Source organism: Sinohyriopsis cumingii, chromosome 13, assembly GCF_028554795.1.
Source record: "Sinohyriopsis cumingii isolate HCF-2022 chromosome 13, ASM2855479v2, whole genome shotgun sequence".
Taxonomy (NCBI): Eukaryota; Metazoa; Mollusca; class Bivalvia; order Unionida; family Unionidae; genus Sinohyriopsis; species Sinohyriopsis cumingii.
In genome coordinates, this window is record NC_142973.1 from 64,262,344 (window position 1) to 64,388,782 (window position 126,439).

At 37.1% G+C, this 126,439-nt stretch overlaps 1 protein-coding gene across 2 annotated transcripts; it reads right to left on the reverse strand.

Moving 5' to 3' along the window:
• Positions 1-267: 267 nt before the first annotated feature.
• Positions 268-99,034, reverse strand: LOC149785723 (uncharacterized). Of its 2 annotated transcripts, XM_089979597.1 has the most exons (14): positions 98,953-99,034; positions 95,584-95,722; positions 88,656-88,731; positions 76,848-76,962; positions 71,920-72,067; positions 60,998-61,393; positions 55,248-55,391; positions 33,942-34,078; positions 32,808-32,888; positions 29,005-29,121; positions 25,429-25,527; positions 17,618-17,874; positions 14,173-14,354; positions 268-5,802 (listed from the first exon to the last, which is right to left on the reverse strand). In XM_089979597.1, exons 2-14 carry the CDS (start codon positions 95,716-95,718, stop codon positions 5,674-5,676), a joined length of 2,016 nt encoding a protein of 671 aa, XP_089835723.1. In that variant the 5' UTR covers positions 95,719-95,722; positions 98,953-99,034; the 3' UTR covers positions 268-5,673. The 2 variants fall into 2 exon arrangements, with proteins under 2 accessions (XP_089835723.1, XP_089835724.1); XM_089979598.1 differs by lacking the exon at positions 32,808-32,888.
• Between the last annotated feature and the right edge of the window lie 27,405 nt (positions 99,035-126,439).

Below are 126,439 nucleotides of genomic sequence, written 5' to 3' on the forward strand. Positions count from 1 at the left end.
CAAGTTAGACATTCATGGTGAATGTTCCAACGGCCTTTCTTGTGGCCACACTTTCCCACAAACTGCCAAGACCTAAAGTAAAAATTCCTGCAACAGAGATGATTGTGCAAGAAAGCGATGCTAAATAATCACAAAATGTATACAATATATATATAACATATAAAATTCACCAAGTGAATAGCACATGATAAACAATGTGTAATGAAAGACTTTTCAATTGTTAAACTTCTTTTATTAAAACAAGCATGTTAAAAATGAGTGGAAATTATGGCTATCGGATAAAAAGTAGATATATGTACACTGAAACAATATCAGATGTTTTACAATTCTTGTTTTACAAAGAGTGAAAACTAAATGTGAAAAAAGCCAATACTTTTAACTTGATTACAGAAATAATGATGAATTATCAAAAAAACTTTGTTGATCCATAGATATAAAAAAACAGGAAGAAAAAGAAGAAAAGTTGGGTGTGGCTGTCTTCTTCAGCTTATGAGGCAAATTTTTTCATGGGTCTTTAAATTCATGGTTCAGGGCAACAAAGAAATCTATGAAAATTGGTACACCACAAAATTGTTTGATACTACAGCATGTGCAATATAACTGGATAAGATAGTTAAAAGGAAAAACTGATGCATAAGGAGCTACAATTTGACTCTTTTCACTAGTTGTATTTGAAAATAACTGATTACATAGGAAGCCTAGTTTTAAGTTCTGCTTGCAAATTTACTGAATGTAGATTAAAATAAAAAAATCAAGACATTACTGTCAAAATAAACATAAAATGAAGATCTAATCTAATGATAACAAAATCCGATTCAATTTGCTTTCCATTTCTTGGATTTAAGTGTGGTACATTTCTTGCACATAGGAGTATGATACAAACCAACACAATCAAGCTGAAAGTGCAACACTGTGAACAATACTTGATCCAATCATGGTACTGAAACACACAAATGACAATTACATTCATTTGGTGTGTTAATGATACTGTTTCAAATTATATATCTGAGGTTCTCTAAGTTTTATTTCTGCAAAACTAAATCATAAATGCCAGGAAAATTGTCTCCTGATGAACATTATGTTCCATAATCCTTAATGTTTTACAAATATATTCTGCAATAATTTCCAGACTAAGATGTATATAATGTAACTGCATGAAGACATTTATAAGAAGACACTGATGCATAAGGAACCACGATCCGACTCCCTTATCACAGAGGTCATCTGAAAATAATTGCTGATATTAGTGACAAAGCTTTAATTTCTGCTTGTAAATTTACAGAATGTAGATTAAAACTGAAAAAATAAACGAAGCTGAAAAAATGAACACTCGCTTCAATAACAACGAAATAAAGCTAGTCGCAACAATGTGAACTAAGCATGCCTGATGCAATCACGATATACTAACTCCAGAAGGATTTTTACAGGTGTGCAAATAATAGTCTGTTTCAAATATGATGATCTCCAAAGTCTTATTTCTGCAAATATGAATCATGAAACAGAAATTTGTATCCTGCTTAAACTAGTGATTTCCTCCAGTAGCATTATTAAAATGGAATATATTTTCTAAAACACCAGTCACAGAATGTAAATATCCTCCCATGTCTCAATAATGTTGTTGTTTCAAATGTAAATATCATCCCATGTCTCAATAATGTTGCTGTGTCAAATGTCAATTTCCTCCCCATGTCTCAATACTGTTGTGTCAAATGTCAATCTCCTCCCCATGTCTCAATATTGTTGTTGTGTCAAATGTTAATCTCCTGCCCCATCTCAATAATGTTGCTGTGTCAAATGTCAATTTCCTCCTCACATCTCAATACTGTTGTTGTGTCAAATGTCAATCTCCTCCCATGTCTCAATACTGTTGTTGTGTCAAATGTCAATATCCTCCCCATGTCTCAATATTGTTGTAGAGTCAAATGTCCATCTCCTCCCCGTCTCGATACTGTCGTTGTGTCAAATATCAATTTACTCCCCATGTCTCAATACTGTTGTTGTGTCAAATGTCAAAATCCTCCCTGTCTCAATACTGTTGTTGTGTCAAATGTTAATTTCCTCCCCATGTCTCAATAATGTTGCTGTGTCAAATGTCAATTTCCTCCACACATCTCAATACTGTTGTTGTGTCGAATGTCAATCTCCTCCCCATGTCTCAATATTGTTGTTGTGTCAAATGTCAATCTCCTCCGCCGTCTCAATAATGTTGCTGTGTCAAATGTCAATTTCCTCCTCACATCTCAATAATGTTGTTGTGTCAAATGTCAATTTCCTCCCCATGTCTCAATATTGTTGTCGAGTCAAATGTCCATCTCCTCCCCTGTCTCGATACTGTTGTTGTGTCAAATATCAATTTACTCCCCATGTTTCAATATTGTCATTGTGTCAGACATACTTTTCAGCAAAATTTCTTCTGCCTTAGTTCATCAAAAATGTACAAAGGTATTGACAATGTAAAACAGAAATTGGTTCCATAATTTAACAAATATGTACAACATTATGTAAATAACAACCTGCTTTCAGTACTATATTATAGCTGAATGGGACAGAGGGAAGAAATTTTGTTTGTTATGGTCATGAGAGTTGAATTATGATATTCAATATAGTTAAAATTGTGAAATAGTACTAGATCAAATCTTTAATTATCTCCTTTAAATTTACTGGGAAGGAAAGGAATACCCACAAATTATCTTAAAAGTCAAGAAAGAGACAGTGCTATTGACAGAGATAAACCAAGTAGTCTTGTACAACATTATTGTTTCCAATAGAGATATGGGCTAATAATAAGTTGGCATTCCACCACACCCAGGTAATTATATCCCATTACATTATAATGGAACAATTCTCAGTAAATTTAGTCTTTCTGTAACCTTAAAAATGTCTCTTTCTAATGCCTCATTGAATTTCAACCATAAATTGAAATTATTCATATATGAATCTAACATTTTCAAATGAATGGAGACAACCCAAACCAAAATCGCAAGCTTATTTTTAAGGTTGCAGCAAGCTTGTTATGTAAGCTTGTGGCAAGCTTAGAGTTGAAACCGCAGCAAGCTTGCCTAATTGCAAGTTTGCGCAAGCTAGTAATAGGTAAGCTTGTGTGAGCTTGTCATGTAAGCTTGCAGCAAGCTTGCGGAAGCTAGTAATAGGCTTGCTATTGGCAAGCTTGCATGAGCTTGTCATGTAAGATTGCAGCAAGATTGCACAAGCTTACTTATTACAAGCATGTGGAAGCTCCCTTACTAGCTTGTGCAACTTCACCTAGCATGTCACAAGCTTGCAGCAAGCTTGTGGTAAGGATGCATTTTGGTTTGGGAAAGGTGTCATAATTTACAGAACATTCTTAGTAACTGTTGATCAGTAATTTGAAATATGATGGCTTCTGTGTATTTTTCTCAAGTCACTTTACTGTTCCAACACTGTATCTTACATTTTTGGATGAGCATAACGTTGTCCATCAGTGACAGAAGCAGTGGCATCGAGATAATGCTAAAGTTTTTGCAAGCCCATAACGGCGAAATAAAACAAAAGAAAAATCGAAAGAATGCAAAATTAAAGGACAGTTTCAGATAGAACCATCTGCAGTTTGGAACTAACCAAGGAAGCAAATGAAATAAGTATAACAAATAGATAAGAAAAATACCAATTTAGCAATGATGAATAAAAAAACTGGTACAAATTGAACTCTTTAAAATATTCATACGGTAAAAATTTCAACAATGTTTTTAAGTATTATTTTACAGGTACAATAATTATTGTCAAATATTTCATGAAAAAGGGACTGACATGAAAAGCATGATACAACATCTTGCAACAGATATCAGAAAAATCACTTCCTAGAAATGTTTGCTTTCAATAAATTCATTCATAAATAATTCAGAACGTATCAGTTATTCAGAATGTATGTTAATCAGTGAAATGATGGTAATTAAATTGCAAAACTTAACCATATATACCCACATAAAAGTTAGGTCCAACTCCAAACAGACTGTGACATGCTGTTGTATAATGTGTGGACAGATCAGGATCTATGCTGCTTGTTCTACTGATTACAAAATGCATATTCTGCCAATGCAGTATGTTAATGAAGATCCAGGTCTATGCAGTTCATAGCTGGATACGACTTACATGCAAGTATATTCGGTACAAATTAGTTTACAAAGTTTAGTTGAATTACTATCTGTGTACCATGTATTTAGTCACCATACTGACATCTAGTGAATATACCTATTATGAACAGGCCACATAGTAGCGATCAACAACTAGTCCGGAGAAATCAGGAAGTCTATCATTAAGAAGCTTCAGTGATGGTATCTTTCCTACTGTAATGCATTTTGAATGAAAAGGAATGGTGTACACCCATAATAATACACCATCTGTAATGGAAGATACTGCCCAAGACCTTTTCAAGTTGAATGTGGCTACCATATTGCAATATACCACCACTTCAATAATTCACTTATCTGATTCATGATCAATGTACTGAACTTTGCATTAAAATATCTGTAATTCTTTGGTTTATCCCTCTGTCCACCATCAGAACACTACTTCCCAAAGGTTTGCTACCACAGTGCAATCAATTTTGCAGATATCTGCTGCAAACATAGAACAATTAATAATTCTTGAACAACATGAAATGTGAAGAAAAAAACCCAGAGAAACAAAAGAATCTACTATCTATACTCACCTGTAAATTAGTTCACTGTCAACTGCACACACCTGGATCTGCCACAGTATGTGTCAGTAGACCAGAGTCTATGTTGTCTGTTCTACTCATTAGTCGTAACAAACTGCATTGACCTAGATCTGCCAGTGCATTATATGTCTGCAGATCTATGTCTGTGCAGTCTGCACTTAAATCCAACTTACAAATGAATACACAAGGCAATGGTATGATAAATTACAGACAGTAAAAACGAACAACAGACTATGCTTTTATGAGTACCAATGTAACTGTCGACATGTTCTTGTATTTATCAGATAAAATCAAAACCAACATTTAAATTAATTATAATGCGGTCTCTGTACAAAACAGTATATAGAGGATTTCATACATTGATGTACAATTTCAGAATACCTATTTAAATGGTAAAAAAATGACAATGAAAATTGAATTACATACATGGTACCATATTAAACTTTTGTTGAAATCTGGATTCTAGATTCTTTAAGAGAGCACATTTTTCTGCATAATTATTTCAAGTCTAATATTAGCATCAGTAAATAAAAATCTGAATGCTTCTAAGTTTTCCTTTCTGATTTTATCTAACAAATAACAAATGACAATGGAACAAATAACAAAAGAAAATGAAATCTCACATACATCAATTACCATGAATAATTTCAAAAGGAAGCATGATTGTAGTCACAGTAATAGATATTTCCAATATGTCAATCAATTAAGCTCTGGACCTACTTATCTAATTACCTATGTCTAAAAAGAGCTGCATCATGTTGCATAATGTGAGTTAACATGTTGGAAATGTTCACACGACCTGGACTAATACTGGAAATGTATAGGAACGAAAAGTCAAATTATATCAGAAACTACTTCTCTGAGCTTGTCCAAATTGTGATAATCAATTTCTTACAGTTTAAGCTGTAAGGGTTTTCTTATGCAAATGAGAATGGGCATGTATTAATTATTGCAAATTTTGGAACAGTCCAATGGTGTCAAAAAGTAAAAGCGAACGCTGAACTATGCGCCACGATCTCGGGAACAACTTGGTTGTTGTGCTCCAGAAATCCCTCGTGAGACTGCTGCACTGGATCCTTTTTTTCTGCTTCTTGCTCCTCTTCATCCTGAGAAAAAAGATGAGTTTGAAACATGGTTTACTTGTAAACATTAATTATGAATCCCCTTGCCAACAGTAGCAAATTTGGATGATATACAGACTGGTATTATAATAGAGGAAAATATCAGAGCTGTGCATTGCCTGCTTGGTCATGATATAATACACAATACTTGAGTGATTGTAGGATACATTCCTCGATGTATATCGGGGATTGTTACTGTGATGCAAAATATCTTGTGATACATGTGATAAATCAAATAACCTTGTAGGTAATGTCGATGTTGCTCACTGTGTTAAGTTTTTCAGACTATGCATATTTGGTTATTTTACTAACTGTATAATACCTCTGAAATTATCTCATACACTGGAGGCTAAAGTATTTCCTGATGTGGCTTTAAATACAGCTGTAGAATTTATGTCCAAGATTTGTTCCCACCATTTTGGTCTTAACAGACCTTTATCAGATCAATTGTTCCTTTTATTTGTCTTGACATTATATCTACAAATTATCTTTTGTACCCAAATTCATAATTAAACAAGAGGCCCATGTGGGACTGATACCAAGCACCTGGCTAGTTAACATGTCAGCTTATGAATGCAAATTCACACATGTATTGAAACTGCTGAAAGGACAGCTCAGAGCACATAATTGCTACATGATCTATTAACTCATTAATCCCAGGAGGTTTTTGTCCTTTTCGCCTGAAATGCGAGTAGGAAACACATTTTGGGGGCTATTTCTGAATATATCCTAATACACCAACTTCCAAGAGATTTTCCATTAGCCTAATGCCTAGGTGTGTTAGAAACATCATTTTCCATTGGTTCTTTTGCTCATGCATGAGCAGAAGGGTAAAAGAGTTCTTTTTTTTTTTTTTTGCTTAGTGGACCCATCATTTTTGTATGGAGACCAATCTTTATTCCAAATGCCCACCTTATCCTACTTTTTTGCAAAGATTCACCTGGCTGTGTGCAGTTCAGACTGGTCTGCCTTACTTCTGAGGACAAAAAGTCTAAAATCCGGACACAAATTCAGATTCCAATCACAGGTGAATTTTGGGTTTAAAAAAAATGGGTCCAAAAAATTAGGTTTTTCCCTCTGTATTTTGTAGTGCAACTAAAACGTCCAGATTATTTGGTATCATTGTAGAGCTACATCTGTCTACCTTTCTATAATACCACCCACTTTAGTGTATCATACATGACCTTGATGCTACCGAGCTAGGCAGTAGGCTACTACCTCCTGCCACGTAAACGCGGCGCCAGGGGTTAATGAGTTAACAAGGATTTTGGAATTTTAAAAAAAAATTGTCAAAGAATGGCTAAATTTGTAATTTATGTGCAATGTCGATGCACAAGTGATTAAATATGCAAGAAATATTCAAATTTGGTGATGTCATCAAAATGCACCCATTAACTTTTTTTGTTGTTTTTACCTGAAATACGAGTAGGAAACACATTTTGGGGGCTATTTCTGAATATACCTACTTCCAAGTGATTTTCCATTAGCCTAATGCCTAGTTGTGTTAGAAACATCATTTTCCATTGGTTATTTTGCTTTGCTCGCGCATGAGCAGAAGGGTAAAAGTTGGATTTTTTAAATATATTTTTTTGCTTAACAGACCATCCTTTTCGTATCAATACCAATCTTTATTCCTAATGCCCACCTTATTCTACTTTTTGCAATGGTTCACCTGTCTGTGTGCATTTCAGACCAGTCTGCCTTAGATCTGAGTCTAAAATCCATAAACAAATTAGAATTCCGACCACGGGAGAATTTTGGGTGAAGAAAAGAAATAAAACAGGTCCAAAAAAATTAGGTTTTTCCCTCTGCATTTTGTAGTACAACTAAAACATACAGATTATTTGGTATCATTGTAGAGCTACATCTGTCTACCTTTCTATAATACCACCCACTTTAGTGTATCATACATGACCTTGACGCTGCAAGGCTTAGCAGTAGGCTACTACCTCCTGCCACGTAAATGCAGCGCCAGGGGTTAATGAGTTAATGCCCATGTCATTGTTCTGTTATACTGCATACTCATTGATGTAGAACAGGCCAGATACACCCAACCATATGTTGCAGTAGGTAACTAATAGGGACAGGAACTGTCATGGCACAGTGGTTAGCATGCTGAAGTCACTACTTTGGTGTGTCCTAAAGGGCAAGGCACTTTACTCCAAATACCTCTGCACAAAAACCTATTTGTGTTTCTGTACTGTAAAACACCAAACCAAGCCTTGAATTCATTCTTAGGCAATATACAGGGTCATTTTCATGGCATGTAAAAGACAATTCATTTTTATGTCGTGAATTCTTCCATGGAACTTTTCCTGCCCCTGAGGGAATCTATAACTTAGAAACTGTTCATAGAACTACCATTATAGACCCAGCCTAAAAGTACACACCATTACTTCTCATTCGAGGGGAGACTATTGGGTCTCTCCTTACCATCCTGGGGGCCCATGCCTGGGAAGTTGGAACCATTGAGATCCCCATCCAAGGGATGTGTCATGATAAAAAAATATAGCTTATAGAGTGTTCACAAGCTCAGCAATCAGATGAGGCACACTGCATTAATGTGTGCGGACAGCAATCCTTTTCAAACTAATCCAAATTCTTGATGATAGAAGCTTAAAAACCAAATCCAATAATAAATATGGCCTCCAGAGTGTTTAAAATTGCCATCGATCAGATGCAATATAAATTCATTAATATACATAGACAGAGCTGAAGCCAAACAAAAAAGCATGTGTGTTTCTGAAATTGGAACTGAAGCCTCTACAATGTTCACAAGCAAATGTTAAAGGACAGACAAAACAATGAACAAAAGGCCACAACATAAACTCACTCTGCCTTTAGCCACAAGAGTGAATAAACCAACAACAGAAATTTGCAAAATATGATTAATTTTCCATTTTACATCACAATATCTGAAGAAATTTTTTTTATTCTTATACTTAGACTGGTGTTTACTTTTGCTGTGAAGGGGAACAAGTCTGATCACTAGATCGGTCAGTAAACTTACTTACAGAATACCTCCCATTTTGTCCCAAACTTGATATACATTTTTATCAATGCATGAGTTTGTGTCCCATATCTGATATGCATTTGTATCATGACGAGTTTTTGTCCCAAACATTTTATTTGTGTCCCAAATTTGGTTTGCATTTGTATGACAAGAGTTTGTCCCAGATTTGGTTTACAAATGCATACTACGTTAGGGATACAAACTCCTGTCATGATACAAATGCATACCAAGTTAGGGATACAAACTCTTGTCATGATACAAATGCATACCAAGTTAGGGATACAAACTCTTGTCATGATACAAATGCATACCAAGTTAGGGATACAAACTCTTGTCATGATACAAATGCATACTAAGTCTGGGATAAAAACTCGTCATGATACAAATGCATACCAAGTTAGGGATACAAACTCTTGTCATGATACAAATGCATACCAAGTCTGGGATAAAAACTCTTGTCATGTGCCCACTTATAATGCAAAGGCAGGTGCAAGCACCTTTGTTTCTTATAGGAAAGGCAAAAAATTTCCAAAGTATTAGAAAATGCAATCAAAATAACAGGTCAATATGTATCATTCATTTTAAAAACAGCAATTAGTGATCATTATTTGGAATCAATATCACTGGCTTTAACAAAAATATTTTCTCAGAAAGTAGCACAATACATGAAATTCAGATCAATAAAAATGTTGGGAAATACCTTAAGGTAGCATCACTGCAAGAAATTAAATACCAATCAAATTACGCTTGTCAAGTGAAATTGATCTTTTAATTTGTTAAAATTTGGTTTCATTGTAATCATTATAAATGTGACATGCCCTCTTTAATTCCAGTGTGAAAGTGTCAACTGACTGACATGGCAATGACTGCAAGCATTTCCATGACAACCTAATTCAGTGCTTACTTAGCAGCTAAGCTAGATTTATTTTGACAACTGCTGAAAACTTAATTGTCCTGTGGCATGATAACACAAACTAATTAACAGATAATGTTCTCAGAAAATTACAATGCATAAAAGGTGATGACATCACAGTAACATCCATCTGTATGGTCAGCCTACATTTTTTTAAAAACATGATGCAGAGAAGATAACTCCCAAGTTCTTGAATTTGCCTTATGTGTATTGTTCCTTAAAATATTAAGTGACATTAAAAATAAACTGACAATTTTTTATAAAAAAATGCACACATATTACTCCATCCATTGTCTTTCTTTAGGATTTATTTTTTTCTCTCTTGATCCAGATGAAGCATTCTTTGACTGTACAACTGCTGTGTGTTGACTATTTTTATTAGTGTACATGATGTATGGTTGTACAGTCATTGCCATATGCTATTGGTGAAGTGACATTTAAATTCACTGTCTGCACTAATTAACCAATGCAAACAAATTGATGGTTTTGGCTCCAGCAGTTTATGAATATATTGATTTGGTTTGGTATTTTACATCTCAGCCATGCAACTGGAGTAAAGTGCTTTGCGAAGGACACACCACAATAGCCAACCCAGACTGATTTAATGGTTGGATTTGATCCAGGATCCTTCCAGTCATGAGTCAAACATGCTAACCACTGTGTCTCCTAGCATTAAAACTTAACATTAATGGTGTTTGCTTGCAATGGAGATGCATGTTCAAAAAGAAACAACTCCAGCTTTACTGATGCGCAAATTTGTGATTAATGCAAGTTAACTTGATCTATTTATTTTTAAAAGATCTGTCACCAATTAATGACTTAATAATGACTTCTTCAGATTTAATATCCATAAATATTAAAATCCATTATCCATTAGATGAATATTAAAATCCATTATCCATTAGATGCATATTTGTGTATGGCAATGGAGATTATTGATCTCATGCATCAACAAAAGATGTTAGCACTGCATCCTCCTTTTCTGCCAGTTGTTAACCAAAGTTAGACTGAGTCTTCCTCATTATCTAGCGCCCTTGCTATCATTATCTAGTGCCCTTGCTATTGGCTATATAGTGCCAATTCAAGGTAATTATATTCTAAAAATATATTTTTTAAAAACAAATGCAAAAATGTTTAAATAAACATACAAATGATAAAAGATAAAAGTTAAAGCTGTTAAAACTTTAAAAATAGAAGATAATTTAAAAATCATAAAAATAAAGGTCACAATGACCCTATTTGATATATACAGATTATCCTCCATGATATGCATCAACATTGCAATTTTCCTAAGTACAGATGAAACAGGGTCTAAGATAATCAAGTATGTAACGAACAGACATTTAAAACTAAAAGTCATCTAAGTGTGACTATATGGTCACATTAACTTGCTAATGTTTGGTATGGATGAATTACTATTCTTAAGGTGCATCCATATACAGTGCAACCCTGCTATAACATGAATTCGGATATAACGTGGTCATGGCGTGGTTCCCGAAATTTCGTATGTTCACTTGCACATGAAAAAAATATATTTTGTTCAAAGTACATTAAATAGTGTATAAAAAATTTATTATCATTATGGGGAAGAGATTGCGTATGAATTTGAATTTAATATGATTGTGGCCTGGTTCCTGAAATTTTAAATACATGTAGGTGTATTTTTCTTGTACCAAGAATTTTTTTTTTAAGTACGAGAAATAGTGTGTAAAATGTTTATTATCATTTTGGGGAAGAGTTCGCGTATGAATTTTAATGTAATACGATTGTGGTGTGGCTTCTGAAATTTAACAATATCACCAGGTTCTTGAAGTGTTATGCCAAAATAAACATTATCGTAAATGTTACTTATTACTGGTCCATGAGTAAGGCCAGTAAGTCGTCTTTTTGATTGTCTTCAATTAATTCGGTATACAATCATTGCTCAAACAATAGCTGACATGTATTTCTTCTTTAACTGCATACACAACCAAGCAGCAGACAACGCGGTGGTTGATAAAAGATTCTCACAATTTAATGAACATCAAAAAACAAAAGCCACCAACATGTTTCCTGGGCTTGGCAGTGTTATTAGACACAATAAGTTGACCAGTAAATAATGTCCACTTTATTAGCTGGAAATTGAAAGGGTATGAAATTGTACGTGTTCAGCTTTTTAAAAATTTTATAAAAGTGACTCGTGATCATTGCAGGCCTACTGCACTTAGTTCTCGGGTTTTACATGTGTATGGAGTCTGCTTATGAACTCGTTAATAATTTCCTATTTTTTTTAAAAAATATTTTACCATTATGGAAAAGCAAGTTCACTAAAAGCAATTCGTTCTCTGCACTTTACGAAAAAAAAATTGACTATTGTTTTGGGGAAGAAATCGTGTATGAATTTGAATATAATACAATATATAACACGATCATGGTGTGGTTCCTGAAATTTAAAATAAATGTACATGTATTTTTCTTGTACCCTGAAAAATACTTTTTTAAAGTATAAGAAATAGTGTGCAAAACATTAATTATCATTTTGGAGAAGAGTTTGCGCATGAATTCGAATATAGTACAATCATGGCTTGGCTTCTGAAATTTAACAGTTTCACCAGGTTCTTGAAGTGTTATGCCAAAATAAACATTATCGGAAATATTACTTATTACTGAATAATGAGTAAAGCCAGTAAGTCGTCTTTGTGATTGTCTTCAATTAATTTTGTATATAATCGTTGCTCAAACAATAGCTGACGTGTTTTTTCTTTAACTGCATACACAGCCAAGCAGCAGACAATGCGGTGGTTGATAAAAGATTCGCACAATTTAATAAACATTAAAAAAAAATGGCTGGTGGTGTTATTAGATGCAATTAGATGACCAGTAAACAATGTCTGCTTTATTAGCTGGAAAATGAAAGGATATGAAACTGTACATGTGTTTAGCTTAAAATGTTTTTATAAAAGTGACTCATGACCAATGCAGGCTTACTGCACTTAGTTCTCTGGTTTTACATGGGTATGGTGTTTGTTTATGAACTCGTTATTAATTTCCTATTTTTTAATAAAATATTTTACCGTTATGGAAAAGCAAGTTCAGAAAAACATGTCGTTCTCTGCACTTTGCGCAATGATTAGTAAAGTAGTTTTCACACGTTTCTTTCAATATTCACAAAATCTAAAGTAAAAGTTATATGCACACTGAAATCGTGTCGATTGTTAATTATTCTTACTGTAGTCGTTCAAACAAATAGGTGTACAAGCGTTAATATTGGAAATTAGCAATGGATAAATGTACACGGAAACGCATATGAGAAAATTTTAGCAGTATGAAATTTGTACAGACACTGTTCATAGACCCTGGAATGTAATGAACCATACATGTGCTTCATCTTTCTTAACCTAATTTTGCTGTTAATTTTTCCCCGTTGAATTCAGACACATAATGATGTGTGACAAAATTACTGAATAGTTTAAATATGTATGCAATTTTTGCAATGGAATTACATATATTATGGATTAATTGCAAGCCATGATGGTACGATATCAGACAGCAAGTAAACGGTGTCGATACTCTGTTCATGCTGTATATTTGATGTTGAATTCAGACACAATGATCTGGAATTTTTTTTATTGAATATTGTAAATCTGTGAGCAATTTTTCAATGGAATTACATGCATTTATAGATGAACTGAGTAACTCTCATTACAGTGCAGTGTATCCACAAACCAATTTCCATAAGTGCAGATGGTATGATTGAATAACTCTCCCTGCAGTGTATCCACATACCAATTTTGATGAGTATAGGTGAAAAATTGTCCGAAATATTGGGGTTATAATCAATGAACAACTGAAAATATGTCACTATAGCCTGCAAATTAGGTCACACTGACCTTGTTCTGGGATAGCTGAATTATTGTCATGGAATTGCATCTACTAATTTTCACTGGTGTAAGTGAAATGGAGTCCAAGACATTGATGGTGTAATGAACAAATAGCTAAAAATACACAGTTACTCAAGCACACAAATTAAGTGGCATAGTTTTTGAATGTCCAAGTTACCACACTTCCTTTGATACATCTATATGCTAGATTTCAGGAGTGTAGATCAAAAGAGAGTCTGGGAGGGGTAACAAAATACTGAAGGTAAAGAATGAACAGGCAAAATGCTATATCCTCTCCCAAACTGATCAGCAGTGAGATATGAAACCAAAACTGGAAATGTACGCTTTAAAGGATTCTATTTTCCAAGTTGGCTAAAATTGTTTAAATCTGATGGTGCCCTTGCTAAACTGATTTTATACAATTTCCAAATAAGGACTGACAATCTTTTTCAGATTTATGTCTCAAATGTAATTAAATTCCCCATCATATTTGCAACTTTTTACATAAAAGATGATTATGATATATGATGCATCCACTCATAAACATGAAGAGACGCACATGCACTTACCGAGGACTCATTGCTGACTACTATGATTCCCAGGTCAGCATATTCGGGTACAAGCTGAAAGTCTTTCTGATGCTGTGGTTGATTTTGAATCTGGATGTCTGGCACATCAAAACCATCCAGGAGATCAGATCCTTTGTGTGACGATGGGGTAACAAGTTCTGCATCATTGTCCTCTTCATTAGCTGTGATAAAAACAGTATACATAAATAGTTACATGCTGTGAATCACTTTAAACTTGTAGGTATCACATTTTGTGGTTTGGTTAAAATATGCATATTTAAGGGTACTTAATACAGATTCATTTAAAAAAAAAGATAAAATGTTGAGTGATGATGTTATATCTCTTCACGAGATTACAGAGTTATTCACTTTCACGTATTAACAAGCAAGCTTAATCCTTGTTTCAGTAATTAGCTTGATCAGGAAAGTTGTTAATTGCAAACTTAACACCTGGTTTGCTGAGCTTGTGAACTCTCTATAACAGGCACTGATAAGTGATTTTTAAAGCCACTCTATGATGTATATTAACAGATAAAACCAGGGCATGATGAGCATATTTTCCCACCCCTGCTCTTGACGATATATATATATATATATATATGATATTAAAAGTGTTCTTAAATACTGTTATCAGCAAATAAAATTAAGTTCTTGGTAAACTGGTCCCATGCCCATGCATACTTTAGATGTCATGGGGGGGGGGGGGCAGGCATTATGGAGTCAGCCAGAGACTGAGCATGTATACATTTGCATCTTCACTGTAGTGCTTGCTTGAGAGGTATCTTTAATGCTCAGTAAAATCATGTGACACCTGCAATAAAAAAGCCATTGTCCCCTGGTCTCTTTCAAGTTATATTTTGAAAAACCCATTTTTTTCTCTAATAAGAACTAATCAGAAATAAGAATCAGGTGAGAAGCATTGTGTGACGGTTTATACATGATCAGCCTCAGACTCGCTCCGTTAATGCTCCCTAAACATCAATCTAAATTATGCTTGGATGGGGGTCCATTATTTTTCTTAAGCAATCACATTGTACATACTCTGTGACTAATTACTACAGCACAGGAACACCTGGTTATGAATACTATTACATCACTTTGTACATGCTCTGTTGACTAATTACTACATCACAGGAAGACCTGGCTGTGAATACTAGTACATCACTTTGTACATGTGTGATGTGATGTGATTTGAATTTTTTACGTAGCTTTAACAATTTTTCAGTCATATCGCTATGATGTCTGCAATGTGGCAGTTTATAGTGATGTCTAGCGCTGGGGCATCGTGCCGCAGACATGTAGCATGATGTCCCACCCAGTCACATTATCCTGACTCTGGGCCGACCAGTCCTAACACTAACCTCTTAATGCTGAGCGCCAAGCGAGGCAGCTGTTAGTATCATTTTTGTAAGTCTTTGGTATGACTCGGCCGGGGATCGAACCCACGACCTCCTGCATCCGAGGCGGATGCTCTAACCACTAGGCCACCAGACACTTTGTACATGCTCTGCTGACTAATTACTACAGCACAGGAGCACCTGGCTGTGAATATTACATCACACTGTTCATACTCTGTTAACCCATTACTACAACACAAGAACACCTGGCTGTGAATATTACATCACTGTACAAGCTTTGTGAACCCATTATTACAAGAAGATATCCAAGGGAAATAACTATATGGGCTAATCATTTAACTTATTTAGTTGCCTCCCTTGATAAACTGACAAGCAAGGATAATGGATTTGTACTTTGTTACTAATTCTAGTTAGACCATAACAGTTTCTTGCTATTATTAGCAATACAAACTATATTTGGTTTTAAAAAAATGGATACTATATCATACAAATAGAGGGACTGAAAATCCTCAAAGCCAAAAATGTTACATGTATTGTTCCAACGGATGCAGGGTAAATATTCAATATCATCATAAATGTTTGGTAATTTCAGACCAATCATGAGCACCTCTTATAAAATAAACGAACAGAAGAAAAAAAAGAAAAGAAAAATGTATGATTCTGAAAAGTCTTCAGACTGGTGCAATACAAGACCAAACAACAAAAATACCATGAACATCACATTATAATCTTACCCTGTCTTTAATAGTCCTGAATGTGGGTCACTGAAATTTTTGTGCAAAAAACATTTTTCTTTCTTCAGTCCCAGTTGCCCTGATTTTTTATATCCCAAAACTGAAATGATTCTTACCTCCCCTAAAAGTGACAGACTCTTCCTTTCCAATAAATGAATGCAATCCATACAGTTGATCCAGGTATGTAATGGAGAACTAATATTATTGTGCAGAAACCATTATTTTTTTCTAACAGTTACTGTGACCTTTAACTTTTGCCCTGAATTAGGCAGGACTTCCTTTACCCATGTGCAAGTAATGCACAAAGTTTGGTATTCAAGCGCTACCCCGAGACAAGCAGTGCACTCTGTTCCTCGCAGAAGACGGCATCACATTACTTTGAGCATGTGGGGTGTTTGAGTTCTACCCTTAGGTGGGGAAGAAAGCGAACTGCTCCTTGAATGTTACTTTCCTGCTACGTTCTGCACTTGGGCATATGAGTTACATAAATAGACCATGTCTTATCGATGATTCTTCACTCTGCTAATGGATGTACTCATGTCAATTGGATAATGGTTTTATGACAAGAAAAGGTAAAAGCTAATGATAGCAATGGGGAAGTTATTACTGCTTGCCACTAGAATCTATATAAACTGCAGCGCCTAAAATAATCCAAGACTTTCTTAGTTGGTATATCACTATGCAGTATCTTTATGCAGTTCAGGTCAAAATGCTTAGGAAAATAAACCATTCCAAATATACAAAAATATGAAGTAAAACAAGGTTCAAACTGTAAAGATGTTAAACTTCTATAAAAGATCTTATATTTTTGTAAAATATGCAGACCTGCCTATCCTAACAAGGCCATCTCAGTAAGACAGTTGATTTTTTTCCATAAGTTTGACCAGATTTCAGTATTGTATAAAAAATATCATACACTATTATTGTTAAGTTGGAAAGCATATAATTTTAAATGTTCGATATCTGAAACTAATACAATGACGGTAAACATTATGTTACGATGAAAAGTTTGTAAAGTACATGTAAACCTTATTAACCTCTAGCACAGTTGCATAAAATTCAGTTCCAAACCTAAGCAGCTCAATGGCTTATTGCCATCTCTCAACTTGACATAATCCTTTTGTAAATTGTTTTCTATTTTGCTTTTATTTTGTAAATCCATATTTTAAGGGTCATTTTCGTAATACTTGGGATAAATTCATAACGGTCGGCAGGTCGGAGTATATATAAAATAAAAATAACATAAAATCTTTAAAGTGCATGATAACAGATGGCTGGCTGGATAACATTACAACATAGTATGAAAACCATACCATGCCCATCCTCATGGTCGCCGCATAAAAAAAAGCATACCAAAGCCAGAAGGATCCTTCTTATTGGAAGCAGCATCTAAAGGTTTCAGGTCAATTTCTTTCAGGTCTTCATCTAGATCTAATGAATCTTCTGAAGAATTCTTCATACAGGCAATTGTCTTGTACACCTGCCTGTATTCTGTGGCCATGTTTTCCCACATGTGGGTAACATCACGCAGGTTCTCATCTGAAACAAATGGGCTCTCATTTTCATCCAGTATACTGGACTGATGCTGATGCTGGTAAAATAGGAAGTACCTGCAAAAAGTTTTGCAAAGACGTTTAGTTTTCAGCTCCAGCTATAGTTACCTTCCCTGCATAAAGGTATAAACATTTTTCACCTTTATCCTTCATTTTATCTACGTTTTACAGAATTTTAACATCTTTACCTTTCAACTTATAATATCATATAACCAGTAATTGTGCTGATGTTCCATTAAACCCAACTACACCACATCCCATCATCATCTCTGCTTGAATAGTTTGTGATTTCACCACAATAAATATCATATTTTGTGTTTTTATGCACTATTATGAAATAGCCTTGTTGTAACCCATCTCATGATGTGGGTCACTTTTTTTATTCTTAAAAACTGTTATAAAATGTGAGCAATATAGTTTCAAATCAACTTGACATTTTTTGGAATTCTCAATTTACACAAATGAACACACATAAACTAGATGTAACTGAAAATTGATAATGTACTTTGTGAAAACTAATAATTTTAATTCATCATGATAATAATCCTTTCATTTGCACATTAAAGCAAAGATATACCACAGAACAGCCACAATCCATAGATTTCTATGACTGACTCAAGTCAATGTCATTAATTCATAGAAAAAAAGATGCACTAAACTCACTAATATATCTTATTTATTAAATTTATTTTTAAATTATAAATTTATTGGAGAATGCTCCATTTTAAACTGGAATGCTTTGCTTTAGAAACATTGATTTATCCAGTTTCTTTCCCTTTTTATTCTACATTTTAATATTAACTGACTACTTGATTTAACTTACAAAAAGGAAAAAAATATTCCAAACCCCAAATCATAATATTATGATATAAAAAAAAAATCAGGAAAATAAGATAAAAAAAGAATATGATGGGGATGTTTAATTTTTTTTTTACAGCGTGTTTCTGGAGTATCATCTCACCATAACCTTTGACTCTGTTCCTTAGATAACAACACAGTACAATGATCCATCACACTGCATCTTTCAATGAAGGAACAAAAGAAATGATTTGAGTAAAGCTTTTTGTAAGGTTCACATGTGGTCAGCAAAGTGCGAATCCCAACTAGCTGCTGAGCCCTGAGAGAATTTAAGTGTTGCAACATGAAATTTGCAGCTCTATAGCCCTTGATAATTGATACTGAACATCTTTTTTTCTTGAAAAGAACAAAATCAGCAAATTAAGTTACAGAGGGACAGGTGGCTAGGATGAATGCATTTCCTACTGCAGCAATCACAGAAAGTTCTTCACCTGGTATCATAAACTTGGATGACGAAGCTCTCTTGGCTTGAATGATACATCTGGCAACAAGGCATGAAAACCTATTTTGGCAACAGATCACCCAAGACAAGGTAAGTATGAAGGTGGAGAATGTGTGAGCTGTTGTGTAGGATAGAGCTCCTGTGTTGCAATAGAAGATCCCCCTTGCAGAGGAAGAGACCTGCATTGATATACCAACAGGTCTACAAGATCACAGATCCACAATCACTGAGGCCACAGTGTGGCTATAAGAATGATTTGTGCAGTATTACATGAACAGACGATCTCAATGTAAGCTAAATACATCCACTGCCCATGCTATCTGGTTTGGGACTAGAGGGACAAAAAGGGAGGTCTGTTGTTGTCTGCTCAATTCCATCAGTGGCTTTCCCCACAGTGAGAATACAGACTCAGTTATGGAGTGGTGAGGACAGATAAACCTGATCTGGACCGATTGTCTGCCAAAACTTTCTTCCCTGGAATGTGACAAACTCCATGCTGGCCCAGAGGAGTAGGTTCTAGACCTCAATACAACAAGAAGGTACACAAGTGTCTCCCTGATGTCATAGATACGCTATGCCAGACATGTTATTTGATGAGACCATGACATATCAACACCCCTTGTCGATGCACCACTGCAAAGCAAGAAATATGGCCTTCATTTCTAGGTTGCTGATGTGATGAGTCAAATAATCCTAAGTCACAGAACCTTGAAGAACTACACCCTTTGACTATAAGTAAGCCCTCCATCTGGCATATGACATGTAGTAAAGAGTGGGGGCTAGGTGCATGCATAGAGATTCCAGTCAGGAATCTGTCCTAATCCATCAACCTCCACAAATGGTGATGGAGAGTATTCAGAGCTGATAGAGAATCTCTGTGTGGTTTCCACCTCACAAGAAAAAGAAACTAAAGAGGATGAAGACATCCTATGGAAACCAGATCTGCAGTGGCATTTAAGTTTCCCAATAAGGATAGGTAAAGGATAGCAGACAACAATGTTCCAATTCACAGCACCTCAAGAAGTGCCAGGATTCAATCTGTGCCATCCAGCAGAACATAGATTAAGTTCTGGTTCATGAGGAAATTCATCGCCAAGTAAATAAGTCCTGAATGAAATGAGTTCCAACTTCTTGAGACTGAGTAAAGGCCCAACTGAGGTACTGTGGACCAGCGATGGAAGAGATCCTGAAGGCAGAACAGAACTGGAACATTGTGGATCAGCCAGTTGACTGGAGATATGCCACTACTACTCCATAACTTGGCTGAAGACTCTAAGTGCAGAAGAGATTCCAAATGGCAGATAATGTTATGTATGCATAGGAAATGAGGGTGGGACGGGGTGAAACCTCAATAACAATTTGTCTAATATGTAACCTGTTTGACTGGGTTCAGTTGGCATTTGAATTTTAGCGGACACAAGACAAACTTTTTAAAGTTATGCAGCTTATTTCTTTGATGCAGCCAGACATTCAACATCGGTGGACTATCTGTTTTATTAAACACATATTATTACTCCTTGATCGTTTCTGCATGGATTAAATATACAACCATTCTATAGAATTGGGGGGGGGGGGGGTTTTGCGTCAAGTGTGCGTATGCAGGTGGGGTGTGTGTGTAAAAAAGTGTGCATGTACACAGGGAGAAGGGATGGGTCAAGCTTTGCCAGAATTTTGCATACGTACTAAATGGATGGCCCCTAACCAGGAAGATTCATGAGTAGAATGCTGGAATGATTGTTCAGGACCCTCGCAAATGCGCCTTTACTACAAAAGGGTGTGCATCTCTTTCCTTAATTTCACCAGATTGGCCTGGCAAAAGAACATCGGGTCCTTGAAAGAGCAATTTGTTTCCCAAACTGAAGTCAGTAACCCTTGTTCACAACAGAAAGGACCCACCAATCGTCCTTGATGTTTGACCAAAAAATAACCTAGACAAGCACCTATGGGGATGTTTGGGAGTGGAATACGCAGCAGGCAAGGTTGTGTGTCCCTAGGGAAAGGAAGTCAGGCTAGAGAACTTCCTCCTAGAAGCTCTTCACCGACATGCACAATAAGGACTTGACTGTCAAGGTGGTCTCATTTGAGGTTGTGCATTGGACTTGGCTGATATGGGAAGCCCCTGGGGATGATTCACATTAGTACGCTTTCTGGCTTATTGCGATGGGACAGGAACGGATGTGAATGACCTTTGTGGATGATTCTTGCAATATTGTGAAGCCACAGTGGGGATGAGTACTTTGAAGAAGCTCTCTGCTTCCAAAAGAGCAGCCTTTAGGTCTTCACTACTATTAAGACCTTCAAGGAGTCCATCCAGCACACTGTCAATATTAGCAGATGTGTAAACATTCCACCAGTAAGGTCATTGCAACAGAAAGTAAACGCCAGAATGTGTTGGCCACAGCTTCAAGCATGCTTTGTAACATGACTGGATTCAGTACATCCTACTGCAACATACTAAACAAAGTAGATGACAAAAGGTCAGCATGAGAGCTATGGTGACCTGAAACTAGACCTTCTGCTCAATGGCTTCATTATGTTTTAACTGGAAGGTGCACTCAGGAGCCAGCTGTAATACCCACTTAAGATGCACCTGCATCCAGCTAGGGAGGTTTAATGGGCTGCTTAGGGTTATGTACCCAGCAACTAGAGGCAGAGACCATACATTTCAACGTAGAGAGAGGAACAGGAATCCCCTGTGCTGTGGAGCAAAGTCTTGGGCTGTGGAGAATTAAAGCCTTAGCCTTCCTCAATCGACGAAGATAAATCATACATCATCATTTATAGCACTCCAATTAGGAAAATGGTTGGGCATCACGATGTCCTTTGCAGGAAGTGACATAGGAACAAACTGTGCTATTTCCCACATTTGTTTGTCATGGTGAATAGGGGCTCTATGTGTTCTAGACATTTCAGAATAAAGATGAGACCACTTATCTTTTCTAGATGATGCTATGCCATCAGTCTTCTTGGTGGATGCTAACTTGGGGGGGAGGGGGCTAAGGTGGGGGGGAGGGACATGAACCGTGGCATCCTCACTACTCTTGGTCAAGTAGCCCAAGGAGGCATAAGGGACCAATTACTCAACAGTGGAGGGTCCCACATCCTGTAAGGATTATTTACAATAATAGGAAAGGTGGGAGACTGATTTGATACCCTTCCCTTGTCTGCAGACACAGAATCCTGCAAAGGATGAGACAGTTATGGGTGTAACTCACTTTGTACCATTTATCCATATCATGAGGCCATCGACTGATAATCTGAGAATACTTCATTCTCAACTGATTCATCACTCATAAAGGTGCAGGGCTGATCCTTCTCTTCTGAGTGGCATGACACGTCACCCTTAAAGGGCCTGAAGTGGTGCATTACATCATGTGTGGGAGGGAGCAGCACACTTCCCCTTAATATCAAATGTCCATAACAGGAGAAGCAACATGCTATCATGGATGGTGTGTGTGATGCTCTGCCTCCCTAACAGGAGGAATAACACATTATTGGGAGTATGTGTGCAGTGCTCCACCTCCCAAACAGAAGGAAGCGACACACTATCAAGGACTGTGTACAGTGCAAGGGAGTAACATTCTGCTGTGAATAGGTGTGCAGTGCTCCACTCTCTAACATGGGGAAGCAACACACTCTTATGGAAATGTGTGCAATGTGCCACCTCAATAATGGGTGGGAGCAACACAGGAGTATGTGTGCGGTGCTCCACCTCCCAACTGGAAAGGAGAAACCTACTGTCATGAGTACGTGTGTGGTGTTCCACCTTCCTAATGGGAGGAAGCAACACACTGCTGTGAACAGGTGTGCAGTGCTCCACCTCTCTAACAGGAGGGAGCAACCCATTTGACGTGTGTGGTGAACCACCTCCTAGCTGGAAGGAGCAATACACTGTCATATGCAATGCAACACCTCCCTAATGGGAATTAGAAACTTATTCCTCAGAGCATGTGGTGAGTGGTGCACCACTTCCCTCTCAGGAGGGAGTAACATGATACCCTGAATATGAAGATTGTCCAACATCTCCATTTGGGGGTGGGGGGAAAGAGAGAGAGAGAGACTGACTACTCAAACATTAAGTCCCTGTCTGGAGGGCCCTGTCTGGAGGGCCCTCACTTGCTGCAGAAGAAGCTTGTACCATGAACTCCTGTGATCTTCGATTGCTCTTCTGAGCTTTATAACTAAGCCTCACACTTTTCCTATTTACCCTTCCCCAAAGGGGTAGGGCCAGGTCTGAGACAAAACCCCAAAAATTAAGACAATGAGGGGAGGAAACTTTTGTTTCTTCCACCACCCATAGGTACAGCTGGAATCAGCTTGATTCCAGGTTTTAGGAGGCCATAATTTGCAATGTGTACAATGATTTTTAAACTTTGAGCAATGGATGCAGTCTGGGTGAGTGTCCCAAGGACTCTTCTTGTGGCCGCACTGCCCAACATTCTGTCCTGACAGTATTCTGATTTATAATGACAATATATTTAAATGTCATGTGTAAACTCACTGAGGACCCGTTTTACCTGTCTTTTTCCTTTTGTTGCTCACTGCAACTTTTCATCGAGGGAAAAAATGTACACATGCAATAACAGTTTAGATTTTTCCTTCAAGAGCATGGACATTATTAATATATGTGTTGAAGGAAACAATGACAATAACAACGAGAATTTCTTTGATAGCAAGACAGGAACACACAAGTCTCTTGCTCCCCTTTAATGTTAGTCTGGTTGTACTGTTATTCCTCAACACAAGGACTTACCTATACCTAAGCTGTATATTTAAAAGTAGGTGTAACAAAACCCCTAAAAGGTGGGATACATGAGGTAGCTCTTATATCCCTTCAAGAACTGTATTCCAGAAAGAAGAAAATGTTACTGGTACATAATTTAAATTCAAGAATGGACAGTGTAACATTGAGATTTGAATTAACTGTAAAACAGAGACCACTAATGTGATAAACATTCACTACAAACAAAATTTTCTCAAGCAAAGCATCCTGCAAAATGATGACCTTCAATGCATGTCCCTGGCCATGTACATGAGTGGACTGTGTCATACTGACAATTCTCTAATCTATGGGGGGATGTATTCACATCGAATGGACAGTGGTTTTCTGGCATAATAATAAGTAGGCTGCAGAACAGCGATGGATACTATATTGCTGCTATTAAAATTATACTATTTATCTGTTACAAAAAAGGCTGCAACTTTAATGTGCATGCTGTTTATATTAATAAAAACAATGTCATTGAATTGAAATGATTACAAATTCCTCAACCTTCCCCCATATCTACCAATTAGGCTTAATGAACAACTATCAGCTATTATGATGAGCACCTTTTCCAACTTGAAATTGTTTCATTTGCTGTACATCTTGTACCTCTTATAATGAATGGATCCAGTTTAAAAGACCTATCTTTGCTGAGTATGTTTGACAGTTTCAGTAAACATGCCTAGGATTGTCATGGTATTATTTCCTACTGTTACATATATGTCCATAATGAAAATAATTGATCATGGAACCAGATGCTATGCATGGACAATGCATAAGTAATGCTAAGCTCTTCAGAGACATAGAAATTATGCCATGGCTTGCAAACATGAAATGGTGGTTCTTTAAAATAAAATATTACTATTCAAAGCTTCTTTTGACAGGTTTTTAAAGTTAAATACTGTAGTTAAATGAAATCTGTATCAGCATTATCAGTAAATCAACCAGAAGTGTAAGTTTGTGTAATGTGTGCTACAACCGGTTATTGTCAGCCTCTGCCTTTTTCCTAGCAATGCCACATTCGATGTGAAAATCATAATTTAAGCAAAGAATTAACAGAAAAATTATACTAAGCAATCCTTTTAAGCAGAGACATTGAAATATATAATTTAATTGGAACATGTAGTTCATGTGTCAGCTACAACCACATACATATTACATGTAGTTCATTTTACATGCTTACCAATTATGTAAACATTTAGAGCAGTGCTGTCCAACCTGGGACCCGTGGGCTGATTTTAAATGGCCCGCCAGAGTTTGAGCAGCTATACAGTCGTTGCTTTTCAGTTTTCTGCTGCGGCCCAAGGCTTCAAGAAAAACATTTTTCAGTGGCCCATGATGTCAAAAAAGGTTGGACAGCACTGATTTAGAGGCAGTAAACTAACTAAGCTGTTTACAAGAGAAAAATGTTGCAGCCTTAGTTGAAGCTAGAAAAGGAAATGGGACATAAAAATTATTACAGAAATAGTTTAAATTTTTATAGCAGATAATGTAATTTTCTATTTACTATTGTTGTATGTTCTAGCAGTGCACCCTCATTTCTTACCCATCAAAATCCAAGCAGCTGTCATCTGAGTTGTTCAGGAATTGTCCAGGTGGAGATAACTCGAGGCTAAAATCTCCTTCTTGGTCTGCAGGGAATGAACTGAAGCACAAGATAAAATGGATTCCTGACAACTTCATCCAAGAAAAAGATCAACCTTATAATATGTTAAAGTTTTGCCCAATGGTATCCAAAATATTACAAATATCCAAAAAGATAATACAGCAATGATAGCTGCATCAAATTAGTAATATGATATCAGAACTTGAGATTTTGGTTACTGATCTAGTTCAAAGCCTTTTACACTCCCCACGACTTTTCCCCCGTATCAATGTGAGATCCCGCCATTTTAAGGGTTTTCAGTGGACTAATCAGTTACCTTGTGATACCCCTGATGAAGTAATTGCAGGTTCATTCACATTAAGCCTCGCAGAAAATATCTTTTTTTTATAATTGAGAAAACACTGACAGATCTACCAACCCTAAGAAGACCTTCTCAGTAAGAAAGCTGATTTTATTCCAGAAGTTGGACCAGTTTTCAGTAAGGTGTAACAAAATACCACGTACTGCTATTATCAAATTGGAAAACATGCATCTGAAATATTCACAAGTTTGATCCCAGACTAATGCCACCATGGTCAACAACCAAACCTTATGGAGCTTAATGGCTTGGTATCTCTCAACTCAAATCCTTGACTTTTTGCCTTCAATTTCACATAGTGATGGCATTGAAGACTCCCACGATTAGATATATTCAAATCAGCTCATGATATCCAAAAGATGTAATTGTTGGCTTTCCTGATTTTTTCCCCCAAAGAATCTGAATATTCTTTATTATTCTTCTGTACTATTAAAACTTTTTAAGAGGCTTATTTTCCCTTTGGTCTTGAATATATATCACTTATTGGACACATTTTTCGAAAATTCTACATGCCAAATGTAGCTGTTTTGTACTGCACATTATGTGCAGTTTAAAGCATCAGGTACTCCTGCAAAGTTTGTCTGGTTCCCTGACCAACTCTAATGAATCAAATATGAAACCATGATTGATCCAAATCAAACACGGACAAGCCAGTATAAAGAATTATTTTGCTTTTAATTTGCAAGTCTGTATTTTACAGGCCATTTCCACAAGACTTGAGGACAAATTGTAAGGGTTCACAGGTCTGCATTGAGCTTAGGTTTGGTTGTACATGAAAATGAATATAATCTCATGATGTATGGCTGCTGTCAATTATAATTACAAAGGATGCACATTTCTTTTATGACATAAATATCAGTTATTGTATAACACAATCATCTTCATACTGCGTGCGATGCCACATGAAAACTACTGCAAATTCAATGCGAGTTAAAGCTGTGATCACAGGAATTTGTGTCTGATGTGGATGAAAGATGTTCACACTCTTTAGAACCTATGGATCTAAAAAAAATTGACTGGGACACCACTGCTGCATTAGCAAAGTTACCCTAGACACCATGGAGCACATATTCTGATGAAAAGCACATCCTCAGATAAAATTACTGTGGATCTGGGACACAGCTACATGTATGACTTGATTCCTACTATCAACCTAAGCTTGTAGAACAACCTAAAAACTGCATTGGTGCTGCATGTTACTGACACAATCTCGCATACAAAGCATCAAGTGGTATCCTTGTGCAGCAAAATGCCAATATAAATATTATCCATCATTTGAATGTGATCACAGGGACAGGTGTTGGAGAACTACTAGATGGATCAAGGCTTAAAGTGCACTCAGTGGACAAAGTCTACTAGTTGGAAGTAAAACTGTAATTTAACAAACATGGATGAGAAAATATCCATCATCTACCACCATCATTGACTTCTTTGTACAGGCGAAGTCCAGAAAACCCATGCACAGTGATGTATATCCCAGCTCAGAATGGAAATCATTTGCCACATCAGATCTAGGAAAACCCAACTGTTTTGCGGCATTGATGCACCTAGTCTTGCAAAATTTCATTGGACATGGTGTGCTGCTGATTACTAGTGGGATGTGTTTTGGAATATGTTCACAAGGGTCACCATGGACCCATATAGGTTCCTCACGACCCGTATAGGTTCCTCACCCTTGATTTTACTACAGCCTCCAGGCAAAAATAACGTGCAGGCTTGGACAAAGCTTGTTAAATTTATACAACGTAAACAACACATAAAACAGCTCGAGATATGAGTATAGTGACCGACACCACAAAGCTGATTAGGATTGAAGTGAATATCTTTGCGGTTACACAGATATCCATGAAATGTGAGCGATAATTTACAGTCATGACAGACTGCATGGGAAGATCTCAGAGGGCTTCTAACAAACATTTGCACCACTAATCAAACCAACAAAAGAGACTGCAGTCAAGACCATGATAGAGGTAAAGAAAGTTGTGAAAACCACTTGGCGATAGTGGGAATGAGAGATGAACTTGATACGATTCTTAGTACAACCCAAGTGGCCAGCATAGATAGAGAGATGTCAAGAAGGCATTGAAGGCAATGGAGAAACTGTTGGTGAAATGAAAGAAGGCACCCATTACCTTGACAAAGACAGCAGAGAGGCACTTAATATTATTCCACGGCCATCACAACCCATGCATGAGTCAATACTGCAAACACCATGGCAACATTTTAATCCATAAAGTTGCCAGCAGATTTTTTGAAATTCCATACTTGTTCATTCTTACCTTACTTGCACATCCAAAAGGGAAAAGCTCGTGTTGATAAAAAAACAACCCCAAACCCCCAAATGTACAAGATGTAAGGATCAAGATGGTACACAGGGAGACTATTGTTTTTAAACAAGCTGCTGGTAGCATGTTGGAATTTTACAATAAAATACTTGTTACTGTTCAAATTTGTGATACTGACATATGCATTGCAATGTTTGTAGATTTGATGCAACTAATACAAAAGGTGAAACTCTGAAATTAGGTGGTGCACCTCCACCCAAACCCAAACCAAAATATGAACCCCCCAAAACCTTTGATGAACCTCTAATGTTACAATTTCCTCCACCTGTCTAGCAACAACAACAAAATGATGTCTGTGCCACACCAGTCCAGTGCTAAAAAAACAATCCAATAGTCCCATGCCTAGGGACCCTCTAATGTCATAGTGTGCCCTCCAGTATTCCAAATGACACACATTAGGCTTGTCAAAAAATAAAATCTAATTTATCCATGAAATCTTCAATTGCATTGATGATATTAAGAAATTAAGAATTTTTAAAAATTGAGAGACTAATCAATTATTACCATTTGTCACCCTTACCCTTATGAAGACCATTTACTTGTCACATTTCTACTGAAAGCTGTGAACTCTGTGTACAAAGTGAAGCATGTAACCTCTGAATATGGAACAAGTTGCTTGGGTTAGATATAATTAGTGCTCACTTGGCATTAACATACATGTATAGAAATGCATTATGGGGGCATGTAATTGGTTCATAACTTGTCTTAGTAAATCCATTCCAAATGAAAATATTTCATATTCATTCCTTACCTTTCCTTAATTATTATTTTATATCTCTACCTCACCTGAAGGTATTAAATTGTGATACTTACCCCTCAAGTCTCCTTCTACAGCGAGATTTACTATTTCTAGATTTTCTATTTGAATTGATCTCTGACTTGGACGTATCAGTTGCACTGCTGGCAAGAAACACATCTCTTATTCTGTCCCTACAAATGTACAATATGTAATATGAGATTAGTTGTAACAACCGAGTCCAAATCAGAACACAGTAACCTACATTATTTTTTAACACATTTTATTCATCATTAATTTCAATGAATGTAAACAGAGATCTTCAGATTGTTTGAAAAATTTGACATAAACATATTTTTTTATGATTGTGAATGAAGACTAACATCACAAATAATTCTATATATTGATTCTTATATAAAATTTAAACTCAACACAAATTTTCTACGATTATGACCTTTCCTCCAAGATCAAATTGGCAAAGAGGTATGCCACCAAAAAAATTGTTTTAGCTCCATAATGATTCATCCCAAGTTATCCTAAGTATGAATCAAGGGGTTTAGGAAATACAAGTTATGATTAAAAAAATTACCAAAACCTTAATGCAAAATTATATATAACCTTGACCCTAAAATAAAAGGGGTGAGCAGGTGTGATGAATTGTTTTAGCTTGACACTGGTTCATGCCACTTATGATGAGAATCTATTGAAGGGTTTAGAAGATATATACAAATGAAAACACTTTAACCAAAACCATAACAAACTGTTACCACCATTAACAAAGTGACTGCTATGGTGGCTAGAGAATAAATGGCTACAGTTCCATTAAAATATCTTCACTGATTCAAAGTTAAACCTGTATATGGACAGATGTTTCCGATTTATAGTGTTGCTTATTGTGACCTTGACCCTGAGTCAGGGCCATGGTCATTGTATGATATACAGCTGGTTCAAGTTTCATTAAAATATCTTTAGTGATTCAAAAGATGGATAAAAGGAGAAGAAAAAAATTATTTTCCCTTGCCATGCACTTGATCTTTCGGCAGAGGGCATGGCTATGGTAAACAACATACTATATAGTCATGACATATACCTGAGCAAAGTTTCATCAAAAGCTCTCCAACTGTTACAAACTTATAGGCTGCACAAGTAAACATTAACAAAGAGAACCACCATTTGAGAGTTTAATGTTGTTTATCATGGTATGAACTGTCAGCTGCCAACCCACACAGCAAATAATGCCCAAAGGGTGTAAAATAAGCTGTACGAGGTGGCAACTGACAGTCTGTACCACAATAAACTCAGAAAAAGCAACATTAAACTTGTATAATTGCATTTCTTTATAACTTTATTCTTTTATTTGTACTTTGCTTTTTTTAATTTCAGTTTTAGAGCCTTATTTAAGCATATCAAATCTTGTCGAGGGCTTCTATTATGCTGCTATTTTCAGAACCGGATATTCTCTATCAAAAACATAATAGCTACACCAACATCAAACAAGTAATTCCACCAATGGTAGGCAATCTAAGGTTTTGAACATTTCACATATGGTCTTAACATCTTATGTAAATTGGCACGTGTTTTGAATAGATAAACTCAATATTCAAAGCAAAGGAATGTGTCGTTTTGCTGGAAATACTCATGGATTTGATGCTTTAATGGAAGAGTTCAATGTAACTTGGCCAATTCATTATTGTCCAGACCCATGAGTAACCAATTTTCATTTTTTAAAATCTATTTTCGTGTCCATTAACATGTTAGGCTACTACAAGGACTACTTACAAACAAAATTAACACTATCATTAAGTACTTACAGTGATGAGTGTCCAATAGTCAAAGTAAGGCATCAACCCTGACAGTTTTGATGTGTGAAACGCAGGATTCATATCACACCAAGTGCCACATCGTAACTGTCAGGATTGGCATCTTTCTTTGTAGGATTATGGCTCCAATTGTTGGAATGTTAGTCTTTGAGCCCACTCCTTCCAATCAATATAAGTTTACCTATAATTTTAACTAAAATTGTAAACAGTTGCTGGGAAAATGCTGTAGCTCCAATGTTCTTCTTGGTAGATTGTGAGTTTTCCATAGAGGCCAATATAACAGAGCTTACACTTATAGAGATTTATATTATTTTGGTTTCGGGTTGCCCTTCCTCTGTGCGAGATTTAATTAGTTTTAGTATGTGATCATCCTGCAGTTCAACTGGCAAGTGTCTAAAGTTTAGTTGGTTCATTCAGAATGCTTGATAATTCAACTCATGAAATATCATCCACTTCAGAAGGCACATCAGATATTGATAGGTAAATTTGTTCAATGTCTCCATGTATGAAATTTATATGGCAAATTTAGCAAAAACTTTCAGATTTTGCCATTTCAGACACAACAGCTGCTTGCAGAATACCGGCAGCACAACTGACAAAGATAGGGCATACATGCAACATCCCCCCCCCCCATTTAAATAAAGTCTAGACAAATAAGATTTTCAGAAAAAACAATGCAAAAATTAATTTTGCTATCTGATTCTGTTAAAATAAATTTGTTCAATTTTCAGAATTAATATAAACCCACCAACAATTTTATTTCATTTTAAAAGCATTCAGTGTCATTGCCTTCTGTTTAAGCGTATACATTAGTTACTTTGCATGTGACTCTATTTATAGAAGTTGATATAAAGTGATTCTCCATCCAGTTTATACAGAAATAAACACAGCTTGAACTGACCAGTGGAGATCTTTGCTACATTACCAGCTAAAGTAATTGATGGGAAAATAACAGGGTACATTATTATGTACCTATTCCTCTATAATTCACGGACTTATGTAAAAAGCTCATATTATTCAGTGTTTTAAAAATTCTCTTGCCCACTGAAATTAGTATGCCCGACTTATGACTAGAAGGGTGTGGGTTGTTTTAATTCTTCTAAGCAGATCAGCAGCCAAAGCTGCCCTGCAGTCACCCATTTCCAAATGGAAAACTCCATACTGAAATTACAAATATTGCATAAATGAGCATGTTCAATACACTTTCCAAATATGTGGTATGTATATATTTATGTATTAGTGTTTAATGACATGTCAGCACAAAAATGACTATATGGTACCAATTAAAAGTAAAGTCCTAAAAGTGTAAGAGTGAAGAATCGTAGAAAAACACTTTAGGAAGATAAAACCTTCCATATCACTATAAACTTGAAGTACAACATGATAAAGAAAAAAGTTAAGATTTGAAAATTTTGTAAAAATGTATTTACTATAAAATCACAAAACAAAATTCTTAGAAGAAAGGGTCTAAATTTATAAGGTTAACTACATTCACTCAAAAAGTCAAAGATTTTTTCACTGTTATCTCGTCAAGTTTCTTAATTGAGTAAAATATGCAGAATTAAACTAAACAAAATCAGATCATCAGACTCAATACTGGAGAGAAGCACCCATAAAAAAAAGAAATAAATCGCTGAGAAAATGTATTGTGCTGATCACATATAGGACACACATACTGGTTTTGTGCATACATCCCAAAGGCTGATCCATGACCAGAGTTCATACCCAGATAACCCTGCCAGTGTCCACTGACAGCAGAACACATTATTTTCAAGTGTACCAACTTCTTGTTACGAGACATACCATATGTACTCACTCATGAGTTCAACTGCAAACTGCACAAACCCAGATCTGCTGGTGCATAATGTCTGTGCAGTTTGTTAGGAGTAATCAGCTGAACAAAAAAGACCCTAATCTGCAGGTGCATTATACAATGGCAGATCAGGAACTTTCTTGTTTGCAGTTTGACTTGACTTACAAGCAAGTATGTAAGGAAAGCTTTTTTAAATGTGAACTTGATAAAAATCATGCTTCCCAGGTGGATTTTTTTGACAACTTACCTAGGCTGTATATCCTCTTCCACTTTCGTTTTAGCAGTTTTTAATTCCCTAGAGCTGCTTTTACCTATCATACATGGAGTCCTGAAGTAAAGAATATACTTTTACCTATCATACATGGAGTCCTGAAGTAAAGAATATACTTTTACCTATCATACATGGAGTCCTGAAGTAAGTTATACAATACCTGAATGTCTATATGAAGCAATCGGATTGTAAAGAAGCTGTCCAATTCTTCTTTTTAGGTGGTGAGGAACAGTGAACTGTATTTGGCAACATAATCTCCTTTTGTAAAATCAACATAATCATACAGAGATCAAATTGACATTATCATCAAATTCTGATGTGACTGATATGATGATGTCACATTTTAACTGGGTGTATTATCATGCTGTGAACAGTGAGACTGTGATAACTTAGGTGTATTGTAGTGAACTTTGGGAGAGGCTGCTTTTACTTATGTGTATTGCATGCCTGCCAACCTGACTAGACCATCTCAGTATGGTAGCTGATTTTTCCACAAGTTTGACCAGTTTTCAGTAAGGTGTAACAAAATAACATAAACTGTTATGGTAAAGCTGGAAAACGTATTTAAAAGTTCAGCATTCAAAACATGCAGTGACAGTAAAGATTATATTCAACTGAAAAGTTTGTAAAGTTCATGTATACCTTATTTACACCTGTACAGTTGTACAAACTTCAGTTCCAAAACCTATGCAGCTCAATGGCTTGTTGCTATCCCTCAACTTGACATAATTTTTATTGCAATTATTAAAAATTGTATTAGAAATTTTCTTTCACATTATTTAATAAGATAAAACATTTAATCACCAAATCATTCATCTCATCATGCCTCCCTCCCCACACTGTTGACAGCATGAATAACCAAAGTTAAAAGCAACATCAAACTGACGATGTCATAATGTAATGATATCATCATTTCAAGCTGCGCAATAAGCGTTGATCATACGAAAGCGGGTTATCCTAAATTTAACAAAACACCAGATCATGATCTGCCAGAGTATTATGTGATGGCAGATTTGTGTCTACATTGCTTGTAGTTGGGTGTGAGCTGTACATGAACAAGTATGGTATTTAGTAATAGTTTATACAGTTTATTGATAAGCAAGGATGTACTTTTCACAAGGTACAATGCTGTCATCCTCAGGATCCACTGTGTCAATAGTCTCAGTGCAAAGTAGACTCTTTGTTTCTGTCTCATCATCTGTCATTTCTAGATAATCCCTCACCTTCACACAACTGCTACCTGGAGTCTGAAAAAAATTATATAAAGACAGTAAAACCTGTCTATAAAGGACTGAAAGGGAAGACAAGAGTTGTCTTTGTGGATAAGAGTTGTTCTTCATACTCTAGTTAAACATTTGTAAATTCTACAGCATTCCTTGGGATACAGATTTTTACAAATTTTGCATTAGGTAAATTGAATAAAATCCAACATAAACAATGATCTGTGACATCTTGATGTGTCCACAAACCAAGTAACATGACCCTGTGATCAATTGTGCTCGAGAAACTGACCACATAAATAAATTTGAGGTTTGGAGGTATGGATCAACATGCACACAGATGCCAGAGTGATCACTATGTTGAGCTTCTGCCAAGGTGAGCTAGATGAAAGAGGACAGGTTCCCCAGGTGGCCGAGTGGTCCAAAGCACTCTCCTTTACTGATCACTGTCATCTCACCTCTGCGTGGGTTCATGATGTTGATGTAGGGTTTAACACCATATTTCAGCACATGATAGGCTGGCTATACATGGTGGCCAGTATTAATGGTGAAGGAAGAACCCGGTAAAAACCACAGAAAGAACCACTGACCCATGAGAAGCTACTGGCAAGCTTTCTCACATACCCACATTAGCCGAATCCGAGACTCGAACCCACGTAGACAGTGGTGAGATGGCAGTGATCCGTAACGGAAAGCACTTTAGACCACTCGGGGCCCCCCTGCATGGGTTCAAGTATGGGCCTTGGCCAATGTGAGTATGTGAGAAAGATTGCCAGTAACTTCCCAAGGTAGTGGTTCTTGAAGGATTTTCCCCAAGTTCTTCCTGCACCTGTTATACTGCCTACCACATGTAACCTATCTTGCAATGAGAAATAGTGTTTCACCCAAAACAACAATAACAAAAAAATAGAGGAATTCCTTATTTTATTCACAAATTTAAAATCCAATGAAAATTAACATTTTTGCAGAAGTACAAAATGTAATATTCATAAAAATAAGTTTGGTTTGCTTTGTTGGTTTAAACAACACTTTTAACTCATTACTGGCTATATCACGCTGAAGAATTGGGAGCCAAGTGCCTTTCCCAAGGTCACACCAAAGCCATCTTGAGCTGGTCTGAGAGTGGATATTAAATCAGAAACCCTTGGATTATGAGTCTGACAATCTAAATTTGTAAAATTAAAACAAGTTCATAACATAAACACAAATTAAAGAAAAAAGGTACCTAAATGTGATTTTATGACCAGGTGTCCTTCATATGTTATCAGCTAATCCTTCCAATGATGGTGTCAGCTAATCCTATGTATGACATATCAGCTAATCTGTCCTATGAAAGTGTCAGCTAATCCTATGTATTACATATCAACTAGTCTGTCCTATGGAAGTGTCAGCTAATCCTTTGTATGTCATATCAGCTAATCTGTCCTATGAAAGTGTCAGCTAATCCTATGTATGACATATCAGCTAATCTGTCCTATGAAAGTGTCAGCTAATCCTTTGTATGTCATATCAGCTAATCTGTCCTATGAAAGTATCAGCTAATCCTTTGTATGTCATATCTAATCTGTCCTATGAAAGTGTCAGCTAATCCTATGTATGTCATATCAGCTAATCTGTCCTATGAAAGTGTCAGCTAATCCTTTAAATGTCATAACAGCTAATCTGTCCTATGAAAGTGTCAGCTAATCCTTTGTATGTCATATCAGCTAATCTGTCCTATGAAAGTGTCAGCCAATCCTTTGTATGTCATATCAGCTAATCTGTCCTATGAAAGTGTCAGCTAATCCTGTGTATGTCATATCAGCTAATCTGTCCAATGAAAGTGTCTGCTAATCCTTCCTAAAATGTCATCTAATCCTACATATCATTATATCAGGTAATCCTTCAATCGACTGTATCACCTAAGGCACGTTTCAATGAATAAGGGTTAGCAACTCAGATTTCTGTCCTAAACTGCACTTTATCTCTACTGTTACTTTCAAGGAAGGGAAGCATCGATGATCTTATTGTTGGTTAAATTTCCCCGACGTTATATGCCTGGTTACGTAATTTCTCAAAGTTCTGCAGATCACATGCAAGATATAACAAGCAATTTTATTGGCTTGCAGGGTCCATGCTGGACTGTAATATTTGGATGAAACTAGAGTGAAGTTGGTAAAAATAGGGAGTAGTATTTTTTTTAAGTTCAAAATTGATCATAATCAGAACTACAAACTTATTCTGGTATATTTTCAGGTCAGCTGATTGAAATACTGCTAAAGTACTATCACGCTTTTAAAAAAATATTAAAACTCTAAACATCTTTCATTTTTCTTCAAACAGCTTATGTATAATAAAATTCATTGTAAAAACAAACTTGCAACTCTTCACATATTTATAGGATGAAATATTAGATAAAATGACTCATTAGAAAAGAAAATGAACATGCCATCCAAGTCATAATTTGACTCAGATTGCACTCCACAAATTCAATTCTTTTTACTCCATTTTCATGCCAGAAGATTCTCGAGTCATGGTTCTTCATGTGTTCTTTTTCCACCAAAGTTACTGTCTGCCATTTATGTGCTGAAAAATGGTATTAAATCCACAAAACCAAACAGACTCTATTTTCATGGATCATGTGTAAATTTTCTGGCAAGACTTGTGTAGATAGCAGTGTAATTTTTGGCATTTATGATCATTAAATCAACACCAAAATGAGCTATAGAATATAGAATTTCTTCTAACTTTTCGCCTTTCTCTTTCAAGGGAAAGTTATGACACAAAAGTCAATATTTAATTTATTAAATCGATATACCAAAGCATAAGTGTTGGAGGTGGTCGTGATGTAAAGGCAATGCAAAGTGAACTCGACATTTTGAGCATATTTAGGTGAAATGACAAACTTGATGGCAACTATTTTGCCCTAACAGCACCACTAGTGTGGAATCTTATTTGTGGTGAGGTGCCCTAAGTCACACCTGCTTGATCCACATAACCATGCTGTTTAACTTGAAACTCTACTGAAAGACCAAGTACTGACTCACTGATGCTGGGCCAAATCACCGACTCATCCTGTGACCAATTCCAACTCATGGAATCCCAAGGCACTTACAGGGGAATCAAATCAATGTGACTATCAACATACCACAGATAATGTAGATCTAGCTTGACATACTTGCACGTCTTGGTTGATATGTCAGTAATTTAATGAACTCGCAATACAAACCTATTTAGACTGTGCGTGTGTGTCCTTCATGTGTTATCTAATACTGTAAAATGCTTAGAGCTTTTAAAGATCAAGCACGGTATAAGTTTACGTTTTAAGCCGCCAATGGTAGCGTTCGTAAGCATAAACTTTTTCTTTGCTAAAAGGAAACTTAGCGTGTTCCAGTCACGTTGGAAATAGCCCAAATCCATCAGATTCCGTCACTTTTATTTAGCTTTGGTACTGACTTCCTTTGAAAAAAAGTTCTTTGTTTTTATTGAAGACTGTAGTCAGCTTTCTTTGATGAAGGGTGCATGCATTATTGAAGTCATCGCTAAAGGCCAGCTTTGGAGAACCAAACAAATCCCCATTTCATATTGTGGCGGTAACATCAAATAATTGTATTGCCTGATTAAGACTGATTTTGTTCTTCTCCATTTGCTGAGCACGTTTTCATAACAATTGGTGCTTCAAAGGTAATGTTTCCTTTGAAATTGCAGGAAACTATTTTATCTGGGTACAATTTTAAAGAGGAATTGGTCATCGTTTGTACTAGTCTAGTTACTGTTCCTCCCTGCCTATTGAATAAACCAATAAGTAAGATTTTTTTAAAAACTTTTTTGACATGTGGTAGCAGTGGGATGCTGCCTTGCACGTGTCAGAAATTTAACAGACAACAGACAAAAGAGACACAGGTGTTCTAGTCTGATGACAGGTATTATTACAGAAAATGTGAGTGGTCTGAAGGATTTAATTCTGAGTAAAGAGGAATTTTACTTACCATCCACATACAAATGTCAGTCTTTGTAAATATATTAATTACTAGCGAGTGGCCAAAAATCAGACGAAAGATAGATTACAAGATAATGCCTCGTCCAGTTGATCTTCATTACCAGAAATGTCAACAACAAAAAAGCGGATATCTCACAACATAAAGTACTCATGCTAGATGTCAAGATAAGCGGATTATGATATAACAATGTACTGTTTAGATGGTTTGTCAACATGGACAAAGAATTTATAACAATGTAACAATAGATAAATTTCAGTGCATTTTATATCCAGTTTGTGGCTTCCTTTCATGGGGCCTCTGAATTTTTCCTCCAAACCAATGGTTGTATATACAAGTTTATACAGCCAACAACGTCGTCAATAAAAAAAAATCGCCAGATGGTAAATATTGCCAGCAAAAAAGAAAAAGAATTCTAAGTTTGCAGGATTGGTGAAGCCCTATGCGATCCAAGAATAAACTTTTTATAAGTTACTTTTTATACTCTTAGGAAGAAAAAACTAGTTTTTCATGTATTAGAAAAATACATATGAAATTTCAGGAGTCATGCCACTACGTCTTGTAATATTCATATGCAATCTCTTCCCCAAAATGATAATACACTTTTTTTGGTTTTATTCGTACCTTTAAGAAAGATTTTTTTTGTGTGTATGACAAAATTACATGTATATACAATTTTGGGAGCCACACCATGACCGTTATATCTGAATTCGTGTTATAATGGAGTGTGCTATAGCAGGGTCACACTGTGTGTGTGTATGTATGTGTGTATGTATGTGTGTGTGTATGTATGTATGTATGTATGTATATATATATATATATATATATATATATATATATATATATATATATATATATATATATATACATACACACACACACACACACACATACATACAAAAATATTATTGTGCATGAAAATCTTATCTTTTTAATTCTTTAATCTGGGGTCAGTTTTACCATCTTTTGCCTTGTTAGGACTAAATTGGAACAATACTAGACATCTTTCAACTTTTATTGTGAATTAATTGCACCTATTTACAGCAAACACAATGTAGACTTTTTTATATAGTAATCACGTTTTTGTGGGTTTTTTTTTTTTTTTTTTTTTTTTGTCTTTGTGTAAATGTTCCTTTGTGGCTTTGTGCCCTTAAAAAAGGAACTGGTCCATTCCAAAAGCACTTGGGCTGGTTTTTGCACCAGTTTTGCACTGTTGTTTGTCAGTATTCTGTCAAATATATATATTATATATATATTGTGTGTGTGTGTGTGTCTTATATGCTGATTTTTTCTCTCCATTACATTGTCAGAATTGTTCAATATTTTCCCATATTGCATGACAAATGTCTAAAAATAGTATTGTCTATTAAGAATTACTTTTGATTGTAAACAAAGTATGCTCATGTAGCAAGACGCAAGAGCATTTGATTTGTTAGATTGGTCTGTGGACAAACAAAACAAGCTGCTTGGTCCAGTTGACAGAAGAGATGATAAAGTCACAAATGAAACTTTCAACCAAGCAAATGATTAAATGTGCTATCTGCAATGTCCACAACAAACGTGAGACACAATATTGAAATGTTCGTAACTATTCGCATATTGAATGATTCAGACTAGGATTTGTGCTTTCAAGGGTTTAATAAAAAAAGCACAGAAAGGCATATTAAAGCCACATGCTATCCTGTCTCCCACAGAGATATCCCATTTTATGTCAGTTTAAACACTGAATTAAAAAAAAAAAATGCAACTGAATTGTGTGGTTTTTGGGAGAAAACCAAGAGTCTCAGAGCCAATAAGCCAAGACAACAAAGAAGTCTTATTTCTGCCAGTGAAATGGGCTGTCACACCACAGCTGCTTTGAAATTTTCCCCGTTTTACTTTCCTATGAAAATATTTTGATTTATTATAATGTTACAAGTCACAGAAGTCATGTAAATAGCTAGGTCTCTCCAACAAAGAGCATGCAAGTGACAGGGCATAAACATATGTGGTCTTTAGTTAGATAAAACAATATCAATAAAAATACATTTTTACATGAATTTCATCAAAATGTACTTTCTTAGTTATTTTTGCTAATCAGAATTACATGTGTTCCAAAAATTAATTCACGCCATGAAAGTCTACTGCAAATTCGACTTTTCCAACAGAAATCACTTCTCACTGCATTGAAAGACAAGTAAACCATTAATTCATATTTTTCCCCCATCTTTATTATTTCAACTAATCAATGACTGAACAGAAACACATGTATCTACATCAAAGCCAGTCCCTGTAGTCACATGTATATCATATGGAATTGACCCAGCTAGAAAAGCAGAATTTAGTTGGATTGACAGAAAAATAAAATTGTTACATTCCAGACCAGCTGGAAAAATTGTTTCAAGGCACGTCTATTGTCAGTACGAGTTTAAATTTCAAGTAGATCAAAATGAGATTTATTTTTTAAACAAATGACTAAGATGTGATACTCTACCAAGTTCAAAGGTTGTTGAGCGATAATATGTGTATGAATACTGCTAATGTGTATTTACTTTGGAATCCAACATAAATTTAATTACTTTGTTTATTGTAGTGTATACTTTTATTATTCAGTCTTAGGTAGAAAAGAAAACTGAGTATATAATAAAAAGTTTACTACATTTTTAAAAGACAATAGGAACTCTTTTTTTCTGAGTAATACTGCACTCCTAATGCACTATTGCTCAGAAAATCGTTTTCATATATATATATATATATATATATATATATATATATATATATATATATATATATATATATATCCTTAAAATTCAATTGTAGCAACTCATCTTTAGAATACTTCTAAATGCATCATAGGCTTTTCTTGGTAGGTCTCTGCAATATGGAAACGTCCTTTAATATCAGAATTTTTCGTAAAACTAGATTTTTCATCAAGTTTCCAGATTTGGAATGAATTCAGCAAATTTGCTGATTTTCTAATTCTGTAAAATGTTTTGTTTTTTGCACTCCAGGTGTTCTTGGAGGATGATTATGACAAATCCTCAAACATGATACAATAATTGAACTCCAACTACATGATAATTCTAATCTGTTGACAATGTTGGAAGTCATTTATGTTGTTTATAAGTAGTTCTAAAGTGTGTGGATCATGTATTTATTATTCTACCCCCATCTCACTCTCTCTCTTGATTTCAAAACTGATGTTATGTGGCAATTAACAACAAAAAGAATGAACTAAATTTGATCAAATATTAATAATAAAATAAAGAAGAATAATAACATAAAAATGCCAGGTTTTAGTTATTTGAAGAGCCATGGTAGTACAGTTGGTGGAGCATTAGACTTGTAATCCATGAGTTGCAGGTTTGATACTTGTCCAGGCCAACTTGGGTTTGCTGCCATGGTGTGTCTTTGTGGCACATTTCTCTATTTGCCCCACATGAAACAACCAGTGCTGTGTTTAAAATACTATTCAAACCATCCCAGAGCATTAATATTTGTTTACATTCAATTAAGAGATCAGCCCAGATTACTAATAAAAGTATTTAATGACATCACTGTTATATGGCCACGGCCAGACCAACATTTTAATTCAAACATGGGAAAGTGTATAAAGCTTTTCAAGCAAGGTGACTCAAGATCAAACAGAACAGGTAAGCCTGACTAAAGATCAAAATCATTACTTCTTTATTGTTTATTACTGAGATATTAGAATACCCATACAAAATGAAATTCAACATCAACAGCCATGAATTTAAATGCCTAACATTAAAATTAAATCATATCTTTCTCATCTTTTACAATTGCAATGTTACATTCACATAAACATACACTATCTGTTGAAAAAAATCTTGATGTGAAATTCAGTTTCTAATCAGTGTTATGCTTGAAAGTGCACTCATTATTTTTTAATTATTGCATCTCCTCTCTCTCTCACACACAATTTGGAAATTTTATTAAGATATTACTAGGGTAAATCTAATTCATCTATTTCTCAATTTTAGAAACATGTAGTAAGTAGGTATTGTTATTTAATACTTAAACAATTAAGATGAGCAAGGCCTAGCATACAATATACCCTCTCTACTCCGTTAGAAGTTGAGTCAAACTGGAAACACAAAGATCCTGATCTGCAATAGCATAATGCACCTGCAGACCAGGGTATATGTTGTTTGTTCGAATGACTACTCCTAACAAACTGCACAGACCCAGATCTGCTGGTGCATTATGCAGAACTGGGTCTATGCAGTTTGCAGTTGGGCTAAACTTATAAGTGAGTATATACAGTTTACCAGATAGCATGGACTAAAAATAACCAATTCCACTGACTACACAGGAATTATATGTGGCGGACAACATCTTAAATAGGAAATGGTGATGGCAAGTCAAGAATGTACAGCATTTCTTTCACAAGTTTAAACATCGTTGTGATGGGTGGAAATAATGCTGCATTGGACAGTTGGCAATGTTGATTTAAAGGTTATGCCAATATAAAATTTAAGTAGCTGTGCCTGGGAAATTAATTACTGGCATGATGCAATTGATAGTTGTTTGAGCCTTTATTCCCACGAGTCTAAATCTGGTTAGAATCAAAAAGTTCACAGTAAAGTTGTACTGCGGAAACCAAATTGCTGTCAAACAGACGGACTAACTATATATAAGACTCTGTTGACTCCAATGATATGGCCCAAATATTGTTATTAATAAAAACATCGATGCAAACCCTCCAATGTTTTGGACACATTTTTCACAAATTTTAATAGTTTTCAGAATTGTATATAACTTCAGAACACTACGTACATTTTTTATGCTAACCAGAGTGAGGGTGAGATGAAGTTGGAGCAAAAACAAAGGAATGAGTTTATTTACTCATGCTCGAAAATACGTGACTGAATAGACCATCAGAATCTGAAACCAATCTGTTTTGCTCTAATTATAGACTATGTTCCTCTAACCTCACAGCCTGTTTTCTATCTCTCTACTTGTCGAGAGAGCAAGAGACACAGGTAATAACCAAACCCGTTTTTATTTCTCTTAGGGATTGCCACATTGTTGCCATATATACTGTTGCCTTATCTAAATAATTGTTAGTTATGAACAAAATGTGGAAAGTGCCAAAAGAAGGTTACTTCAATACATGCTACATTAAGATTCAAATTATCCTTCCTTTCCTATGTACACGCCATACAAAATGTTCGGAACTGAGGTCAATCAGTTTTGTTTACCATCATTCTGACTTAGTGGGCACATACATGTCAAGGAGTATGTCACTCTTTCAGAAAAAGTTATCTCAGAAAAGCACATCTAACACATCCTAACCTTTGTACATACTTATTTCCATAAGCAGTATAATTACATCTTAAAAAATGTACAAACCAAAAACAAAAAACAAACAGCAACCAGTACTTTTTATTTGTTAAAGATAACACCAAAATAAAATGCAACCTAGTTTACTTAGCCCACTTTAGTGTAAATGATGTATGGAAAATAGACATGTGAAAACAAAAATAATGAAAATGAAGAACTGTGAAAAGCACTGGTGTAATAAATATGCCAAAGTACACAGAAATAATACAATTCTGGAGTGTTGCTTTAGAAACTGAATCGTAACGGAACAGGAAAACTGATGAAGATGGTAAAAATATTGAAATGGAAATAGAAAAAGGCATATCTAAACAACTACTCTAATATGCAGAGAAAAGTTCACCAAGATATCCAAATTGGTTTTGGAGTTGTATCCTGGAAACTAATTTGTGGATGATGGTTGGATGGACGGACAGACAAATGTACAAAAACATGAGAAATATTGAAAATGAGGAATAGAACATAGCAAAAGGCATCACTAGTCTAACACGTGTACCAAAATTTTATAGGCATATCTGTATCACTAGTCTAACATGGGTACAAAATTTTCTAGGCACATCTGTATCACTAGTCTAACATGGGTACCAAATTTTATAGGCACATCTGTATCACTAGTCTAACATGGGTACCAAATTTTATAGGCACATCTGTATCACTAGTCTTATGTGTACCAAATTTTCTAGGCACATCTGTATCACTAGCCTAACATGGGTACCAAATTTTATAGGCACATCTGTATCACTAGTCTAACATGGGTACCAAATTTTATAGGCACATCTGTATCACTAGTCTAACATGGGTACTAAATTTTATAGGTACTTCTGCACCACTAGTTTAACACGTGTACCAATTTTATAGACATACCTTGAACAGTTTTGGGGGTTATGCACTGAAAAAGAATGAGGATTAATGGACAAATGGATGGAAAGGTCTCGATCACCTGCACATTGTTGGACAGGGTAAAAAGATATGCAGATTTCATCAGAAAAAAGAAATGAAAACCTTTAGTTCATGAATGCCTTCTCCTGGGAAAAGTGTCCGCCATCAATTTTCTGTCATAAACACACAAATGGCAACCATACCATGTCCAAAAATTGGCAGAAAATACAAAACTCGATCATAACACTATGAGCAATCATACCTAGTACAGATATTAGTGAATTTAGTGAAATGTATTGTTATGATCCAAAACAACAAAATGCTTACACATACAGTGTGACCCTGCTATAACACTGTACTTGGAAGCCACAGAACCCGACCGTGTTATAGACCGAACCGTGTTATAAGCAACCAGATCAGTTAGCTGAAGAAAATGATGAATGCAGACAGTAAAAAACGTGCTTCATCAGCACAGTTACCATCTTTATTCGATGCATATTAAATGAGAAATACACCTGTAGTGAAAACAGAGAAGGCATATATAATAGTTTAATTTATTTAGAGAACCACGAATTGGTACATATACGTGAGTACTGTTTGTATATACCTGTCTAATGTGTATCATCAATAGAGCATCAACACCGAGTATACACCCGTGAATCTCATCACATACATTGAATCCACAATACAAGTGATTCCATTTAAAATATGCATACACATATTTAAAATATTCAATAATTTTGTCACCGGTCATATTGGTCTGAATTCAGTGGAAAAACATAGTACAATCACATAACGAATGCCGAAGCACATTTACTTTTCAGTACGTCCCAAGTTGGTAAAAGTTAGTTTGCATTTTAAGCTGCCGTTGGTAGTGTTCGTAAGCATAAACTTTTTCCCTGCAAAAATGAATCTTTCACAGCACAGTTAACGTGTTCCAGTCATGTTGGAAAATGCCAAAATCGTTTAGATTCCATTACTTTAAGTTTGGTACCAACTTCCACTGAAGAAAAGTTCATTGTTTTTATTGAAGATCGTAGTCAGCTTTCTTTGATGAAGGGTGCATGCGTTATTGAAGTCACCACTAAAGGCCAGCTTTGGAGAAACAAACAAATGCCCATTTCTTATTGTGGCGGCAACATCAAATAATTGTATTGCGTGATTAAGGCTGATTTTTTTTTCCATTTGCTGAGTACATTTTCATAACAATTGGTGCTCCAAAGGTAATCTGTTTCCTTTGAAATTTCAGCAAACTATTTCAAAAGGTAATGGCAATCGTTTTTATCTATTCTAGTAACTGTCTCTCCCTGCCTATTGAATAAACCAATAAGTAAGATGTGGATTTTTTTTACAGCTGTGGTAGCAACATGATGCTGCCTTCCACGCATGTGTCAGAAATTTAACAAAGGGTCAACTGAAGATAATTTAACAAAGGGTCAACTGAAAATAGAGACACTGGTGTTCTGGTCTGATGACAAGGATTATTACAGAAAATGTGGGTGTTCTGAAGGATTTAATTCTGGGTGAAATGAAGAGGAACTTTACTTACCATCCATATACAAATGGCAGTCTATGTAAATATATTACTTACTAGTGAGCGGCCGAAAATCCGACAAAAGATAGATTACGAGATAATGCCTCCTTCAGTTGACCTAAAAAAGTGGATATCTCACAACATAAAGAACTATGCTAGATATCAAGATAAGCGGATTATGATATAACAATGAAGTGTTTCCATTCAAAACCAATGGTTGTATATACAAGTTTAAACAGCCAACAATGTCACCAAAAAATAATTTATTGCCAGATGGTATATTTTGCCGCCAATAAGGAAACAAAATCCAAGTTTGTGACATTGGCAAAGCCCTACGCGATCCCAGAATAAACTTTTTACACATTATTTTTTGTACTTTTGAGAAGAAAAAAACTTCATTTTTGTGTCTGAAAAAAATACATATAAAATTTCAGGAGCCATGCCACAATGGTCTCATATTATTCATACATGATCTCTTCCCCAAAATGATAAACTTTTTATGGGTTTTTTCATAGTTTTAAGATTATTTTTTTCATGTACAAGAAAAATACATGTAGCCACCTGGCTATGGCATGAATTTTAACAAGGAATCCATGTTGATTTTTCAGAAAAATTCATAAACCTGATCAGGCATGAGCAGGACACATAATTTAAGCACGGACTTCTTGTGTTTGACCATGAACAGGATTCTTGTGTAGAAATCCCGCCCATGACATGGAATTTAAATGGGTGTCAGTAGCAAAGGCAATTTAATCTTGATCTAACACCGCAATGTGAACTTACGAAACTCGCGGAAAGAAGGGAGATGGATTTTGTAACTGATAATTTTTAAGGTTTCAAGTTTATGCATTGAAGTACAATGATGACACAGGTTCCTGCATTTCTGCAGTCAGATTGTAAAACTTGCAAGATTTCAAACAATATCTTTAAAGAAACTGTATAACAAAAAAAATCAAATATACAAGTGTATTCAACAAGAAAAAGAAATACAAAGGAAAAAATACAGTGATTTATTCCATTATAGTACTTTGGAATTTAATTTAACAAAGCTACACTGAGTGTATTATTTTTCAATTTTTCCAAGGCAAAACTGAATTCTTCAGTGCCACCCCAAGCGAAAATTCAATGAAATGTACTTATTTCACACAAAAAATGGTATTTCACCAAATTTTTATTGAAATTTCAGTGAGAATTTGCCAGAATTTCTGAAAATATCATTATTGTGATAAAAAACAACACAAACGCCGAAAATTCTGTGCAACTAGTTTCGCATTTAATTTATGCTTCTTCAGGCATGAAATGTTTTGAAAGTAACGGATGACGTCTTTTATTTTAAAACAACAATTATGTCATTATGTAACGTCATAAATGATATGCATCATCATAACAATTATATATGACTGAATCTAAAAGATACACGAGTCTCTAATGAAACTTGAATTAGTAAAATAATAAAATAAAATAGAGACAAACAGTCATACATATAATTATATTGTTATAAAGGATATACAATATATCAATTTAAATTATATAATTTTATATAGTGCATTAGCATGGTGACATGAATAGACTCATAAAAGAAAAAACAAAGCCTGTAATCTTACTCAACATGAGGCTTTAAACACAGCAGAATGTAAAATAGAGATGTAATTCCTTTCACAATACAATATAATCCTTCACTACCTAATATAGGTCGTATAATTAATAAATATTATAGTCTCCTAAATTTATCCAATAAAACTAGCGTCAAATCACTTTTCAAAATTAAACCAATTCTCGCTTATAGAAGACCCAAGAATTTGCAAGATTTTTTAATTAGAACTAAAGAGACAGAAAATAAAACAATACACTTTTCGTCATCTAAATGTAACAGACACCAGTGCTCTCAATGTACAAACATAAGAGAAAGTACTTCTTTCAGTAGTGCCAATACAAAAGAGGTATTTTCTCTATACGATAACACTAACTGCATATCAACTGATGTGATTTATTTAATAACCTGTAAAAAATGTAGCATGCAATATGTTGGACAAACACTACAAGAAGTTTCTAAGAGAATGAATAATCATCGCTTTCATATAAAAAATTATAGAGATCCTCAGTTTTCTTCTAATGTTTCAACACACTTTAACACCAATAATCACTCTCTACTTGATTTTTCTTTCATGCCAATAGATATTGCGCATGGTGACATGAATAGACTCATAAAAGAAACTTACTGGATTCATAAGTTAGATACTCGGTATCCTAATGGACTTAATGCTAATGCACTATATAAAATTGTATAATTTACATTGATATATTGTATATCCTTTATAACAATATAATTATATGTATGACTGTTTGTCTCTATTTTATTTTACTGAAAATATCAGAGATTTTGTGACTGAGTAGTCATCAAAATTTCACATAGATTTTTCCCAAATTTCTGAAAATATCAAAGATATTGTGATTGAGATTTCACTACAAGTTCATTGAAAAAAAAAAATAACGAGCAACAGACTTCACTTATATATAAAAAAAATTTATTTCATATTACTATTATTTGCTTCTTGTACATTTTAAACAATTTTCAACAAAACTTTTATTTCCCATTTCTGATAGCTCTAACTTTATTGTTTATTTTTGAAACAATAACTCCTTTACATATTTCTTAATGTTTCCAATTTTTTAGGATTTGAAAGCTTAACTACCCTCAGAGAAGATTGTTTACTGTTTTAAAACAGAATTCTGCTTTTCTCCTGATCCGAGTCTGAATTTTGTTGATAGGGACTTTTCTTCATCCTATCAAATTTTCAAGTAATGACCTGTCAGGTCCCATTCTCCAATGTTCCTTATATTAGTATTTGTACACTTTATTATTTAACAGATGATCTCTGTAAAGAGCTTTATAGTTGGTCAAACGTTTGTACTTGTCCAACGATTATTTGGATAATGGAAACTGATGGGAAGAAGCCTACTTGCTAAGCATGGTTTTTAGAATTTTTTAGTGGGACAGTGAGATGAATAAGGGTCTGAAAAATGTGTGGAAATGAATGCAAAGTCAATGGGAATGTAACAGGTCAATCTGTAAGAACACCGAATGTGAGAACTAGCATTCTGCGATTTTTGCCATAAAGATTTTAACTTATATACTCTACAGTAGTGTGTTAAATGAGAAGGAATTGCATCTGATTTGGAAGTTATGCAATTCCAAACTGATTCTCTCACAAAATTTAAGAAGGGACAACATATAGATACACTGGCGGGGAAGTGATGATACTGTTGCCAGATACCCATGCCTATCAAAGATGGTCATATATCTGCAGCGTTTTTTTTATGGCTACAAGTAGAATATCCTTCATGAGTGAAACCTAACTATTATTCTTTATATTAGCAAAATATTCTAGTTGCTAGAATTCTGATGAAAATCAGTGTAATTATATCATAATTATATCATAACAAACCTTTTAATGGCTGCTTTTGGATCAAGGGCTCATTTAATTTCAAGCGATCACAAGATCATTACAGTTTGTACATTCATAAGTCCAGTCTACAGTACAACTTCTGTATCTCATGTCATAACTGAGTGTAATTTTATTTCATTTATACTGAAATATTATTGTGGTTAAAAAAAGTGCTGTGTAATTCGTATCCATTATTTCATTATTTGAAACTTTTGAAATGTCACTGAAAAATTACTTAAAGTCGAATAAAACACTCTTGTAATTCTGAAATGTCACTATTTCAGTCAAATTTCACTGGTAATTCAATGAAATTTCAGTGGAAGTTTTAGTAAATATTTTAGAGATCTCACCAAAATATCAATGAAGTTTCAGTGAGATCTCACCAAAATTTCAGTGAAAGTTTCTGTGACTTAGCATCTAAATTTCAGCAAAATTTTAGAGAAATCTCAAGAAAATGAATCAAAACCAAAATTTTCACCAATACTAGTGTAATTTCACTGAAATTTCAGTCACATTTTTGCTAGGAACTTGTTTATTATGATACATGTTCATGTAAATCTACCCTTGATTACATATATATTGCAACATATTCCCTATGTAAGATGGTGTAAAATTAAGAACATGAAGGCCCCTGATTATACAGAAATAAATGAGGCAATAACAGAAACAGTCAGTTATGCAAGACTGGTAGCTAAAATGAGTCTACAAAAAGAGATTAAAGCAAAAGGACTTTTTTTATGTGCTGAATCATGTTTAATACATATCCATTAATTACGACTGTTGCAGTTCAGTTTTTGTTTACACAATAACATAAATAAATATTGCATCAACTTCTGTGATATTATATCTCCTTGACGATTTCCATAGAGGTTGAATATAGCTGAATCTATCAGTTAAAGGTAAGACATAGTTATATGATATTGTTAACTTTCATTGTGATGTTGGCATTGTCCAAAATACTGCCAATTTTACAGGAAATACATTATACATGTACCTTGCCTTTACCAAGAACCCATGTCCAGAATAAAATCTCATGGACAAGGCATCTCTGTCTACATGCAATCTGTGTTTGCACAGAATCTATGTCATTATTCTTGGAACATATAAAGGCATGGGTTTTAAAAACCCATACAGGCCAATTTAAATATTTCGGTCAATAATTTACCTCTTAGCCATGCAGATTTCTTATTTCCATGTGAATCTGTCAAAGACTGTAACATAAGAGTGGTTTTTAATAACCAGAATCCATGACAAAGCCATGCCGTAGCCAGCTGGTTTGTTTTGTATGGCTAGGTACTTATTGGGTCAATGAAACTAAAATCAAACATATATAGAGTTAGTAAATCTAGTTTAATTTATACAATTTGTTACAGATTAGGGTCAAACTGTATAAAGCAATGCAAATATTCACACATATTGTCAACATAAAATATCAGAGAAAATTATGTATTCATGGTTATGATAGCAACCAAATATGGCAACTAGAGAAAAAATATTTGCTGACATAAAGGATATATTTCCACCAAATATAATTATCCAAAATATGCATACAGCCACTCAAACCTTTGTCTACTTGTATCCCCAGTTCAATATTTCTAAGTCTAAGATGATTGACTGAAGTTATACTTTCTAACATACATTTCTGATATGTTGCAATATCTAGCTTCTGTAATATTGCTGAAGTGTTGAATTAACCACAAAATATCCCGGTATGAAGCACATAATGTTAGATGACAAGGAACAAATGCTACTCAACAAAATAAAAAACCTATCATTTACCATAGTTGCCACAGTGATCAATAAGTCTTCCAAAAGATAAATGAATATACAGAATGTATCAAAAACAAGAGTATCATGAGCAGCATGCTATCATCTCACCCTATACTTAACAGTCCTCTATTATGCCCCTAGCAGGGTATGGTTCACTGAAGATTATTGACCAACTGGTCACAATGATCTGAACCATTTCGTCAAGGTATTAATAACCTTACCATGATTAAGACATCTGAACTTCTGACCCCAGAGTCTAAAAGCTTTTATATTATCTTATGTGCAAGCCATCCATATAGTTTGGTTGAGGAATTTACTGTGGAACAACAATTATTCTTCAAAATCCATGTTTCTTTCAGTTGACATTTTATCCCCAAAATGAAAATCAATATGCCTATTCCATACCCAAAAAAGCCCTTTCCCCATTAATAATAATAATAATAATAATAATAATAATGATAATCTTATTTTAAAGATGTGGCTTATTTAGTCAACAAACCAATCTTCCATGAGGCCTTCTATAATTATATGTAAATGATGTTCACTTATGTTGTGTTTTTAATCAAAGCTATTAAAAAATTAGACAACTGATCCACTACCACCACGAAATATGTTCAAGACAATTTACAGATGATTACGTACTGGATTGATGCAAAGATCAGCAGTGAACCTGAATAAGACATTACAGGTAAATATATGAAAGTACGCTGTTTCATGGGAGCTGCAGTAGATTTCTTGGCAGAGCACTGTACTTTTTATCCATGGGTTGCAGATATCATATCTGCCCAGAACAGCCCAAGTTTGCTGACTTGATGTATCCTTTGGAAAATTATTTGTTCACATGATATAGCCAATAATGTGTTCAAAGTGCTGTTAAAACCAACAACAAAAATAAGCTGAAATGAATAGTAGTGAACTGCACAAAATTATACAAATGAGCATTTCTTAAGATATTGACCAAGCTCTTTCTTAAAATCCTTGGACGAGTCAGCTGAACTTATGTATGGTAAATGGAAATCCATAATTGGTTCCAGTGAAGGCACAACTCTTTAAACTTTCTATACAATTAAGAGTTGGGCTGAGATGAATGTAAATTGTTGTTTGAGATGGATCCAAGTTTATAAATATGCTGAGTTCTCAGCTGAAATGGAATCCACCCAAGAGTTCTAAAACATTCTGCTTCAGAAGCATCAAGAATAATCCTAGCTACTCTCTTTTTGACTAGTTGTCTTCCTTGTCTCAAATGCAAGCCATCCTCATAGTCTGGTCAGTGTAGGTGCTAAAGAATTCCAGAAAACATGTGGAAACCATTTTCCTCTGTAGAATCACTACAACCTTGACCTTTGACCCGAAAATTAACAGGTGCCATTCTTTTATCAAATGCATGCCATTTATAAAGTTTCGTCAAAGATTTAGTATTTCTGGACTCACAACTGTGCAGGTTCGAATCTAACAAATGGAACAGCTTGGAATTAGCTACCATAGTGTAAGACTCTACTGGTAGGCTGTCCAAATCTTGACAGGACTCAGGTCCAACATTTTATTTAAATTTATTTAAAGCTAATGTCATATTTTTTATTTTTCATAGTGATAAAAAGTAAAATGCCATAAATGGCTAACTTCAATGTCTTAAAAGTATTGCATTACAAATATGGGTTCTTTTCTAAACTACAATATGGACCTGTGCACAAATTAAATTAATATATGAGCATAAATTGACTATCATATTTGTACATAAATAATTCTACTAAATACAAGGATAATGAATACCATTAAAGGTCAAATTTTATCAGGTCAAGAAACTACAAACAAATTGTGCAAGAAAGTGGACTTGTTATTTTTCATCTGCAAAGTAATCTGAAATATACAACTGAGTCAGTTTCAGCCATATTGCTACAATGTTTGCAGTGTGGCAGATTATAGTGATATCTAGCAATGGGACATCATGATGTCCCACCCAGTCACATTATCCTGACACCAGGCTGATCAGTCCTAACACTAACCTCTTAATGCTAAGCGCCTAGTGAAGCAGCTGTTAGTATCATTTTTATAAGTGTTGGGTATGACTTGGCTAGGGTTTCGAACCCGCGACCTCCTGCATCAGAGGCAGATGCTCTTACCAGATTCTGCAAGCAAATAAATGATTTGAAGGTTTTGCTCAGAAGTGGCTTAATTGTGGCTGAAATACAGCAAAGCTAAAGGTTTGATGATGTTATGTGTGCTCACAAAATCATCGGTCAAATCCATTTACAACTGAATGTACAACCTATAGACACTCAACACTGATTTGTCACCAAGGGTCAAAATCTCAGTTACAATCACAAAAGCTGTAGAAAACGTCAACACTGCACAGGAAAATTCATTTTAAAGTGATTTATGAACTTGAGACATCTTGTACAGTTCAATGCATATCTTCTTAACTCATTTGGCCCCGATCCCGTCTGTAGGCATGATCCGGTTTCTGCATTCATTGGCCGATCCCGCCTGTAGTCGTGAATTGTTTACTGCATTCAATGGCCGATCCCGTCTCCAGGTGTGATGAATGTGTATTAGATACAACGTCTCTGTTTGGTTAAAAATGATTTATTCCAAGAAATAAATAACTATTAAACCAATCAGAAATGATTTTACTTTCATTTGTGGAAATTTGAATTCTTCAGAAGCCAAGGGCTACAGTTTGAGAGCGGTTTAACTACACGTGTTCTGTTCATGAAAAATCGTAAATGATGGTGGATGCAAGAGTGATTTTTGATGAGAGCAAAATGTGGAGTTTCTCGGGTTTGATCTTGAAAATATTGAGCAAGCTGAGAAAAGATATGTTCAGCAGTTGGACATTTTGTGAGATTTAGATTTGGACATAGAAGTTTCTGAGACTGAATCGTCCAAAGATGATGATGCTGACAGCGGTGATGATGGAGTTCTTGCGGATAAACATTGCACATAATTTTGTAAATACTGTATAAATAAGTTGTGAAAGACTTCGACAAATAGGGAAAAAAATACATCAATGTGTCGACAAATTCATTTGAAATAAATGGTGAAAATTTCATGTATTTTATTTGGATATAAGAAGAGAAATTAAGGTAAGAGTGAATGCATGTGCACGATGTTTTCAAACAGGTAAAAACTATGGGGCACAAGCAGCTAGACACAGCTTTGTGCTTCTGAGGCATAGCAGCCGAGATACTGAAAACAGTGCTGGGGCCGAATGAGTTAAAGGATGCCTCTGCAGCTAATGACATAAACGATATCCCATACACTGGTATCAAGCTTGAAGAAACATGCAATATTTCTGTGAAGAAAAATCTTCTTTACATGAGGTATATTTATATACACACATACATACATACATATATGGAAAGAATGGAAAAGCTTCTGTTCCTGATTATCTATTGTTCTTTTATTTTCATTTTAAATTTCCTTTGTACTTAAAGAATTTGAATTTGTGACAATTACTGCTCTTAGGAGCCCAAAACTGCTTTTGGACCAACCAATTTGCAAAAACTGAGGGTCCACAAACTAACCCCCACCACTTTTTTCCAAAGGGAAAACACTGTTTAAAAGAGTGACTCAATTTAGGAACTGGCAGTCTCGCAATCAAAATGACAATATGTTGTGAATTATTTTGCATGTGCTGTTTTTAGCATAAAATGTGGCATATACAGTAAAACCTGACTTCAAAGACCACTGTTATGAGACCACCTGTTTTGAGAGACCATTATCTTTTGTCAGTGTGTGTATGATTTGGATTTTTTAACATAGCTTTAAAAAAAAAATCAGTCATATCACTACGTCTGCAGTATAGCAGTTTATAGTGATGTATAACACTGAGCAACCTGCTGCAGACATGTAGCATCATGTCCAATCCAGTCACATTACCAAGACACCAGGCTGACCAGTCCTAACACTAACCTCCTAATAAGGCAGTTGCTAGTACCATTTTTGCAAGTCTTTGGTATGACTCGGCCTGGGTTTGAACCCACAACCTCCCACTTTTTGTATCAGAAGAGATTGTTTATCAAGACAAATTCTACTGTACTTGTAATCAGTAAATGTTGATGCCATTTTAAAGATTGCCACATAATGATACCTAAGGCTGCCAGAGGGCATCCGGTTGACAAGTTTCACTCACAAAAAATGCCAATTTTTAGTTGCAAATGTGTTTGTTTTACTTGCAACTTGGAGCACATATATTAATGATGTATAATGGTGAATATCATAAATTTCTATCACAGCCATACCCATACCCGTGACAGTGATGAAAAGCAGCTGAAGGGTGACCCTAACAGAGATTTAGCTGGAGTGGAGGGCAGAGAGAGCAAACTGTCTACTTCAATATCATGGGGCAACTTGACTGGGGTGAAGCCTGGACTGCTTCTGTTGAAGAGTAACTGAAAGAAAAAAAAATTCTTTTATTCAGAACAATGATGTACATAATAAAAGATTCTCGAATAAGAATTCTATGAAATACTATGTATTGCCTGCTCTATCATTGCATGAACGAACAAGTGGGCCTGCGCACCTGCCCTGCATTAACAGATGACCATTTCACTAATCAGGCTTATGCAGTATTGATAATGTAAGGCTATTTAGCAAGCTTGATCAAAGAAATAATGTCGTTAGTTTCGACAAGATGAGCCAATCAATAAATGATCATATCCTTAATATGGGGGGGGGGGTAAACTAATTTAAATGATTAATATTTATCTGTTTCTTCTGCATTGCTTACCTTTCTGAGACAAAAATTTCCCTCACCTGTGTAAAATTTCACCCTCTCTTATAATGGAATGATGGAAAGTTCTAGAAAGCTGAGAACTAGATTTATCACTGACCTATTATTCCTCTCCCCATGTCACAGGCCCATATGCAGTATTCATTATCCATTTTAGGGACACAGGCTACTTGTGGGGGCCTCAAAAAGACAGGTTGGAGGTGGGAATCTGGCACTAATGACAAATATATTAAAATTGGTTTTACACCCCATCCCACCCACCCCAGAACTACATTTTAATATCAGTAATATATTACCTGTCACTAGTGTTGCTGAATTTGCCAGTATGAAAGGAGGATGGCCTCTCAAAACTGTTATAAAAAAGGAGATACATGTGTGTGTTTCCATGCATATGTATGTACACACGTGTATGTGTGTGCATATGTGTGTGTAAGGGGCCAGGATTATACCTTGTAGCTAGCTCCAGAGACCAAAGGTCACAGTGTAGAGGGAGTGACTGACCACCTCTTACACTGCTTAGCAAACTCTTGGCCCTTTATTATGTATATCTATATTGTGCTTAATTTTTTCATGATTGTAAACTGTAAGGGTAATTTTGTAAACAAACACATTGCATAGCTATTTTTTGTCTATGACTGTAAATTATATTTGAAGGTAATTACCAATTGTAGGTAAACAAGTTTACTTGGATGTGAGTTCAGGACATTGGATTCCCCCTCATAAATTCATGATACCTGTTTGTCAGATTGATTCACTAAAGTTTACGCAAATAGATGTGACCTCATTTACAGTTTGTAGTAATTTTCCAGAAAGATGACTAAAGTATTTTCAGAAAATGGTATATCGCAACATAGGTCAGGTGGGGAGGTACATTAAGTTATTTACATCAGAATTACTCATTCCTATCTTAACATACAAAGTAAAATCAGTCTGTTAGTTGTGTTCAGTTTAGTTTGAGAGAACTTATTTATTTAAATTATTCATTGGTTGTTGCTGTTGTTTTAGGGTTTAACGCCATTTTTCAGCACTCGATAGGCTATACATGGCGTGTCAGTATTAATGGTGGAGGAAGAACCCGGGAAAACCCCAGAAAGAACCACCAACCCACGAGAAGCTACTAGCAAGCTTTCTGACATACCCACATTGGCTGAATGTGAGACTCGAACCCACGCAGACAGAGGTAAGATGGCAGTGATATGTAACGGAGAGCGCTTTAGACCACTCAGGGCCCCATATTATTCATTGGAGTTACAAAGTACTCATTGACTTTAAGACTAAATCACGTTTTGGAATTATTCTGACTTCATTCAAGGACATTCTGGATTATATCATTGTGATGTATAGAGACTGTTGGTGCATAAGCACATTTAAGACTATTGTACTGGCACATCAGCACATTCAAGATTGGAATTCAGTAGGAAAACCACTGGAATTTATTTGCAATGCTATACTTTTTGACTTGTGACATAAATTTTTATGACTATTTGGGATTTAATTTACAATACTGTTAAATTCTTTTTAAATTTAAATTTTCACTTTGCATTCAAGGGAAATAAATTATTTGTTGAATTTTATTAAACTTGTTGATTTCTGTTCTTTTCTGTTTTTTAGTTTCAGACCTTTGAGTCATAACACTTTATACAACTTTGAGAAAGTTCCATGACCAAAGCTGAAATCAGATGTGCTACCAGGATTTTCCTCCTTGTCACCAAAATAAGGGGGAGTAGTAAAAAAAAGGTAGAGGAGAGCGATGGCAAGTTTCAGATTTATCTAACACTTAAATATTGATCTCTCTTTCTTCCTATGCTACTGTTCAAGCATATATTGAAATCAAAATTCTCAAAAGATAGAGGTCTAAAAATCTGTTAAGTGTGAGCTTTAATACTCTGCTGTAATTAGTGGGTATACATAGTGTTTCATTAATACTAGTGTTTCAAGAAATAGTTATAGTATTTTACAGGATTGTTGTTCTTTTGGATTAAAATGCATGGATAAAATGAAATGTACTTTCAGAAGGATTTAAATGTTTCAACAATAGTTGTACTTGAATGAAGGATCAATTTGAATAAGTATTAAATTTAATTTTCATATACTGTTATTTTTTTTTTTCTTTCATTTTCAGTATTACTATTGTTTGAATACCTTATGCTTTTTCTCTATTTTCTCTCTATCCTTACTTACCTCACAATCGATTGAAGGCAGTGAACATAAAACAGCAGCTATCAGATACCTTATCGAACGTGTGCATTGAAACAATATAAAATGATTTATAATTCTTGTTTCAAAAGATTAAAATAAAAAATAAAACAAAAACATGTAAAAACTAATATTTAATTACCAGATTACATTACTGACCTTGATTTATAAAATACCGGTAGCTGTGTTAATCTGTAGGAATGAAACACTAAGAAAACAGGGGAAGGGTCATCATCCTACATGGGTCATTTTTTGTGGTTCAGGGCAATTGGTTGATGATACCTCAGTAATTTATTTTTAGATTCTTATTTATTCACTCTTAACCCTATACAGTTTTTTAACACAGATACCTTAGGGCTAAACTGTTTGAGAAAAGAAATGAAAATTGCTCTCTACTTTTAAATTGCCTTTATTTTAATTAAGCTTGGTATTCTGCCTTTTCTACGTTTAATTTTGAAATACAGAAGAATAGGGGCTTGACAGGATGCTATCCATTTTTATCTATCAAACACGTGCATTGTACTCATAATGAACCTCATTTACAGTTTCAAAATCACTTGCTGGCATTTCCAGCAACACTTTCCAGTTCTCATCATTGCTATCATCAGCCAGTATCTGCCAAACATAATTGTCATCTCAACTCATTCAGCCCTGGGGATTTTTTATATTTTCACCTGAAATAGGAAACGCATTTTGGAGGTTAATTCTGAATACATCCAAACACATATGCTTCCAAGGGATTTTTGTTTATCTGGATGCCTAGTTGCGTTAGAAACATTTTTTATTGCCTATTTTGCATGCGTATGTGCAGAAGGGTATAAAAAAATTAGTTGGGAGTTTTTTATTGTTTGCTTATTGGACCCATCATTTTCATGTCCTGGCCAATTGTTACCCCACACCTCAAAGTTATTGTATTTTTTGTAAAGGTTCGCATGTCCATTCAGACTGGTATGCCTTAGATCTCCGGTCAAAGGTTTAAAATCTGGACACAAAACCTAGTTCCAGCACTAGGCAAATTTTTGGTGTAAAAAAAATTGGTTAAAAAAACTTATGTCTTTCCCTCTGTATTTTGTCATGCAAGTTGAAAGTCCACATTATTTGGTATCACTGCAAAGCTACATCAATCTATTTGTCTGTAACACTACACACTTTCTTTTGATATCTTAAATGACCCTGACACTATAGAGCTTGGAAGTAGGGTACAACCTCATAATGCCAACAGGCAGCTTTGGGGCTTAATGAGTTAAGATGAACCATATTGGGAATCAGCCATTTTGGGTTTCCTAGGTAGAATGTATTTTTAAAAAATAAAATTTAAAACTTTTTTGATAAATGCAAGGTTCAAACGATGAGAGAAAGTTTGTCCTAGGACCCAATGAGTGAACTAAATTTAGTTCACAACCATTCATGTTAAGCTTAAGTACAAAGATGTGTAAACAGTCACCTACCTGAAAAAAAGGGCAACACTACAAAACTTCTATTTGCGGTGCAATTTATGTGGTAAAGCACTTTAAGAGTTAACAGCTGAAAAAAAACTGTATATTGTGCGAGTAAACTTCTATATGCTCAACTTTTGTGGGAGTTTGTGTATATTACTACCCTCCAAAATGTAAGAATTCGTACAAATGATGCATTTGCAAACCCTTGCAGCATCTGCACTGAAGGGGGGAGCATAAGATCAGCTTCCCCTTTCAGTAGAAAAATCCAGACTGACTAATATCATGAGGTAGAAAATACTTTAAAACCTTGAATTTTGTCTGGGAAACACACCCCCCCCCCCCGTTTAGGTTAGCCAATCTCGCCAACTTTCTCTTACAACCAAAGTTTTAACACTCCCTCAAAGTCAGAATAATCCTCTCTAGTCTACCTTTATTAATAAACTATTCTGGAAAATGTCAATTATGACACCTGTTTCAAATGGATCAAGGTTTCCCAAATTTTTGTTCTGGCTTGTCTCAACCCTGTCATTCCCTACACTTAATCCTACATTGACATATCTGTCAGACTGTTATCGAACAGACTCTAACTAAAATTCAATTCAAGTCGCAGACAGAACAGATCCCATCCCGACTCTAACTAAAATTCATGTCACAATAAGAACAGATCCCATCCCATGCAGTCTGCAATTTGTTGCAAGTCTAGCCCATAATTAAAATCAATGTTTACTTGTCACAATGACCATGACAGAATGTACTGAGAAATTATTTTTACAAAATTTTGTACAAATACATCATGTATGTCTTTAAATCTTGGTATGATCAAAAGCGTTATTTTACTGGCATTCTGCCAATTCTCATCAGCAACCAGTTCTTATCATTATTTTTAGAAACAAAACACCAAGACACTGTATACTGGTAACTAACCATGGACATGAGAATTTTTCATTGTTTCATTATTTCCTTATACATTTTGTTTCAGTTTTGAGAAATTGTTGCACTTTACACATAACCTACAAATGTATGAAAAATTATCAGTCTTTGGTTGTTTTGTTTTTTAGACTGTTCAATCCCTGACACATGAAGTATGGACTTGTATGATCAAAATCTCTCATGGATTTGCTAAAAGGTGAGATCCACACATATTAATGAGTGATCTTGCATCTGATTGCCTGAACCTTGCTACCACTCTAGAGATTGTATTTCTGATCCTACTTTGACTAAACTTGTTAACTAGTAGAGTTAAAATGAATAATAAATTTTTCTAGTTAAATATCTGTTGAACAGATTCGGACAGAATTGGAAAATTTGACATTTCAAATTCACCCTTTTTTAACTGTTTACTCTGGTCCCTGATCACCCTTATAAATATTCTTGTGTATATTACCAAGGTGATTTACAGTGAGTGAGCACTGACCTAAGATTTCACAACATCCCCTTTTCAATACATTTTCTCTGGATCTAAGTTTCTATTGTATTCAGCATGTGCCTCGGTTATACTTAAGTGCCTCTTCAATAACAGCTGAAAAGTTCTAGAAACACAAGCTGGTAACAAACATTTTATGGAAAATATACTGAACATGGGACTTGGTGCAGATCTACATTAACCTTACAGGCAGAAGCTTCTCCTTACCTCTGGGGGTATTTTAGAGGGAGTCACCATCTCACAAGTATTCTTTAGCTGAGACTTGTTTTCTGAAGATGGTAGCTTGGGTGTTTTGACAGGTGTAACATCTGTATGTAGCACCAGCAGCTCTGACTGTTTTGCTGGTAGCTTCACTGGAGTCACAGATGTACACTTGGAGGTGTAGGTCATCTTGCGTCTACGTGGTTGCTTTGGCTTTGTGGGAGTACAAAGACTTGGAATATAACTTCCATTATTCATCTGTGGATCATTATGGCTTGTTAAAGATACGTTGGGTTCACTACTAGCTGCAAAAGCTGAATTACTGAAAGAAGTTAACAAAGTCTCCAGTTTTCCACTTCTCCCCCTCAACTCATGATAAGAAGCCTCATCTTCATACTTATCCTGAATATTGAAAAAAAATTACAAGAGGAATTAAAATTCATCAAACTTACCATATTTTTCTTAATAAATGTAATTTTCATGCTGCAATTCTAAAACAGGATGCCTCTCAGAACTATAAACTGAAATTATCTTTTGATTATGAAACTGCCAACAAACTGGTGACTTTTTAAAATGCATGTTCAGTTATAAATCCATTATAAATGAACCATCTAAGCATTTTTTAAAACACATTTACGCTGTCTTCTTCCACCCATCATTTCCTTCCATTTTCATAAACATGCAGGATGAATCTGCTTATAGTATGAATATACCTCCCCATTTTTTTTGTATTCCCTACCGATTTTAATAATGGCAATCTCTAATGTGATAAAAAGTGCACAGAACTTAGCCAATTCATTCACTGATTTATAATTTCTAACCTGACTGACCAGAATAGCCCTAACAATGGCATCCTCAACGCTTTCATGCTTAACGGTCGTTCCATACTAATACAGCACTATACACTATGGCCTAGTTAATTTTCCTCAGACATTTTAGTTCATCCTATTCGTTAGCTGCCCGATAATTCTGTAAATTACCATAACATTGCAAGTTTTTACGAGTTACATTCCTTTGCACACATGAACATAGAAAGCACACCACTTGTTCATCCAAGTTAAAGGCAAATTTTGTATTTGTCATTCTTTTTCTTTCCTTGATTTGACATTGTAAATAACAGAAGCAGACGACATAGTATTTCCTTCTATGTATGTACATGAGTAGTTGTGCAAACATTCATTTGTTGAAAATGGACTAGTCCAGGAACTGGAAATGACTGACAAGCAGGTTAGTCTTTTACACTGAAAATGAAAACTTCCATTTGGAATGAAATGCACAGATGATAATGGTGTTAGGCTCGCCCCACCCCCACCCCACCCCCGGCATAATCAGGTTTGAAATTATAAATCAATAAATGAACTAAGTTGTATGCATCTTTTATCAAATTTGTGCTTTTCGTTTTGTAAATCGGTAGGGCAAAAAAACAAACAGGGAGGTACAGTCAGACTATAGTATCTTGATTTTTCAGCAGCCACTTACTACTTGGAAATGTACCAGTCTGGCAAAGTTTCTTGCACCAGCATAATCAGCTTTATGTTCCTTGGGAAAGAAGGCAGATATTTATCAGAAGATATACAGTGGCTTAATTAGCTCCCATGCATTAAAGACAATGGACATAATAGAAATTTACTATATGCAGTTTCAAAAATAAGCCAGGATGCCAACCCCTAAGCATACAATCAGGATTCCTAGCATCAATTTTGTAGAGTCTAGGCAGACCATTCAAATGGATAACAACCTGTTTAAAAGTAACAAACCTATGCAACCTGCACATACTGATACAAAGTTGGAAAGATTAAAATCCTACTAATAATAAACAGGGAAAACCCCGGGAAGAACCACCGACCCACGAGAAGCTACTGGCAAGCTTTCTCACATACCCACATTGGCCGAATCCTAGAGCTGAACCCAAGCAGACAGAGGTGAGATGGCAGTGATCCGTAACGGAGAGCGCTTTAGACCACTCTTGGGCCCCTTTTAACAACGTAATTGTATTATTGTACATACTCCCTTATAAGACGACTCCAACTGCAAACTGCACAGACCCAGATCTGCCGGCACATAATGCACTGGAAGATCTGAGTATGTACAGTTTGTTAGGAGTAATCGGTAGAACAATGATCATGGACCTGATCTGCAAGTACATTATGCTACAGTAGATCAGGATCTATGTTAACTACAATAAGTATGTCATGGTCAATAAAGTCAAATGCCACCTTTAGATGTAAAAGAAAGTATGATGCATACTTACTGGAAAGAATGTCTATAATCACAATTTAATCATAATGTTATGATTACTTGTGCTGTTTGTACTGCACATTATAGTTTAAGCACAAATTTTCTATGCATTAGTTTTCCTAAAATCAAAACAATGAAGCAACTTATTAGTGTTTGTTCACACTCTCTCATATATATATATATATATATATATATATATATATATATATATATATATATATATATATATGTCTGGTTGAAAAACAACCAGTCTACAGTAAAAATGCCAATGCATATCCAGGTATCAGCCCATTGATAATAACTGGGATAATAAAATGAACAACCGGGAACCCGTAAAAAAAATGAAGTTCCAAGATCAGATCAAGACACAGATTACGACTACAGTTCAAGGCTAGTATTGTGTGCGCATTTATTCATCATTACAAGGGCTCGCATGGATGTGTAAAATTTACTTGTCATACATTTACTATTTAATAATACAACAGAGGATACTTCTCTCCCTTCTTGTGCGACCTATTTAAGAATCAATGATGATATTTCAAGCAAAACCATCCTAACTTTGTGCTTGTCCATGGTTCATGTGTCATTTTTCTTGTGACTTAAACATGCTTGTTTTGAGATCATGATGACATTATGGGTCAATAACTTTCATCAACAGTGACAGTAAGTACTGATTAAGAAATATCTGAAATAAAATTTAATAACGTGCTACAGTTCAAATAAAAGAAAGCACAAAAATGTCCGGTTTGACTAATGCCATATTCGCCTGAAGTTTATGGTCCTGGAGCGAATGTTAACTGTTGAAGTCAGGGCCACTGTTCACATGTTCGTTTACTGTACATTTTTATTAGCAGGAAACCAAAGACAGATATTTTTGTCATGTAAAAGGTAACACAAAAACTTGGTTACCGTAACATGCACTTCTTATACCATGTTAGGAAAAAATGAACGAAATGGACAACTATATAGGAAGAATTTTTTTCACTCAAATATTTGAATAAAAGGGAACTAATCTTTGTTATTTAATAACACTGAAAACAAAATTTGAATAAAAGTTCACCATGTGTGTAAATGTGGCAATTTTTGCATGAATTTTACATGAAACAGTTCCAAGAAAACAGACAAGTTTCTTGAATGTGAAACCACTTGTCATAGATTCATTCTACTGTGATACTACATTGCGGACCATTCTAAATTGAAAGTATATGGCACCAGATATAAAAAAATTAATTTTTTTATATAAAAAATTTCCCCAAAACACAATTTATCAATGTGACTGATGGATGTTATGTGACTGAAAAAGAGGAGAGTAACTTGGTTAAACTTACAAACATGTTGCACCAGATCGTCAAGGAACGAACCATGGCAGGTAAAGGATAATACAACAATCCTTGTTTGTGGACTTTATGACTGTTCACAAAGTTACAGTAGACATGTACACTAGTTAAAGTGATTGTTGTGCATAAATAATTTATCAATTTCTTTTATGTCTATACCCTTGTACTAACTACTAATCCACATGGATTTAACCAATCTGTGACAAAAATTGTAACTTCAGATCCAGGTAAGTAGCAAAATTAAATGCAAGTTTATCATACAGTTTTCTGTAATTATGGCATGTAATATATAGATTGCTCTTTTTTTGGCAGAGGTTACGCTTTTTTGCCACATATTAGTAATAATTATGCTTATGCTTCTCTTTGTGGCTGTCATGTGTGAACCTACAACAAAGCAGTTCTGCATTTAATACAATTTCCCTTTGATCAGGTACATGGGTAACTGATCATTAGGACTGACAAGTACCCGGTAGAAATTTCCCAAACTTTTGACATCTCTAGTCTACAGTAAGTGATCGTGGCTGTTTGATGTAATGTGCCAGCTAGGGACAACCCAGCTGCAATACATGTGAGCTTGAAACAATGTTCATGTTAGTGGTTGTTTCCTTCTTAAATGAGTGTAGCTACTAAATTGGCCATTTGCATGACCAGGCAACTATCCAGAAAATGGGTGCATTATGGTGGGTGATAAACACATACTCCGATGAAACAATCTACTTTATTTCACTATCCAAAAATTTCACTAGCTTTAATGACATTTTTTTAAAAAAATTCTCAGTGTTTATAATTATTTTACAATATTTAATTTGGTAAACTAAGTAACTAGTTATGATGTACTAGAAAAAACATAACTGATCTCATTATTTAAAGTGACACTTAATTTGTGTTTCTTGCAAGTTATGCTGACATTTCTGCTGTTTGTTTTAATATGTACTTTAGATGAATTTTCATTATTTTAAATTCAACATCTTCATAGAATAACATAAAAGTATTTCAATTTTCCAAAAAACATAAAAAAGAATCAATGTACTGTGTGTATTTAGCATGCTTACAGCAGTGTTGCATGGGGGGGGCAGTCATTAAGTGATGAGAATGTTTTCATGAATAATCGTCAATGAAATTTGTTGACATTGAATGCAGCTAACTTTAATGATATAAATACCTGTAAATGCTACACAATTTTCCTACCATATATTGTTTTGAGCCTGTGATCGGCAAAAGATTTCCTCAGTGTAAATGTTCTGCCTATTGCTGTGTCTGACCTCACTGCAATGATCTCAATAGGACTCACGGTACTAATTCAACTCCAATAGTAAACATATGGAAACACTATCATATTAAAAAATCAATAACTTAAAATTTCTGGGTGCTGATGATGAGACCTATAATTCTCCATGCACATCTAACCTTGGTGCAAGCTTATGTGTGGAGAACACCATATGAGCTGCGGCATTTTGTTTATATACATGTCCATGAAACACATGTTATTGATTCTGCACCAAATGAATCAGGTGTTACTTTCATTATTGAGTACTCCCGAGTCAAGCCTGTAAAAATACTAAAATTGCATCAGTAGAAATTTGTCTATATTTTTTTAAAATTACATATAGGATAAGCTCTCAATTGATATTTTTACTAAAATTTTAATTTTCATTATTAACCAATTATGGACCACCAAACCCGTAAATACTCTATTATTTGTTTACCCATTTCTAGACTGGTTCACAGTTCTTCCATATAATTAGTACCGTGTGTCCTATAACCAGATTTAATTTTTTTAGAAAAAGTTGTATTTTACTCATTGATATTGGAGCATAATTGTAAGAAAGAATTGACCATGCGTGTGCATGGATAAAAGTGCAATAGCATTTTATGTGATACCAATGTATAGAGCTAAATTGCATCCGTATTACATGTTGCCGTGTTGTATTGTACTTATTAGTGGCTTATTCTTGTTATTAAAATAGTTGTTTTCTGCCTTTGTATCTTCATGTTATCTATGGCATGCATGCTACACAAAAAAAACCCCACAAGCATGCTGACATCAGCAAGTATGACATCACAGGGTATCAAATTACATGACACATTGTATTTTCATCTCTCACTGGCTATAAGACAAGTTTTAAATTTCAAAACTGCATTTCTTTTCTTGCTGACTCTCACAGAAATAAGACGCAGTGCATCCCTTATCATATCAACCAAACAAAACAAATAAGTGTGCCACATGATAGGTCAAAATGATAAGAGGCCATTGCCCTTTTGTGACTAAAACAAAGACACACACCCATGAAGCATCAAGAGATGCTGACATTCCAAACTTACTTAAACTATCATCACATGTGATTCATCACACCCAAATATTAATAAAAAGGTATAAAAGCCAAAGAAAAGTTCCATAAGCTTTATTATACTGAAGAATTAAATAACAGAGTGCTACTTTTTAGTATAAAACTATGGGGAAGGGTGAGGAAGCAAAGAATAGACAGAGTAATTTCTTCAAGCCTGGTAATGTTCCCCACAACAAGGGGGAAAATGTGCAACAACCGAAAAGACACAGCCACTTGAGGTCTGTCACATAAGGACAACAAGAGACAAATTTGAAAAAGCTATCCAAAGTTCCTATAATGCTGACATTGATGTTGGAGACAGAAAGCCTATGTACAAACTGCTGTGGCTGAAGCTAATAAGTAAGCTGGAGGTGGAGAAATATGTGAAAAACATTGCAATGCCAAGACAAGTCCATGTTTCTATGTAATATTCAGACACTGATCAAATTTATCACTGCATAAACTACTTAATAGAATTGAACTGCATATTAAAGTTGTCTAATACATAAATCTATACCTACATTTACCCAAAACTCATAAAAAGTTAAGAAGAAGTCTCAAAATCATTACTGTGGCTACTTTCCACTATAAGCAGTGTTAAATTACTTAGATTTTAATATAAAGCTGAATAAAATGCATAAATTATTGAAAAAAGAGAAACAAAGCAAACCTTGCAATCACTCAATTACAGTCAAAGGGGAGGGAATACACCTTGATTCAGCAAACCAAGTAGCAAGCTCTAATTTACAGCTAAATGATTCCTTACTATTACTTGATAGTAAGTGCAGAGCAATGCTGGCTTTATAAATAGCTTTTGTTTCAAATGTGAAACCATATTTCTGATATGAAGCATGTTTTCATCTATTCACAACAACAGATCTGGTGAACAAAACACACAGGAAAAAATGCTGAGATGTGGTATAATGTGTTCCGAGAGCACCAGTTCCAACACCCTGACTATAAAGGTTTTCTATCACGGGACTTGGTACATGAAGAGAAAAGAGGTCTGGTGTGGTGGGAGAGAGCAATATGTTCACCATGCAGCTATACATCAAGAATGTTTCAACTGTATGAAGAGATCCCAAAGAGAGGTTGGGGAAGAAAAACTGCCTGTGTAAATAATGCAATACAGAGAGAACTTCTGCAGAATTCTATTGGGAATGAAGGGTTGAAAACTATTCTTTTAAATGAAAATGTCCCTCCCTGCTCCCTCAATAAAAGGAATGCAGAAAAGTTCCAATACTGTTTGCCAAAAAATTGAATGTACACCACTCCCTCGATAACTCGCGCACATCGGGGTCCAGAAACATCGACCGCACTATAAGTGAGGCACGAGTTATCGAGGGATCTATAAAATAAGCCCAAAACCAATAAAGTGATTGACGACATAGAGGAGAAATAAAGGGGGGGGGGTAGGCAGATTATACTGTTGAATACTCACTTTATAATCGTTCTGAGATTAACTGTTAATAAATATCTCTTCATAACGGTGTACTTTATTATTTTCTCATAGGACAACATTAATTTCAGGATAAATTACAGTATATTGAGGCGATCATCGAAAACATTATTCCACGTGGTTTCCATTCGCTTAACATGTGTACCACTTCACACATTGTGTACTACGTCACTAATTTTTATGTTGAATTGGATACATTTAGTTTTATTGTTTGATCCAAATTAGACGTTTTTTTTAATATACAAAAGATCGACTCTTTTCGAGAAACAGTGTCGATCGAACGATAGATAAATAGATTTGAATGTGATAGAAGTAAAATGGAAAACAAAAAAAACAAGGGTTAATCAGTACTAACATATTTAATTGGTCTACAAATTTAAAACAACGTAAATTAGAACAATACTTGCCGTTTGTGCTATGCCTGACAAATATCAATTCACTTTTTGAAAAAATCAGTTATTTTTGTGTGTGTGTGCTTGGTTTCTCTGCTGCCGAGCAAAATCCCTCACATTTCTCAACTGCATGAGCTTTACGTAGTCAACATTTTGGGTCTCCAGCCACCTTATGGCAATATCAAAATATTTGATTGCTTCCTGTGCAGAGGGGTGGGGGTGCAACATCTGCGTCTTCATCACTTTCAACACTTGTGTTACTCCAGTTAGAATCGTCTTCTGCTGCAAATCTGTTCGCTATAGAAATAATTATAGTTTCATCTGACATGTATTCGGCTGTGGGGCAATCATTGTCAGCACAAATCCACTCCTCCATATCATCAAGAGAAACGCCCATCTCAGGACCATGAGTCTGTACGAATTTCTCCCAAACAGCCTCGGCATTAATGACATCAGTTTCACTGAAACATTCGAAGTCACTATCATCGTTGTTGTCTCTGTTACTGTTTTGCTTTACGTCAAAGGCAGCTCCAAGACCCTTAATCCAGCACCCGAGGTCTCTTGTAATCGATTTTTTTTTTAAATGCAACAAACACTTCCCCAAGTTGTTGATCAAAACAAAGCCGGCATGTACATGTAATTAGGTTCTCACAGAAGTACTCACAGGTTTCGATGTGACGGTCTATTGACTCTTTTCATGTTTTCAATGAACAGAATATATTGTGATTATGTTTACACTGAAACGGAATTAAAGGATTAGAACGTGACTTTCACACAGGAAGACATTTAATTGGTGTTTATTTCATAATCTGTTGCCACCTGTTAGCATTTACCAGAAGTTTACATTGATCGCAATTTCACCAGACTGTTTATTTACAGTATACTGACAACTATTTATCATAAAAACTTACATAATATATGATATCTTTAAACAGAGGTCTCGCTAGGATTTTAAAACTGGGTCTTTCTGCCTCTGAATTCAATCACTAAATATCAGTAAATTTTCTCACTCGGCCGCTAGTCAAAGCCTTAGAACTAGCCGCCTAGCTGTTGCATCATGTTCTTTTTTTTTTTAATGTACTCTTATAAAATGGCAACAGTACATCAGAGAGTCTTTCAGTCACTGAATTCTGTCATTGTAAATATCACCATAGTTAACTGATCAACACATTTTCCCCCAAAGCAGGTGGCTGAAACAGGACCGGCAAATCTTTGAATTTTCCCACGCACCTATTACATGCGTACGGAGGACTCCTGCCTCCGTGATTTTCTGCTTCCCAGATCAAAAATTGGCGTACAAATACGCATAATTAAGCGTTTTCGAGATCTCTGAAATTAATTCTTCTTTAGAACTTGCAAATTTCAAAATATGGATTATATTTTTACGGGCATTAATCACAATTTTCGATGATAAAACGAGCAATGTATCAAGGTTTAATTTATCAATTCTTATCGTAATTTTTTCATTTTCAGCATATTTTAAAGATATTTTAAATACATTTTCTCTGGAAAAAATCGGAAGCCAAGATGGACACCGCGTTATAAGCGGGATCGCGAGTTATCCGGGCGCGAGTTATCGAGGGAGCAGTATACCAATATGAGAAACATGCTGAACATAGAAAAGATGTCAAGGAGTTTAATTCTATGATAAGAAATAAGACAGATATAATTTATATTCAATGTGACTCGACATATAATAATGCAATTTACAGGTTGAGGCAATGCAGCATGTGCAGTTTTGTGCACAGTCCTTGATTTTTACAATGTTCTCTGCTTTGATCTGCTGAATGTGTCTCTAAAGTTAAATGATCAGTATTGATACATAAGTGATTGTGACATAAGTGGCTTACATTTAAAATCTTCCCCCACCCCCTTTTGGGGAATTGTTGCATTTGTTAAATGGTATTTAACCATATAGGCCAATCTGTGGGCACCAACATATGAAATTCTGCCATCAGGCCATACTTTTGCTCTTTTCCCCATGGCCTGAGCTATCTACTGCCACTGTCCAGTGTATAAAACCATTCCCATGTCTTTTGTATAGATTTTTTCTCCAAAATCACATGCAAACCATGAAAAAAAAGACTCCATTATGATTGTCATATGCAAAAACCACCAAAATGATACTCTGGATGCACATGGTAACCATGGAAACAACAAGCTCCTATTATGGTATAGGTCGCATATAGGACTCAAGGTACTAATTCAACTCCAATAGTAAACATATGGAAACACTATCATATTAAAAAATCAATAACTTAAAATTTCTGGGTGCTGATGATGAGACCTATAATTCTCCATGCACATCTAACCTTGGTGCAAGCTTATGTGTGAAGAACACCATATGAGCTGCAGCACTTTGTTTATTTACATGTCCATGAAACACGTTATTGATTCTGCACCAAATGAATCAGGTGCTACTTTCATTATTGAGTACTCCCTAGTCAAGCCTGTAAAAATACTAAAATTGCATCAGTAGAAATTTGTCTATATTTTTTAAAATTACATATAGGATAAGCTCTCAAAAGATATTTTTAGTCAAAATTTTAATTTTCATTATTAACAATTATGGACCACCAAACCAGTAAATACTCTTATTATTATTTGTTCACCCATTTCTAGACTGGTTCACAGTTCTTCCGTATAATTAGTACTGTGTGTCCAATAAGGGATCACTACCAGGTCATTGCTAGTTTTTACATACAGCAAAGGTTGAAATGAAATTAACGTGCCCATATGAAGATTTAGTGATCTGAAATTTTCTTTCCAGTTCCATTGTTCTATTTATTTCAACTGGTGTAATTGCACTTTTAGCTATCAACCAAAGTTTGTGTTGTTTCTTTTACAGTGATATTCACCACTGTGTTAGTATAATCAAGTAAGAAGCGTGGATTCGAGTCTTGGGCTTCTGATATGTGAGAAAGCTTGCCGGTAGCTTCTCGTGGGTCGGTGGTTCTTTCCGGGGCTTTTGCCAGGTTCTTCCCAAACCATTAATACTGGCCGCCATGTATAGCCTATCTTGTGCTGAAAAATGGTGTTAAACCCTATAACAACAAAAACAACAATTACAAATAATTACATTCTTACACAATCTTGACAGTCACATATACACATGCTACAGAATGATGACACAATACTATATGTTGAATATATGAAACAAAATTGTTATCACCACCCTATTGTTGGAGTTATCTGTACTTGTCCAGGCAGAGCTGTCTCCTGCTACCTCCGTCACAACAATAGGACTGATCTGTTGACTAATGGTAAGCATACTAGCTTCAATGTCTGCAGGCACATTGTATCTCTTTTTTCCAGATCCATTGCTAAAAGAAGAAAAAAAGATGTAGGATGATTTCTTTCAAAATTTATTAAAACATAGTGATCATTTCTTGTGAAAAAGCTGCTTGCTATATTTGCTAATGGACCAGTATCACTGTACATATCTAAATTTAAAGGGCTTCCAACCATGATGCTTTCTGTAAAATTTCTTCAAATTATGTTAAACAGTTTTTGAGAAGCAATTTAAAGTTTTTTTCTTCTGTCTTTAGTAATGGCAATCAGTATCTGATAACATACTGTATTTACCATATATGTTGGGAAACCATATTTGTTGGGACACCATAAATTAATTTTAGAAGTAATTGTTTTGTGTATCATTGTACATATCTAAATTTGTATGTTCTGTATGTTTGTATGATTTGTATGTTCTGGGACAGATTGTTTTTTTCGAGTCGTAAGTTGTGGGACACCTTTTAAATCATTCGAAAATTACATGCACTCCAAATGAAATTTTATTTAAAAAATATAAAACTCTGTACTTGAGATAAAACTCTTTAATCAACCACAGCAGCATCTCTTTAACACATCCCTTCTCCTGCATACAAATGATCCATTCTTTTGATGCATGAATATTTTTTTAAAGCTTTTTCATACCATGAACGATTGCTAGAGGCAACACATCTCCTGAAGGAGAAACTGCAATGACTAAAGTCAGATTGTTTCAAATCTGCACCAGTCTAATTCTCACACTTTTGACCACCATCTTATCATCAGTCCATCCAGGAATGCAAAGTACACTCGAATTGCATCCATGTTAATGATCATATTGTCAGCGAAATTATCTGCTTCTCTTTTGGCCTTTATGAATTTTCTCCAGATCTACTGGGGGAAGTGAAGTTATTTATGTCCATGCATGAAGCATTATACTGTGTCACTTTAAAATTGTTCCAATTTATTTTCAAAATTACAGTGAATACTGATGAAAGGAACCAAAGTCAGCTTCCATATCTCGACCAACTTTGTATATCCTTCCCCCAATTTTTTTCCGCACACATAAAAAAATCCATAGTTGGCTTCTGAGGTCAGCTTGCTTTGCAATAGAATATCTTTGTATTGATAGCCTTTTAAAAAGAAAAAAACAGGCTTCAGAGTATCCAAAGTCAGCTTCCGAGGTCGGCTTGCTTTGTAATAAAAATAACCTTTGTCTTTGATGTTCTGTCAGTAAATTCAAAGGAGTTTACTGCTCGCTGCCAGTTGTGTTCATTCACCACCTGAGCTTCAATTTTGCTTTCTATATGTAGTTATAATTTATACAAAGGAGAATTGATGTCTGTGGGCAAATAATAATGATACTTTTGCAACCCGTGCTGGCAAAAAGATTGTCACTTACACTCAAGTAAATGTGCTTTCAAATCATGATTTTTATTTGTGAGATACTGTCATACAGTTGACCTAGATATAATTCAATCTTGTTTTTTTATAGCTCCTAACACCATACCGTGCGTGAATGGCAGTTGTCTTCAATACATTGTTTGATTATTTCCCTCTTGTTCATGAACTCATCTGCTTCTCTTCTGGCCTGCATGAATTCATCATGACTTTATTTTCTCCAAATATTCTGGGCAATGCTGGGTCATGGATGTCCATGCACAAAGCACTACACTGTATTACTTTAATATCTGTTTCACTGTTTCATTTTCAAAATTCACATGAATACCAGTGACAGGAACCAAAGTTTGTTTCCGTATCTCAGCCAGCTTTGTATATTCAAAAAGAAAAGAAGAAATAAATCTGCACACTTAAAAGAATCCATAGTTGGCTTCTGATGTCGGCTTGCTTTGCAAAACAATCGGACCATTGTATTGATATTATTTGCGAGATACTGTCATACAGTAGACCTGGATATAATTCAATCTTGATTATTTTGCACCTAACACTGTGTCATGCGTGAATGACAGATGACTTCAAGATATCGGTTGATTATTTCCCTCTTGTTTATGATTTTGTTAGATCTGTTTTTCAGTCGGATAACATATTCAAACCTTTGAGCACAACCAAACACAATTTGTTTCTCAATGTTCATGTTACTAAACAACAAGGCGTGTGTTATCAGACATAAGCAATACACTCTACAATATGGAAGCCTGTGCTACATATACAGATTTCATGGATATTTTTTATTCTTTAATGCTTATGTTGAAAAAAAAAGGAATAAATCATAACAATACAAGGTTAGTTTCTTTCTTTTTATTATCAAGTAAGCATTTTGTTATATCTATTTTATTGCAACTTGCATGGGGAGGGGGGGCACAAATGCAATACAAATTTATTTCATTTCTTAAGTCTTGGGACATATGACCTAGGTGAAAAAAAGTTTCACCAAGTTCTGGGACAGGAATTTTTTAAAATTTTTTATCATGTTCCAATATATACAGTAAATATGGTATTAGCATAATTTGTACAAATCTGTAAAAATAAAAGGTCTTCATGGCATAATGCTTTCGGTCAAATCAGACAAACTGCTGTACAGCAGTTGTTTAAAATTGTTATAATTTTAGTAATGGTGTCCATAATATCAGCTCAGTGCCATTTGTACATATTAATAACAATCTGAATGATATTTGGTTTTAATACAACATTGACAAGATGATTATTGTAAATTCTGGAGAACACTTGTTGACTTACATGCACAGTAATATATATTGCTGAATGAATGGCATATGGGAGATAACCCAATTTACAATATAATCTTCTGCAATTGTGGTCCTGTCCATATACACCTGTTTCACTCAGGATTCTTGTTTTTTTTTTTGCCCCTGCAAATTTTCAAGGGGCCCCGAGCGTGGTCTAAAGCACTCTCCGTCATGGATCACTGCCATCTCACCTCTGTCTGCGTGGGTTTGAGTCTTGGATTCGGCCAATGTGGATATATGACAAAGCTTGCCAGTAGCTTCTCGTGGGTCAGTGGTTCTTTCTGGGGTTTTCCCTGGTTCTTCCTTCACCATTAATACTAGCCTCCATCTATAGCCTATCCTGCGCTGAAAAATGGCGTTAAACCCTAAAACAACAACAGCAAATTTTCAAGGACTGTTTTTACCAGTCCACAGAAACACAACAACAAATTTTTGTTTACCTTATCGGTAATTCATTTTTACTCAAGCTGAAAAAGCCCATATACATGCACGTCCCTGTTATGATTTGGTCTGTGACTGTGGTGGAAAGGTGAACAGCCTACCAATATTTGTATAATGATAAATGTAATCAGCATCTAAACGTGACACGTTAAAACAGGCATCAGCACATAATTGCCAATGGGAGCAGGTTCCAACCCGGATGAATTATAGTCAACTTGACTTAATTTGCACCAGGGGGAGTAAATGTTGTCAATAATTTCCTTTCTCACTGACAGAAACAAGTGCATGTAGCCATAGCAGTTGTTTTGCAGTACAATGTGGTGGATATGATTGTTAGTCATTTACGCTCCAACACTCGGACTTGTTCTAGATTAGATTTTCCTTTCAGGAGGAAACTGCACTATTTCTTCTGTTTTGAAGACAACACCATAATGCCTTCAAAATTGAAGTGATGACATGAAATATTATGTTTTTCAAGCATTCATGCATACAAAACATAGAGGGTGGTGAAAAAACTGGGTCCTGCATCTGATCTAATGGTGCATCCTGAAATGGCATAAAAGGCTGAATTAAAATCTCTGACAACAGATATCTTTAACTTGTCAAGGATGAAAATGGCATATGAACAGATTACAAGTCTGTCTGTAATCTGCATACTGAAATACAACCGCAATGTCAACATATAATTAAGGTCCCTCTCCACTGCCTCTTTCTGCAAAAAAGGATATGCACCTCTTCCCTTAATTTCACCAGATTCGACTACGGTGATGTTTCAGCAGAGGAATACATGGCAGGAGAGGGTGCAAGTCCATAGGGCTGTCTTCCCCCTCCTTCCTTGGGAAAGGAAGGTGGGTTAGAGAGCTCCCTTCTAGTGGCTCTTTGGCAACCTTGTTGGTCAAATGAACACCTACAGTGCAGTCTTTCTTTTTCGAATGTTTCAAATTTATATGAGCAAAATTAAAGAGATGATAATAAAAATTACAAACACAACTTTTTTTTTAATATACCAGAAAAGCATAAACCATATACATGTGAGAATAAGATGTAATTACAAAACATAATTATTACACCAAAAGTGTAATGGTTGGCATGTATGTAGATACAGGGACTGAAGCTGGGTGGATCCAAAGACTGAAAAACAATACTGTAAAGGATATAGTGACTGGTGTCGGATACTGTCTATGGTAGCTGTGTGTGCAATATTCATATGTGCCATGTCTGCTTCCTTGCAGTACATCATCAGGAATGAACAAATTGTTTCAAACAGACTATAAAAATTAGTTTATGTTTGCATCTAAATCAGACAAATTAGGTTCTGCTGTGATGGAGGGTGTACCTATTTTTCACCTGTTTAGTGATGTTGTATCTGTTCATTATCTGGAAAACACTGTTTCAAGCTGAACATTAATTTCCTGTTTTTTGTTTTGATGCATATTATAGATGATATATGGACTTTATAACAAAGAAGAAACAGTGAAACAGGTCACCATTATATTCCAGTTGTTTTAATTAAATTCCTTCATTGGGGCACCTTGGCTAATAGTTTGCAGTATTACATAATGGGGTCAAAAGTCATCATTAGGGTGTACAGGTGGTACATCAGTCCATATTGTGTCTCCACACTAGTGATTCTAAAAATGCATCTCTGATAATAGTCTGCAACTAATTTAAAAACAGTTGGACAAGATACCTTGTAAAAAATTGCTGCTGTCTAATAGCAAATTCTTCCTGGATGTTTACAAATGTGGCTGCTGTATAGATATTTTCTTCCTTCTTCAAAAGAACCCTTTTCCCTCTATGAGATGCTGAAAGAAACAAAGTCTGGAGTGAAAATCTATAAATTTTTATTGATGATGATAAAATAAGATTTGTTTCTTCTTCAGAATTGTACACATAACTTGGTACTTGGATTCTTGTTTTTGGTATCACACGAAGTACTGATCTGACGAGGTTTCCTGGTGTCCCTTACGACATAACTGACAGAAAATAGGTAATTTACTTTTCTTCACATTACGCCAGATAGCCTATAACATTGCTTGGCATTTTAAAATTATTTTCATGCATTTAGGCAAATGATTATACTCCTCTACTATGGTGCTCATATCTGGCAGGTTATGAAACTGACAGACATGGAATTTTAAAATGAAGTGCACAAAGCATTCACATACTTCCAGTGCCACGTTTCCATGCAATTTTGAAGGTGAATAATTTCATTATCAGGGCTTGAATTTAACACAAATTTCTTTGTAGCCAGAAGGACTAGTATATTGAGAAATTTACTAGTCCTGCCAAGTCTTTACTAGTCCTGTTCACAAAACAATGTCACACAGCTTTCATGTAAGTTTACCGATTCAATTTTAAAGTTCGAACAACCCGCAACAAAACTGGATGTTTTCTGTGTGTTTGTTTGCGAATTCCATACACCAGTTACACCACATAACGTTCCTTTCCTCATCATAATTCAGCCATTCCCTGTCTTTTGTCCATTTCTTCTGAAACTTTCCATTATGCTTTTCCTCATCATTCTCATTCAACTTCTGCTTTTTTCCAGTGGCTGAACACCTTCTATCAAATGCCATATTTTGCCTGTCTTATAAGGAGGGAATTGTGCCTTGTTTTGAAGAAAAGGAATGGCACAGTGTCCTTTATACAAGAAAGAGCAAGAAACACGTTTCAAAACACGTGTCTTTGCCCCCCTCCCACAATTAAATGGCCTCTCTCTCACAAAGACTTAACTTCAGTGGATGTTCTGCATGATCAAAGCAGTGTCTATTGTAAACACTGTTATAAAATATTAGCATCAGAAGATAGTGTTCGTTTCAGCTTGGAAAAGGTGTGTTCCCGTCAAACGAAGCCATCTAACACTTGGTGCGTTGTATTTAACAGCTCCAATTATGGTATCATAAGTCGTAAGTTTGGTAATTGTTCCTAATTAACTGAACCTCAATGTATTGTTGAAATTAATAATAAGGCGGAAAATTTTCAAATCTTAGATGCCCATGCTCAGATATTTTAATTCCCAACAAATGTACAGCATTCTGCTTAGATATCTCCAAGTGTATTCAATTATTTGTTCATTCTTGTAAGGAAATATATATAAGCTATTCTTATCATCATAGAAAAAGTTGTTGTATGGAAAGGATGTGTCAATAACATGGTCGTAATGAACTGATCTAATTCTTATAATTATTTCGATGGAAATGTAAAATATGTAGTTTCCTGTTTGTGACTGTTAGAGCATTTGGGTAGCGAGCAAAAAAAAGAAAGAAAAAAAGAAACTTAAACAAAAATACGTGCCAACTAATTTCTTTGAATAGTTTTTGCCGTGTTCTTTTGTGTGGTATACAGCTTTGTAGTTTGTTAATGTGGTCGAGTGAATGGAGCGTGATACCACGTCATTTTTTTAATTCGTTATCAGATTAATTAGGATCAAACCAAACTTCCGTTGTTAATGACATGACCATAATTTGCACTGTTAAGTGAAATGCACAACATCGGATGGATTCTTGTTATAGAAACGCACTTTTCTGAGTCAGAAATTGACTTCATCTTCTCATGCTAATATTGTATGGCTGTGTTTACAATGGCCACTGCTTTGATTCTACAGAACATCTGCTAAGTCAAGTCTTTATTAGGGAATGGCATAAACAAATGCTGACTATTGATAACCGAAACTTACTAGCCCATCGGACTATTAACATTATGAAAGTTACTAGTCCGACTGGAAATCTGCTAGCCTTGGGCTAGCAGACTACCACTAATTTTGAGCCCTGATTATGCATTAACTTCATTCAAGTACTTCATCTTTTTCTCTTTGTCATATTATGAGTCTGGGGAAAAAAATATAGTTGCGGAGTGGAAACAAATTGTAATGATGCAAGACCTACCTTTTGCGTAGCTAACCTTTCTGGGATGGAAACCTCATCCTTATGATGATTATTTATCCTCCCATAGGATGACTACCAGAAGCCTGCCCTATAATCTGGTGCATGCCCAGAAATCTTCATCTCTTTAAGGATGAAGACCATTGTTGAAACATCATTAGCATTGGAGGAGGGAATCTGACAGTAGAAACAGTAAGTAATGAACTAGTTTTACCCATCACCACCCCTTACATTTTAATATCAGCTATAATGTTACCCGTTCCTATGCATAGCTGAATTCGCCAACCCCACCCCACCTCCACTGAAAAGAAAACAAGAAATACTCATGCTTATGGCATGAGTGTCAACCACGATAAGCTGGTATTTCCTCAGCCCATCATTTGTGCCATGAAAATGTCACTAAAGAAAAATTTACCTTCACTCTTATGTGCCAAGGAATTAAAGTAAAAGTAGAAGATAGTGTGAGAACCCCAAAATAATGCGAAAATTCATCACATCCTCCATCAAAACAAACAAGTTAGATTGGCCCATGAGGTAGCAATGGCACAAACCTCATCATCTTTAATTTCAGGAGACAAATATCCCTATTGGTAAGGGACCAGTGAGAATTCTTGACAGTCACTGCAATCCACCTCAAAACAGTAGAAGCTGAAATATCGCTGGTGAACACTGTAACTTGAAATACCTGATCCAGCAGGCAATATCACAATTTAATCTGATGGTTGGACCTTTAGAAAATTTAAGGCTGTTGGTAATGGCTGCCCTATTAGTAGGGAATCTGACATAATTAGTGCTGAGACCATTCTGTGAGGTCTACCTTTCCATTTTTTAACCAACTGTCTGCCAAAATATTCTTTTTGCTGGGAATGTGGCAAACTCTGAAGATAATCCTTCTGAGGTCGACCAGCGAAGGATTTTTCAAACCCCTATGCAGAGAGAATGTATATATGTGCTTCCTTGTTTTCTTATGTATACTACCACAGACAGGTTGTCAGAGAACACCATCAAGCAGCAATTTCTTATTTTGTGAACACACTACTGAAGGACTAAGAACACTACCCTCACTTCTGAATTGTTGATATGAAGAGGAGACTCTTTCCAGAACCACACTGAAATTAATCCTTCCAAGTCCAGATGAGTGCCCCACCCAGAATCAGATGTATCTGCAAACAGATATAAGTGGGGTTCTGGGGCATGCATAGGTACTCGGGCCAAAAACTGGTCCCAATTTGACCACTAAATCAGGTGATGATGGAAATCCTGACCTAGAAAAATCTGAACATCTAGAGGATCCCTATGCAGTTTCCAGTTTGCAAAAAGAAGGTGGAGAGTGTGCAAGTGCAATCTGGGAAACCAGATCCGCTGCAGAGTTCAAGGTCCGCCAGAGAACGAAATAGATAAGCCAACAGCAAAGTCTTTGTCCTCAGTGCCTTAAAAAGGATCAGGATCTTGTCCACTTTGAGGAAATTCATCCCTAGATAAACAAAAACTTGAGACAGAACCAGCTCCATTGGATTGAATAAAAGCCCTGGTTTAATTTTCTGTGTCCTGTATCACCTTCAGAAACTGTGGTTTTGAGATAAGTGTATACATTTGGCTATTCCAATCTTTAGGAAGAGCAATTACTATCTAATCCTTTGGATCAAGGATTTGCAAGACAAAGGTTTTGATATTTGGATTCCAATAGGTCCATCTTTGGTCGATCTCACAGGAACTTACTGATTGAAAACCAAGGGATGAAGAGACGATTCCATTTATATTAGTTCGTTCTTGTGGGAAGACGAGTCAGCCAATACATTAGACAGCTTGGGATACTTAGACATAGATTTGTCAGTGAGGACACCACTTTGGAAAATCACAAGCTAGAATATAAAGGTCTCGGGACTTGTTTCTACTTTGTGATAAGTCACCACAGTGGAGTTCTCAGACTGTATGAGAACTCCATTACCATGTAGGTTAATCTCCAATCACCAATGAAAAGGTTTTCATTTCAAGAATGCTGGTACAATAATGATATCCTGAAATAGGAGACTGTCCCACCCCAGCTCTTTGTTTTCATCTGTACAGATCATGACTGCCTGAGGTTGTGCTCTCAGAGGTAGCCTGACACGAGTCCAGTGAGGTTTCCCTACTTCTGAGAAGGAACCTCATATTGTGCAGACTGCAAAAGTTGGTCCAATGGTCAAAGGCTCTCTTTCCATTTGGACCAAAGGATCAATGTAATGGAAGGTCAATAAAAGCAGCCTAGGACTAAGATGTCCACTGCCACACTGAGAAAACCCAGCAGGCGATAGAGTTCTCTAGTGGGTGGATTGTTCAGTATATGCAAGAAATCCACCACCGTACTATTAAAATTCTCATTCCTGGGGAAGACATACTCTGTTTACTTGAATATTGAGCTCCAGACCTAGATGACCAACATCTTGAAACGGTACAAGGTTAGAGATGTCCTTGTTGACAAGGAAACTGAAAACGAGGAGGTTAACAGTTAGCTCATGTCATGCTCCAAGAGATAACTAAACTGCTAATTTGTAGCCTATAGATTTTGTAGGTGAACCACAGGATTTCTGAAAGCCATGTGAATGGGGACATGATGTCATGCCTCTTGCAAGTCCACAATGATTATGTAGTCTCCCCTATGGACAGCATTTAAAAACTACTCTTAAATTCCACTGTTAACCCAAAAGCATCAAAAAGTTGATTGAATGCACTTAGGTTGACAACTAATTGCAGATTCCTGTGTTTGTAGCTGCAGAACGCTGTCAAAGGAGAAGGTGCACTGAATGTGATACCAAGTCACCCAATAAGTCATAGCAAATCTTCCCCATTCGGCAGCTGAAGATTGGAGCCTTGCCTCTACCATGATCTGTGATGAGGAGGGAGTGAAAGTGAAGTCATCTGAGACAGCGACAGTCTCAAATACATTAAGGTTGATAAAAACAAAACACCCACTCTTTGCCTTTTTTCACTTTAGTTCAGGAGAACTGTGGATTTTGACAGTTGTAAATTCAATAGGACTGCTTCTTAGCGGACTGTGCTCTAGGGATTGGTGTTATCTTTTGTTGATTGCCTACGAATTCCTTCACTGTATCTGCAAATGTGAGTAATGAAAAGAAGGCATCCTTTGTGGTTGGTTTGTAAATTCCACCAATCTGATCATTAAAAAGTGTCTGTGGATGCTCAGGACTTGTAACTGACGATGTAAGCAGCCCACAATGACAGCAACTCTGTCAGATTGTGAAAGCAATTGAAAGTAGATTCTTCCAAAGTCAATAATCACCTATGTTGAAACTGTAGACTGGGCAGGTGTTGCAAAAGAATGAGGACAAAAATCTAATGGCAGTGGGCAGAAAACTTCATATGAGACCAAGGATGAGTCTTCATGCATCAACATGATCTAATAATGATGAGTAAACTCTGAATTGCTCCCATTAAATGATATGGAACCAGTGGAAACTGAGGTCTTCTTCCTTCCGGGTATGCTTCCGTGCCTTCAGCTTTAGCACACATAAAACTGCTGTCCACTGCTTTCTGTCTATAATATGCTAGTCTGACTTGTATTCAAGGAATGAAAACCAGAGAAAACTACTACCCATGGTCTAAATCTGTGAGTCAAACAATACATGCAGGTGTAGTACAACAAGAGTCCTGCTTTATAAACTTGGGAGAGCCTGTGATAAGTTACACACTATGACAAATACCTGTAAAAGGGCACATGTGGCCTTTACCAGTAGAGAATTGGAGTTTCTTTATTAATACTTACTAAGTGGATGCCATATAAATTCAATTCTAGTATCAAGTTATCTATAGGAAGGTCAAATTTTGACTGCCTATATAGGTACAATCACTGATGTATCACTTATAGTAACTATGAAGTGGAATCTACGAGTAAACCATATATAGAAAGTTTATATATCCAACCATGGTAGAAGCTATACAGCAATATAAATGAGTTTTTATAGTACACACAGAACCTGCACATCAAATATCACTGAAGCATCATTACTGACACTTATGAATATCCACTGACAGACATCATCTGTAGAAAAGACACACTGACAATCAATACAAGTAAAATTGGTTAAGCATAACATATATAACTATGAAGAGGATGCTAAGACAATATAATATAAAAAACTTACAGAAATCCAGTAGGCATAATGAAGTGGACATAGTGGAAGTTATACAGAAATATTAAATGGGTTTTCTATATTATGCACATATTAATATCGCAAACCATGCAGGTACGTACCATGGGCTCCCAAGTATGACGACAGCAAAGTCAACACATTGTTGTTGATGACAGAAAGTGCAGAGAACTTAGAAATTTATAGAGTATGCTTTCCTTTCAAGATGAAATTCCTAACACTTATTTAAGGTAAAAAACTTTAAAACTGTTTGTATGTATTCTGCAGGGGCCATACTTCATTATTTACAAAAACTTAAATATCCATCTCTCTTTCTTTCTTGTCCACTCTGTCAGACCCCTATTAAAATCAAAATCTTAAAAAAAGAAGTTACCTCTAGTAGTATAAGCACTAATCTGTTGTTCATTTTTCTCAGCTTGAATGGTTTCATATCTGTGTATGAATATTGTTCTGTACTGAGAACACCCTTTTACAGCTCACTGGGATTTTTCACCAACATAAGCTCTGCCAAAGTCTAACGTTCTTGAATTAGCACTCTACTGACTACTATGATATATTTACTATTCCGTAATGCTGTATTAGGACTTTAAGTCCATTAATACCATAGTCTACTTGTTTAAACACAGGTATTTGAATAAAATAAATATCTTTACTTTTTAATTTCCTTTTCATATTCTTATTTATTAGATTTATTGTAACCTTTATATTAGAGCTATATAGTTTTGTAGCACATGATCCCGCTGGGCCAAATTAAGACTAGAAAAGAAAAGTACACTCTACTTTTAAACTGTTCAGATTTTAGTTCGGCTTGTTTGTCTGCCTTTTCTACATTTAATCTCAAAATACTGATGAAATGATTGGTTGACCGTCATGCCATCAGTTTTTGGTCTATACAGCATGTACATCGGATTTGAATTTAACACCATTATTTTGGGTTCAAAATTGCTCACTGGCATCTCCCTTATACTTTCCTAGCTCATATGATCTGATAGACTTCCTGGCTTTAAAAATAAATTGCCCTCATTACCATGATCAGCCAGCATTTGCAGAACTAAACTGACATCTATACAAGACCAACGCTAAGAATCAGACACGTTGGGTCTTCTCAATAACCCATATTACAAACAAGCATTTGTAAAACTTCCTTTATGCAAGGTACAAACTTTGACACAATGCTTGTTACAGGGCCCAATGTGCCAGTCAAATTTAGATTAACAACCATTCATGTTAAGCCGAAAAACCAGATATGTAAATAGTTATGACAAAAATAACGTTGCGACAAGTGCTTCAATATTTTTACCATTTCTTCAAGTATCTTAACACATTAACCCCTGAGCCAAACAGCTAGGCAGTCCCCTGAAGCATACTTGCAGAGATCACCTAGAGCAGTATTAGCCTTTCCAGTGCCTGTATCCCTGAGACTAGCTGACAGCAATTGGATTGCCGATTTTTACAGAGGGGGCTACTTGCAACAAAATTGTTATTATTTTATTTGTATTCATTTAATTCAGCTGAAATTTGGCATGGCAGTTCTCAATAAACTCACCTACATAATGGTATAAATTTCATGCTACATGCAGAAATAAAACTAATGCATGATGGTGAAAACAAATGATGTACTTGCCAATTTGCTTCTCTTGCCGTGAATAATCCATAAAATCCATTATGAATTCACAAAGAATTATTAACACCATCAACACATGAAACAATTATACTTATGTAAACAAAAATTCCACTTGTCGTCTCTTGTAAACTAAACATCCTGTGAATACTGTACACAAATGGGCATATTTTACTTGCTCTTTACTTACCTTTCTTCCTAAGAACTCTCACTGAAATTTTTAAAACTAATAAAACACTTAACAAACCTTGAACTATGAACACTCATGTTAACAACGTATATTTCCCAAACATTTATTTAATGATTATTCAAAAGAAAAAGAAGCTCCACGAAATCAAATGCATTTGCATCAGGGTCTAAATCCGTTGCTGGTCCTTGGTATAGCCTCTTGTCAATGTGTGTTTTATCATTTACGATCATCGATCAGCTCTACTTTCATTTTCTTCTTCTTCTTCTTCAACATTCTCATTTTCGTCACTACTGCTGTTATTTTCATTAGCTTTTTCGATGTCACTATCAATCTCGTCTGATTAAAATCCAAAAAATTCTCCATCAGAATCCGTCAAGTCTGCTCCTAGAGGCTGATTCTCATCAATTTGCATCAATTTAAAACCGAAATATTTTCACTAAATCAACTGATATCGAAGTGAAAAAAATTTCCCGCTGTTCAGCAATGTGCGCTCTATCTATGTAAGCTAAAATTTGATTGGTTAAACTGCCTGCATTAGTAGGAAATGGCTTTAAATCAACCAATGGTTTGCGCTGAGTTAACTCGTCGTGCGGGAGAAAGGCCTTGCTAAATACTGCCTCTTAAACTCGGCGCTCGGGAGACAAGCTATGCAAACTCAGCCACTTTCGCGAGGCTCGCGGGAGATCAGGGGTGTAAAGTACGACGAGTATACTCGTCGCCAAGGGTTAATGTGTTAAAGGTGAATGGCTGAATAAGGTTGTATACTGCGCAGAGTAAATTTTCAAATGCGTGACTTGAAATTAATTTGCGGGAGTTCTCACACATCAATGCTTTCCAAGTGCGCGAATTTGTACAAATTTTGCACGCATCGCTTAATTGCACATTTACTACATTTCATGGTAATATCCATCAAAAACCAGAGAACTATTTATGATCCCACTCAGATCACAATGGTTGGCATCTCTGAAACTCAAGCCCCAAGGGCAGCTATAAAATTGTTATAAGCTAACATTTTTGGCAAATTTTGACAACTAGACATTTTTTTTATTAGCAGCACTAACTGCCACAGAAGCAAACTATTTTATTTGATGGTGAATATAATGAACTCCATGAAATTCATTTAATAATACAGTGTGACACCACTATAGCATGCTCCGTTATAACATGAATTCAGATACAACGCAGTCGTGGCTCCTGAAATTTCAAATACATGTAGTTTTCTTCCACACAAAAAAATATTTCTTAAAAGTATGGGAAAAACGTAAAAACTTTATTATCATTTTGGGGAAGAGATCACGTATGAATAATACAAGACGATCGTGGCGTGGCTCCTGAAATTTTGTATGTATTTTTCTCGTACACAAAAAAGTATTTTTTTATTCTTAAAAGTACAAAAAATAACGCATAAAAAGTGTATTCCGGGATCACGTAGGTCTTTGCCAATCGCAAATTTGGATTGTTTTTCCTTATTGGCAACAAAACATACCATGTGGCGATTTTTTTTTATTGGCGACATTGTTGGCCGTTTAATTTTTTTATATACAACCATTGGTTTGGAATGCAGAAATTCAGAGGCCCCATGAAAGGAAGCAGCAAACTGGATAAAAATGCACTGAAATTTATTTATTGTTACATAAACAAATTCTTTGTCCATATTGACAAACCATCTTAACAGTGCACTGTTATATTATAATCCGCTTATCATGACATCTAGCACGAGTACTGTATGTTGTGAAATATCCACCTTTATGTTGTCGACATTTCTGGTAATGGAGATCAACGAGGTATTATCTCGTAATCTATCTTTCATCGTATTTTCGACCACTCGCTAGTAATTAATATATTTACAAAGACTGACATTTGTATGTGGATGGTAAGTAAAATTCCTCTTCTTTTCACTCAGAATTAAATCCTTCAGAACACTCACATTTTCTGTAATAATCCCTGTCATCAAACCAGAACACCTGCATCTCTATTGTCCGTTGACCCTTTGTTAATTTTCAGACGCATGCGTGGAAGGCAGCATCACACTGCTACCACAAATGTTAAAAAAATTATATATAAAAAACAAATACATCTTACTTATTGGTTTATTCAATAGGCATGGATGGAGAGTAACTAGAATAGTCCAAACGACGGCTAATTCCTTTTTAAAAATGTACCCAGATAAAACAGTTTGCTGAAATTTCAAAGGAAACAAATTACCTTTGAAGCACTGATTGCTATGAAAACATACTCAGCAAATGGAGAAAAAAAAATCGGTCTCAATCATGCAATACAATTATTTGATATTGCCGCCACAATAAGAAATGGGCATCTGTTTGGTTCTCCAAAGCTGTCCTTTAGCGGTGACTTCACTAACGCATGCACCCTTCATTAAAGAAAGACGACTACACTCTTTCAATAAATACAAAGAACATTTCATCAAAGGAAGTCAGTTTCAAACTTAAATGAAAGTGATGGAATCTGATGGATTTTTACATTTTCCAATGTGACTGGAACACGTTAACTGTGCCGTGAAAATTTTCTTTTTGTAGGGAAAAAGTTTATGTTTATGAACACTACCAACAGCAGCTTAAAATGCAAACTAACTTTTACCGACTTGGGACATACTGAAAAGTAAATGTGCTTCATCATTTGTTACGTGATTGTGATATATTTTTCCACTGAATTCAGACCAATATGACCTGTGACAAAATTATTGAGTATTTTAAAGCTGTGTGTGTGCATATTTTCAATGGAATCACTTGTATTGTGGATTCAATGTATATGATGAGGTTCGCGGGTGAGTAAACAGTGTCGATACTATTCATACTATACATTAGACACGTATATATAAACAGTATTCATGTATATGTACCAATTCATGGTTCTCTAAATAAAGTAAACTATTATATGTCTTGTCTGTTTTCACTAAATGTGTATTTCTCATTTAATATGCATTGATTTAAGATGGTAATGGTGTTGATGAAGCATGTATTTTGTTGCCCGCATTTATTACCTACACCCCCTCCCCGCAATTTTTTGTGGGTACATGCATAATTTTTTTCAGCTAACTGACCTGGTTGCTTATAACACAGTTTGATCTATAACGTGGTCGGGTTCTATGGCTCCCAACTACTGTGTTATAGCCGACTCACACTGTACTCAAATGCTGTAATCTCTCTCTCTCTCTCTCACACACACACAACCAAACCAGGAGTTGAAAGCGAACTTTAAATGGCAAATGACATTTCCAGAGAGTGCTGTTTCAGGACTGATCACTGTTCCTATTGAATGAAAACAATTTTCTGTTGAGAACATTGCCAGCTTTTAATGTACTCCGTATGTTTTGATCAAGCTGATATAAGCACTTCTATCTCACTCTTCACTAAAAACAATTGCTTACCTGAGGGAGAGTAGACTGGTCTTAATTTGTACTTACAATTGGTGTTGGAATGTTAAAAGGATAACAAAGTAAGCACTGGAAAACAAATTTCCTCAGAATCAAATTAAGGTTGTTAACAGCATCTGCTTTAATAGCACTCTAATAGCTGCCCGAGTAAGAGTTTATTCTGGGCAATTAGAATTTACACACAAAAATACACATGCAAGCACACGCTCACACATGGTCGTACACTTGTGCACACACACACACACATAAATGTCACAGAACCTGTCACTTCCAGAAGCTCTTTAAGTCTATTTTCCAGCCTCTCTATGTGCCGTTCAGTCTCCTTCAGGATCAGTGCCTGGAACAAAAAGTTACAGTTTAAAATGAATAAATATATAAAATAGGGGCATATTTAGATAGGGTTCACTAAGATTCACCAAAATACAGCTTTGAAAGGTTTGACAAAAACACATTTTCAACAAAAGTATTATACCTGTCAATGCTAAAAACAGCAAATATTTTGACTTTTTCAGCAAAGCAAAATCAACCCAAGTTTTAAACTCTCCTGGTAAAAATAAAATGTGGATCTAGGACCAAGCTAAATGTGATCTAAGCTTCTTTCTTTGTCCTGATCTCAACTGCTGCAGTCCATACAGTCTATTGTGCAACAGTACAGAAAATTAAGAAGAAGTTAGTCCTTTTTTGTAATATTTAATAAAATAGCTCAACAACACAAATTCCATAACACATTAACCCCTGGCAATGAGTTTATGTGGCAGGAGATAGTAGCCTAGTGCTGAGCTCTGTAGCAGCGTCAAGGTCATGTAGGATACATTAAAGTGGGTGGTATTATAGAAAGGTAGACAGATGTAGCTCTACAATGATACCAAATAATCTGGAAGTTCTAGCTGCACTACAAAATACAGAGGGAAAAACCTCTTTTTTTCCACCCAAAATACACAAGTGGGCAGAATCCAATTTTGTGCCCAGATTTTAGACTTTTTGGTCTCAGATCTAAAGCAGACTGGTATGAACTGCAAACAGACAGATGAACCTTTGCAAAAAGTAGGATAAGATAAGTAAACTTTTACCCTTCTGCTCATGCATGAGCCAAATAGTCAATGAAAAACAACATTTCTAACACAACTAGGCATTAGGTTATTGGAAAATCACTTGGAAGTTGATGTATTAGGATGTATTCAGAAATAGCTTTCAAAATGTGTTTCCTACTTGAATTTCAGGCGAAAACGACAAAAACCTCCAGGGGTTAATGTGTTAAAAAATCATACTGTCACGTGAATAAATTACAGTTGTTCCATGTAGAAAGACTTTATCACAAGAAACATCTGCACAATAAGAACAATTTATAACGTAACTACAAGTCCATTACGATTATGAATGTACTCAAAAATGTTTAAATACTCTATAATTCATATTGTTCAAAGTTCAAAAGCCTGTTTTAATGAAGGCATGGAGCATTGTCTGTTTTTTTCTCTTAAATCTTTGTTTAACTAGTGTAGCTTGTGTTAATGACAATTTCTTACACCATATGTAAGACTACATAGTATGTATGCACAAACTATATTATAACTACAAAGAGTAAAACCTATTCGCCTTAGCCATCAACAAACATGCTAAAGTATTTGCATACCTTCCAATATCAGACCTGCCAAGCCTGACAAGTCCGTCTCAGTAAGGTGTAAGAAAATATCAATAACTACTATTGTAAAGCTGGAAAACATACTTAAAAGTTTGGCGCATAGACGACAAACATTATGTTCAACTGAAAAGTTTGTGAAGTACACGTAGACTTTATTTACCACTAGTACAGTTGCACAAACTCGAGTTCCAAACCCTATGCAGCTCAATGGTTTGTTGCTATCTCTCAACTTGACATAATTCTTGAAAATTCTTTTCCATTTCAAATGACGACAGCAATCATATCTCCCACCACGAGACACTCAAATTGGCATGTGATGTCCAATAAATGTAATTGTGCCCTTTCCAGCTTTTATTCACAAGAATCTGAATACTCCTTTTTATTCTTCTTTGTTGATTATTAACACTTTTCTATAAGCTTGTTTTCCCTTTCGTCTTAAACATGCATCACTTTCTGAATGCCATTTAAAAAAATTCTATAATCAACAGTTTGATTATGTAGATGCTTTGCATGAACAAACAGGTGAAGTTTCAAGCATCTGGAATGCTGCTGTAAAGTTAGTCTGGTTCCATGACTAATTTCACTAATTCTATTTTGAAACCCAGATCCAAATACAACACAGATGAACCAATTATCCAGATTTGTTTGCAACAATCAATTTGCATAGTTTTTGCTAGTATGCCGCTAAGTCCGTATTTTAAGAGCAATTTTCATAAGATGTATGGCAAAATTGCAAGAGTTGCCAGGTCTGCAATATGTGTACCCTTGTACCAAAAAGCATCAAGGAAATAAGTTATAAATGGGTGCAGCACATAATTTTCTGTTGGCCAATGATAGGGCAGTATTCCATTCAATGCACTGCACCTGATTATAATGTGGGTGCGACCTTATCTACATTGAGTGGTAGAATGGAAAATGGTCTGGCATTTGTGAACTTATTAATCTGTGCCAGCACAATAACTCATCGTACTTTACCTCCCCATTCTCCCAAGTGGCACGATAACGTGGCTTGGTTTACTTAGCTTGTATCCTGCACCAAGTTTGAGTGGCAGTATTAGTCTATGCCTGTATCCCGCATGCAGAGTTATATCGGCGCAAACCATTGGTTGATTTCAGGTCATTTCCTAATTATGCAGGCAGTTTAACCAATAAAGATTTAGCTTATATAGATAAAGTGGACACTGCTGAACAAAGATATTTTAAAATACTTTGATAGCGGCAGATTCTTTAAATAGTGGAAATATTTAGATCTGAATATGATGCAAAATGAGATGAACCAGCGACTGGGAGTAGACTTTTACTTAACAGACTCTGACGGAGTATAATTCACACAAGGTTAAGATGACAAGTGGAATTTCTGTGTACATAAAATAGAAAATAGAATTATTTCATGTGTTGATGGTATTAATTATTCAGTGTGAATTCATAATGGGTTGTCTGGATTATTCATGGCAAGAAAAGCAAATTGGTAAGTAAATCATTTATTTTTACCTTTATGCATCTTTCGTATTTCTGCATGTAGCATGAAATTTATGCTATAATATACATATATATTAAGAACTGCTGTGCCAAATTTCAGCTTCATAAAAGAATATAAATAATAAATAAATGTATTGCATGTAGCCCCCTCTGTAAAAATTTGCAAGCCATGTGCTGTCAGCAAGTCTAGGGGATACAGGCACTGGTAAGGCTAATAGTGCTTAAGGTGACCTCTCTGCAAGTATGCTGTAGGGGAATGCCTAGCTGTTTGGCTCAGGGGTTAATGAGTTAAAGGCATGATAGAGAGTCAAACTTTGAATAGGCATACAAAGTCAAATTATTAAGCTAAACATTGGTACCTCATTTATTACACTACACGAAATGTAGTTTGAAATATCAGCACTGATTCCTAAATAGGTTGTGCAAAAAGGGAGAAAAGTGTCTGCCCTTGTAGTTTTTTATAGTGCCTGTATGACTGATAGGTAAAATGTAAACAATGATATGAGCCCCTGTCTACTTATATATATAAGGGAGCTGTAGTCAAGAGACCTGCACGTAGGTGGCCCTTGGACAAGTGGTCGCTCTGCTCTGTACCCAGGGCAGTGGAACACTTTGACAGCATCCAGGGCAACTGAGCAGACCTTTTCAGAACAGCGCTGCTCACCCTGCATAGGGAGGGGCCTAGAAAAGGTGGCATTAAAACTAGCACGCCCTTCAAAATCTGGCCAGCTTGCCATGGCTGGCAAGATCATCAATATCTGAGTCGAAACTATCAAAGAAAAAAACCTTCTTATTGGAGCATGGAACATCCGTACTCTCATGGACAAAAAGAACAGAGCAAGACCTCACAGGAGAACAGCCCTGGTTGCTAAGGGGCTTTCACACTACAATATCGACATTGCAGCCTTGGGTGAAACCAGGTTCACAGAGGAGGGATCTCTGACTGAGCTAGCAAGCAGCTACACCTTCTTCTGGAAAGGAAAAGCCCAAAACAAAGACAGGATCCACAGAATCAGCCTGGCTATTAAATCAAGCCTTCTGAAGCAGCTTCCACACCTTCCTGTTGGTATCAATGAGAGGTTAATGAAATTGCCACAAACGCCATCCAACAATCATCAGCGCATATGCCCTTACCCTCTCAAGCCCAGTGAAAACCATCGAACAGTTCTATGCAGACCTCAGCTCTGTACTGTGATCAGTTCCAGCTGATGACAAGATCATACTACTGGGGGACTTCAATGCCCATGTTGGCTGCAATTATGGTAGATGGAAAGGTGTGCTTGGCAAGTACGGTGTCGGCAAGATGAACAACGGCCTGCTCTAACTCAGCAAATGCGCAGAATTTGACCGCCTCATCACAAACTCAATATTCAGAATGGCGAACAAACACAAGAACAACTGGATGCACCCCAGATCTTACCAATGCCACTTAATCAACTATGTAATAGTCTGGTAGCATGATGCCCAGTATGTCCTCATCACCAAGGCCATGCGAGGAACAGAATGCTGGACAGACCAAACTTGTGAGAACAATCCTAAAGCTGTGCATTGCCCCACATCATCCAAGGCATCCTAAGCTTGTGTGCACAGCCTTCAACACTGTCAAACTCCTGCAGCTTTCCACCCAGCTCAATTTCCAGAACAGCCTAGATGACAAGCTGTCCACCAATGGACCGATACATGAAAATGCCTCTGAGGAATGGAACAAGCTCAGGGACATGAGAAGAGAAACAGCTATCATGACTCTGGGCCCCAAGAAGCGAACCCATCAAGACTGGTTCGAGGAGAACAACAGTGCCATTGAAGATCTGCTTGCCAAAAAGACCGCTTCAAATTCTATCAAGATGAGGCTCAGAGAGAAATCCACAAGATGCATGACCAGTGGTGGGAAAGGAAAGCTGATGTGCAATGCTATGCCAACACTAACAACTCCAAAGAGTTCTTTAACGCCATGAAGTCAATCTTCAGCCCTTCAAAGTCTGGTTCTGTCCCCCTGCTTGCTGCAGATGGCAGTATACTAATAAAGGACAAGGCTGGTATTAAGGACAGATGGAAAGAACACTTTAGCCAGCTCCTAAACCTGTCCTCACTGGTCAGCCAATCTGTTCTTGACCAAACAACCAACGCAGGACCAATGGATGTTCCGCCAAACAATTGAGGAGTTGAAGGATGGCCATTAAACAAATGAACTGTGGCAGGGCACCTGGAAGGATGGTATCCCAGCGGAGGTGTACAAGGCTCTCAGTGAACAAACTCTGGAGGCATTCCACGATGTGCTAATCAGCATCTGGACGAAAAAGGAGATGCCAGACGACCGCCGCAATGCATCAATTGTGACCCTCTATAAGAATAAAGGCACACATGTGGACTACAGTAACTACAGAAGCATCTCCTTGCTCTCCATAACTGGCAAAATACTTGCATCATTCTATGCAAGCTTATTACAGCAGTATCAGAAGATAACTTCCTCGAGTCTCAGTGTGGTTTTTGCCCAGACTGCAGCACCATTGATATGATCTTCGCAGTGATACAAGTCCAAGAAAAGTGCCTTGAGCAGAACATGAATCTGTATGCCATCTTCATGGACCTGACAAAGGCTTTCGATACAGTCAACAGAGATGCCCTGTGGGTAGTACTCCAGAAGCTTGGTTGTCCTCATAAGTTTACCAACCTCATCCGCCTCTTTCAGGATGACATGACTGGAGAGATTCTCTCAGACAGTGAACCCTCTGAGAAATTCGCCATATCTAAAGGCATCAAACAGGGCTGTGTACTCGCTTCAGTACTCTTCTTCACACAGGTACTGATCCATGCCATCCGTGACCTTGACCTTAGTATCTACATTAGATTTTGCCTGGATGGATCAGTGTCTGATCTCTGTTGCCTAGCTGCAAAAACCAAGACACTAGAAAGACTCATCACTGAAGCACTCTTTGCAGATGACTGTGCCCTCATGGCCCATGAAAAGACTCACCTACAGGCAATCGTGGAAAGGTTCTCTGAAGCCTCCAATCTATTTGGACTCACAATTAGCCTAGGAAAGACAGAAGTCCTCTTCCAGCCTGCCCCAAACACTGTCCCTTCACAACCCTGCAACACCAGTGGTGACACGCAGCTGAAGAATGTGGACAATTTGAAATACTTAGGCAGCACAATATCCAATGATGGCTTCCTGGACAAAGAGATCACTGCAAGGATCCAAAAAGCAAGTCAAGCACTCAGACAACTCCAAACCAAGGTCTTGTAGCAGAAGGACATACGCCTGTCAACAAAGATGAAGGTGTACAATGCAGTTGTCCACATGTCTTCCTTGTATGGCCATGAAACGTGGACTGCTTACCAAAGGCATATCAGTCAGTTGGAACAATTCCACCAGCGCTCCCTGAATTCCATCATGCGGATCAAGTGGCAGGACCAAATTCCCAACCAGGAAGTCCTTGATAGAGCCAACACAACAAGCATTAAAGCCAAACTAATCCAGGCCAAGCTTCATTGGACTGGCCATGTCATCCGCATGGATCAAAACAGAATCCCAAAGCAGCTGTTCTTTGACAAGCTAGCTCAGGGCAACCAAAACCAAGGCCACCCTCACAAGAAGTACAAAGACAATCTCAAGACACACATCAAATGGGCACACCTTCCACCCCACCAGCTCGAACTTGCTGCATCATCGAGCTCGCTGCATCAGAGAGATGTAATTGGAGAGCCCTGACCTATATATATATATACACACACACACACACATACATACACACATTTACAAAAGTTAATAATTATTATTAAAAAGCAATGTTGGGGCAACTTGAGTAATTCATTGGACAACCAGAAAACTCTTGCTTGTCAATCAGATTCTCAAGGCTGGTTGTCCTTATTTCACACCTCTGTAGACAGGATACTACCTTTTATACTGGCAATCACTGACTACTGTTTTGTTATTGACAATGCTTATTTGGGGGTTTTAATGCTTGTGCATTTTGGGTGTCTAGACACCAATGTCCTGTGGCACTTGAGCTATATCTACATATCCCTCTTCCTTGTAACTCAATTCATGCTCAAGTTATTTTTCCCCACCTTTGAGACTTTTCGTCTGCTGAGCTTCTTATGGTCCGGAATGACATTCTTCATTATGTCATAGCACATGGCCACACTGGCCCGCCATTTGGCATCACTTTGTCTTCGTCTTGCTCTCATCACTGTACGAGGCATATTTCTGAAAGACATTAAACATAGTTAAAACAATTTTCATTTACTAGGCCTGATCTTACAGCAAAGAAAAGTAATAAGGATAGAATAGTCCTACTGTAGTTACAAATTTTATGATAATAACAAATTATCTGTAAATAAGTTGCATAGTATTTCACAACCAGCAGAGTAAATAAAGTTTTTCATTTTTAATAAATTTTTCTTATGACAGTTTGAACCAACAAGGGATGCAACTCTTACTGCCCTATATAGATCTACCCTAATTTTCCTGTCAATGTTAACTGGCTGATTATGGATGTTCAAAGACAGTTGTTTACATTTGTTTTTATTGGTTGTTTCAAATTAACAGGTAACAGCTATTTTCTCAACACGTATTCTTAGTACAGTTACATTTCAAAATACAATATGGAAAGGAGGGCAAATGAACATGGTGAATATTCTGAAAGCTGAACTAATTGCTAAATGCATGTACTTGCATTGATTTAATACAAGGATATTTCTGAAACACTATCAATTAGCAATTTATAGCTTTAAGGATTTTATCTAAAATGATTGCAAAGTCTTTCAACTTTAGCTTAGTCTCCGCTAGGGGATTGGTCATGTGCAAGGACCAGAAGTAACTATTTTCAAGATGGCAGCTAAGAATCATAGTTATTGGCCATGCAGCCATTCTAAGTTGTAGCATTAAATGCTTCTGAATAACATTTGCTTGCTTAAATAATCACCAAGGACAAGAATGGCTGAATAATCACCAGTAACAAGAATGGCTGAATAATCACCAGTGAAATGAAAGGTTAAACAATTGACCTTCTTCTCAGAATATGTGTGCTCATAACTGTAACGCACTTTTCAGTCAATTATAAGCACTACTGTAGTCCCATTCAAGTTCAAAGTTTTATCAATTTTCAACTTTTCAAACGTTCCTTTAGCATTTCTAATTTTTAAAATTTAATATCTTCTTTCTTAGAGCCTGTAGAATACTAAATAATGACAATGCAGAAGGATTTTTAAATCTGATGTCTTGAAATGTTATATCATAAAAATGAGTGAAGGGGGCAAGAGTTTTACACAAAAAGAGTTATAGAACAAATCACAATAGCAAGGCACACACAAATATTAAACCCATAAAAAAGATTAACATAAAATCTAACAATCAATATTACTTTTAAGGCAATGTTTGAATCTTGAGTGGTGGGAATGGGATGGAAGGATTAAATAAAGAACTTTTTTTATGAGGTTACCAAATTAAAATGAAACTACTTTTCAAAATAAACATTTGCCATGGTGGCTAGAATCAAAGATACACATCCTCAAAGCCCCCAGCCTCTTCCTGGATTCAAATGGTTACTGCCTAAATATTTTTTCTTCTGAATTACAAATTACAAAAGACAGAAGAAAACAGGATGCATGTTACAAACTAAAAACAGTAATTGAAACACTGAACAAGTTGCAGTGTTATGCATAGAAATGAACAGTGAAAAACACTAATAAACATTTCTTTGAACATTCAGCAGTTGCACTGCTAAAATTTAATTTAAAAAAAATCAAAAACAGAGAAAGCCTAAGTGGTGCAACAAAAAGAATGTTTTCCTTTTCAGACTTTGGCGTGTGACAGTTTTTCAACTAAAAAGGTCTAGCATGTTTGGTAGCCATCACATATGCTGGACAAGATTTAATTGGAACAAAACTTTTTAACTGTCATCCTGTATCTCTATTTTTAAAAAACTGTTTCTTAAAGAAGCTGTAATATAAGGTTCCTGCCACAAATTTTAAAAAAGATTCCATACCAAAACTAAAAATTTCCAGACCTAACAGTGTGAAAAGTTTATTTAAATAATGAGGCTAAAATACTTACTCAAGTAATATGTGAAGCAATGAAAAAGTATAATCTAAGCTTTAAAGATTTTATCTTTATACCAAAACATCTCCCAAATGCAAATGAACAGTCACACTACTGATTTCCATAACAACAAAAATTTTACTTTTCAGGACATTATAGTCATTTTTCTATTTTTCCAGACATTTTAAAGACCTGGAAAAGCAATTTTCAAATTAGACCTTTTCCAGATTTCTACACCTACATAGAAATCCTATCAGTATACAAATGCAAATTTTTTTAAGGATACCAATGGTAAAAGTCATACAGGTCATAAATGTACATTTATTCATCTTAAATATAAATAGTTGTTTTAAAATATAATACTAAATTTGCTTAACCAGAGTATATTAAATCATGATTATTTAATGCTCTGTATCAGAACTATCATAAAGAAACTTCCAGACGAAAATTTTCAATCACTATGGACTTTACAATGGTGGCCTGGCATTAAACTGGGTCAAGAAAAGAGCATGTTGAGTAAAATCATCACAATAACGGGAAGTACAAATTTGTTTATCAACATCTACAGCTTTAATTGTGACATCGCAGTGCACAACATTCAATCTGGACAGTGCTGAATCACACCTTTAGGATGACCTCATCCAAAAATGGCCACGTACTCCAACATTGGTTGTGCCATGCGTACTTCTTAGACAGTGTAAATAATTGACCTTCCAAAGGAATATGGATGTATGAGGATCCAACTATTGTTAATAACTGCCATTTAAAGGTATGTAAAATCAAATTTATATAAAAAAAATGACACCCATTACTGAAATAATCTGTTGAACCCCTACTTGACTTTCAGCATTGAAACCTATGGAAGAAATCATGATCCATGCTAGTTTTGTGTAAAATGCATAGCATTTGCAAACAATGAAAACGTTAGGTGGAAAAACTGTTCACCTCCCCATCTAAATTCCGATTAGAGACGGGCATGTAAACAGAAAGATCTTATGTTCCACGATCCACTTTTGGCCTTAATGGACGGAGGCTGCAGTCGGCAGAACAGCCGTCACTACTGTGTAGTATATATTCAGTTGGCCGAAATAGCAATGGTCGCAAGCTCAAAGTCGCAAGAATGTATATATTGTAAGTAATAAAACATGTTTATTCTAAGTAATTAAATTCATTCAACTTAATCATCTTGTGAGAAGAGACAATATTACCTCCATGACCTTGCAGTAATTTTACTATTCTAAATATAGAAATGCTTATACACAAGTCAAAAATGTACATTACTGTTTTACCGGACTGAATTTCCCTTTACTTTCGACCGTAAACTTGCTCAGAAACAACATACCTATTCATCTGGCTAATAAGCATAGTGCAAATACTATTCAGATCCAAAATATTACCACATAAAGATCATTATGTCTTTCATCCACGTCCCTGAATAAACGCAGATGTTTTTGATTCTGAACTCGGCTAAACTTAAAGTGCGGAGTGCTATGACGTCTAGATTGCGACCGCCAATGGTATAATGTCACGTGATAAAAAGTATAGTCAGTTTTACAAAACATAATGAAAGTTGACAAAACGTTTTACTTCGGCGGTAAAATTGCCCTTAAAAATTTACTTAAATTATACTTTTGCAATTGTATTGAGAAATCAATTTCATGTACCAACAGCTTTTTTCTTCTGCCCTAAAAATACTTACGCTCCTCTTCTGACAATCGTATACTCATTATTCCCACTATGAAAACAAAGTCATATGGACAGCGTTCTTTTGCATACCAGAGCCCAGCAACGTGGAATGAATTGCCCACTGAACTTAGACACAAAGACACAGTGATCACATTCAAGAGGGCTCTCAAAGCTCACTTATTTCGACTGCAAGAACAAACTTAAAGACCTAATAATGTTTCCTACCTGAAATATTCTCTGCATGTTTTTTTATTTTTTAATGTTTTTCTAATTTCATGTTGTTTGTTTTTGTAATAATATTATTATGTTTCTTATCTTATAGGTGTTGTCTAATGTTGTAAAGCGCTTAGAGCTTCTAAAGATTAGGCGCTATACAAAGTCCTCATTATTATTATTATTATTTTATATATATATATATATATATATATATATATATATATATATATATATATATATATATATATATATATGCATTCTATGCAACGATCAATTTTCAAAGTGCATCCGTTGTTCCTACAAATCAAAGTCATCCTGAACTGAAGGAACTTAAACTGCTCTCCTAGGCCAAGCACAAATGAATTTCTGATTGCATTTCAAATTCTCAATTACTGAAATTGATCGAACTCGCTGCGCTGTATTTGTACCTTTATTTTTTGGGGTAGCATTTCATATAAAATAAGCTTTTCCTGTGCCAATAGCTAAAATTAAAACAAGGGGTAATATAACTGGGTTGTAATAACTACATAATAAAAAGCGATTTCAAGCAAAGAGGAAACTTGGCTCCCAGTTCAGTCAAAGGTACCGTAAGGTAGGAAGTCTGGTGCGGAAACGGGTATGCATGCATGTATGTATGTATGTATGTATGTATGTATGCATGTATGTATGTATGTATGTAGGGCACCTCGGCAAAATAGGACTATATGGTGCCAACTGTAAACAATGATAAAATTAAAGAATCGCACAAAATGTTTTGGAAGATAATCCTTTCCGAATAAATGTAAGCATGAAATATTTAAATTTCTAATATGTTTCAGATTAAATTATGTCGCATATATTCAATGGCTGGCTATCCGGATCAAACGTATCATCATCATCATCATGTTATATACATATATACTTATGTCATGTGTTTAGGCTCGAATTAACAGTAACACAAGAAAGAGCGAAAACAACAACCGTTTTATAGAATCAAATCCAAAATAATCTAAGAATAACATTTTTGATATCCTAATAACAAAATGTCCTACTGATTTCAAGTTCGAATCCTGACAAAGAATCTAAGATGGAAGACGATGGTGTATGCTGCAATCTATAGTGTTGAAGTCTACAGTTCCTTGTAGAAACAAAAATTATTGCTCCGGTTTTTGATAGCTGAATAAATCTTTATATAAAAAAAACTGTCCTTGTTGAACAATTTTACATGAACACACGTATTTTCCAGAAGAATACAAAACAACAGAATTAATCCTTTTGACTCCAAGCAATTTGAAATAACTCCAAACAGCACAACATACAACTACCAGTGTAAGAAAAAGCGCAGCTGCACCTGAGAATATTTCTCCGAAACATGGGTTATATCGTATTCTAAACGTAAACAAGGGGTCACGTGATTATCGTCTAGAAGTTTATAGAAACTACGTATTTGTTAAAGGTCACGTACACCCAGAGTGACCCTGACGAAAACCAATCATTTTACTCTAAGAAATAAAAACTAAAATAAAGTGTTTACATCTTAAACCCAAAGTCCCATTATGAACTCGACAACAACCAATCATTTTAAAATAAAATATAACTTGTTTACGATGGTTGCTACAGATTTTGAAACAAGGTTAGGATTTAGATCAACATCTGGTGTTTATAAACTAACAGTCAAGGTCAAACTATTTTCTGAAAAAAGTATCATCTCTAGTGAATAAATTTACATTACAATATCATGTAATGAAAAAAAAATGTATATAAAAAACTGACAAACAATTAAATTGAAATAAATATATATCCATGTATGTATATGTGTATATATATATATATATATATATATATATATATATATATATATATATATATATATATATATATATATATATATATATATATATATGTATGTACCGCTCCGGTGGCCTAGTGGTTAGAGCGTTCGCCTCGGCAGGTCGTGGGTTCGATCCCCGACCGAGTCAAACCAAAAACTTACAAAAATGGTACTATTAGCTGCCTCGTTTGGCGCTCAGCATTAAGAGGTTAGTGTTGGACTGGTGTCAGAATAATGTGACTGGGTGGGACATCATGCTATATGTCTGTGGCACGATGCCCCAGTGCTAGACATCACTGTAAACTGCCACACTGCAGACATCGTAGCGATATGACTGAAAAATTATTAAAGCTACGTTAAAAATCCAAATCACATCACATCACATAACACATGTATGTATGTATGTATGTATGTATGTATGTATGTATGTATGTATGTATGTATGTATGTATGTATGTATGTATGTATGTATGTATGAATGTGTGTGTGTGTGTGTGTGTGTGTAACGTTCCGAACAAATTCCAATAGTCTTGAATGTGATGATGTATCAATAGTCTTAAATATACTGACCTACCATTAGTCTTGAATGTATTCAAGTGCCACAATGTGTAATCCTGAATGCCTTTAATAGAGTTCTCAATAATCCCAAAGAATTGTTTTGGTCCAAAAATCAATGACGCTTTGTAATTCCAATAAATAAATTAAATAAACGATTCCTCTCAATTATATCTTAACACAACTGCAAACTCTGAGTATAGATTCCAAAGACGGATATGAAACAGGAAAGAAGACTTTGTTTATACAAACTGTTTTATATCAACTATCAGATGACCTGCGGCACAATAAAATGTATGGGAAAACTTATGATTTACAAACGGATAAATTCACAAATTTATAAACAAGGTCATGTCTTGAATTTAAATTTTAGTAGACATTTTGTTTACCACTTATATTCATGATAAATATCAGGTAGACATGACATGATGATAGTCAGGTAGGCAAAAGCTTTGTCCTAAATTACGGACAGAGATCACACACACACACACACACACACACACACACACACACACACACACGTGTTTAATCTAATCGTGTTTGCCTTAGGAACCAGTAGGAGACCAAGGCAAGTGAACAGTTGCTAAATGAACTGTGTGACCGAGTGAAATCAACACATACGTATACACCCAACATAACTCTATACATATACCCAATAACGACTGTTAACGCAGGCAGGGGATTATTACTCGTGATATAAATGCAAGTATACCAGCTGCTCTTAAGAGTACGCCCATATATGCACCGTGCTTAATATTAGCTCGTACGAAAATAACATTAGTGACCTGCAGTCACTGTCTCTGCATTTAAAAATACCAGGGCAAATCCAGCCTATGTTCAAGACCTGTCCCCCGTCAGATATGTACCAAGGCATACCCGAAACCCACTTTTAAAATCTCTTTCTTTGGAGAACAATCACAGCACTTCAATAAGAGCGTTTGAATACCAGCTAGTATGTGAATGAGATAAACTGTAGACTGGAATTAGCTCAGCACATGGCGGACAAAATTACATCTCTGACCAATGAACATTGCTGTGGATGTCAAAACGATCATCCCAGTCAGATTCAACACGACAAATGCACGATGATGAGCCAAGGAGAAAAAAGGAAGAGTATCTCGATGATGCTTGAGGTCTCATACCCGAAGAAAACGTATTGTATCGGTGGTATAAAGACTTGCGTGACTATTCCTCCACTAAATTTACTTTTTTTCAGATCCAACGCATCGAAGCTCTCTTTCCACAGAGTAAGGAGACGAAGCGTAGAGCTACTTACGTCAGGAATGGATCGATGACTTACCATTACCTGTGAAAGAAACAAAGATACCTGGAACTTCATTACATTCTGACTCAGATTCTTAGAATCGCGTCGTGTCAGCTAAAGATGAACTTCCTCATCGAAACCTAAAGACATTCAAGCCTATGTCATCATCACCGACGACAGTCGTCAACTAGGAACACACTGGGTGGCCGTCTACTTTCCCAACCATCAGTGTGGAGTAATTCGATTTTTATGGATCGCCGCCTTGGGAAGACGTCATCGTTGCTTTTATGAGAAGAAATGCCGTATCGATGCGAGATTACAAGGAACTGATTTTGTATTGTGTGGACAATATTGTGTGTATTTTCTTCATCAACGCAGTCTTGGATATCCCTTAGAACACTCAGTAACATGTTTTGATAGAGAGTATAATCGAAACGATGATAAAGGGGAAAAATGGTTTCGTGAACATTATGGATATCTTTTGTCTTTAGCTAGGAAAAGTAGTGTGCATCGATGGCCCAATGACAAAGATCATTTGAAGTTGAGTTTGACGCCAAAACGTCAACCTTTTAAATATGTTCCTGTTTGAATAATTGTTGACTTGTTCATTTCTATTTGTGAAGTTTTAATTGTCATTAAAACTGGTGTATGTTGTTTGTTACTAACATTGTATGAATATATTCTCTTTTACCTCTCTCTATCCCTCTGGACCATGTTATCAATTACGTTCCCAATCTGAAGTGGTATTTTCCATGGCGTCCGCGCTTGAGGTACATAAATCGGTATACTCGCCAAGGAGTTTTGGTCGTCGAATAGCATAGTAGAGAGCAGGACTATTAACACTGAGATAGTCAGAGATGGAAGCGTTATTCATACAACAAGCACTGAATGCGATGAAGGGGCTCAACCTCTAAGCAGCAGAGGGGGCGAATCCCACAGCTTTTAGAAGCCTCCAAACGCCGAAGTAAGCCCTTTATAAAACCCACGCTTCATTGTAAACGCAATTGTCGCGCTGTTGTCGTCGTCGTCAGAAGGGGCACCGCCTACAACTTCAGTGACTTTATCACCAACGCCAAAATAAAACCGCGAGGGCGCTTCGTTGTAAACGCGATGACGAAGTCATCATTGTCGCCGTTGTTGCTGCGCGCTGTTGTCGTTGCCCCCCTCTGCTGCTCTCTAGCTAAAAATCGTATCTAACCCGACTCGATACCGTGTTCGAGGATCATGTAAATTTATCGTTACAAATCCATGTGGTTTTGCCTGAGCACGACTAAAGAAATGTTTAAACTTATTTACATCCATATCACCACTGCACCAAGTCTGATGTATATTTCGTAACGTGTGTGCGTCAACGCCGTTGAACAGCGCAAGAATGTTACAGTTGTCCCTGATCACTTTTGGGATTTGTGTATATCGCTGGGTTACATAAATCACATCAGTGCTTTTATGTCTGCCGCGTGAAAATATCCTGGCAGGGTTTGTTTGTTTATCCAACATCACATCATCGTATACGACTAAATTATTGATGCTCCCGTCAATATCATCAATACTTGGTGCTTCATCGATGTCAGTGATAAATTCAATAACATCATAACCGCCGCTTATCGATTTTGAATTCTCGTTAAAATCTTTTGACACTCTGTAGCATCGCTGATCGTCCACAGATGGAGCTACCAAATACAACTTATCCCACTTCATCCACTTCATCATCAAATTAAGTAACAACTGCGTCTTACCACTCCGAGATGGGCCTATAATTATCATTCGAATTGAATTTGGTAGCACAGAGTTATGTTTGATTGGCTCTCGTCGTTTTGTAGCAGAAAAGTCAGTGATCTCCATTAGATATATTATAAAAAGAATATGGATTTATATTGTGTGAAATGTAGAGCACGTACCCCAACTGCAGACATAACAACCACTACAACAAAAAATAATCGATAAGCGCTTACAGGCAAGTGTGAACGATGCGGCACAAAAAAGTTTAAATTTATTCCGTCAGGTGGAGCGCCGAAACCACAGTCAGCGTCGAGTAAAAAAAAAGGAGGTGATATCGCAGCCAAGTTAGGAAAGTTACCAGGAGCTCCGTGGGCTAAATACACAGGAGAAAAACATCTCCCGGGATATAATTACTGTGGTCCTGGAACCCGACTTGATATCAGACTTGACGCCTTAGATCAACCAAACCCCGGAGAAGAACCAGTAAATGCCATCGATAGCGCATGCCATGTCCATGATGTAGCTTACCGAAGTAAGGATTTGCAACAGCGCCATCTCGCGGATGTGAAATTAATTCACGCGTTAAATGCCATCACTGATAAATCTTTCAAAGAAAGGTTAGCTAGCTGGTTAATAAAATCTGCGATGAAATCTAAGCTTGTATTAGGCACTGGTAATTAATTATAATGGAGTCAATTTATTATTCCCCCAAGAGGATACTGGAGAGGTAGCGCAGCAATCGGCAAGCTTGCCAGTACAGCAAAAGTCACACGTGATACTGCTAAGGATTGGTTATCCCGACAGGCAATATGGCAAATTTACCAACCGCCGCCTAAACAAATTCACTTTGCGCATTTTGATGTTGGTGTGCCAAATGAAGTTCATCAGGCTGATATATTATTTCTACCACATGATGCCATTTGTCGCTGAACATACAAGTACGCGTTAACTGTAGTTGATGTTGCAAGTAGATACAAAGATGCGGAACCGTTAGCAACTAAAACAGCATCCGAGGTTGCTTCTGCGTTTGAACGAATTTATCAAAGAGGACCTCTACGATGGCCAAATCTATTACAAGTTGATCCTGGCAAAGAATTTCAGGGTGTGGTATCGTCGTTGATGAAGCAACATAGCGTCGCCATCAGACGAGGGCATACTGCAATTCACCGTGATAAGGCAATTGTTGAGCGATTTAATCGAACACTTGCTGAGCGGTTATTTGGATATCAGTACGCGAAAGAATTCATTCAGGACAAGAGATCGCGCGAATGGGTTGCAAGATTACCAAGCGTGATAGCTGCGTTAAATAATGAAATTACTCGAACAACCAACATGAAACCTGCCATCGTGGTCACTAAAAAAACATATACCTGTGCAACGACGTGGTATTTCAGCGCAGCCAGCGCTGGGTGATGTCACTGTGAGATATTTATATGAACCAGGTGAACTTGAAGGTGGTAAAAAAAGAGCGACTGATTCTATCTGGAGTATTACCGCGCACAAGATATCCACCGTAACTAGATCCACTGGCAGACCAGCAATCTACAGGCTGGATTCAACTGCTCCTCAACGTGGATTCACACGTGAGCAATTACAAGTAATTCCCACGGATACACAATTACCGCCCAAATCACTTAACTAGCACCAAGGGTGCCTGCACCCCGACGTCGATTACACTCAAGACAGGTCAGCATCACATTATCGCGTGTATGACCGCGACTGTTATCTTTTCTATCTATGGTAAATTGTCTTGAATTTTTATTCGAATACTGCAATAACATTATACAATTACAGCTCGCACAGTGATTATTCTGCTGTTGTTTCAGCGCGTTGATAAATTCAACATCAAGGTCGAAATCGCGATTATTTTTTTTGTCACTCTGTTTGTAACCAGCTAATTTTTTCTTATTGTGTCACTGTTGTTCTCATCGCTATCAGCGTTTGACTCTTCCAAGACAATTCTTCGCAGTTGAGATATTCTTCTGACTCTGGACACCGCCAAGTAGACCAAGTTTGACCACTCGATTCGATCATCAACAATCCAGACAGTTGTATCACTAATAGTCAGTCCTTGAGATGAATGTATCGTCGCTGTGTATCCTAGCGTCCACGGGGATTTACTCATGCGCAGTGCGTCTTTGACAGCATTAATATCAACTAACACAATATCATTCAATACTAAATTCTGTTTCCTTGACTGTCCAGGAATATCAACATCTATATTCTGTAACCGTGTATCAGCTGGTCTATAACATAAAGGTACTGGCAACATTGGAAACTTTTCTTGTTGTAATTGAAATAACTCCTGTTGAAGTGTGTCTCTGACTATCTTTCTACTTGCCACTATCAAATCGTCTGGTTTCCACGCGCTCCAAAAGTCGCTCATTGAAGTTTCAGGAATCATCTCGCACATAATTTCGCATTGAATTTTATTCGGTTGTAATCTGACTAATGTTTTAAATTCCTTCAACGTTGCATCAAGTGCCCTATGATCATCAGACACTTCTTCATAATAATCAACAAAATCTTTTAACCATAAATGCGGAGATGGACCAACAAAAGGTGGTGGCTGACCGTGATCGCCGCACATTATCACTGCAGCATTTTTTGTTAGCAGCCAATCCAGGAACAATTTTAATATATCTAACGACACTGTGCATATCTCATCTCAAATTATTTTCCCAGGAATATATTTTGTTCCCATTCGATCTGGAGTCCATACACCGCCGCTGTATTTGAAAAAGCTGTGATAAGTACAAGAATTGACTCCTCGTTGTTTCATCTCCCTGGCGAGTCTGTGTGTAAGCGTTAGCACAATTATATATGAATTTCGAAATAATTCAATCGCTCGAGTTGTCTTACCAGATCCATCCGGTCCGTTCAAATAAACAGTTTTGTGTCTGGTGATTGGATCATACACAGATGGTGCATTCGACATTTCTGATAATTCTGATTTGCAATAATCATCCTTAATTTCAACATCAGCGGATTCACAATATCCATGTAACATTTCCTTTTTTATTCTCCACGAACTCCATGATCCATGATTGCTTGTAAAACGAGCTAGTGATTCTGAATATCTTTTACTGATATAAAATGAATCCGTTGCAACTCTAACTGCAGTGTCAGGAAATCGATTTATCATTGAAAGCAAGTTTATAGAAACATAGGCCAGCATCGAAGATCTTAAATGTGTGTATTGAGGTGACTCTCCGCTAATATAACTTGCAATTGTGCCTAACTTTTTCCCGTCGGACAAGAGTGCGTCCTCCCGATTACAAAATATATTTCTCGCAGTGGCATCAGCAATTATAAAATTTAATTCAGCGTCATCGATAATCAATCGTGAGTGATGTAGTTTATGATCATATGCACCACCTTGAGCAAATTTACCGATTATTCTTCTTCCAAGATCTTTTGCTGTTTTTTTTCACTATTGCTGAGTTTAATCTTAAGAATATTAGGAGCCTCACCAACAATGACATCCATGGGAGTATTTGGGCTCTCTCGTGCATACTCTTCAATGACTTCATGAAGACTGATACGCTCCGGTGTTGGCAACCAAACTGAAGTCTGCGGTCGATATAATATGATTTCTTCACTGACCGTCAACGATACCAGTATTCGGCTGTCAAGCATATATCGCAATAACACTATTGGCGCCCAACGCTTTTCACTAAAGTGTCTGCCAAACCAAACATAACAGCACGGATGAAGTTTTTCAGCAAATTTAAACGATGTCACACGAGCAAATCCTGTCAGGGAAAAATCGGGTAAAGGACCGTTTATAGCAACTCGTGTCATCGAGTTCGTGGGATGTCCAAATCTTTTAAAGTATTCGTTACACTCGCCCATCCCGAGAAAGCTTCCCGGATAACACGCAATCATATCCACGGAAATCGTATCCCGGTAGTCATACTCGGTATTCCACAGCCCGCCATGCCCATACTCGACACAACTCAATTGCATATCCGAGAGAAACTCACTTCGGGTTGGCCTCCACAAATTTCTTTCTCTGGCGGTGTGAGCGGCAACACTCGGAACTGTAAAACAATTAGTTAATAACTGCTCAGTGTTTTTAAAATCTTCGATTACATATTTCTCTGCGAGTTTTTTCATTTGTTGTTGCAGAGACTCCGTCCGGTATAATTCACCGTTAGATCTTACAAACTGATCATACTCGCCATCTTCGGAACTTTTAAACAGCCACATAGACACGGGATCATTTTTACTTATTTGATAAATAAAATCAAATATATTCCCCTGATAATATTTCACAACACGATCACGCGGAAATATCGTAACTGCGCTAGTCCAAGCGTGAACGTTATGATCAGTGATATTTATTGGAGCTCCGTATCGATTATATTTCGATTTGTATAATACTTCCTCTGTTATCGTTGTTACGGTTATGGGAAATCTTAATGCTTTTTCTAGCTCCGCGACATCGTTTATTGACGCTCCTGTATCCTTGACTCGCTAGTAGTGTATAGGGTCACCCTAGGGACAATGGAATTACCATTCAAAACACCCCTGGGTCACTCTGGGGACTATGTAAATTTAACATGGCGAAAAATCGTGGGTCACTCTAGGGACAAGGGGAATTAGCATTACATGGGAATAGAGTTTGGGTCTGTCTAGGGACAATAGAGTTTGGGTATGTCTAGGGACAAGGGAAATTGAACATGGTCAATTGAGTTTGGGTCTGTCTAGGGACAAGGGGAATTGAATATGGGATTTTTTTTTTTTTAAATTTTTTTTAAAAAAAAAACAGGTAGGCAATTGAAAGTCATTCTCTTTTCGAGAAATATGGGTGGCCCTGAAAAGGGCCTTTGGGTTTATGTTAATGTATCCATTAACATAAAGGGCATCTGCGGCATCTTCTTGTCCTCAAGCTGCGTCTTACTCGAGGGCCATAAATCAGTGTCCTCTTGAGGCAACCTTGTCTTTCTACGTATACTCTTCGTATCCACAGACTGGTGTCTGACTTGTCGACAATGGTCCACTTGGACCGGACATACATGAGCATGTCCGTCCTAAACATCATGGAAGACACAAGGGTGGATGATTCGACTGTGGTCCACATCTTGAAGCGACGAGAACAGGTGAATCAATGCAGTGAACTGCGCTTATTTATAGGTAGAGGAAGGATTGAAACGGATTGAGTTCATTCACCAATCCGAACACGCGTTACAAAATTCAATCAGCCCGCATCCAATCCGAAGAGAACAGTCTGTGACGTCACTTGGTCTATATAGATTCGCTAGCGCTTGTGTGCAGTCAATCTATGCGACAGTGATTCAACATGACGGAAACTCAGAAAACGATTCATTGGGGTGCATCAGCAGGGGAGACTGCCCAAGGGAACCCGGACTTACTTTCAGAAGAGGTAAATTGGGATTTTGTGGATTTTCTTACCTCGCAAGAATTTGTTCCGGAACCTTCGTTACCTTCTTCATTATCGCAAGTGGAGAATTTTAGACAGAGACAGAAAGAAGAATTGGAGAAATTTATACAACGACAAAAGGAAGCGGAACAAGCTTTTCTCCTACAGCAACAGCAGCAAGAAGAAGAGGTAAGAAAAAAAACAACAGCAACAACAGCAAGAAGAAGTAGCAGCAAAGAAACAAGAGGGTGAAAATCAAACGGTTACGGTACTGTTGGACATTTTAGCGGAGTTAAGAAGTCTGAAACAAATGTATCAGACTTCTTTATTACGACCGAAGAGAATACGACCTTCCCGAGCTAAACACGTCAACCCTGTGACTAAGCCTACCGTACCACCCTTAGTGATTTCAACCCAATCATCATCAACATTACGCAGTCCAGAAGTAGGCCTTGGCCGTGGCAAAGGCTTAAGGCAGTTAAAGTTGATTGCTTAAACTCACCCCTACACCAATAAAAGGCCCTTTTCAGGGCCACCCACATTTCTCGAAAAGAGATAGCCTTTCAATTTGCCAATAACTCAAAAAAAACCCCACCCATTTTACCCTTATAGTACGTGTCTGTGTATGAGTGCGTGAGTGTAGCTTCTTATTTTAAAATCTAAACTCAAAGACACTTACCTTGTATAATTAATTTATTCTTTTCTCCATTGTTACAGTCCAATTCACAATTTACAACAGAACACTTTAATTAAAAGTTCATTGACTTCTTCTTTCTCCTTGTTTAGTCTCTCTGTTTTTTGAATTTCTTCACCATCACACTCTTTTCCTCTTCTTCCTCGCTTTCTTCCCTTCTTCTTTTCTTCTCCTGTTTCTTTGTCTTCACCTGTCTTCTTTCTTCCTCAGAAGAATCCCTCTCTTCCTCTGAAGAATCCCTCTCTTCTTCTGAAGAATTCCTCTTTTCTTCTGACTCCTCTTGTTTCTTTTTTGGGCAATCTGGAGACCAATGTCCTTTTTCTTGACAATAATAACAGGTATCTTGACTTTTGTCTTTTTTAGCCCCTGTGTTTTCTTTTTTGACGGTCTGGACACTCTGAAGACCAATGCCCTTTCTTCTGACAGATATAGCAAGTATCTTGACTTTTATCTCGAAAGGAAGGAGAGTAGTCCGTGGGCTGGTCTGAAGAGAATTTTCTAATGACCCCTCGCAAAGCTCTGACGAAACGTTCGATTTGGCTAGTCTCTTCCATCGTTGTGCTCAGCTTGAGAGTGAAATGAATAGTGAAAGGACAAGACACACACCCTTTTATATACGCTGGTCTGCCAGGACTATAAATTAGTCTATGGTGTTTAAACTTGAGTCATTTGACGTTTTCCACTCAAGATGAAACGATCCTATTCATTCGAGAAGAAAGAAGAAGAAAGTAAGAGGCAGAAACGTGATCTATCGCCTCGTACCAGAGCTGAAATCTTGGCACAAATTCATGCCAGTGATTTTGAAGAGGACATGAGTGAACCAGAATCCGAACCCTCTAAACCAAGTTCACCACCCTTAGTCAACCCTGAAAAATACTATTCCATTCGAGAGACGGAAAAGCGCTCATCTAGAAAATTTAGAACCACGGCTTACAAATACACAGTGAAGTTTAAAGATTTCAAGGCTGAAGTGCCGTTAGAGAAAGCAGAAGTGTTTATCACTGGGGTGTGGGATTCTTTGCTCACCGCACTCAAGCGACAATGTCAACCCAAAGAAGACGATCGCTTGAGACTTTCCATACAACACGACCGTTTGAAATCCCCTGTTTGGATCGAGTTTAGCACCCCTGCAGAATTGACTGCTTCCAAAGTCATGGACAAGATTCAACACGTACAACAATCTAATGATCAGTTTAACATCACCGATGGTAAAGCCACACTGGACATGACCCACGTCTCTCCTCCTCAAGGGACTGGACGCAAAAAGATGTTATTGGTGGACGACCTTCGCAACACCAAAACAAGTCTCGTCCGAATTAACAACCCTCAAGACCAGATGTGTTTAACCCGTGCCATCGTGGTGGGACGAACCTATGCCAACAAGAACGACACGGTAGAATGGAAAAGAACCTGGGAGAACATTCGAAAATCGAACCGAGCCAAACAACGAAACGAAGCAGAACTCCTGTTACAACAAGCCGGACTGTCCAAAGACACACCCTGTGGCATTCCTGAGATGCAAAAATTCCAAGATGCCCTAGCTCCACGCTACACCTTGAAAGTGCACCCTCAAGAAATGCGTGGGCCTCTGTTGTTTCGAGGCCAAGACTTTAAGGATGGAAAATACATTCACGTCTATCATCACGATGAACATTTCGATACCATTACCAGTATCACTGCATTCCTGGGATATGTTTATTACTGTGAGAAATGTGACTATGGTTATAACAATCGAGAGCAACACAAACGTTGTGGATGGAAATGCCCAGGATGTTTGGGCTCTCCACCCTGTCTGAGCGAAGGACCAGTGCCTTGTTCAACTTGTCTGCGCACGTTTGTCAGTCCTGCCTGTTACCAACAGCATTTGAAGACGCAAGGTTCACAGAAGAAATGCTCTTGTCAACTGCTGAGATTGTGCCCTACCTGTGGACAAAGCATATGTACCAGTGCTGCCAAGGCACACGTATGTCGAGGAAAGAAAAAAATGTCACATTTGTCACCACATCGTGGACTTGGAACACCAATGCTACGTGCAAAAATACCAACCCCCACCAGAGAAAGAGGACGGTCACAAGAAGAAAGGCAATTTCATCTTTTTCGATTTCGAATGCATGCAAGAGACCGGCATTCACATTCCTAATTTCTGCGTGGCTCATCGAGCGTGCGAGAAGTGTATTCAAGAACCTATCTTCAGTTATTGCCCTCACTGCAGCAAGATTCCTGGAGGGCGTGAAAAAATCTTTCGGGGACCGAACACGTTAGCCGATTTTGCACAATGGGTCTTAGACCCCATCGACAAGACGTGGAGCCAAGAGGACATCGAACGTTACGGAGATTGTCATCGTCATGCCACGGTGATGGCTCACAATTTCTCCGGATACGATGGACAGTTTCTTCTCAGATACTATACGGAACATGGCACCGAGCGTCCTAAAGTGACTTTGAACGGAGCCAAAATCATTTTCATGCAAGTGGGACAAGTACAGTTTAAAGATTCGATGAGCTATTTGGCCATGCCTTTGAGTCGAATGCCTAAAACGTTTGGAATGACAGAAATGGCTAAAGGGTACTTTCCTCACTTTTTCAATACGGAAGCCAATCAACATGCCGTTCTACCCCATTTACCTGAGGCTCACTATTACGACCCCGACAACATGCGTACCGAACAACGAGAAGCTTTCTACGCTTGGTACCAGGCTCATGCCTCGGACCCTTTCGACTTTCAGGAAGAAATGCTAAAGTATTGTCGTTCCGACGTGGACATTTTACGACGTTGCTGTGGAAAATTTCGAGAACTGTTCATGGAACACGGAGGGGTCGATCCTTTGAAAGAAGCTTGCACCATTGCCAAAGCGTGTTCCTTAGTGTACCGGCAACGATTCATGCCTGAAAACACCGTAGCTGTCATCAGCCCTCAAACGACCCACTTTGTCAAACGTCAATACTCGGTCAAAGCCCTACGTTGGTTACATTACTTGTGCGACAAGGAAGACAAGTGGATTCAGCATGCCCGCAACGGAGGGGGTGAAAAGACCATCGGAACGTATTCGGTCGATGGTTGGGACTTAGAAAACCCAAAGATCGTGTACGAGTTTAACGGTTGCTTATTTCACGGATGTCCCGTCTGTTACCCTGATCGTAGCACTAAAAATCAGTTTTTGCAACGAACCATGGAAGACTTGTACCAGGACACATGTCAGCGACGCCTAAAATTAGAACAGCAAGGATACCAAGTGGTGGAAATGTGGGAACATGAATACGATCACCGTTTGAAAACCGATCCCGAGTTTAAACGCCTCGTGGAAAGTTACCAGTTCATGGACCCGCTGAACCCGAGGGATAGTTTGTACGGAGGAAGGACCAATGCCACCTGTTTACTGTACCAAGCCGACGAAGAGAAAGGAGAAGAAATCAAATACTTGGACGTGTGTTCGCTGTATCCCTACGTGTGAAAATATTGTCGCTATCCTGTAGGGCACCCGCAATTGTTAACGGAACACATCGACCTGAAAAACATTCGACAATACGAAGGCTTGATCAAATGTAAAGTTTTGCCTCCCACGAACCTATACCATCCCGTCTTACCTCACCATTGTCAAGGCAAACTGATGTTTCCATTGTGCCGTACTTGTGCCGAAACGTGCAACCAAGATCAGCCTTGTCAGCACACCCAGGAAGAACGGGCCTTGACGGGAACCTGGGTCAGTGTAGAATTGTTCAAAGCTATGGACATGGGATACCAACTGTTAGAAGTGTACGAAATTTGCCACTTTCCCAAGACACAACAATACCACAAGGGTGATCCCAGTCAGAAAAGCATTTTCGCTGACTACGTGGATGCCTTTTTGAAACTGAAGCAAGAAGGCAGCGGCTATCCGTCCTGGTGTCACACTCCCGAAGACCAAATACAATTCAAAGAGAAATACTATGAACAAGAAGGCATCTCTTTAGACCACATCGAGAAAAACGAAGGTAGGCGATCGTTTGCCAAAGTGATGTTAAATTGCTTGTGGGGTAAAATGGCACAACGACCGTGTTTACCCAAAACGGAATATTTGACAGAACCTTCCCGCTACTTCCAGATGATTCACGACAAAACCAAATACATGAAACACGTGGACGTCGTTCGAGAGAATTTGATCTTGGTGAATTACGAAGATAATCTGGACTTTGTACAAGACGACCCTTTTGGAAATGTCATCATTGCGGCTTACGTGACAGCTCATGCTCGCTTAAAATTGTACGAAGCTTTAGAACTGTTAGGAGAACGCGTCCTGTACTTTGACACGGACAGTTGCATTTACATCCATCACCCGAGTCAACAGCACCCTGACATCGAAGGAGACCGTTTAGGAGCCTGGACAGACGAGCATCCCGACGACAAGATTCTAAGTTTCGTCAGTGGCGGCCCCAAAAATTACGGCTACGAATACCGTGACAAACAAGGAGAAGTGCACACGACGTGCAAAGTGAAAGGACTGACTCTGAATTATCGTACCAGTCGAGTGGTCAACTTTGGGGTATTGAAAGAAGCCTTGCAATCGGGAGAGGATGGAAACTTTAAAGTGACCAACTATCAACCGAACAAGATTGTACGTTTACCCACTCACCACATCGTCAGTCGGCCCTTGGAAAAAGTCTATCAAATCGTGTACCAGAAGCGAGTTCGACTTCCCAATCATTTCACCTTACCGTATGGACACGTCGGTATTGGTCTGTATATAAAAAGGAACCCTAGGCAAGACCGATAGTTCATTGGGACTACCAAGACCAAGCGAACAAGATTAATACTTTCAGAGAAACACAAAACAAGTTGTTTAGAAAGGCACAATTCAAGTGTGAGGCTTCTGAAGTGGAATGCGATTGTGAGCCTTGCGATGGGTACGATGCTGTACGTTGTGACCTTAGCGATGCCGTAAAGCATCATGGGAACTTTGTTCTTACGACCCCTATCATGGAAAGTGATGCTGTGCGTGTCAAACCTGAGGGATGCGAAAGTGATGCCGCTCGTCCTCTTGGACATTTTACTGGGTTTCGTTTTAAAGGGGAATGTTCACCTTCACGTCTACCCCCCTACGGATGTCATCCAGCCCTGAGCAAACTCCTGCCCATGTCACTCAACCCTCATCGAAACGAACCTGTGAAAGACGAATATTCGTTCCCTGTGCGTTTGTCGGAATACTGCGACTTTGAAAATCGTCTTCAATCGTTCAAAGGAAAATGGCCTAAGTATCTGGGAGGACCGACCCCCAAAGAATTAGCCAGAGCCGGATTTTTCTACCTGGGCGAAGGAGATAAAGTCAAGTGCTTCAGTTGCGGTGTGTCACTTCACCACTGGGAACCGCAAGATTCGGCCTACGTAGAACATGCTCGATGGTCACCGAATTGTCATTACTTACCCTTAGTGGGACCCAGACATTGAAGTAACTTACCATAACCTGTTCATGGATACTTTACAAGAGAACATTCGTTCTTTGCCTGTGGAGTTGAGAGAACGCATTTACCGAGAGCTGGTCAAAATACAAGTGAAACGTAAAGAACAATTGCATCCGTTACGTCACCGGTGTTTGAACCACTGGTACCTGAAAGCTATACAAGGATTGATTCAATTGAAAGTGTTCCATTGGACAGACATTGATCAACGATCCCCTAGTTTTAAAAAGGATTTTTTTGTTATGGACGATTCTATCTACTACATCATTGTAAACTTACTGCATCGAATTCCAGAGGAAGAGTTAACGAATTACCAACATCTTGAGCAAAATGTCAACTTGGTGAAAGAGGAAACTTCTGAACGAATTGTAATGTGTAGATTAGTGACTAAACGATTTAAATTCGACACTGAAGTAAAACCATGTTTGTGCAAATAGTACATTTCTTGTGTCAGACCGAAGAGGATTTAGTATGACCTATTCATGGATACTTTGCTAGAGAACATTCGTGCTTTGCCTGTGGAGTTGAGAGAACGCATTTACCGAGAACTGATCAAAATACAAGTGAAACGCAAACTCAAAGTCATTCAACCGTTTTTAAATTATGCTCAGTTCCAAAGTACAAGAAGACTGATTATGAGTGGATATTACATTAGGCACAAAGTTAAACGAGGCTATTGGCCACCACCCAACGATTCCAAAAACAGTGTATATACTTATGGATACTTTACAAGAGAACATTTTGGGCTTGCCTGAGGAGTTGAGAGAAAGGATTTACCGAGAGCTGGTGAAAATACAAGTCAAACGTAAAGAACAATTGCATCCTTTACGTCATCAGATCTTTAACCACTGGTACCTGAATGGTATAAGAGGACTGATTCGTCAGAAATTGTTTCAGTGGTCAGACCTTGTTGAACACTTTCAGTTTGTGAATGATGATGAACTAGACGTTCGTAATTTTGGTTACTTCGAGATTCACTTATTGCAACGTATTGAGGAAGACGAGTTAAAGGATTACCAACATTTGTTACATGGAATCTGCTTAGAAAAAGACGAAACATCTAGACAAACTCTGACGTTTCAGTTACAGTATGTAACATTTAAATTCCCTACTGGAGAACGAACATGTTTAGTTAGAAATTACCTTTATTGCTTCCGAAACAAAGAGACTATAAAATCAAGTTGCCATGCCACGGATTATGTCACATATTATTGAACAGATTCCGTGGAAGGAACTCAATGACCATATTCAAACCGTGGATCATTACCACCGATTATTACAAGAAATGTATCCATTCAATTTGGGACGACAAGTGGTGTGTGTCTTAGTGACTTGTTTTCTGGGATTTCGTTTACCAGCTGATTCCTTGTGGACTCTTTACGATCAGTACTTACCACCTCAATGGCCTTAAATGGTCACGAAAAACTCCTTTTGCTCAAAGCCTTGCGTTTTCATCTGGATACTTCTCGACCTCAACAGGAAAAAAAGATTCGTCAACTTTTAGCTACCCAAGACGTGTATGACGATGTGTGTGTAGCTTGTGACTTACACCCCCACTGGACAGATGTCTGTGCCTGGAAAGAATGGGGTTTTGAGGCTTGGACCCAAGAAGTGGCCCACTATGCACGAGAGTTGTTCAAGGAAAAAAGTTACTTTTCAACCCGTGTTAGTGACGGTGCCAGAAGAACCCGTCACCCAGGACAGGACTGTCGTGGACAGGCCTGAAAGACCCTTTCGGGAGGACACTTGTGTGACCTTACCCCCTACTATAGAACTGGTTAGAACATTACCCAAAACATGTTGTTGTACAGACACTTTTGTTTATTCCACGTTAATGGTTATCATGTGCCTTTTATCCTTGTCCTTAAGCCTTTGGCTTTTATGTATTTTTGTCTTTCGTATTCATGTTTGAAAAAACATTCAATAAACGTGTTCTGAAAAAAGTATATAAACTCTTGTCTTGTTTGTTTTCGTGTCACAAGTGACATTTCTCACACTATGGCTACCTCTGCTGTCTCTGCTCTCTCTTCCTCTACTGTCAAAGTCATCGACGAACACTTACATCGTGCCAGTTGGGAGGCTTTGTATCTTCGCCATCCCTTTAACATGCTCATTGCCGGACCTAGCGGTTCAGGCAAAACCGAATTCGTCAAACGTTTGATCGAACATAAACATCATTTGATCGATCGGCCACCTCAGCGGATCGTGTGGTGTTACAAAGAGTGGCAATCGGCGTACAGCCTCTTGCGAGAAAGTCAAGGCGATCCCATCGTGTTTGTGGAAGGCATTTCTAAAGAAGACGACGGCATCGTCTCTGACTCCCGTCAAACCCATTTAGTCATTTTCGACGACATGTTAGGAGAAGACGAAGAAGAAATTAAACTGTGGTTCACGCGCAAAGGGCATCACCGTAATGCCAGTGTCGTTTACATCACTCAAAATTTGTTTCAACAAAGTAAAGCCCATCGCACCATCAGTCTCAATGCGCATTACGTGGTCTTGTTTAAAAGCCCTCGAGATAAATCGCAAGTGCAAGTCTTAGCCAAACAGTTAGGAACGCCTTGGCTGACTCAGGCGTACGACGATGCCACTCAAACTCCACACGCCTATTTACTCGTCGATTTGAAACCTACGACCCCCGAGGATTTGCGATTTCGTACCCACTTGTTTCACCACTGGTGCCAAGACGGAGGGCCTGTCCTGTATACGTCTCCGTCCTCGACTTAATTTCACTCCACATAAAAAAATCTATAAAAACCTCAGACCTTTTTTCGTCTGTCTCACACAGTTTGAACATGACGTCCCTTCAGTCGCATCTTCCCGTCAGATTGATTCGTGCCTTGTATGGCATCAGTCGAGAAAAAAATCCACAAATACGAGCTCGTGTCTTAGAAGCTAGTCTCAAAGAAGTCTTACGATGGTTCACGGTGACGGCACGTCAAATACTCCAAGGAATCATTCAGATTCCTCATCAAACCAAACGCTTTTTTGATCGAAACAAAGTCGCTTTGGTCCAACTGGCCGATCCCCGCGTCGACACTCAAACCAAAAAACAAATCATTTTGAAACCTGGAGGGAGCGGTACTTTAGGAGGGGTCATCATTCGCTCTCTCTTAAGATGGGATCCTAATGCCCCCAAAGTTATACCCAAGAAAAAAGTCCAACGAAGCCAAAAGAAGGAAAAGAAAAAGACCAGGTCCCCAAGAAGAAAAACTTCTCCAGTGGCGGGACCCTCCTCTGACCAGACACCACCCCGGAAAAAGAAAAGAAGCCCCCAGAAAAAGAAACAGAGAAAAAGTCCCCAGAAAAAGAAAAGCCCACAGAAGAAAACTAGTCGCAAGAGAGGCACTTCCTTTTCGGCCAGGACGCAACCTTACACTCGCAAACCACGACCTGCCACGGCGGTGACTACGTCTCCGGCAGCCTCACGTTCATCCACTTCTCCGTTGATGACACCAAGAACTGCAGAGTACTTGGAGACGTTGATTACACCAAGAACGTCTCCGTTGATAACCCCCAAAAGAACTTCCCCAGTGGCCGGACCCTCTAATTTAGTGGCAGTGGCTGCTGCTCACAAAGTACCTTCTCCCAAAATCAAAGTCCAAGAAAGATCGGGCATGTTACAAAGTTTACTGGATTTGTCCAAGCAAGAACTGGCTCGATTTAGTCCGTTACGTACCCCTGCACGACGTGTCATGCCTGTCCTCAAACTGATACTACGTAAAGACAATCAGTGGCGACGCGTTCCAGTATAAAAAAAGGCGTGTCACCTAGTAGGGTATCAGTGTTTTTGGTGCTCCTGATGCCTCAAAGATGTCACCCTCCAGAAAACCCCAAGGAAAGAAAAGGAAAGGACTGTCACCACGTTTAGTCAAACATGGGGACATGTTATCTGTCCTGTCCAAAGCTTCTCCACCCCTACGAAAAAAACTCATTCAATCGGCCTCCAAAGAGGTCATCGATACCGTGTGCGAATGTTGTTTGAACGTCTTGAAAGGCACGATCCCTTTGTCCAAACACCAGAAACAATGCTTAAGCAAACATCGTCACGTTCCTCGCCAAATGGTTCAAAAGAAAATTCCCATTCGTCAAAAAAAGAAGATGTTGGTCCAACGTGGAGGCATTTTACCTCTCTTGTTAGGCCCCATACTGAAAGGAGTCTTGGGAACCATGTTGGGAGGACTGGTGGGAGCAAGATAAAAAGGCCCTCGGAATTCCCAAGATCTCAGAATCGACCGCTCACAACCCCATGGAAGGACGAAAACTGGCTTTAGTGCCTTACAAACGATGGATGGAATACCATCGGTGGCAAGAACAACGCACCCCGCATTTACCTCCCAATCCTAATTTGAGCGAGATGTCCCAGTTACAACACGAATTGCAGTCCTTGATGGATCGCCAAGATTTGTCCGAAACAGAAAAATCGCAAAAGTACGGTCAACTCTTGCAACGACTGCAACTCTTTCACCAGAAAGCTTTAGACGAAACAGCTCTACCCACTCTGAAAGATTTTAAGACCTTGATGAAAAGTCCAGCACCATCACCAGTACCAGTACCAGTACCAGTACCATCACTACCAGTGACCAAGACAGAAAAAGGAGAAGAAGAAGAAGGGTTTCAAACTCCACCAGAAAAAGTACGCAAGTTAACAACACCACCTACCTCCAGAATTGGATGGATTAAAAAGATGATGGCCACCCCTTCTTCATCACAAGAGAAAAAGAAAGTGAAGACAGAAGTGAAGACAGAAGTGAAACAAGAACCGATATCCCCCGCTCAGACATCCTCCTCTTCGACACCTATTGCCGGTCGCACACGCAAAGCATTGCAATCCAAGAAAATACCTCAAGAGAAAAAGAGTAGCATCCTCCAAGAGTGGGTGCCTTATTAACACACCAACCAACACAAAAAAATGGAAAAAGTCTTAGCCAGCATTTACTACGATCCCTCCCATCCTGCAGGTTACGCAGGAGTTCAAAAATTGTATCGTGCTGCCAAAACTCGACTGAAAAGTCTCCGTTTACCTCAAAGTGCAACGATGGTTACAAGAACAAGCTACCTACACTTTACACAAACCCATTCGACGCAAGTTTGCCAGAAGTCGCACCCGAGTGGAAGGCATCGATCATCAATGGCAAGCCGATTTAGCCGATGTCTCTCATTTGGCCAGCTACAATCGTGGCTACAAATATTTGTTTTGTGTCATCGACGTCTTTTCCAAATTTGCCTGGGTCGTGCCCTTGACTTCCATATCGAGCAGCGAGTTAGTGCGAGCCCTGCAACGGGTGTTGAAACAAAGCGGTCGTCACCCTCTTCGATGGCAAACGGACAAAGGCACCGAATTTCTGAACCAAGCTTTCCAAAAAGAATTAAAGAAACGTGACATTCATTTTTTTACCACCGAGAATCCCGAAACCAAAGCCAGCATCGTGGAACGTTTTCAACGCATTTTGAAAGAACGCATGTGGAAATATTTTACGCATCACCACACTCTGAAGTACATCGACATCTTACCGCACCTGGTGGAAGCGTACAACCAATCTTACCATCGAAGCATCGGACGTGCCCCGCAAGACGTGACTCCCGACAACGAAGTGCTGGTGTTTGAGCGTCTGTTTGGTACGTCCCCGACGAGGGCTGTCTCCAAGAAAAGTGGAGAGTTGGCCGTAGGAGATTGGGTGCACATTGGCAAAACCAAACGCACTTTCGACAAAGGCTACTTACCTAACTGGACGACCGAATTGTTTCGCGTCACTGGACGAGTGCATGGCCGTCATCCTACCGTCTATAAATTGGAAGACATGAACGGAGAAGTGCTCAAAGGAACGTTTTATTTGCCCGAGTTACAACGTGTCACCAAAAAAGAAGACGACGTGTACGACATCGAAAGCATTCTCGAACGCAGAACCCGTAAAGTGGGCAAACGACGCGTCAAAGAAGTCAAAGTACGTTGGAAAGGATATCCACCCAGTTTTGATTCTTGGATCGACGCTTCGCAAGTCATCGACTATAAAAAGAAGTGACCATCATGCCCTTTCACACAGCAGACGCAGCTACGTCGACCACTCCTTCTTCACCTAGTTCTTCTCTGCAAGATTTACAGTGGGTGTGGTGTGGAGAACGTGTGCCTAAAACGCAAATCGTCTTTTTCTGCCAAATCTTCGTGGTGTATTGTGTCATCGGGGCAGCCATTGCCAATCTGAGTTTGCAACAAGGAGACAAACAATTGTGGACCATTTTATTGAGCAGTTGCATCGGTTACCTGCTTCCCAATCCCTCCCTGAAATTCTTTTCGAACGGGAACCTTGTGTCCAGTGCCAGTGTCAGTCACGACTCCAACCACAATCAGAACCCCATTTTAGACGGAGACACGCCTCTGACGTCCAGTAACCCCTCGGAGAGCCACAGAACTCTGGAATTATGAGTCACGAAAACCAGTTTTACTTAACCTTACCCAGTGACAGTTCCATGGAGGTGTTTCCCAACAACACGTTGTGCTGTTACACGGCCAAATTACCTCAGGCCATCCCGTTAGATCACGAAGCCCATTGGGAAGTGGCTTTAGTGGAAATCATTCACCCGACCCAAGTCCTCAATGTCCTTCCCAATCAAAATTTTTTTAATGTGGAAGTTCATGACGAACAATTGCAACAGTGGATGGATAGCAATGTCAAATATGACAGGAAAATCCCTAGCACAAAAAATCAAAAGTACACCACCTATCACTTGTTCATTCCCCCAGGCTATTATTTTAGTGGTCAACATTTGGTCAACACCATAGCCACCAGGTTTAATGGCGTGTTTCTGAGAGCTTTGGAGGAAGTCAAAAAAAGTGTCATCACCCTGGAGTACCACAAAACAGCTCGTCGCTTCCTGATGAAATTTCCTGAGGGGCGTTAAATCATGTCTTTCTTATTTTGTCCTGAATTGTTTGACATGTTGGGCGGAGACATGGAGATGAGAAAGAGAGTTGAGCTAAAAGGTGAGCTAGCAGTGATTTCCGACAACGAGACTTTTGCCAAGTTTTTTCGTACCCCAGTAGAACTTAATCAAGGACTGAATTTGATGTTCGTGTATTCCGATGTGGTGGAGTATAACGTGGTGGGACACACCTCCGTGCCTTTACTGCGTGTCATTCCTTTCAAAGTGGTTTCTGCCGCGAACGCTGACGAGGAAGGTGGAAACACTTACCACGTTCACCGCGAATTTGTCCATCCTCACTATTTGCCGGTCAGCAAGTCGTATTTGGACACGGTCAACATTACTATAAAAGGAGATTTGGGACAAAATATTCCATTCACCAAAGGAAAAGTCACGGTGAAACTCCATTTTCGAAAACGGTTCTCTCACGACTCGTAAGTCATGTATCCAGTGTACCGAGGGGTTGCTCGACAGCGAGGACACGGTTTAGGAGATATGTTAAAATCGGCCTTTCGTTCGGTGGCACCGGTGTTGAAACCGATGGTGACACGCGGATTGCACGCCTTGAAAGATGCGGCACTGACGCAAGGCAAAGAATTTCTCCAAAATGTCATCATCGACAAACAAAACCCTAAAGAAGCCTTCATGAGGGCAGGCAAAAATGTCTTGCTGCAAACGGGCAAAGACCTTTTGGGCCGCCGAGACACACCTATAAATGCCCTGCACGCTACCGAGTCAAGCATTCAGCAAGGACAAGGCAGAAAGAGACGACGAAGAAAACACCCTTTCACCAGACTTCAAGCTAGAAAGGCCAAGAAAAGAAGAACCGTTCGAGACTTAGACGTTTTCGAGTATTGAAACACAGAAAAAAATGATGCACCGAGAATCTTGCGCTTGTTCCAAGTCGGAACTGGACCTGTTTGCCATGCCCCCCACCATGATGACGATGCAAGAATCCCAATGGGTGGAATTTCACCCCGTCTCCTCATTGACCGATTCCGCTCTCATCGAGTTTGAAATCAAGGGACAGCCCGAAGATTACATCGATCTGAATAGCAGTTACTTGTACTTGAAAGTCAAAGTTCTAGATAAGATTAATGATGAAGTAGGAGACAGCGAGAATATAGCTCCCATCAACAATTTCATGCATTCCTTGTTCAGCTCAGTGGACTTGTACTTGAATAACAAACTGGTCAGCAGCAGCATGGATACTTACCCTTACCGTGCCTACCTGGAAAATCTCTTGACGTACGGAATAGATGCCAAGAATACTCATCTCAATGCTTGTGTGCTGTGGGAACCTGACGAAGCGGGCAAGTTTGACGCAACTGACAATGACGGCTTTGAGGAAAGACGAAAGAAAATCACAGCGGGACAGAGTTTAGAACTGATGGATCGTTTGCATTTGGACATGTGGTTGCAAGAGAAATATTTGCTGAACGGGGTCAATGTCCGCTTGAGACTGAATCGCAGCAGTGCCACTTTCCATTTGTTGGCTGATGAGGATGCTACTAAGAATGGCACTCCTAAAAGCAAAATCGAGGAGGCCAAACTCTACGTACGACGCGTGGAAGTGTTACCCAAAGTGGGAAACGACATCAGTCAGACGTTGAGCAGAACGACCGCCAAGTATCCCATACGTCGCGTGGAAGTGAAAGCCTTCACCATTCCCAAGGGACAGCGATCCATGATCGAAGATCATCTGTTCCAAGGACAGCTACCCAGACGTTTAATCCTTGGTATGGTCGAGAATTTAACCTTCAACGGACACTTCGCTAAAAATCCTTTCAACTTTAAACACTTTGACGTGTCCAAGATCGAAGTCAGTCGCGATGGCAAGACCTTGTGTACCCGACCTTTCGAACCTAACTTTGACAAGAATTACTTGAGGTCGTACTTGTCGCTGTACGAAGCCACGGGACAGTTAGGAACCAACACCAGTCACGGCATTACGTACGACGATTATGACGGAGGCTATGCTTTGTAGGCTTTTGATTTCACTCCAGACCAAGGCAGCGACAAGGGACATTTTCACCCTATAAAATCCGGCCAGATTCGTGTGGAACTTCAATTTACTAATGCTCTACCAGAGACGGTGAACGTCATCCTGTATGCAGAATTTGATGATACGATAGAAATCAACAGTTTGAGAGAAGTCATTCTAGACTATTAGAAGCCATGGAGGACCGTTATCCCTCTTTACCTAGTGGAGAAACTTTGGACATGAAATGTGAGGAGACTGTGGAAGAAGAAGAAGTGATCATGATGAAGTCGAGATGGTCAGAACAAGAAGCCCATTTAGTCTGCTGTTTTGCCAAACACTTGGTCGAAAAAATGACGGAATTGATCAAGAAAAATTGCTATGGATGTCAAAACAATCATCCCAGTCAAATTCAACACGATAAATGCCTGATGTTGAGTCAAGAAGAAAAATTGGACGAGTACCTGGACGAAGCTTGGAGTCTCATCTCGGACGAAGACGTGTTACACCAGTGGTATAAAGACTTGCGTGAACATTCTTGTCCACCATTAACCACTCAAGAGATCCATCGCATCGAAGCTCTCCTGAATCAAAGTGAGGAGACGAAACGAAGAAACGGTTATTTGTCAGACATTTTCAAGCAAAAAGTCAGGATCGAATTGACGACTTATTATTACCTGTGAAGAAGAAGAAGAAAAAAACCACACACAAAACAATGGATACCTGGGAACTTTATTACCTTTTGAACCACAGTTCGTATACGGCTTCTTGGAATCCTGTCGTCTGTGCTAAAGATGAACTCCCTCATCGCAAACCCCAAGACCATCAAGCTTACGTGATCAACACGGACGACAGTCATCTCCCAGGAACCCACTGGGTAGCCGTCTACTTTCCTCAAGAAGGATGTGTGGAATATTTCGATTCGTACGGATTGCCCCCTTTGGAAGACGATATCATTGACTTTATGAGAAGAAATGCTCAGACCACCCGATTCAATAATGTGAAATTACAAGGCACAGATTCCTTGGTGTGTGGACAATATTGCGTGTATTTTCTGCATCATCGCAGCCTGGGCTATTCCTTAGAACATTTAGTGACTCATTTTGATCCTCGTTCTTCTTCAAGAAACGATGTGAAAGTAGATCGATGGTTTTGTGACCATTATGCTTATCTTTTGTCTCAAGCTAGGAAACGTAGTGTCCATCAATGGCCTAATGAT

Bases quoted from the DNA above. Each gene is read 5' to 3' on its own strand.
- LOC149785723 (XM_089979597.1), bottom strand. From the start codon at position 95,718: ATGCCTCGTACAGTGATGAGAGCAAGACGAAGACAAAGTGATGCCAAA. The intron at 72,068-76,847 runs GTATCTTGTCCA...TTCTTCTTTTAG, and splicing joins CAGCAGCAATTTTTTACAAG to CAATGGATCTGGAAAAAAGA. The intron at 29,122-32,807 runs GTAAGTTGTCAA...GTACATTTGTAG, and splicing joins GAAGAGGATATACAGCCTAG to GGACAGAATAAGAGATGTGT.